This window comes from Miniopterus schreibersii, assembly GCF_964146895.1.
Source record: "Miniopterus schreibersii genome assembly, chromosome: 1".
NCBI classification, from domain to species: domain Eukaryota; kingdom Metazoa; phylum Chordata; class Mammalia; order Chiroptera; family Miniopteridae; genus Miniopterus; species Miniopterus schreibersii.
In genome coordinates, this window is record NC_138101.1 from 100,892,632 (window position 1) to 101,036,230 (window position 143,599).

At 48.8% G+C, this 143,599-nt stretch overlaps 1 protein-coding gene across 9 annotated transcripts; it reads right to left on the bottom strand.

The window, feature by feature from the left end:
• Positions 1 to 17,684: 17,684 nt before the first annotated feature.
• On the bottom strand, positions 17,685 to 62,392 carry TLE3 (TLE family member 3, transcriptional corepressor). Of its 9 annotated transcripts, none has more exons than XM_081130649.1 (20): positions 61,313 to 62,392; positions 60,654 to 60,754; positions 60,092 to 60,155; positions 59,112 to 59,156; positions 43,566 to 43,628; positions 41,938 to 42,012; positions 33,495 to 33,699; positions 31,972 to 31,988; positions 28,377 to 28,496; positions 27,504 to 27,554; positions 26,746 to 26,898; positions 26,227 to 26,359; positions 25,494 to 25,693; positions 24,646 to 24,722; positions 23,632 to 23,881; positions 23,010 to 23,257; positions 22,408 to 22,555; positions 21,327 to 21,477; positions 20,385 to 20,461; positions 17,685 to 19,677 (listed from the first exon to the last, which is right to left on the bottom strand). In XM_081130649.1, the coding sequence occupies exons 1-20, from the start codon at positions 61,334 to 61,336 to the stop codon at positions 19,570 to 19,572; spliced, it is 2,310 nt and encodes a 769-aa protein (XP_080986775.1). In that variant the 5' UTR covers positions 61,337 to 62,392; the 3' UTR covers positions 17,685 to 19,569. The 9 variants fall into 9 exon arrangements, with proteins under 9 accessions (XP_080986775.1, XP_080986779.1, XP_080986777.1 ...); XM_081130653.1 differs by having other exon boundaries at positions 26,218 to 26,359; positions 41,908 to 42,012; positions 61,313 to 61,585; XM_081130651.1 differs by having other exon boundaries at positions 25,509 to 25,693; positions 61,313 to 61,429.
• Between the last annotated feature and the right edge of the window lie 81,207 nt (positions 62,393 to 143,599).

The following is a 143,599-nucleotide window of genomic DNA, read 5'->3' on the forward strand; positions in this document are numbered from 1 at the left end:
TCTCCTCAAGGGGCACCATCATGGTGTCCTGGGCTCCCCTCCCCATTGAGTGAGACTGTCAGTGGCACCAGCCTGGCTGGGAGAGGCTATGTGGGATGGCAGCTATCTCAGCTGTCTGCTGGGCCTGGGCCTGCACAGCTGGGCCCAGGTGGGACCCACTCAGAGTGGCACAGCAGCTGAGCTGAGTGCTGCTGGCCCAGGGTGTCTGGCAGGTCCAAGTGAGACGAGCTTCCCAGCATCCTCCAGAGGCTGCACAAAGGGCTGGACAAGCCACACACTTGGGATCACACTCAGGCCCCTGGGAGCTGTGCACTGCCTCTCTATGCAATTCTTTTTAAGAGAAAAGGTTTCTAGCTGAGTGTCCACTCTTATAAAAGGCAGCTCCGCAGCATCATGGCCCTAGGTGGGAAGGAAGCACAGGGCTGAGAGCCAGGGTGAGGCATAGAAGAAGGGCCGAGTTCAGGCCTGGAAGACAGACCTCACCAACAACATGAGTGACTGGGGGCCAGCTTGGGGTGGCCACACACCTTGGCACAGTAACAGTTCCTCATCCTCAGCACTTGGCACAGTAACAGTTCCTCACCCTCACACGGTCAGCACTTGGCTATTCAAAAAGCACATTTTTACATAAGCTTTTTTCAAACCTCATAACCCAGGGAAGTAGGTCTATTTAGATCCATTTCACAAATGAAAATACTAAGGACCAGAGAGACTGAGTCCTCCAATGTCACCAGCATATTAGGGGCAGAGCCAGGGGTAGAGCCAGTTAGGCCAAGCCCAGCGCTCTGCCCACTGCACTGCCACCTGTACCACCCGGGAGAAGGCGTGGTCAGCAGCCCAGCCCATATGGGAAAAACACTTCAGGCCAGGACCATTTGGCTAAGTCCCAAGTGGTTAGGATTCTCCCGGGCCAGTTAAAAGCCTTCATCCCTAGAGGAAGTTCCTGGTGCCAAAAGGGAGATAAGTCCCCTGGGGGTGGGAACTAGGGGAGGACAGGTAGGTTTCCAAAGAGCAACCAATGCCCCAGCCCTGGAGAAAGCAGTGGAGCCCCCGGAGGGCAGGCCCAGGCTGGGATGGAAGCGGTGACTGCCGGCACTTCGCAGGGATCTGTGCAGGCCCCACTTAGAAGCAGCTGCAGAGCATTTTCTGGGTGGTCACCAGTGGCTCCTTAGTGGCTCCTATGAGCTGCCTGCACATTGTGGGAGTGACTTGGTCTCCCAGAGCCCCACAGCCAGGAAACCCCTCCCCTTCAACTCAAAGGGATTGCCAGTGTGGCCTAGGTGGACAAGCCCAGCAGTGGGCAGCGTGCTTGCGTGGGGGTGCTTGGGAGTGATTCACTGGGAGAGTACAGCTGTCATGGGAGCCCTGAGGTGTGTCTAGGATCCGGGCCTGCGGATGTTTCTAGAGGACAGGGGCTGCATGTGTCTTGCTCACCCCTGCACCGTCGCCTAGCAGCATGGCCCAGGGCAAGTTACTTACTTCTCTGTGCTTTGGATTCCTCTCTGTAAAATGAAGCTAGTACTGGGGTTGTGGGAAGGGTCTGAGGAGACAGTGAAAGGACCATCTATGCTGGTGTCCCTCGTGCCCCCAGAGCATCTGGAAACATGAGGGCTGGCACCTGGGCTTCTCCTGTCTTACCAGCCATCAAGAGAAGGGACTTTTGATCCTAGAAACCAGAACCATCATCAAAGGAGGTTAAAGGAGCAGGAAAACATGAAACCTGGGGAATGTTGTTTACTGAGAACACTTCACGAAAGTAATCATTGTTTTCTCCTAGAAGCAGTTCTTCAAAGGGCACTTGAAATACCTTACCAAGAAATGCTCCGAGAAAAACAATCACTGCGACTTGCTTAAGGGCCGCCTCAGACAAGGAGACTCACAGACCTTCTCCATTCAGATCCAGAGAGGTGAGGGTGGGTCCAAGGCCAAGGGCTGGGCCAACTCCTCCCGCAGAGCTTGGCTTAAAACCCAGCATGTGAGGCCTGAAGCACGGATTTGTGAATGGATCTTAGTATGCTGGTGTAGAAAAGGACCATAATCTGTCAAAAAGAAAAGAAATAGCATAGAAGCATAGTGCTTAGCATGCACTAAGTCTCTATAGATGTCAGCTATAATAATTATTTATATGTTATAAATATTATTTCTTTATAAATATATAATAATGTTACCACTCTAAAAAATGAAAGACACTACCTGGAAGAGTGGAAGAAGCAATCGGGTGCCACCCAAAGTCATCATTTTGAACACGCTCAGAGGAAATCTGTCAAGATGAGACTTGCCAAAGTTATACAGAAAGTCAGGGATGGAGCTGGGAAAAGCTCCCAGCTCCTGGCTTCCAAGGTCCTGTCATCAAACTCCAGCCCTCCCCCCTCATGGCCCTGACAGAGCCATGGCCCAGTAGAGGGACCAGCAGCCCCCAGCCTGGCCTATGCTGTCCCTGGGCAGGGGTGGCTCCTGTCAGTTGTACCAGCCCCTTCCTCTGCTCTCACTCAGGGAGGTCCACCCACATCAGCTCAGTGATAAGAGCCAGGCGAGACCAGAACCACACCAGCTGCCCACCTGCCCTGCTGAGAAGGACCCTGAGATGGCCAGAACCAGCAGAGCACTCCTGGGAAGTCTTCCTTCACCCTTCACACATTGGTGGGGGGCAGCAACTTACCTAGGGCTCCCAGTTCAGAAGGGGCAGCAGCTGGCAGGACCATGTTAATCAGGGAGGTTCCCTGGTCCCAAGAGTCCCCACAGGGTCTCAGAGGCTGCTCTACCTGAAGAGCCCTGCCCAGCACTCACACTCTCTGGATGAACACTAGCATTTTGGAATGAGAAAGAATTTTAAAGTTCTGGAGCCAATTTTGCTTACTCTTGTGCACCAGGGGGCTGGGGACAGTGTGTAGAGGGGTGGGGGGAGGGGAGGGGTTAGAATCCATTCATTTTATTTACACACTTAGCAGAGGCACACAGACTCAGACACTAGGCTTGAAACAGGGCAGCCCCTTTACTAGCTGCTTGAGCTTGGGAGGTCCTTTCAGCTTTCTGAGCCTCAGTTGCCTCCTCTGTACAATGGGGCCCATTGGATGCTACCTCCTGGAGTTGCTGGTAGAGGGAAGTGGGGCTCAGCTGATGACACTACACTTAGCACAGACGTCAGCCACAGGGATGGGGGGGTAGAGGGTGTGGCAGTAGCTGTAAATATTCACCTGGTGAAAAAGTCTGAAAATATTCACCAAAATGTTAGTAGGCAGGGGAGGTTATCACTAAGGGGCAGGATTTCAGCCCCTCCAATTTAATTTCTTCTTTCCTTTTCTTCCCATGTTCCTGAATTCATTGTCGTTTCAAAATGATGAAGTGAAGAGGAAACCAGGGCCGCTGGGGTGGGTGGCGGCCTCAGTGCTGGAGACCAAAGCCCAGGGCAAGGTGTGTGTGGGGGGGGGGGGCGATGCACCCCCCCAGGGGGTGAAGACCCCCCTAAGCCCAGAGAGGCGGCTGCACCTTGCTTGCTCTGGTTGCGCCTGGCGCAGACAATGCAAGCACACAATCATTCATTATAACTCAATTACAGTGATTAAAGCTGGTGGCACGCAGAGGCAGGAGGGAGTGTTGCCAACAAAATTTACACTCCGTGTCATCAACGAGAGATAACAGCAGCTGACGCTGCTGCGTGCCTCCCCTGCCATCTGCTCAGCACGAGGCCACCTGAGGGGTCGGCTAATGGAGGACCAGGCAGCAGAGAGCTGCTGCAACAGGGCCCCCAGGCTGGGACTGCAAAGAGCCCAGCGCTGGCTGGGGAGATGCGCCTGCGCCCCTCTCTACAGACAAGGCTGCCCAGAAACCCAACATCTGGGAGGGGGGTGGGGAAGCCACAGCACCACTGTTCTCAGGCTGTGCCAATGAAGGCAGAGGATGGGACTCTAAGATCTGGTTTTCACCTCCATGTTCCAGATGGGGAAACTGAGGCACAGACACCAGAGGATCACACACAGGAAGCCTGGGGCAGAGCCTAACCTCACACCTGCTCTAGTTCCACTGAGGGCATGTAGAGAGGGAGGCTGGGGAGTCAGGGACCACTGAACCGCCTGGAGATGGAGGGGCGGGGCCGAGGCCTGAGATTCTAGGGGCACAGAATGAGTCAAGGGCGGTTATAGGAGGGCCTTGGGGGCAATGCAGGGAATACTAGGCACAGGGCAGGGTTACTGGGGGAGTGAGGGTTCAGGAGATGGTCATTGATCCACAGGCATCAGATCTAGACATGGTGGGTTTTGGTCAGGGTGGCCAAGAGGAACTAGGGGGAAGAGACTGAGGCAGAGTCCGTGGCTGGGGTCTGCACCACTGTGAGGCAGAGGGATGGGGCAGATGGAGCTGCCTTTCAAAGGGCAGTAATGACTCCAGTCTCCCCAGAACACCAGGCCCCCATCTTTGTCAGCCACAGGATATGGGACACCTGTGCATAGGACCAGCTGATGTGTTTGTCCCCCATCTTGAAGAGCTTCCCTTGTGAGCCCTTGTTGACTGGTGGGGGGGGGGGGGGGAGAAGGGGCTTAGGTTCACCCGGCACATTTTTCAGTCTTTGCCAAGCTCTGAAGCCAGTCACCATGGCAGTGTTCATACTGCTTGCTGCCCCCCCTTAAAGCTCTGCCCAAAGCCACAGTTAGAGCTCGCTTCCTAATGCCCAAATTCTACTACAAGCCTCTTTTGCAAAACCGTCAGTGGCTCCTTGGTTCCCCTAGGATACATCTGACCCCCAGGTGCTCTCACGTGAGCCTTATGTCTTACCTTGCCACCAGGGCCTTTGCACATGCTGACTGGGCACATGCAGACTGAAGCACTAGCCCTCCTCCTTTATCTTCCTCATCCCACGTTGCCTTCAGAGCCCAGCTTAAGCATTCTTCCTCAAAGAAGCCATCCCAACCTCCAGGCCAGGTGGGCACCTGTTCTCTGGGCTCCCATCTTAGTTCCCTGGGCGCACTGGCCAAGGGATATTAGGGTCATCTGGAGCAGGTCTGTCCCCCACCTCCAATCCTGGCCACAATATAAGGGCAAGGGCTAGGCCCTCTTCATCTCTGAAGTCTCAGGGTTAACTGGTAGATGCTGAATGTGGGTGGCTGGCCCAGACAGGAGCTGACAAAATGACTGCTCAAGAGCACCTGCCTAGGAGAGCACAGAACCAAGCCCACAGGTGGGGGCAGAGATCAGGGTCCTCAGTGAAAAGTAAGGGAGGGAAGGTGAAGGGACAAGGGCCACCCTCCCAGCTGGGCCTCTCCCACATCCATCAGGGCCCCTCAGTCCATGCCCAGCCGGCCCACTGTGCACTCCTCCCCTCCTGCTCCCAGACAGGCCAGATGGGGCAGGTTTGATGACCCAGAGTGGGCCTTGGAGCTCTGACTGCTGAGGCCGGGGTGTGGGAACACGGGGCTGCTGCCTTCTCTCTACTGCGCATCACACCTCAGGCCATCCACAGATCGGCTGTAACCACTGGGGACACCTGGATACAGGTACCAGAGCGAGGCCCAGGCAGGACCACACTGCCTTGCCCAAGAAGCACAGTCCCTGGAATTCCCCAAGAAGAACTGAAAGAGGAAGCTGAGGAGAGGTGCTGGGGGCCTGGGGTAGGGTGGGGGAGTCTGCGATGCAAAAGAAACTGGGTTTTAGTTTCAATCTTGACTCATAGTTGTATGAACTTATTCACTCTTTCACTCTGGCAATGTAGCTAGGGACACAGGGGACCAAGGCTGACAGCGTGCCTACTCCATAGAACTCCATTGCAAGTCACCTGTGCTCTCTGGGCCTCAGTTCACCCATCTGTAATGGGGGTATTGGACTGGATCTGGACAGAGTAGGAAAGTCATTGTGATAAGCTCAAGGAGGAATTTCAAGTGGGTGTGATGGGTCCTCAGCTCCTCCCAGACACTGCCACATCTCCCTTTTTTTTTTTTTAAACAAAAAGGGAGTAAGAAAACTAGAGGCACAGCCTGCCAGGTGTTTTCATTGCAGTTATTAGCATAGATATTTTTTAAGGTGTGTAATATTCATTTACACACCTTAATAATACAAAGTTTTCTTTTTAAATACTTGCACTTAGGCTTTAAAAATGATTTTTTAAAGAAAAACTATTATGAACTCACAGGTGGAAAGGTTTAGAAAACCAGGGGAGCTCGGCCGGGTGTGGCTCAGCGGTTGAGCATCGATCTAGGATCCAGGCGATCGGGGTTCGATTCCCGGTCAGGGCACGTGCCTGGGTTGCGGGCTAGGCAGCCGATCAATGACTCTCTCGTCATTGATGTTTCTCTCTCTCTCTCTCTCTCTCTCTCCCTCCTTTCCTCTCTCTGAAATCAATTAAGATATGTTTTAAAAAAAAAGAAAAAGGAAAAGAAAACCAGGGGAAGTATCACTGGATGATAATTTACAAATGACAGTTCTTTGAGCCTTGGCTCCAGGGACTGCTGTGTGGGAAGGGTAGCTCTGCTCATGTTGCGGGCAGGACTCAGAGGCCTGACAGTCATGGCTCCTGCAGGTTATGCAGGGTGCCCCCTCAGAAAAAGGTGAGTCAACTGGTAAAGACTGGGGACTCCCCAGGGACTAGGGAGTATGTCCCCAAACAAGCTTGAATGCAAATTACTTTGACTGACAGTCAAACTGACCTATATGGTGCGGGCACAGCAGTTGACTGCAGTTCCTGAACAGTGCTCCAGGCAGAGGGGCAGCCTCTCTGTGTTCCCAAAAATGACTCAGGCCTGTGGGCCCCTTCTCTTTCTTCCTCACTCTGCAAGCCTGCCCTCCTGCAGCTCCTTCTGGGGAGATACTAGGGGGCTCCAGGAGTAGCTCCCAGCCCCAGCTCAAGGGATCTGCAAAACCTCCAGCCATCCAGGAGCAGCAAACTAGCTCAGCACTACAGAGGGGAAGGCAACTCAGGGACCAGTGTGTCTAAAATGCCTTTCCTGCCCTAGCTGGTTTGACTCAGTGGTTAGAGTGTCTGCCTGAGGACTGAAGGGTCCTGGGTTCAATTCAGGCCGAGGGCATGCACCTTGGTTGCAGGCTCAATCCCCAGCCCTGGTCAGGGTGCATGCAGGAGGCAATAAATTAATGTCTCTCTCACACTGATGTTTCTATCTCTCTCTCCCTTCCGCTCTCTCTGAAAAGCAGTGGAAAAAATATTCTCGAGTGAGGATTTAAAAAAATAATAAAATAAAATGCTTTTCCTTTTCCCAATCTACAACTGCTATTCATCCTTAAACACCCAGGACAAATGTGATGTCCTCTGCAAGGCCTTCGTGGATACCTTCCCTTCCGACCCTTCTTAAAAGTGCCTGATTTTCCTCCTCAGGACCCACACAGCATGCTGTTCAGACCACTATTTATTTATTTACTTACTTACTTACTTATTGATCTTATTGGTTTTAGAGAGGGAGGGAGAGAGAGAGAAACAGTGATGTGAGAGACACACATTGATCTGTTGCCTCCCGCATGCACCCTGACCAGGGATTTAACCTGAAACCTAGCTATGTGCCCTGACAGGGAATTGACCCTGTGACCTTCCAGTGCATGGGCTGATGCTCCAACCAGCTGAGCCACACCACCAGGGCCAGACCACTCTTTATTAATAACATTGTTTTACAATTGTTCTAACTCTTCAAGTTTGTTTTCCTTATTAATGAATGCATTGTTTGAGGGCATTGACCATTCATCTCTCTATGCCATGTTCCTGGTCTCCAACACTGGGTAACTTCTGTCTGAATCTACTGAATTAATAGGTGGGTGGGTGAGTGGATGGCTAGCTTTTAGATTCCATTCACTCTACTTCTCTAAGAAGAGGAAACTTTTCATTGAAAACATCATTCTTTCAGGTATTCAATAACTATTTACTAAGCACCTATCAAGTGTCAGGTACTCTGTTAGGAATCTGGAATACAGAGTGAACCAAACTTGATCTCTGCCTTCATGAAGTTCAGTTAAGCTGGAGAACGAGGCAAGCAGTAATGGATAACAACTAGGGAAGGATTTTAACTTCACCATCGCGTAGATGTAAACCACTCAGAATTTAATTTCCTTTGGAAAAAAAATTAAAATAGAAGATCAATGAGGTTAAGTAGAAACCTGCAACCCTGAATTTGAACTAGAAATGTCAATAGATCTCATTATGTGTTTTATCTTTAACAAACATATAAACATACAGACACACACACACACACATTTCTTAGCTCTGCTACTAAAAGGATCTAAAAACATTGACCAGTCCATTAGCATCAAGCACCCCTAGCCTCCATCCAGAGTGTGGTCTCTAAATACCACTTTCCACTAAAAGGAACTAGGACTCCTTAGAGAAGTGACTGATTCCAGATCTAGGATAGAAAATGTACAAGGTGAGCCAGAACATTGTCTTATATCACAAGGCAACGACGCTATAAAAGGCTACCAGAGTCGTGTGAAAAAGACTCAGGAGGCAGCTTCAAGAGGTCTCCTAAAGTAGGACGACTTGAAAAGTAATAACAATAACTTCTCTTGACTGAAACATAGCACATAGTTTAAATCCACATGTTCAAAATAATACTTAAAAATTAGTCAGCCCTGCTGGTGTGACTCAGCGGTTGAGCATCAGTCTGATTCAGGAGGTCATGGCTCGATTCCCGGTCAGGGCACATGCCCGGGTTTCGGGCTCAGTCCCCAGCCGGGGGCGTGCAGGAGGCAGCTGGTCAATGACTTTCATCATTAGTGTTTCTAGTTCTCTCTCTCCCCCTCCCTTCCTCTCTCCGAAAATCAATAAAAACATATAAAAATTTTTTTAAAAAAAATTAGTCAGCTTTTGAGGGTACTAAGAAACTAACTTATTACTCTGAAAACTAGCAAAAGAAGCAAATGAATAACGCATTTATTCTGCATTTAAACTAAACTTCAAGGTAACCAAATGGTTGATGAGGGGCAGTTTCTCTTTATAGCAGTATTCAAGCAAATAGATGAAGGAGTAATTGATTAAAATATCACCATTTTGTAGCCCCTGATCAATTTATGAATCTAGACAGTAATCATCAGTGCTGCTAACATACATGAGGAGAAACATCTGGGTAGTATGTGTTTTCTGATGGGTCAGTGAAGGATTCTTGCCTCCTCTCTTCCCACAACTAATCAAGCTCCAGGATCTAACCACAATTTAGCAATTAGCAAAATTCAGACTGTGAGAAGCTCTAAGGACAAATAATTTTGTTTCTTCAAGAATTAAATGTGTGTGTGTGTGTGTGTGTGAGAGAGAGAGAGAGAGAGAGAGAAGGAGGAATCTAAAAGATAGATCAGTTATAGTTGATTTGTGTGAACCTTATTTGGATTCTAATTTAAATAAACACATTTTAAAAAATACTATGAGACAATTAAGGAAGTTGAAATACAGATTGGGTATTTGATGACATTGGAGATTGTTGTTAATTTTTTAGGTGGGTTAGTAGTATTATGGTTATATTTTTTAATTTATTTTTTTAATTACAGTTGACATACAATATTATATTGGTTTCAGGTGTACAACATAGTGATTAGACATTTATATCCCTTACAAAGTGATCACCCCATAAGTCTCATATCCATCTGACACTATACATAGTTATTACAATATTATTGGCTATATTTTCTTTGCTGTATATTTTTAAAATAGATTTTACCTGTTGGAAATATTGAAATACTTACTAATTAAATGATGAGATGTCTGGGATTTGCTGCATACTACTCCATTGATGGTGGCTGGGTAGAAATAGGCCAGTGAAAGTAAAACAAGATTAGCCGAGTTGCTAAATGTTGAAGCTGGCTGATAGGCACATGGAGATTCATTATAATGTTCTCTCTGCTTGGTATCTATTTAGCATGTTTTATAATGAAAAGCTAAACAAATTTAATCCTTGTTGTCTCTGACTGAAAGTGGCCCCTGCACACCTACGAAATCTTTAGAATCACAAAATATCTAGGCTGGAGACTACACAAAAATTGCTCATCCAGCCTTCAAGCATCACTCCACAGATGAGAAGATAGAGGACTAGACAGGTCCAGTGACTTAGTTAAGATGACGCAGTGAGCTGGGGGCTTTGCTCCTGTGCCATTGCACATGTGTACCACCCCCCAACCCCAGCCCTGTCCCCTGCCATGCCCCAAACTCTCCTTTAAATCACCAGAAACTATGGTAGGGATGATTTCTTATCAAGTCCTGATTTTTGTGACTTTTTCTCTATTTAATCTTCAATTATGAAATATATCAAACATGCAGAAAAGAACAGACAATAATATGACACTACTAAAGCCACCACACAGGTTTTTAAAACTGTGAACATTTTAATATTATCTTTAAATATAAAGGTAATACAATGTGATAGGTACACCTGAACTCTCACCCGAGCCTTGTTTCCAGTCCTTTCCTCCCCACAGATAGCCATTATCCTAGTCAAGTGCTGTGTCTTTCCATTCATGTTTATATATATACATACATACATACACATACACATATCCTCAAATTTATAACTTTAATGTGAATTTGGATTTACATTTTACATAAATAGTATCGTATCATGTATTTCCTTTTGCAACTTGCTCTTTTCACATAACATTGTGTTTCTGAGATGTATCCAAGTTGATAAGTTAAGATCTAGCTCATGCATTTTAATGCCTATATGCAATTTCATTATATGAAAATGCATAGATTTTTCTTTACCCATTCCCCCATAATAGACAGGCTATTTCCAGTTATTTTTGCTACTTCAAACAATGGGGCAATGAGAATCTCCATGTACATCTCTGTGTGCTTGTGTAAGAGTTTCTCTAGTGTATGTACCTGGAAGTAGTCATCAGGCCATAGGGATGTGTTGCTTCCACTTGACTATCAGCAAATGCTCCACAAAGTGGGTGACTCAGTTATGCCCCCACAAAGCAGTGTTTGACATACTAGTCATGCCCAGCCCTCACGGAAGCTTCATTTTCTTAAACTAAAAAATTTGCCAATCCAATGGGAACAAGTTGTACTATCTCACTTGGTTTTTAATTTGCATTTCCCTGGTAACTAGTGAGGTGTGGCATTTTTTACATGTTTACTGGCCATTCTTCTCCTGTGAGTCACCTGCTTCTGTCCTCTACCCATTTTTCCTGGGTTGTTTGCTTTCACATACTGATTTGGAAGAATTCATCACATATTCCAGATACCACTGTTTGTCAGTAGCAGGTACTGCATTCATAGGTTCCACGTTGTGTAGCTTTATGGCATCTCTAGCTGTACAGGTGTTTCCAATTTTAATGTAGTCCAGTTGATCTCTTTTAATTTTTTAATTAAAGCTTTTGTTTTGTGTTGCGTTCAATAACTGTTTCCCTCCTCAGACTACTAAGATTATTCTCTCCAATATTTTATTCTGAAAGTTTAAAGACTTTAATTCTACTAGAATTTATTTTTGTGTAATGTGTGAGGTAGAGATTCATTCCCTGCGCCGCCCCACCCCCCTCCTAAAGATGGCCCATTGTCCAAAATTATTTGCTGAACAATGCTTTTCTTCACTGACACAAGATGCCATCTAGCTCACAGTCAGATTCTCCTCTCTCTAGAGGTCTGTGTATGGATTCCATTCTGTCCCATTGGTCTTTCTGTCTGTACATGTACCAAGAGCACTTTCCTGGTGACTGTGGCTTTGCACTACATCTTGGTAACTAGAGGAAAGTCCTCCTTTCTTATTCTTCTTCAAAGTTATATTTGCTCTTCTTGGTCCTTTACTCTTCAGATGAATTTAGGTACTAGCTTATCAAATTACATAGAAAACATCCTATTTGGATTTTGCCTAACATTATAATTTAGACTGGTGGAAAAGACAGTTTTTAAAATGAAATTGAATTTTCTTATCAATGAATATAGTATAGCTTATGATCTATATAGGTCTTCTAAAAATTATTTCCTTCAATAAAATTTTATCTTTTTCTCCACAAAGTTTGTGTGTAGGTTTACTTAGATTTATTCATAGGTAATTCTTGTTGCTATTGTAAATGCATTTTATTTCTTTATATTACATTTTCTAATTGCTTATTGCTCATGAATAGGAGTGCTTTTGATTAATAAATGTTGATCTTAAATCCAGCAACTAAACTTTTGTTTACAACTTTCTTTCATTTTATTTATTTTCAAGGATACTTTTTCCATTGATTTTTTTTTTTTTTTTTTTTTAGAAGAGTGGAACAGAGAGACACACAGAGAGAGAGAGAGGAACATTGATGTGAGAGGGACACATCAATTAGTTGTCTCCCGCATGCTGCACAACTGGGGCCAGGGATTAAACCTGCAACCCAGGTACGTGCCCATGACTGGGAATTGAACCCATGACATTTTGGTGCATGGGCCTATGCTCTAACCACTGAGAAACACTGGCCAGAGCTCAACTTTCTTTCATTTTAATCACTGTACAGTTTATTCTTTTACTTTGTTCTATTGCGCTGGCTAGAGCCTCTAGCACTATGTTAAATAGAAGCAGTAATAAGTATTCTTGTTTTTTTGCTGACTTTAAAACAGTGCTTCTAAAATTTAACCTTGATCTATTACTAGGCCCATAGTCTGGTTTAGCTACCCATTGTCGGACAGTTTTCTTTTATTCCTAGTTTGGTACTTTAAGAAAAGTCACGAATGAGTATTAAATTTTGTAAAGTGCCTTACCTGCTTCATTTGATTTGTATAAACTAAGTCTTCCAGGTTTGCTGGAAAATAATTTGTGCTCTTCAATAGTTGGTTGTAGGATTCTATGTCTTCTACATCCTTTTAAATTTCTTTTAGTTCAATCTATCAATTTCTGTTAGTGGTATGTTAAAACCTCCCATCCCTCCTTGTAATTCTGTCAAGCTTTGCTTTATGTAGTCTTCAATATTGTTCTGAGCTTGGGAGTTCCTCACTCTGCCTTTAAAGTCTTTTATTTATGACATTAGATTCTCTTTATTTCAGGGTAGACTAGGAAAATTGTTTGTTTTGTTCAACATGTCTGTCTGTCCACATGGTTAAAGGGAATTGGAGATTCCAGACCTGCTTTTTTCAAGTTTTGTAACCTATTGTCAGCAAACACTTGCACAGGGCAGCTCTCATTGGTGATATCCAGGAGATAGGCCACATCCCCATCCCACTCTTTCATCTGACCTCAGCAGTCCAGGATGTCCCAAGGGCCCACTCCTGAGCCATCAGCTGTGCCCTGCCATCTGCCTAGGAGGTTCACTCAGGGTCGGGGTGTGTACACGGTGAAGTTGTCTGGGCAATGACAGAGGTTCCCTAATGGACATGAAGAAGGCCTGAGCTGATCAGGATGCACTCCTGTCCCTTGACTTTCCCTCCTATGCTCTTCATCTCAAGATCACTGATCTCCTCCACCTGTGGAGTCAGTTCTTTCCAAACTTCTGAGCCAGTCCTAATGATCATCCAGTCCACCATTCATTTAGCCAGCCAGCCAGCCAACATGCCAGCAGCAATGTCATACAAACGCTATAAACTGTATGACCTTGGGCTAGTTGAGCTTCAGTTCCCTCATCTATAAAATGAGCATAATAGCATTGACCTCATAGGACAGTTGAGTATGGAATTAGACAATGTTTATGAAGCACTGACACATACAAAGCACTCTATTAATATTACCTATTATCTTCATCACACACTCACTGATCCATTCAACTAACACCACCTACTGTGTGCTAAGTCCTGGAGATATAAGACACAGTCCCTGTTCTTGGAGCTCCCTATCTGGTGGGAGAGTTAAGTGGGCATCAGATGAAAGGATGATGTAATTAAATAGTCACAATTCACCATGTTTAGTTTGTGCTGTAGAGAGCTGGCCAAGGAGAGCTGTGCTCTGTGAGCACAAAGGACACACACCCAACTCAGACTAGAGCAGCTGGGGACTGGGGCAGAGACGGCTTCCCAGAAGCAGTGACCCTGAAGGTAAATCCTTAAGTATGAGCAGGGGTTCAAAGAAGGATGCAGGGCATTCCTGGCTGAAACCTAAAAGAGAGGTGGTTTTTTTAGGGCATTGGTGTGTGGACTGGTGTGCGCAGTGAAGCAAGAAGAGGTGAGGACCTACTCTAGAGGTGCAGGGCTCGGGCCTGGGGACAAGCTAAGGAGTGTAGATACTGCTGTGCAGAGGGCCAATGAGGAGCTCCAAGCAGTGATGAGGGCAGGTGTGCAGTGTATGAAGGTGCTGCTTGAGTGGACTGGAGCTTGGATGGGTGTACCACCAAGATGGGACTGACCGTGTACAACAAACCAGTGCATAGATCCCCAGGTTTTTGAACATCAATAGTGCCGGGGACTTAGAGGCCTGAGAGGTCATCACAAGCATTCTCTCGGCCCCTGAATTGCAGCCCACCCCCTCCATCTCCTCCCATCTTCATGCCTCTCCTGGCTCTGGCTAGAGCCCTGGTCTCTGCCCAGGTCCCCCCTCCTGAGTTTCACTATCCTGTTCAGTGCAGAATCCTAGCCTGGCTCCTGCACTGGAGGAGACTGGCCAGGGAAAGGCACCAGGAACTGGGACTTGAGCAAGCTGGACTGGAGCTAGAACAGGGAAGGAGTGAGAACCACACAGGGGAGGGGCAGGAGAGTAGTACAGGGAGGGTTCTTTTTTCTTACCAAGGTGTAAGCACATGCCTTTCCTTCTGCCCAGAACACTTTCCCCCATCTCCCTTTGGCTCAGCAGCTCTTCCTTCTTCAGGTCTGTTTAGCTCACACCTTCCAGAAACCCTCGCTCACTCTCCCTGCCCCAGCTAATGTCTCAGCTATGTGCTGGGACATCATGTGGTTTATGCCATTACATGCCTTATGGAGTGGTAACTGCCAGTTGGTGTGACTGTCCCTCCCTGCTGGTGAGAGCTCTGTGAGGGCAGGCATTGTGTCTCATTGATCTTTGCCTTCCAGCAGCCAGGCCCAAGGCAGGCACATTAGATTTTCACTTCTTAGATGTCAGGTGGGTAGGACGGCTAGATAGATGGGTAGTCGCACAGATGGGTGATGGATGTGTGGATGGATGGATGGATGGGTGCATGGGCAAGATGGGTGGGTGAGTTCTAGGATATTCTGGAAGCACGAGGCTGGTTTCCATGACTTTTTTTGGCATCTCCTTTCCATGAAGAACTTCACCAGTGCTGTTGGAGAAGGGGCAGGCGGCCTCATCCCCTGGATTCTAATCCTCCAAACACCATGCAGCCCTGTCCACTGGGCAGCTCCCTCCTACCCTGCCCCACTCCAGAGTATGATTTGTAATCTCAGCTCAGGCTATGTGACTTATGGTAAGTCACCTGCTCTTTCTGGGCCTAATCATCCCATTATAAAGTTAGGGGCTCAATATAGATATCTCTTCAAATCTAAAAGGCCCAATTTTGGTGTAATGTTTAAAAATACTTCATGGGTACCAGAATAGAGTACATTTTATATTTCACACACACACACAAAAATCAAATGGTGTCTGACCATGCAAATAAAAAGTTGATTGCATTTGCTAGCTGTGCTTTATATTAAATAATAGTGGTTTCAAATATACCCTTGAAAAAAATTTACACTCCATCATCATGGGATATTGGATGGCCAGTCCCTAACATTTAGCATTCTCACTAAAGACCGTTCTACCAGCATCCACAGCTCTGTACCTCCACACTTTCCCATAGACCCTATAAGTTAGGAGAGTCACTGCCTGTGCTGGGGTTGGGGCTGACTAGGGAGGGCAACCAGGATGGATGGGCAATGACAAGTCAGCAGAGATGGCCTGGTCAGCTGTTGCGAGGACTGACCTGGACATTTATACACATATTCTGACGTGAACTAAAACCATGAAAGCTGCCTTCTGACGCCTATACCCTCTACATTTGTTTCATCAGATCTCCTTGCTTGGAGGAAGGCAGCACAAGAGAGCACAAAGAACTGCAGGCATTTCCTTTCTCCGGGCTTCAGTTAGGAGCATCTGGATGCCCCACTCACCTGAGAACTAGAAGGATATCTCAGACTAGTAGAAACTCATGGTTCACTAGGACTGCCCAGAGCCCATAAAGTCCTGGGTGCTGCCCTCCAGGGAAACTAGCCTAGCGAGACAGACAGACAAGCAAACAGGTGTGGTGCAAATACTGATTATATGAGCCTGGGTTTTGCATGAAAGAGAAAGAATTGTTAGGGGGTAACTTAAAAAGGCTAGACAAATGGAACCAAGGCCTTTGGCCATATGGGATGGGGGGACCTAGGGGTAGGGGGATTAAGGATTGCACTGGATAGTTTACCATGAGTGGGCCCCTCCCCATAGGCTTAGTGTGGAGGAATCAAGGATCCTTAAAATGCAGATCTGATTCTGCAGGACTGAGATTCTGGGTCTCTAACAAGCTGAATGGAAAGCACAGGAGGGAGTGGTGCGTGGAACAAGGCAGCCAGGAGGCAGCCTGAGAATCAGGGTGAAGGCCTGGGGAGCTCCTATGACAATGGCAGTGAGAACAGGCCCGAGGCGAGGCACCAGCAGGAAGCTGAAGGATGTCCCCAACACCACTTGCACAAGTCAAATACAGGGGCTGTGGTCTCTCTCCCCACCCTCAACTGAGCTTCTATGGCAGAGACTGAATCCCGGTCATCTCCCCGTCCCAGACTGTGCCCAGGAAATCTTGGTAGAAGGGCCTTTCAGAGAACACCTTGTCTTCTGAGAAATGGGAATAAAATTGGCCTTCACTCTCAGTAGGACAAGCATTGGCTGATAGAGATTTTCCTCTTTCACCCACTGGGGCCCGCAAGCTCCAACCCTATCTTGGCACCAGTGGGCAACTGTCAGGCAAGTCCTGGGTATACACAGAATTTTCAGGCTAGAGCCTGCCATATGGCCCTCTGCTGCAATATGTGGACTTAGACAAACAAGAAGTGTGGCCCAAAGAGGTGCCGTTTTATTAAAATGTCAATCAATAGCGCTGTAAGCTGAGTTGCAGCCGAGCTTCTCCAAAAGCCCAAGGGACATCCTCTCTCCAGCTGAATGACCAAGTGCAGTCCAGCTGTCCTTTCTAGGCTTAGAATTAAGAATTAGAATTTTCACTCCCTTTAAAAAAATTTTCATTCTTGTATGAAATGACAGCAGGCAATTGTTTGTGCTGATGTATGACTGACAGAATAAGCAGTTGAAAACCTTTAGTCCACAGTTCTGGGAACCTTCTCTGATAGGGGCATGAAATCCAAGAGCATGGGAATCACCCAAACCTGCCCTGCATCCCTGGGGACACTGACCAGCACTCCTGTCTTACCACTTCTGCAAAACCCTCCTAAGCCTTCAAAACACACCTTGGTGACCTAGGGATTGAAGGTTCCCCCCACCCTCCCCAAAACATTTAAATTTGTTAAGCTTTAAAAAAAAAGATCCAGGTTTTCAGAGCCAGACGTTGACGGACACTTTGCAATTTCACTTGTAGTTCACATTTTTTCCACTTTGCCTGGGGAGCTGTATAAGACTTGGGTGTAACTCACTGTAGCCTTCCCCCAGGAATTCTGTCCTGCCACCTGCCTGGGGGAAATCGGCTCCCACCGCCACTCCCTGGGGCTTAGGCTGGCAAGGCGCGGTGATGTAGGATGAAAACACTCCCACTTACCATCCAGTCCAGGACTTTGAAATGAAAAGGGCTCATGTATACGGATGACAAAGGCTCTCTTCTGACAAAATGGAGGTGTTCATGGAGGGGGAGGGGAGCAATTAAAACACAACAATCAAGCCAACCTTTAAATAGTAACTTTTAAAAATATAAAAACAGCTCATTACAATGACTTTTCATTTTTTTTTTTTTCTTCAGGAATCAACTTCTACCCTCACCCTCCCTTGTGGCTACAGCCTTAACAACAGTGACAGATGAACATCTGAGACTGGGGGGGGGGGGGGGGGGGCGCAAGACCCTAGCCAGCCTTTGCCCCAGCCTTTCCCCCAACCTCAGAAAGGTACAGGGCACCTGGCCAGTCTCGGTGGCCTGGACATCAAGTCAGGGGTGATGCTGGCCCAGGAGCAAGATCAGTGAAAATGGGTGGTTTTTCACAGGAGCCCCTCCTTCCTTCTCACCAGACAGAATCATACATTATAAAATAAGCCATAAAAATGCAGTATAAAAATTATCTTCCATATGCTACATCCAAGGAGAGCTTACCACCAGGACTCAAATGGCCTTTAGCTTTTCCTTAAAAGAAGAAAAAAAGAAAGAAAGACCAAAAGGGAAAAAGAATCCCAACTCCTCAGAACATTTTGGCACCAAAAAGTGGTACCTGGGAGACAATATTCTACTTGTAAAGTGTTTGGGCTCAAAAGAAAGCTGCAAGAAGTCACCACAGTGTGCCAGGATATCAGTGCCCCTACCCCCACCTCCTAGTGTCCTCTGCCCCCGCAGCCCTCTTGCGGGGCAGGGATAACCCTTTCAGACTCAATCCTGTAGATTAAATACACTTTCCCTTGGGGGCAGGGGGAATCACAGGCAGGAAAGGAGAGAAGGCATTTTATAAAAGGACATCACTTCTAATTCTTTCTTAAAAAAAAAAGAAGAAAAAAAAGCACCCTCATCATCGCTATTTTTCTCTGGTAGCTCCCTGAGCTGAGTTGCTATGCTTTCCTCTAACTTTCTGTCCTTTTTAGTTTTTGTCCACAGAGTAAGGGCTAGAGAGGGAGTTCCTCCGAACTCCATTTCTCAACATGACTGACTATGCACCAAAGAAAGATGCACCAAAGACAGAGGGAGGCAAGGCGGGGAGAGTGAGTGAGCAAGCGTCAGAGCCCTGAGAGGGTGACAGAGGGCAAGAGGCAGACAGAGCGCAGGAGGCCAGAGGAAAACCTGACCATTGCAGCTGCTCTCAGCCCAGGCTGGCCCCCAACGGAAGCACTGTCTGTCGGCCTGCGTGGTGTCATCTTGACCCTTCTCGGACAATTCCCAGGTCCACCTGGAGGCACACTCATTCCAAGGGTACGATTGTTCAGTCTGATTACCAGCTGCAGCTCCCTTTCTCCACCCCAGGATTTCTCTCCCCATTCCTCCCCCTCCCTGACTCCCTTCCAGGCAGGAACTTGTGTTAAAAAAAACAAAAACAAAACACAGAACACCACCACCATGAGTGGATTACAAATACAGCAGGCGAAATACAGGGCTAGCATTTCTGGTGAGCAGGAGCTCCCCCTGACCAGTCCGAGATAGGAGTCTGTTATTTACATTTTTCACAGATCTTGTGCACCGCACAAGCGGGAAAATAAGGTCCCCATCCCTGGCACAGGTATGTGGTCCACTCCAGTGTCCCCGACCCAGGGCAAGGGACAGGTCAAAAGAAAAGGGAAGACAGATTTATGAGGGTGTCTGTGGGGAACTGGAGCCATGAGCCTCCAAATAAATCTATTAGTAGCATCTGCCAGGCCGGTGAAGGGGCAGAGGAGAGGAATCCATCGGAGTCTGTGAGACACATCAATGAGGGCCCCCGGGGCGGCACACGCCGGCGCCCTCCCAGCCTGCCACAGCGCAGCCCGGAACGCTTGGCTGCTCCAGGGCCTCGCCAGCCGGGGCCCTGCACAGGATCTCCCTGTCACAGTTGAGTCTGTTTCTCCCAGAGTTTGACAGCCCTGTTAGAGTCCTTGTTTAGTAGATGACCTCATAAACCGTGGCCTTCTTGTCACCAGAGCCTGTTACAATATATTTGTCATCCGCCGAAATGTCACAACTCAAGACAGACGAGGATTCCTTAGACTAGAGAAGGAGAGACAGAAAGATGCAGGAAGGAAAAAAAGACAGGAGTCACTTTCGCTCCGCATCACTTCAGTGCTCTGAATTAAATATACTCCCTGCCCCCCCCCCCAGGCTCCACCCTGAAGTGCACACAGCATGGCCTTCAAACACAGCCCAGGAGGCGCTTTTAGTTAGAGATGCCCCTTCCACGGGCTTGTCCACAAGAAGCCCACTGCAGGGCCCACAGCGCTCTTGGATGTCAGGCCACAGATCTTGAAGAATCAGAAAAAGCCTCCTCCCTCTCCCACCTCTTTCTGGACCTTTTCCTCCTGCCCCACCTCTGAAATGCTGAGATGAAATACGACCTTACTTGAGTATCAGGTAACACTGTTCTGAAAAGAGCTGCCCTGTGTGCTACACTCCTCACTGCCTCTGAGTGCTCGGCATACAGGCCAGAGCCAAGAGCATGTTTTCTCTCCTCTTGGCTCTAGAAATCCTACAAGAGCCCCTGCCTAAAAGCCCTCACCCTGAGGGGTCAGATGTCATTAGCAGCAGAGAGAGTACCATACTGATGGGCCCAAGTCCTTGCTTCTGGAGACCCTGATGGGAAGGAGCTGGAAGAACCAGGGCAGGTACTGCTTTGCCCCCCACCTTCCCCACCCCCATCACCACAGCCCGACCCTGACTCTGGGCAGAACCGAGAGGGGCACTTGGATAACAGGTGGTACCTGGAATATGCTGGCTCCGTACGGTGTCCTCCAAGCATTGAGAAGGTTATCTTTCCCAGTGCTCACAAACCACTTGCCTGCAGGGGAGAGGCAAAGCGGGTCAGGCTGTGACCTGCTGCCCTCTAAAGTAAGACCTACCCCAGATGTGGCGGCTGCCATGGAAACGCAGTGTGAACTGCTAACCAGTGCTTAGCCGACTCTCTGCTTTCAAGGGGCAGACACATAACAGACACATGGACACCCAGAGAATGCCTTTCTCTGCAATCAAGGTGGAGGAGTGGGCAGGGCTGGCGGGAAAAGGTAGGGTTTGCACTTAATCACAGCAATTACACTTCCCCAAAACATTTTTTTTAAAAGCCACAAAGGTCAACTGATCCTTCTCATCTGTTGGAAGATAGCAGGAAGTGCTGGAAAAGGCAAAGCCTTGAGTCTGCAGACCCAGCTGAGGACAGAGGTCAGTGGACACCCTTATTCTGCCAGGGAACTGCCAGCATTAACACTCTGTGCTTCCCAAAGCCATGTGGTGGGTGCCATGCCATCCATTCCCAGGCCACAGAGGAAGACCCATGGGAGAGAGGATGAGATGTGTCCCAGGCTGCACAACTAGTCAGTGGAGCAGCAGACATTCAAATCCAGGGCTCTCAGCCATCAAAGCCTGTAGTTTTAACTGCCCGTAAGAATTGCCTAGAGGAACCTGCCTGCAGGGCTTGGGAGCACTGTTCGTTGGCCCCAGGCCAGCAGCAACTGGCTCTGGCCTGGCATCAAGAGAGCTCAGTACCCTGTGGCAGTATCTGCATCTGAGGGACAAGGATGGGGGGAACACAGGTCGGGGTCAGGAGGCCTGGCTCACATCAGGGCTCTGCTCCTACTGTAAGCTTTGGGCCCCTCATCTGTACATAGAGGGCAGGCCAGGCTGCCGGGGCCCTGCTCCCCTGGGCTCACCACAGTAGGCGAACTTGAGGGAGAGCACACAGCTCTCGTGCAGGTGCAGCTGGTACTTGTCCGGCTTGGTGTGGTGCAGCACCTCCACATTGCTGCTTTCCATGCCCACGGCCAGCCACTCCCCAGTGGGGCAGTAACCCAGCGAGAAGATCTGCAGAGGAGGGGGCAGATGAGCTCAGTCTCCTCTACCCTCCAGATCCTACCACTCCTTCCCATCACCTCCCCACCTACCCTTTGCAAAGCCAAGCCTTCCTCTCCCTCAGCCCAATAGCTCAGGGGTGCCAGATGTCACTTTTCAATCCCATTTTATAGGTCAGGAAGTTGAGGCTCAGAGAGGTTGCTGACTCTAGATAGCAAGTAGGAGAGCTAGGATTCAAACTCAAGAGGTGGCACAGATTTTTTGCTTTCAAAAAGTTACTCTCTGCGACTTCCGCCTTTCCTTAAGAAAAAAGTGAGCAAATAAAACACTGAAATATTAAATATGTATGACTAAAATATTAAAATGAGTAATAAAAATAACAACAAAAAACCCTAATACCTAGCATTTACAGAATGGCTAAGGTTTTTAGAGGGACCATTTCAGGTGCTCACACCAGACTAGCTACTCTTATTCCCATCCCAGAAATGGGAAAACTGAGGCAAAAGTACTCAACAGTGGGGGAGCTGGGAATTAAATCTAAGCAATTGGGTCAAGTGTGTCCAATTCCAAGGCCTTGTGGATTCTATTTCATTGCTGCTTCTTAGATGGCTGAGGTTGGTGTCAAATCCATTTGCAATGACCACCTGTAAGGACCCCTTTGTCCCCTAACCCAGCCCACTGGGCTCTGGGAGGGAATATGCTGCTCGGAGGGGAGGGGAGGGGAGGGGGGAGGGGAGGGGAGGGGAGGAGGGGAGGGGAGGGGAGGGGAGGAGGGGAGGGGAGGGGAGGGGAGAGGAGGGGAGGGGAGGGGAGGGGAGGGGGAGGGGAGGGGAGGGCAGGGGAGGGGAGGGGAGGGGAGGGGAGGGGAGGGGAGGGGAGGGGAGGGGAGGGGAGGGGAGGGGAGGGGAGGGGAGGGGAGGGGAGGGGATCTCAGCTGCTCACCTGGGAGGTAAAGTCATGCTGTTGCAGCTGCCGGCCCTCCCGCAGGTCCCAAGAGCGCACGGTGTTGTCCAGTCCCCCAGTCCACAGCTTGGTGCCATCGTGGGAGATGTCTATGCAGCTGGCCCCATCTGTGTGGCCCTGGAACTGCCTATGAAAGCCAAGCAGGGAGGAGGGGTGAGCCCAGGGCACCACTGAATACCAAGCTGGCAGCCTCTGAGCAGAAGAGGAAACTGAGGCCCAGAAGGGGGTACACAATTGTGTCCATGGTCTCTTAGTGAGCGTGCAGTAGAGCCAGGTCTAGCCCCTCTCCCACTTCCACTCAAGGGTCATGTCCAGGGGCAGGTGCGTAACAAAGGAACCTCCCTAGGTGGACACGCTGTATCTCTTCAATGTGCATTCTTAACCCCTCTCCTTACCCCACACACACATCTGGGGCTGAGGTCATACACAAGCTGTATGGTAATGTGACATACAAGGATGGCCAAGGTATACTGAGAGCCAACTCTGAGCCAGCCCTGCTGCTGCTGCACCATGTCTCACTCTGAGGAGGGTACTGAGACACAGGGCTAGGTGACTTGCAAAGGTCCCTCCCACAGCAGCACCTGACGAGCGTCTGGTTGTGCAGGTCCCACACGGCAATGTTTCCATCGCTGCAGCAGGAAAAGCAGACTTTGGCATCAGGGCTGATGGCCAAGGCATAGCAGGCAGGGGCAGAGGACGTCAGCTCGGCCTTGATGCGAGGTGTGGGTGAGGCCAGGTCCCAGATGGTGAGTGTGCTGGCCTCACCGCCCACGATGAGCGTGCGCCCATCAGGGAGCAGCTTGCAGGAGCGGATATAGTTGTCCCTATTCTGTAGGAAGAAAAGGCATTGTTGAGCATTGCCCACCTGCCTTCCCAGGGGCCAGGAGAGTCACATCCAGCAACTCCAAGCACCCTGCCACCCCCACACACATCTTGCTCTTGCTCCTGGAAGCTGCCAGGTCATCTCCATTGCTCATTCACAACCATTCAATCTTTCACGCATTTTTTTACAGACCCCAGGAGGTATCATCTCTAATACTTAGACAGTAAAACTGGGAATGAGGGAGGGAGGTTAGCCAGCTTGCCCAAAGACCCAGCCAATACAGGGCTGAGCCAGGCCAAGTTGACAGGGCTCTTTCCCTGGCCCAGGCTACTCTGCTCTCCCATGCCAGCTAGAGGTGCCCACAGCCCTGGAATCCTCACCAGGCAGTCCAGCTGGGAGATAGGGCTCTTGCTGCCTGGCTGGCTGATGTCCCAGATCTTCACACAACCCTTGCCACCTGTATAGACGTGCCGCGTGGGGTTGCTGATGGTCACGGCACATACCACCTCCCCGTGGCTGAGTGTGTTGATCTGCCGGGCGTGCCTTGGGATGCCGGGGCCTGCCAGGGCGTCGTGAGGGAAGGGCACAGGCTGCATCTGCCCATCAGCACTCACATGAAAAGAGTAGGCTCTGAAAGGGGGAGAATTGTCACTTCTGCTATCCTCAGTTATCTCCTAGTTCCCCCATGTCCTGTCCTCTTCCACCAGCGCCACCCGATTGGCCTCTCTGCCTTCAGCTGCCCCCTAAATCTTAAGGAACCTGGTAACCCCAACTTTCTTCGCCAGGCTCCACCAGGGTGAGGACTACTTAATATTCCAGCCTTGACTTTTGCTCCTGCTTACACATCCTTGCTCCAAACCAGGTCACTAGCCCCACCTGTATCTTGGAACGGTCTCTCCCATCACCTATCTATGACATCCCTAACACACCAATTGCCCCTGGAAAGGACCCAGCAGAGTGCCACCCCAGGTGGGGGGGTTCTGTTTACACGCCCAAATAAATTGTAGAGTATACATCAGAGCCAGGAGGTGAGTCGTTGTGGTCTGCCTGGTGCTTCAGGCTACTGGGGGTGTTTCAAACAGGTAGAACCCAAAGGAGCCCCCAGGCCAACAGTGCCATTTGGTTAGGAGGCCCTAACACCTGCCATATTCCTTTTCCCAGAACCCAGTGACCATACCCTCAAGCCTCTCTCAATTCCCCTTTTAGAGGGAACCCTGGGCTGATCAGGAGTATGGACAGGCAGCCATTTCCTGTGGTTACAGCCTGGCCTATAAGAACCTCCAAAAGGCAGACTGACACCTTCTCAAGGGAGGTCCACCAGCACAGGGGATGGGGGGGTTGTGCTCTCCCCTGACCTCCCCAAGAAGCATGCAGGAAGTACAGCCAGAGCTTACGGTTTTCCACCAGGAATGGAGGCGAGGCTTGAGGGCAGGCCTGTGGCCCGCATCGGGGGGTGAGGGTCAAAACCAACCTGTAAGGTAAGACAAGGCAAGCCCTTAGTGAGGAAGATACTATATGCCATCCCCCGCCTCCTCCTCCTCTACTTCCTGGGTCCTGCCTGCATAGTTCTGCTTCTTCAGAACCTGGGAGACAAGACAAGCAGAGCAGAGCCCACTGTTTCAGAGGAAACACAGGCCCAGGAGGGCCAAGTGCCTTGCCTAGGATAACGCAGGGATGGGGTGACAGTCCAGACCTCTCAACTCTGAACCAGTATCCACCTCCCCCGCCCTCCCTGCTCCACTAAGCAGTGGCTTCCGCCCCACTATCATCCCTCCAGTGTCCCAGCAGGCCTGCCATGTAGAGGACTCCAGGTATAGGAGGTAGACAGAAACTGTCTCCTGAAAAAAGACACTTCTGTCTACCAACGCAATCCAAACTTCTCATAAACACTAACAGATAGCCCCATTCGCCAAACCCCTGCTCCCTAGAAGTCACCTGACTCATTTTGGGATCCCATCCCCATGGAGTCCGGAAAGACAGGGATCTGCCCCACCTTCCAGACAGAAAGGGGCGGCCAGGGAGGTTACATCACGTGAGGTAACATGGCAACTGATGGGCAAGCAGGGGTGGGCCTGGGTCTGCTGATCCCCAAGTGTGTTGTTTTCTTGTTTCTAATGAGCACTTCACTCCAAAGGCAGCTAGCTGCCTTGTTGTGAGGCCTTTTCGGTATACAGGAAGTGCCCCCTAACCAGCTCCCCACTCCTTGCCAGTCCCCCAAAAAGGAGCCAAAAAGTCTACGTACAGCTCCAAAGCTCACCATTGGTGATCGGCCATAGGCGGCAGCGGCGGCCGCGGCGGCAGCACTCATCTGGGGAGGGATGTTGTGGAGGCCGGCGTAGGCACTGGGGCTGGTGAGGGAACCATTCATCTCGTGGTGGCTCATCATCGCAAAGGGCGCTGCGTAGGAGCTGGTGATGGAGATGGGCGTGCGCAGGGCCGAAGCTGCAAGGAGGAGGGCATCAGTGGGAAGTGGCAATCAAGGGGAATGGGCTCCACCCCTCCTTCCAGACAGACAGCAGGCCGCCAGGCCCCACAGCAGCAATCCTCCCAGCATTCTAAAGCTGCCTGCTGCAGGCAGTCCTCTCAGAAACCCCCCTAACAGGGATCCCCATCTCTGTAGCTTAAGAAGATTAAAGCTGAGAGATGTGCCCACCTTTTTTTATAGAGCAGGTCACAGAAGCCCAAAGAAGGCGGTTCAGAGCCTCAGAACAGAGGCAGGAACAAACCGTGGGTGTCCTGACCTCTCTGAAGCTCCTTGCAAATGCCTAGCCCAGCAGTGGCCCCAGGAAATCTGAACATCAGAGTTGAAACACCAGTCTGTTTCCTCCTGAAACCTGACTGTGAAGTCCCCCAAAGGCAGACCCTGGGGGGGGCCTCAGCTCCGACACACTCCCCAGGGCTCTGGCCCCTCTGTGCAGCTCCAGCCCTCCCCTCGACCACAGGTGTCCCAGCCCTGTCGTGCCTACCCATTATACCTATCGGGTCCATGCCTGGAGGTTTTCCTGGCATTGACCGGAGCCCTGGGGTCGTGCTGGTGCCTGGAGTTGGAGCATCATTCCTCGGGGTTGGTGTGTTGGACTTGAGCCCAGGAGTGGAGGATTTGTCATTCTGAACAGGAAAGACACAGAGACCAAGGGGAACCATGAAGCTCTCTATCCCAAGTGCTGGTCATGACATGAAGCATAGGGGCAGCCCCCCACCACAGTTTTGAATCTTTTGCCCGACAGCCACTCAATTCTTGCCCAACCTTGTTTAGCAGAGACCATGGTGACGGTTCCCACTCTGTAGATGCAGCAACCAAGGCTTAGAAACATTAACTAGCTAGGACAGGCCAAGAAGTAAAGCCAGCATTTGAACCTGGACCAAACCCCAACCCATGTCCATTTTACTCCATCCCTCTGCCCTCCAGTCAGTACCACTCTAGCTCCAGTCTCTTCCAGAACGTTTTCCCTCCACCCCCATCCTCTGCAGCACCAAGGGCAGACCCCACATACATGACCAAGGTCTTTGGTCTTGGAGGAAGGTGTGCTGCTGGAAGAGGCCACTGAGGCAGGGCTGGTGGGGGCATCCTTTTTCAGGCCACGGGCTTTGTCCAGCCCATTTTCAGGAGGGGAGTGTGCTGGGCTGACCCGGGGTGTTGCTGGGTCCTAAAAACACAAGTGAGGCAGAACTGTACTCAAAGCAACAACCAGCCTAGATTCTTTCTTGCTCTGGAATGTGAAGGGAAAGGGCATGGGTGACAGAGACTGGGGATCCCAAAGTGGGGTAACTAGTTCTAATGATCTAGTCTGACCAACCCAAAATCACACACAGTTCAGGACTCAAATCTGGTGGCTGGGCTTCTTAGCCTTCGGTAGATCTGTTCTAGCTCCACTTTCCCTGCTGAGGCTGACCCAAGGGGCTCACAACCCCTACCTCCAGGCTCCAGGGTGGTGAGCAGAATATAACTGACCTGGAGGAACACGAGGAATGGGTGCTGGCCCCACTCTGGGATCTCTGGGGGTCTCTCTGTGGGAACCTGTCTTAGTAACCCCTCAGTGCCCATGAATGCCCAGCCACCCTACAGCAAAGCCCTGCCCTGCTCCTCCCCACCAGCCTGATGCCACAACTTCAGAAGCCTCATCACCCTGCTCAGGTTGCCAATACGTTAGCACAGCAGTTGAGACACAAGAGCTCCCACCCACCCAGGGGAGGAACACTCTCAAACCCCCAAGCCGAGAGACACCCCGCAATCTGGACCTGCCCTTCTTACCTCATTGGAAACATCCACCACTAGATCATCACTCTTGTCCCCATCACTGTCCTGCAAGGGAGAGAAAAGCCAATAAGAGGCCACGCCCTCCCCACCAGACCATCCCACCCTGCTTCCACCAGCCAGGATCTGAACCCAGGCCAAACCTCGAGGTCTACCAAAGGCGGCCCTCCTCCTCACTATTTCCTAGCCCAGTCCCCCAACACTGGGGATCACTCTACCCCCACACCCATTGGCAGCCTGAAACCTGGCCTATTATATTTCTAAGCCCCTTTAACTTGTCCCTCTGGAACCAGACACTGCTTTCTGGTGGGTTTATATCTGCCATCATTTACAAGGAAGTGAACTAGTCTCACTTCACCATTTCCACACACTGTGTGGGAGGAAAGATGACCCACAATGCCCAGAAATGCAGCTGAGGCTTCGGCTGTGCAACATGTCCAAAATCACAGAGCAGCCAAGTGGCTGAACAGGGCTTGGCACAAGACCCACACGAGGTCCCACAGAGCAGCACCCTTCTATCACAGCTCTCACCTCTGCGCACTGTACGGCCTGCAGAGCAGAAACCATGACCAAGCTGTAGGGTCCAGGGACGGGGCACAAGGGATGCTTCCTATAGCAGACTAGGCGCTCCAGGAGGGCTATGATGGCGGCCGGGGTTGTTGGCCTGCCCGTGGGAGGTGCCCTCTGTTCTCCCAACTCCTTCCTGCTCCACCTCCCTAGGTCACCACCAATCCTTGGTGGGACCCCTTCTCCTGCCCTTGACTCCACCTATGTCTTTCTGACTCACCCACAACTCAGGTCCTGTGGTTTTCCACACCCCAGCCTGCTCAACACAAACCCCAGCGGTGCCCACCACGCTCTCAGACATACGTATCGGCTCAGGCTGTCCTTTTCCTCGGCCTTCCGCTTCTTGGCTTCCATGCTGTAGTCTGCAGAGCCCCGGTGCTTCTCACTGGCTCGCAGGCTTTCTGAGGGTGACACGGAGTTGTTCTGGAAACAGGAAGGAAATTCAGTGTGATCATTTCATGCACACAGTCATAGCTAAGTGTGGTAACTCAGGAAGTCCGTGGAGGTGTCCTTTGTGTCCTACAGGTAGAGGCTGTATCGGTGCCTCTCCAGGAAAGCTTTCATGACTCCACAGACTAGGTTTCCTGAGACAGGCTCTGGGAGCATAATTCTCTTTTGTAGCAAAGTCGCTACTATTAAGTAACCTTGCAATGAGCCCTGTGCCTTCTGGCCTATGGGACTGCACACTCCATAAGGGTAGCAGTCACACCTGCCTCCTTCACCCCATCTCGTGCCCGTCACACGTATTTGTTCCAAGAAGGAATAAGCAAAATTTGCAGAGTCTTAAAAGATGGATCTGAGCCAACAAACTGGGACCACGTACAATACTTCATCTGCTGACCCCGACAGCAATGGCAACTGCCAAGAGGCTTTCTAAGTGGAGGTGCAACTTTAGAGAAATACCAGGATTATAAAGAGACAGAAAATGCAACATCGTCTTCCTCCGAGATGAGAAAAGGAGTAAGGTAGGTGGCAATCCTCCCTGTTCCTCTGTCACAATGAGAAAGAGGTCGGGAAGTGTGCCCAAGGCCCACCAGCAGGAGGTAACATGAAGGAAAGCCAAGTTCCCCAGGCCTGGACCTAATGAGCTCTCCCTTCAAATATAATGCAAGTAAGGATGAGAACACTTTGGAACTCAGAGCCTGGGGAGAGCGAAGATGGGCTTACACCTGAGGCAGCAGAGCCTCACAGGCAGCCTGGGAACCATTTGTCCCAAAGGTGAAAGACACACCTGCAGAGGAGGACCCGTGGGCTCACCGTGGGCTCACCATGGTGTCAGTGACCAGGAATGGTACTATGTGGCTGTCAGCACCAGGCTGGGAAGTAGGGAGGGGCACCTGACAGCAAACCTCTGTACCCAGAGGATAAAGTCAGAACCAATGCCCCACCCCGCAGGGGGCTGGTGCAGTTTACTCAGGTTTAAGAGCCAATCCCTAACCTTCCCTCACTGTCTCACCACGCACCCATTCTGAGTGCCCACCATGCATTGGGGTGGGGGGAGTGGGGTACTCAGGATGGAGGAAGAAGCAGGCACAGCCCTGCCCTCCAGGAGCTTCCAGTCTAGCCGGAGGGAAGGGAAAGGCCAGGCCATCAACATCTCCATGCAGTGCAGACGTGTGTGACAAGAACACGTGTGGATGCAGAGGGATGTCTGTTCACAAGAGGGTATCAAAAGGCAGGTGGAATGAGCTTGCACCTCTGTCTCCCCACTTTCCTGGGGGTTATTACAGGCTTTTGGGGAAATGGTGAGGGAACCAGCTGCAGAACTTAATTTCCTTTGCTAAGCCGGTTTCTGGGCATCCCTTCCCTGCCAAATTTCTGCCTGAAGCAAATTAAAATGGCAGAGTTATCAAGCCTTGAAGAAAAAAATGGAGGTTATAATGGAACTGCAGTTCAACCTTCCTCACAGCCGTGTGAGAGCGGCGTCGATGTGCACACGGCTGCAATTCAATTAGCTGCTGCAAGCCTGGCAGAAAAATCACCGTCATTTTATTTCTCTTCCTCTGACGGTGGCCACCCTGTGCTAAGCAGAAATGCTTCCAGGCCCAGTCCTCACAGGCGGGCAGGGAGGAGGGGGCGTGTGGCAGCTCGTGTTTCTCCTTGCGACCCAGAGCACAGCTCGGAGAACAGCGAGCTCTTTCTTCTCATGCAGTCAGGCTGAAAACCCTTGCTGCTACCGGAGAGTCATGTCAGGCATTTAGCGGCATCGATCCAGCCCGCCTCTGGCTGGCAGGCGGCCAAAAAACTAAGTATTTTTTATTGCTTCGGCTAGGCAAGGAAATATGAATGAAGCTACCTCTAATTGGACTCCAGACTAACCCCTCTGGGACAGCTTCCAGCCCGTCCAGCCGTCCCCCCTCCTACCCCGACACAGCCCTGTCCTTCCGGCAATGGGCCACATCTGTTGACAACCTGGTTTCCAAAGGGCTGATTACTTCAGTCTACACCCCCTCTGACACCATCCTCATATGCACACAGCCCAGGATGGCATCCTGACTCATTCCTACTGGACTATCCAGGGGCCCAAGCCTGCCCCCCTGCTCTGTGAGTCTGATGTGCATGGATATGGGCGAGCGACATAGAGTGAAGAGTTTAGCTCCTGGGGGTTCCCCATAGGTATATTTTAGCAGAAAGCTTTCATAAACTGGGGCACAGAGCCAAGAGAAAATAGCAATGAGGATGAGGACCATGTGAAGACAGGAAGGGTGTTGGGCATCAATGACCCGTTTCACTCCGCAGCAGGTCCATTAACCAGGTCATGTCTGGGAACTTGGGCTCTGCTGGGGGGGGGGGGGGGGGGCGCGTGTCTTCCTTACTAAGCAGAGAGGCTGTCTGGGCAGGAAGATGCTCCTGTGAGAGATAAAGAAACTGAAGCTGGGAGAGGCCAAGAGAACCATGCAATGTCCCATGAAGCAGGACCAGACCTAAGCCTTGAGACGTCCAGTCTAGGTCTTCTCCTAGAGGCAAGCCACCTCTCCAAAAATGCAACTTTCTGAGGACCAACACTAAAGCCATCAAAATGGATTTTCAGCTTCAGTTATTCCTTTCATATGTACCTAGCCACTCCAGGGCCCCCATGTGAACCTGGATTTATGAGACGCAGGCAAGTCCAAAGGGGACATAAGCATTGTTGCTCAGGGGAGGTTCATAAAGTCAGCCTGGGCAGTGGCTGCAAAGGGGAGGTGAGTCGGGATGGTTAGTTAACTGCCTGACCTTCCAAGTCCTACTTAACACAAGGTAATAACCAAAGCCATCCTAGCAGATTAGATGGCCCCAGATACAAGGACAGCAATGAGGAATAAAATAGCTTTGCTAATCGCTGGAGGATTTTTTTTATCCAGACTCCACTGTGCTTATTCAGAAGGCTTATTCACTTGAAACAGAACCTCTGAGCCTCCGTGTGATCAGAAAGATTTACAACTAATCTCAGATCTGGCAGACACACAGGCAGCCTGGCCTTAATGCTCACTTCCTAGCACTTTCTTAAACCCAGAACAGGGAGAAACCTCAGGTGTTTAGAGGAAATGAGGATGCAGGACCATATGGGGGCAGCCAATCCAGGGGTTGGGGAAGTACCCCCGCCCAGGACATGGGACAACCTGGGTTCAGCCCAGACTCTGCAGACCCCCTGGGAGGTCCCAGGGCCAGCCAGCTGACCTCTCTGGTTAATCACCTCTCCTCTAAAGGGAATGAGCGCACATTTAGCTGGAGCTCTTCACTTGACAAATGATGGACCAAAAGTCTGGAGAGATGAAGGCTTCCCCAACTGAAGGTAACACTCAACAGGTGACAAGTCCTATTCCATGACAATACTCCTACCCTTACCACCCAAACCCACGTGGCCCCCTCCTCCCAGTACCCCAAGCACACCCAATAGTTCCAGAGTGTTGACACTTACCGCGCTGGATTCTCTCTCTGGGGACCGAAGGCAAGGACAGGAGGAGGGTTAGCACCCCAAGACAAAAAGACAAAAAAGAAAGAAAAAGGTCAGTCCCAACGTTTTCAAACAAGCAGCAGGCCTGGCTTCACTGTGGGTCAGCCAAGGCAGGACATTAGGGAACGTTTTTCAATTAATTGCCCCAATTCTAACACTTTCCCGGGTCGCCAATCATGGGTGGGGCAGCCTGTGGCCTGGCACTCCCAGACATGCCAAGAAGGACACCAAGACTACTGGTCAGCAATTTTTAAGCCATAAGCTTGGGAAGGATCATGCTATGTAAAATATCCAGAGGATGTGGGATTGAGAACATTGTTAAAAAAAAAAAAAAAAAATAGTGGTGTTTGTTGTTTAATTAACACCATTCTGTTTCTTTGCCAGAAGCTGAAGCCTCTAATTATTTGCCCAGTTGGGCACTAGCACCCAAACTCTCCTGCCTGATGTGCGGAGGCCCTCTTCCTCTGCAGAGAGTACCATCCTACTGTGGGGAGAGAAATGTCAGTCTTTGGTTCCTACGGCCTGGTACCACCCTGGGGTCCCGGCCAGAGCAGAATGATTACACTCCAGGCCCCCAGTGCCCAAGAGTGTGGTGCCCAGGGAGCTGGGAAGGTGTTGGCCATGTGCCCTAGCAAATATCTAAGGGAAAATCAAATCATCAGGCTGAATACTTTAAACATACACAATATTATATGTCAATTATATCTTGATAAAGCTAGGAAAAAACACCTAAGGGCAGTGCACACAAGGTGGTTGTTTTTGGAAAGGCTCTTCCAGGAAGCTAGGCCCTTCCCTTTCCCAATCGAACTGAGTCCTCCTGAGGGCCTACTCTGTGTAGCTTCCTGCATCTTCACAGTAAGGGCCTCATTCCAAGTCTTTTCAAGCACCTCCCTGCAATAGTGTGGTGGCTACCTCTGCTTAAAGACAGTCAACTTACAAGCCTTTATGTGACTGCTATGTGTCTTTTCCAAGGCACCTGTGTTGGTGAGACACACATACTAAGCTCAACCCCCAGGAATCTGGCCCCTGTTCTCAGAGGACTAATGGTCTTGGTGAGGACAAAGCACTTTCCAAGAGTAGGATACAAGAAGACAGTAACAAAAGGCTCAGTTTTGGGACTCTCTCTCTTAAACTCTTATGGGAATTTGAAAAAGATCCCAGCCGGGCCAGGAAGGCATCCTGGAGAGTGGGCTAGGCATAGTGTCGCTAGGAAGTAGGGTGGGTGCTCTGGGATGAATGGACAACGTGTCTTTCAGGGCAGAGAATCTTGGGTGCACATCAGGGACTAGGGGGATTGGCATGGGGTATGGGGCTCTGGTTTCCATACACTAGGAATTCAAGAGATGGCTTCAAATCTTTTGCTAACTCCTGATCCTAGGGTAACAGCAGTTGCTGTGTCCACTTACAGTGGGGCCAGAGGACCTTTCCCCCAGCCCAGCCCTGCCCTCTGGCCCCAGCACCAGCCTAGCCCCAGCCCCAGGCCGCACCTCTGTGGTCCAGCTCATGGTGGTTCTTCTCGTCCTTCACCGTCATGTGGGCCTGGCTGCCCAGGGCTCCGAGTGCCAGCAGCCCCGAGCTGCTTCCTGTCACTGGGGGGATCCCTGGAGGCTGGAGGCCTGATGGGTGGGGTGGCAACTGGACCGGGGGGCCATGCGTGGCATGGGAGAGGTGCTGCGCCTGGAGCTGCTGTTGCTGCAATGAAGTTGGTGGTGAGCACAGCTGAGCAGAAAAGGGCAGGGGAAGCCAAAGGCCATCCCTCTTGCTCCTTCATGTGGTAGCAAGGGGGAAAAGGCCCCCCCAAACCATTGTCTTTGTCCCCAGCTCAGTCCACACGCTGTATTGCTGAAGGAAGTCTGTTAATGGACTGCAATTTAGATACAAGATTTATGTCTTCAAACATTCCACCTGTCCCCCCACCCAACTCAGGATAGAATTTCTCCACACATGTTTAAAAGTCCAAGATAAATAAAGCATGCATTTAAAGTCATCAGGGCTCCCTCTCAGTGGAGGGAATCCACTTCTAAGCTCCCGGCAGTTCACGTTTGCTCGTGCTTACATGCTTTCAACATTAGCAGCCAGCATCCTCCATCCTAAGCCCGTATCCTGGGGAAGGCTCCCTAATGCCAAGAACTCTAGGCCTGCCTTAGAGAGCTAGGCTGGCTACAGCAACCAAGTGCCAAGATCAAGAGGAGGTTGGGGCCGGTGAAATGAGAGCTAATGTCACTGGACATCAGAGTAGTGAATAGGGTAACAATTAGAGCAGAGTCGTCCCTGGCTGGATATCTCAGTGGTTAGAGCATTATACCGCTCCACCAAGGTTTCGGGTTTGATCCCGGGTCAGGGCACATACAAGAATCAACCAATGAATGCATAAATAAGTGGAACAACAAATTGATATCTCTCTCTCTTTCTCAAATCAATTAAAAAAAAAAAGGTGGAGTTTTAGAACCAGTGCAGGATTCAAACCCCAGCTCTGGCACTTACTAGCCCTGTAACCTCAGGCAGGTTACTCATTAAGTGATCTCATAACAGTAGCTAACATTTACCAGGGCTTACAATGCCTCCCCTCTGTTCTAAAACCTTGACCTGATTAACTCAGTATTATCAACAATAGCAATGATAACAGTCCCCAATCAAGGATTCTGCCCCCCCCCCCCCCCCCCCCCCCCCGGCCCAAGGGACTGGCTTGGGCCGCCTTAGGTCTCTCCCCAGCCAGGACAAAATGCCCTTTATCTTAACATTCCTAATACTTCGATCCCTATGGCTGGGGCCTTGGATATGCTGATCTAACTGTGCATACATCTTTCAACTAGCACAGAAAGGAACAAACATTAATGAATGCCTGTGCATTTCCAAATATTATCTCTGACCCTTCCAAACACCTGGCAAAGGAGGGGTTATGCCCATTTTATAGATGGCAAACTGACACTTGGGGGAGATGGAGGGGGTAGCCAATAACTAGCAGTCCCATCTCTAGTATGTGGGATCTGGGCTCAAATCAATCAACCACCAATCTCATCCAAAGAATATCCCTAAGGAGGCCCCCAAAGCAAGAAAAGTTCTTGGGGGTGGGGGGCAAAGAGTAAAAGTCTGACAAGCTTGCCTGTCAATTTTAATTGTGGCTTTTGGACCACTGCTGACCCATGGCAGAACAGTAAAGGCCCATAGTTCTGGTTGGAGGTGAGGCTCCAAAAGGCAGTATCTGAGGTTCAGAAGTTACAGACTCTGCTCTCCCACAACTAAGCTGTCAACTGCCAACCTGGCCCACCCCAAAGTTAATGGCAACCATAGCTACCACTGCACTCCTGGCCCAGAAGGCTCGTTTCTCAGCTCGGGGTAAAAGGCTGGGACCTGTGACCAAGGCCTGGGATGTCTGTTGCTGGGCAGTTTATAGAAGCTGCTGGTGGGCACTGGTCCCAGTGCATCCTGACCCCAGATCTGCCCCAAGACGCCCAAGCAGGAACCAAGCCCAGGGACTCAGGACCTGGAGTCATAGAAACCCAGTGCAAAGATCCAACGCACCAGCCAGGACTGTGGTTTTTCTGTGACTGGAGCTTAGAGCCGAGCTCCCCCAACTTTCTTTATCAAGAAAATGTAACTTTTATATCTTATTACAGAAGTAATACATGCTCAGTATCATTAAATATCGCAAATAAGTAGAGATTTAAATTTTTTTCTAAAAATCTTACCCTTCAATCCCACTCCCTAGAAGATCCACTGCACATCTGTCTAGATTTTCCTTCATGGAAATCCACAAATGTTAAATGTATTTCTATACAAATGGGCTCTTGTTAACTTTACTGCTATACAATTGGATTTTAATTTAGAGTGTTATGAACAAATCAACATTTCCTTTTTAATGGCTGCACAGTATTCACTGGTGTGGTTGGACCATTCAAGTTTATCTAGATGCTCAGTTTTAAAATGAATCTCTGCTGGGGGTCCTGTGGTTTTAGACCAATTGCTGGTAGGCCCTCCAATTCTACTACTAGGGTTAACTATTTAGTAAAATCCCAGAAAGCAAGAATGAAGGTACTTAATCTACTCTTTACCGTGTATGGCCAATAAGATCACTGGAAGGAGACGAGAAAGAGGACGGGAGGATGGCTTCACAGAAGTAGCTTTGCTGGCTGGGAACAAGGCTAACTCCTCCATTAATAATTCTGTTTCTACAGAAACAGCTTATTGAACATTCGTATCCATGGGAAGACTCAGTTGAATAATTCCAAACACCCTGATTCTTACCTTACCAGGTAAGGTCTGCCCTCTGACTCAACCTTCTAGGCTCATCTTTCAAATGCCACCTCCTCTAGAAGCCTCCCATCATCCTGGTTAGTTTCTCCCTTCTAAGAGTTCTAACAGCTCAGACTTGGAGTCAGAAAGGCTAAGGTGGACATCCATCTCTCCTCTACCAGCTGAGACCTTAGATGAATCTGTGGACCTCTCTGGGCCTCAGTTTCCTCATCTGTAAAATGGGAATCATAACGCAGCCCATTTCTTTGGGTTGTGCAAGGATCACATGCTTTACTACACGTAAAGGCAAAATAGGTGCTCAATTAACATTAGCAAAAACTATGACTGGACTGCAAATATAACTATTTCTTTCATCTTTACATGATGCTTGGTAACTTGTGGGTTCCAGAAAAGCAGAGACCTTGTTTTATCCATCCCAGCACCTCAAGCATGGTGCTTGGCATGCTTGCTGGGAATAGGTAAACATGGAGAAAGAGGCTGGGAAGTCAGCAGAGTGGCTCTGTCCAAAAGTGACCATCCACCTCCCAGAACCGTGCCTCCCCTCCAAGGCTCACTTAGATGCAGCAAGAACAGTTATTTGGGACAAGGAGCATTAGTGGGGCTTCCTGCTCCCCTGAAACATGAATTGGTAAACCAGCATCAGAAACTTGGAAAACAGTGGTTTGCAAAGCTGTTGTGCTTCCAAGACTGAGGGGTAGTTTCAGCCATTAGCGTGTCAAGCGCAAGTGTCTTCTTTACAATGGAGGAAAGGAAACTTCCACGGAGCCATGTACTTTTCATTGTCAAGAACAAGAGCACTCCCTGCACAGCCAGGTCTCCTCTGAGCAGTGTGAAGGCACAGTCAGGAGTGGCTCAACAGGATCCAGGAAACAGGAACGGAAGAGCCTCCGAGGCTTCCTTCTCAGGGTGGGGGCAGATGCCTGGACAGGCTGGGAGTGGGTCTGCTAACAATGGTCTTTATTACAACAGATAGTGAAACAAAGTTTTCTCCCTAGTGGGGCAGAGGGAGCGAGCTGGCAATCTGAGCATCTCACCACCCTGTGTCATAGCCCAGCCCCTGTGCAGGCAGGCAGGCAGGCAGGGCACGGCCCTCCCCAGTCTGCATCTCTAGCCCCTGTGACATCTTCCTCTTCAGAGGACAATGTGCTAAAACACAGTAACATCTGAGAGAAAGAGTGGTCGTGTTTTCAACTAGGGAAAAATGGAACTAGTACACAGTCAGAGGAGAGGCCTGAGCTGATCACTTTGCAGCAACCTGCCTCCAGTTTCTACTATTACTTCTAATTCCGGGACTTCTCTATCCGTGATGTGAAAGGAAGTCAACCATCCCCCCTCCACCTCCAACCACGGAAGAGGGGCTAGGACACTGGGCCCAAGCCCACCCATGAATGCTCTCTCTTCTCCCCCCTTTAATATTTCACACCAGAACACAAGCATATCCAAGGTGTCCTATTGGGCATTCGTGTGTCTCCATCCTCCACACATGTGCCAAGTGCCTGTGTCCTGGACTCAGGAGGTATGGGCACTTACAGGCAAGGCTACCAGAAAGACGGTTTGTAGAGTATATGTATCTGGATTATGCACGTCATGCCCTATGCTTTTGTGAGTTAATTTAATGCTTCACTCCTCAGCTTCACAATTTGAGCTAAACTTACTGAAGTTCTCTAAGCATTTCCAGAGCCAAGACCCACCAAGGATGTCCACCAAAGGAAGCACAGTCCTCACTGTATAAAATGAATACTTCCTGCCCTCCAAGGAGAGGGAGAGCAGCCCAGGCCTCCGCTACTTCCTTGGCTTCTCATGGCTGGTAGGCCCATAGCTGGTGGGGATCACAATAACTCTTCAGACCCCCAGTACAGAGATGAGGTCAGGCTCAGAGAGGCTAAGGGACTCTGACAGGAGCAACCAGAGCCAGGACTCAATCCCAGCATTACTACTCTCTACCATGGCCGCCTGGCTGAAAGAAACGATGCATTCTAAGGCCCACTCTCCACTATCCCTTTCCCTCATGTAAAATTCAATCAACTGAATCCAGCTCATTGACACCATGGAGTGAATGCAAGAACCTCAGGTATGGCTTCACCACTCTAGTTTGTGACAATATAGATACAACCTCCCTCTTCCTCCTCCTCACCTCCCACTTAAAAAAAAGTCAACACTTCATAACACCTCTTCCACTAATAACTTCCAAGGCAATGCAAATCAAATTGTCAGTGGGCAAGTGGGGTGAGAGCCTCTCCACCTTCCAGATCCAATGGCCTTGGGCCACGTAAAAAAGAGTTTGTCAATGGTAGATAAAACATCAGCTCACAGTCTTTAATGTATCTGAGGACACCTTATGCAAGTTGCTACCAAGGGACAAAATTTCCCCACTCATGCTCAGGAATCTTGACCCTCCAAGGACCCCGCCTCCCCCCAATAATTTGGATTCAAGAATAAAGGGCATGTAATAGTAAAGGGTCTGCAGTAACTGGGTCCTGCCAGGCCAGGACTAGCAGAGACATCTTCAGACCTGTCTTCCCTAGATGAATACTTGAGTTCCCTGTGGCCCCACAGGGGAGTGGGTGGGCTAGGCCAGCAAGCCTGAGCTCCCTTGACCTGCCTCCATTTCCTCTCCTCTCACACCAATCTGACGCTGGACCCTGGCCCTTCTCACCAGGAAGGAGGAACCCTAGAAGTACCTCAATCCACGCAGTAAGTATGCTGCTAACTACAGGCATGCCCACGCCAGACATACCCAACTTATCTTTCATCTCTCTCTGAGCTGTGCCAAGACATGGCCCCAGAATCCTTTAACTCCATGCCCAAGAGAGCCCTAAACAATTGACTGAAGCAGGCACATCATATGAAACATGCCTAGCTCTTCTCCATCTTTTCCCAAATGGGGAAACTGAGGCCTGGAGGGATGAAGCAACTTGCTCAAAGCCCTCCTAATTCCCAGACCAGAGGGCAGGGCTACTTCCCCCTCTAGAGGGGCTGATCCAACAGCACCATGAGCAATATCCCTAGTCCCTAAGAGCCTCCTAGGCCCTTCTCTTCACTGCCCTTTACGGCTGGGGATAAGGCATCTACCCTTTTGCCACCAGCCCACGGCCCTCTGCCCGCCACCATCCCTCTCCACCTCACTTTCTGAAGTGAGCTTAGTTAGCTGCAAGCTCGCTTTCCCCTCTCCTCCCTGTCTCGCTGGCGTGCAGACAAGCCTGGCTCCCAGTGCAGCAGGCCTCAGCTGTCCGTAATTCCTGCCTTGTGAGGCTCCGTCAGGCGCAGCGATTAGACGGCTGCCTGCTTAATGACAGGGCGACGGCTGCATTCACTCAGAGCTGCAGAAGCAATTACCTTGAAAATGGGGGTCACAGGCCCCACTCATTGGCTTTAATTGAATTCCAATATCTGCCTGGAGCTGCCTTGACCTAACTTGTAGCTTCCTAAATACTACTTAAAGGAAGTGGAGCTAATCTACCCCAATTTCACTCTTTTTTTAGAACTTAAAAAAAATTTTTTCATAAGAGGATTTTAATTCCAAAGAGGGAGACAGAGGGGGAGAGGGGAGGGGAGGGCTCATCCTAGAAAGGGGATGGAGATGAGGAAAGGAGCTGGAAGAGGAGGAATTTCAGGACAGAACTCACAATGTGCTTGCCACCTTCTACCATTGTCAGCAGCCATGACAGGTACTGGTCACTGAGACAAGGACGCAGGATGGGGGGCTGAGCCCTGGGCCGGGAGACGGCCCCTGGGCCTCTGCCTGACTTTGCTCCTGAACAGTGTGTGGCCATCTATGAATCACTTTTCCTCTCTGAAAAACAAGGGCCCTGGCTAGACAGAGTGGTGGCTCTCCCCCAGGAGCCATTCTGCCCCTCACAGGAAGGCACTCGGCAATGTCTAGAGACAGTGCTGGGTATCACAATATGTGTGGGGCTGCTACTGGCATCCAGTGGGTAGAGACCAGGACTGCTGCTGGACACCCTACAAATGCACAGCCCACCCACAAAGCACCTGGCCCCAACACTGGGTTAGATGATCCTAAGACTTCAAACTTTATATTATGATACCTCCCCTGGGGGTGCTGCCTCCTAAAACTCAACGGCTAAAAACACTACTTGCTCACGGTTCCCTTTCTGGGTTCCCCTCTGCCCCTCCCACATAACACATGAGGGTATGCTCCTTCTCCGTCAATGTTACCAGGACCAATGTAACACTTTATGTCCTCCCCAGCAGCATACAGGAGCTGCCATGAAGCTCACACCAGAGTACAGGACCATGTAACCATCATGGGTCCCAATGGCATGGTGGAGGGTTGGGACCCACATGCATTTCTGTCACTCTGACCTCGGCCTCCGGGCATTCCTGGCCCAGAGGGATAAGCTGCTACACCCCCCCCCCTTCCTTTTACAAATGCAGAAACTGAGGCCAGAGGAAGAGATGAGCCTGCCCAAGGTCACAGGGGAAGAGCCAAAACTAGAACACAAGTCTCCAGTTTCTGTCCCAAAATGAAAAGCCAAGAGTCACCATCTACTCCATCAAGCAGAAAAGTTGGGGGCCTGCAGTTCCACCTTGAAATCATAACCTCACATTAAAAAAAAATGAAGGCCAACCAGACTGTCAGGGCTGAAGGGCCCTCAGCCAACCAGTTCACAGTTTCCCAAGCCTGATTATGCTTCAGAATGATCTGGAAAACTTCAGAAAAAGACTCCCAGCCCAACCTCCAGACCTTCGGAAAAGAACTCTGTGGAGAATCCCTTAGAATCTATATTGTTCCAGAGACCCCTTGGGTACCCTGAACCAGCTGTCTGTGGATGAGAAGCAGTGATCTCACCCACCCCCTGCATTTTATCACTTTAGGGACAAAAGGTGAACAGGTATACCCCAAGGGTAAGAACCTTGACCAAAGTCACACTGAAAAGCTATTTTTTCTCAGATGCTTACCTTAAACATCCTTAGTCTCAACCAAAGTATCAAGCAAGAGAAAGACGCTATTTGCATCCAAGAAATACACTAAAGATTCAAGCCAGGTAGAGGTTGGGGAAAGATCTGGCTTCCTCCTTTCACTGAGGGGTCAAATCAGAAGTGGGCCTCGGAAAGAGCTCTGGGATATTTTTTCCTATTTCCTTGACCTAGAAGGTCAGGATGGCCTAAGTTCCCCAACTGGACTTCACAAGGGCCTGTGAGGACCGCTCAGCCAGGCAGCTGAGTGCATGGGACAGCAAGGCCCAACCCCAAATTCCATAGCACACTTCACCTCAACAGTACAGAGACAGTTCTGATCCCAGGTGGCCAAAGAAAGGCAGACCTTTGCCAGGGAGGGGGCACAGGGCAGACAGGCCCTTGGGGTGGAATGAGGAGGCTAGGGACCCCCATCTGTCAGCCTGGCCTTGAAAGTGGTCTCAGGGCCCATTCCCCTCACTGGTAGGGACACCAAAAGTTGAGGGAGGACAGGGATGATAAGGGTAGAGGTAGATTTGAGACATGCCTTTAATTCAGGGACTGGGAAGCAATCAGGGACCCAATGGGGAGAAAGCCCCAAATGGATCCAAGCCCATGAAATGCTTTGGGAGCCAGAGTCCTGGGGTCGCCATTCTTTGAGGCCAACTAAGATCAAAATCAATCTCTGATTATGATAAATGAGAGGAATAAAAGGGCTATACACACGGTGAGAGGCAGATTGGGGAGTCCACGTACCCCGATGATGGCATTCAGCTCCGTCATGGTGACCTGCTTGGCACGTTCCACAGCCTGCGCCACCTGTTGCTGGTGCTAGAGGAAACAGGGCAAGGGTTAACTGTGGCCACTTAAGACAGGCAGTCACCAAACCCCAGCAGAAGGCAGAGGAGGTCCACTACACTGGCATAGGACACAGGTGGGATGGGGACAGGGCATTTTTACATTTTCCTTTCAATCCTTTTCAATGAGCATGTATTACTTTTGTAATCAAAACTTCCCATAAATTGTTTTAAATTAAAACATAAATGAACCAAAAGATGGATATTAGTCAACGGCCTCCCCTCCAGCACACATACAAAAAAACTTCCTTCCATGCATTTGAATAGGAGCTAGACATCAGATGACATTACTGAATGATTATTAATGTTCTAAATGCAGTAACGGCATTGGAGTCACGCAGGGGCCTGTCCACGCTGTTAGGAGACGCAGCTGGAGCACTGAGTGGTGAGCTGTCAGGATGTGCGCAGCTGACATTCAAAGGGTTTAGAAGAAAAGTATGTGTACCTGAATATAGTCAAACCTGTTATCTATCTAAATAGAGAGAAAACAAAAATGTATGTCTAGATAGAAAGAGAAAGAAAAGTGGCAGAATGAACACAAACGTAAACAATGAGTCGACACTGGGTATGAAGATGTGTCCATGTTACCTTCGTCAGCTGCAGCAAATGCACCACTCGGGTGGAGGCAGCTACGGGAAATCTCTGTACTTTCCACTCAGTTTTGCTATGAACCTAAACTACTCTAAAAAAAGAGTCTTTTTAAAAAAATCATTTTTCGCTGCATTCATTCCCTTCAGCACTGAGGTAGCACTAGCTTCATATGCAGCTATCTTCCCTACTGGGCTGCAAACTCAGAGGACATCGCTATATCTTGTTTTTAAAGGAAGTCAATAATTTATTGGTCACTACTCTCAGACCCAGGACTCCAGGAGTGAGCTGAGAAGGGCCCAACCACGGAGGGGCGTGGAGGGCAGGGCCTGCCTCAGTTGGAGTAAGCTCTGCTGGATGGAAACAGGCCTCTCAGGCAGCCCACCTGTCCGCCCTGCACCAAGGAGCCTCCTGGGAAACAGGAGCCTCTTCCTCAGATGGGGGCCCCTTACAAAACGGCCTAGAAGGTGATGTGACCGATAAGGCACGCCTTTGGAGAGTACACTGTCCTGAATGGTGGGGTTCCCTTTAGGTACTGGTTCCCTTCACAGGGTCTGTGTGTTGGCACTGACTGGCCAGGTTTCCTTGCTTCTAGACGGTTCCAGGTGTGGAAGTTGGGGCACAGTGAAGCAGAGGGTGAACTGGATGTGGCATGGGGGGCACAAAGGCACCCACTGTCCACTGCTACCTCAGTGGCAGGCCAGAACCCTCCTCCCTGATCTCAGGCAGTAGCAGAGAATCAGTCCTACCAGAAGAATAAGCACATTGTCCCTCTGATGTGGCTCCCGGCCCCTGAACCAGCTGGAGAAGACTGTAAAACCCCAGGTTGTCAACTTCAACTTCAGTCATGTGAGTGAATAGGGGCTGGGGCTCTGGTGACACCTAGCCAGCCAGTAGGCTACTTTGGAAAGAAAAGGAGGACACACCAAAAGGTCTTACCTCTTGTGACAGGAAAGGCATGATCTGTGCTAAAATTGTGTTCAGTCTCTTCGCAATCTCTGTCTGCAAAAGAAGAGAGACCTCATGAAGCTCAGGCAAATAAATCAAGGCACTGAGTGTCAGACAAGTCAAAGTGCCAACTCCCCCAAACCACAGACCCTCCGGCTGGCTCCATCTTTTCCACCCTCAGGAGCCTCTTTGCTAAATCACAGCAGGAAGAAATCTTCCAACTCCCTTCAACCAGGCTGCCTACATTTTGGGGAGCTCCAATTTCCTATCAGAGGTGGTCTATCTGTTTGGGTCAGAATCTGTTTGTCTCCTCTGGATGGAAGCCCTAATGAAAAACAAAGCAATACAAAACAAGAATGACCCCTCACACACACCCCACACACCCCAGTAACACCTATTACAATAGGGAAACACAATACAGTGAGGAACAGACTGCTATGCCCAGTGATCTGAATGGTAACAGGAAGACAGGCTCTCAAACAAATCAGGAGGTAGCGGAAGTCTCCAGGGGGCATGTGCCAAAGGGTCCCCTGGGGCCAGCTTCACAAAAGGTGATATGTGGCTTACAGGGTCTCCTGCACCCCCACTTTTCACTGCAGCCTTTCCCTTATATGTGCTGCCCAACCTGAAATTCCACCATTAACACTGCATTTTTTAGGATAAAGCATTGCCTTTCCTAGAAGCAGCTCAGGAGGTAACTCTTTAGATCCCTAAGGCTTCACTGAAGTTGACCGTAGAAAGGATGATTATTTCTCTGTCCCACCCTCTAACACTCCAGATAAGATCACATTTAGAAAAATATCAACTGGTTTTGCCACCCATGTGCTATGTGAACCCCACATTAGTTAAAAGAGAGTGGTGCTAAATGGTTAACTGAGCCCAGATGGGAAGGCCTACAGGCCTAAACCTAATAACTGACAAGTCTCACAATTGCTTTTCTTATCTCATTCTAAATCCTGAGGCCACCAGGACTGAGGTCCCAGAGCTGGCGTCAAAGCTCTCATCAGCACACAGCAATCTTCCAGAGACAAAACCATGACAACAGCCTTTAAAAATCTGTGATCATCTGCATGTCAAATGATTCTGGATGAGAAATCCTTGTGCACTTAAAATAAAAACAATGCTGTCTGCCAGCTTACAAACAGACCCTAGACCTCTGGACCTCCGGAGAATTACTGGGGCCAATACCCCCAATCCAGCCACTAAGGAGAACGCCTGTGGTTTGTGAATGGACAGGCCATCCACTAGGAACTGACAGGCTTTTGCAGCCCTGTGTGCTGGGGCTGCTGGCCACAGTGGCAGGCTCCAACACAGGAATCTGCTCACTACATCAGGGTCTCCAGAGTGGGGACCAGAGACTGCTACTCTTTCCTGGAACAATTCTCAGGAACAGAGTCAGGGTTTGTCACTGCGGGCATTTGGGGTGGAACAATTCTTTGTTGGGAAGAGCTGTCCCTTGCATCCCAGAGCAATTGAGTATCAATAATGGTCCCTACTTCCAAATTTCCAGAGGGGTGGGGGCGTATCATGGGACCCATAGCCACATTGGCACATTTGAGGCACACTCCAGCAAGGACATTTATACCAGGGCTCCTCAACCTCAGTGCTACTAACATTTGGATACTTCTTTGCAGTGTATGTGTGTGGGGGGGGTTCTGTGCATTGTAGGGTTTTTAGCAGCATCCCTGGCCTCCATCCGCTAGATACCTGTCATTCATATTGCAAGCAACCTGGGAAGACTACTAAGTAATTATTGTATAAGTTATTAATCTAGGTAAGTGGGAAGAGTCAACTCCAAAATAGGGTTCTTTCTCATTTCTGTTCACTTTTTCCTCCCCCAAATCAACTGACAGGAGGGAAGGAGAATGAAGTATGAAAGTCAGGGTTGTATATGGCAGGAGTTCTAGAAACAATCAGCTAGTCTGCATCTCAGTCCAAAGTTTATGGAAACATGGGTCTCTCAAATGTCACATTCATGTGCCAAATAAGAATAGAAGATACATTAAAAACAAACAAAAATAAACTAGGTTCACTGCTTAGGAAGCTCATTGGTCTAAGGCCTCTTACCTCAAATAACTAGAATAACAGTGCCTAGCACATAGTAGGTGCTCAATAAATGTTTAGCCAGTAGAATCTTGCCGGCCTCTCTGCATTTATTTTTCATAGTGGAGTGTTCCCCTGGCCATTGACCTGGGCCTGCCCCAGTGTGGACAGCATCTGCAGGAGGGGCCGTGGTGGATGAACTGTTGACATACTACTGGGAAGTGGGGTAGGCAGCAGCCAAGCCCTTTGCCAACAGGGTAAAGGCCAGATGCACCACAAGCCACCCCAGTGCGTCTCTGGCTGTGGCCCCTCCCCACAGCCAGCAAGGCAGGCAGCAGGTTCTGAAGCTTCCCACTCACTCTGGCCTTCTCAGCAGCTACAACTCTCACAATCTCTGGGGTAGGTGGTTATGAAAAGAGTTCCCAGCTATTACCTACTTCCTCCAGCAGACAGGCCAAGGGTCAGGGTCTTGGTAGTTACAGGACAAAGTAGCTGACCTTCTCCTTCCCCACACCCATTAGCAAACACGCAGTCACAGACTTCCCCTGTGTGGGATCTTCACTCAGGGCCTGGTTGGAGCCTAGCATCCTCTCATTATGAGGAAAAGGGATCTGCCAAGATTTCAGGCTACCAGGTGACCGTGCAGCATCATCAGAGCAAGTTCCCTCTCGGATTCACCGTTCCACCCCTCTGAAAGCCGTTTCTGCCTCCTTCACCAGCCTCCCAACACCACAAACAGGGCCATCGAAACAGCTCCACACAGTTATGGAATGTTCTGGAGGCCTGGGTTCGGCATTCAGGCTCTGTCCGGCGCTTGACCTCGATGCCCTCACTGTGTGGCAGTTAGAACTCTGGTACTCCACAAGACAAGACTGCACAGGGCTGGGGCGGGCAGAGGAGAGGGGGTGGTCTTACACTTTGAGAGCTTTTATAGTAAACCTTCACTTCTCTGTTCTTAGGTCTGGGTTTTTTCTGGGCTGGGGAGAGCTGGGGGTGGAAAAGTATGCAAACCACATCGCTCCTGGCTGTAACTGTGCCATCACCTACAACATGTTAGGAGCATTCCCTTCCTGGTCTCACTAAAAAGTGGAAGAAGGGACTGAGACTTGCCTGTCTCTGCACAGGCCACCCAACACTGAGAACAGCTCAGGGTACTGGTAAGTCAAAGAATGAACAGGAATACTGTTCACTAAATGATTTTTTTCATGATTTGGTTTTTGTGGGGGTTTTTTGAGGATGGTGATAGCAAGAGGGAAAGCTACTGGAAAGAGAAAGTGGGCTGGACAGAACCACTCTTAATAAACGATAATAATAATGGCTGACATCGGCTGCCCCAGCTCTTCTAAGTGTTTTATGTGTGTAAGCTCACAATCACCCTACCAGGAAGGTGCTTATTAAAATCTCCATTTTTCAAATGGAGAAACTGACACTCAGCAATTAAGCAACTTCACTAAATGACTTCCTACCAAGAGCCAAATTTCCACATTTTGAAAGAGCTTAGAAAAGAATTTTTGAACGAAAAACTACCATCAGGGTTAATAATCGGCAGCATTTCTGATTAGAGCAGCTGTTAAAACAGAATTTTATCCAACTCAAACAACAGTTCCAAGAAGGGAAGAAAACAAAATGGAGATGTGTGACTTCAACAATCGGGACAGTCACCAACCGCAAACTGGAAGGAGATTGTTGACTGCAAAACTCCTTTTGGCAGCTCAGGGCACTGTTATCACTAAGGCCGCCCTCCATCCTTCCCTCCATCTCAGTCCCGCCAAACCACCGCCTGTGAGCCAGAGCCTCAGACATGAAGCTGAGAGGAGGGGTGCCTGTGGCAGAAAGACTGCTTCCTTTGGAAAAAGGTGTTTGGGGAGCCTGATGCTGCCTTTGAAAGTTTCTTTTCAAGTGTGGTTCAAAGACAGCTTTGCTGGTAGGAAAACAGTGTTGCTCAGAAGGAACTAATCTACTAGACACAGGCACTTCAGAGAAACGTGCACGGAGAACCTGCAAAATTCTGAATCTGAGCTCCCAACTGGGAGCTTGGAGTAACATCTGCCCTGTGTCTCTGTCGAGATTGTTAGACAAATAAATGAGGGGAACAAGATAGTGGGGGGCAAGTGTAATTTCCCAAAGAACAATCTGCTCAACATGCCTTAGGAGCTCCCATTTGCCCCATCATCTCCTCATTAAAGCAGGACCTCTAAGCATCTTGCTGTAAACTGAGGGTACTTGAGCATTCTAAAAGTATATTTTTCTCTCCCAGCATGCTAGCATCCACTTTGCTGCTGTTTACAATGCCTGGGCCTTTGACCCAGGACACTAAATTAAGGGAGATGGAATCTGTTAGTGGTCCTCACTCCCAGCAACCTGTTACCCCTGGCCTCACCACCCAGCCAGGCTTTGGCTTTTTTTTTTTTTAATTTAGTTGATTGCTCAAGGCACCGCTGATAGCCACTTCCATTAGAGGTCTCTCCACTATTTAGTTTTATACTACCAGTCAGCTCTTGAGAATGCACACTTCTTTTTAACCTCAGCTGAATAGAAAAAAGGAGAGAGAAACCTGCCACTTTAAAGAACATGTTATGACCCAAAGCCACACAGAAATTACCTGACCTCTATTCCCAGCTCTGTCTCCATCTAGCTGTGTGGCTTTGGGCAAATCACTTCCCTCCGTTGGGCTTCAATTTTGTTGTCTGCAAAATGGAGGATGAACTAGATAACTTATAAGATCCAGAAGTCACAATTTAAATAGTTTAGAATACTAAACATTCCTGAATTACTCTGTGACGTCACTTCCTCCGTAAAGTTCAGTAAGACAAGTGCACGCATGACATGAGTTTGAAGGACAAGCAAAGAAGCAAGCCACCTTGACATGTGGATGGTTGGTACGTGGTGGGCTATGCTGCGGCTCGGTCCCAAGAACCAGTATTCGTAGCAAGGAACCGTTCAAATGTGACCATCAGCAAAGCTGCACACAACTGTCAGAGCACTGATGTCCTAGATCTGTATGTGTCAAGCCACTGGCTGGGTTCTCTGATTCACAAGGAAAGACTGGTTGTGAGCTGAAGGCAGCCAGGCAAAGATTCAACATGTATCATATAGTGGGAAGTAACAGCAATTCCCATGTCTCAAGACAGCGAAGGGGCTGCCACAAGGCTCCTGGTTCACTTCTACAACAAGGATTCTTTCCTGGGACAATCGAGGTGGTATGTTATGAATCCAGAGACCTATTTATGGATCTGTGTGAGAAAAATAAGATGAGGAAGAGCTACCTGTCTACGTGAAAGAGTTATACTCCCAAGCCATGTGGAAATGGTGGTTTCCAACTCAGCTCTGGGTGGCATGCCATGTGGCATCTGGAAAGACATGTCCAGTGTCTGGACCTCAGGTCACTCTTCTTCAAGCATGTATGTTTGGTGTGGGGACACAGTCCGCTCTGGGGTTCTTGAATTTGAATCAGCTTTAATCTGACTCAAGTCCTGGGGTGTTCAAAGTGAGTCTGCTTCATCTTGAATTAAAATCACAGGGGCACAGGGAGGTTGAGGGGTTATGCAAAAGAAGGAGGCTCCAGCAGCCAGGTGCCACAATCACCCAGCAATCAAATAGTGGAAGATTCCAGAACAATGTTTTGGGCAACTTTAACTTAAAATATCCCACTGCATTTCTTAGGCAATTTTAAATTGATAGGCCCTCAATTACTGGACTACAAGATGATATTCCTTGCCAGGCAGTTTCTCCTCAGACCAAGCTAAAATAAAGCAAGTGGGTATTTCATCACTGGTGGGAGGGAAGTCCAGGGACAGGGAGGGGTGAGACCTCCAACACATGCTGGCATGGCATCCCCAGGCCTCACTCCATCCATGCCACAGGCTCTAGGGGAGAGCAGTGCCAGGGTGTCTTTAAGAAGGGGGCATATAAATGATCCACTTAGCAGCTGAGGGAGATAATGACCCCTGTTCCTGGAGGGGCTGAGGAGGTTTACATCACAGATCACTCAATGATAGGTGAGCCTCTTTAAAGGCCCTTTTAGCACTGACATATTGATCAAATTATATATAACTACAACACCATTAAGTATTTATGCTTCCGAAGAAGGCTGCTGAATTCTTCATGCTGGAAGGGCTTTGTACAAGAAAAGGCCCAGTCCTGGTGTGACCCTGAAGACCTGTCTCCCATGGGAGGGAATGGGATGCTGGCTAGCACCAGACTCCAGGTCCTTCACACAGGGTAAGGGTAGCAGTGAGGACACAACACACTCACTCCTGCCCAGCTAGAACAGAGTCCGGGTGCTGAGTACGTGACATCGCCCCTCCACAATGCTTCCCTGAAAGGAATTTGCTTTCTCTTTCTCTCCCTACCAGAAATCTCAGATGTTTTCGGCCAAACCTAGGGGATAAGGGAATTGGGAATAGTAAGGCTGAGTGAGGAGGTGGGGGATGGTGAGGATAGATAAAGATTCTAGGCCACTGACCTTAGAAAGAGTTGACAATGCAAAATCCTGCATTCCAGTCTCAGGTATGTCCTGTACTTGGGCCTCAGTTTCCGTTACACAAAGGAGGCAGATTTGGGTCCAATATAATAATCTCAAAAATGAAGTAAGTGCTGTGCACAAGTGAGTGCCCTATCCTCAGGAACATGGGCTAGACACAACTCCAAGGGAAGGACCTGGGCCTAGATGACAGCCAAGTCCCTCCCTGGTTCTAAGACTCAGACTTTCATTTCTCAGTCTCTCAGTTTCCATCCACCAAGCTTCCTGTTAACAAGATCCAATAATCTTTACATATTTGTTCACTTTAATTTCTTGGTTCCCAAACACATTAAATTCTGCTTGCCTCCCACCCCCACTCTGGGAGAGTGCCCTCAAAGAACTTGCTTGTGCAGAAAGAACAGGGGAAGCCTTTTCAGATTACACCTTCCCCCCAACACTGCCCATTCATCCCAGGCACTGCCACTCCCCACACCCTCCTCCTCAGAAAACCCCCTCCCCCTCCCCCACCTTCCCAGATTCCATTGGCCAACTCCCACAAGCAGGAAAAATTCTCCGTTCATCCCTTGGGGTTGCCATGGCAAACCCCCACCTAATCCCCCACCTAATCCCCCATGGAACATTATGCAAATCTCCCCTTGCTCCTAAACAGGCAGTAAAAGTCATATTACTCCTGCAGAGGCAGCTCCTTAAATTTTGGGGGTCTCCCCAAGAGGGCAATGCTGCAAATGAAACACTGGCCATGACTTTAAAAGGACAGGGGCTCTCTAGGAAATCTGGGTGGCAAGGAAGTGAAAATGAGGTATAGGGGGAGGGGACAGACTGTGGGTAGAAACACAGCTCCATTTTTTCCACCTACCACCAAGTTCACAACCAAAGAGCATGTATGTCTGTTCCTTAAAGGGTCAGAGGGTCCTGTCATCCCAAATAAGAATGGCAGGAGTGGTGGCATTTCATAGGCCATCAAAATAAAAATCAGTTATTAGAAACTTGTTTATATGATCAGCTTCCTCTCAAACCCACCTCCTCCCAAACCACCATCCTAAGGGGCTAGGATGTTTTCAGAATCTAAAACAAAACAAAACAACAGTTGAAGAGCTGTGAACAATGGTTATCAAGGATTTAGAAGGGCAATGAGATAAGGCCTCCAGGCCTAAATAGACACCCAAGGCTTGACAAGCACAGTTTACTAATTCACCTCCAAGCCACTGGCCCTGCTTCCTGCTACTCAGTTCCTTCCTGTAATTCAAATTCAGTGTGCTTACCATGTGTCCCCATTCCTTATTCCCCCACATCTGTCTTATCATCTCTCCTCTGAGCTATCTCTTTTCTCACCTCCCCCTTTCTTACCCTCACACTTAAACTATCCATAATGTGAGATGAAAAAAAATGCTTTAGCTATATTAAACACACTTTTAAAAAAAGGTTTATGCACATTTCTTTATACAAACAACTTTTACAGCTGACAGGCCTCTCTCAGAAACCTGAGAAAGCAAGCCTTCTTTCCTTCCCAGAAAGTTCATAATGCTATACAGGATTAGGGAGAACCCCAACCTGGAACATAATCCTACTCGAGTATCCCACAAAATGCACACTGTGCATGCAAGTACAGGGTCAAGCAGCATGCAGGGCTCATGGGCCTCAGTGAACACCAAAGGTCCTGCTCCTCAGGGCACTCACAGCCTTGTCAATCCACTCCTCTCCTCACCCCACCAGCCCCAACTTAAGAAAACAGCCCTCCAGGGCCCTGGAAGTATGCAGGTCATCTTCACACCCCAGGCCTATCCCACCCGGCTCTGTGCTCTGATGCTTTCATTCTGGTGTTTGCTTGCACCAGACCCAAATGCCTATTATTTTAGGTTCTCAAGATGAAAATGTCTAATCTGTTTTATAAATAATCAAATGCTACTTAGGGTTATTTTATTATAACCAATAATATCTGGAAGATCCAAATTTCCAAACTCTTTATCCTCAACAAAGGCCTCCTTCCTAAGATTATTTGGTAGTGGTGGCAGCTGCCCACAACCCCCAACCCCATTCTTTGTCACTCACATGATGGGTAAATAAAGGACAGCCTAAGTAAGACACACAAGCCAAGCCCATCACTGCTCCTAGCCTTTGGCAGAACAGCCAGCCTCTAAAAGAACAGGGCGATGGCCACAACCAGACTCCAGACTCTAGACCCAACAGGGCTTGCCTGGCTTCTCAGTCCCACTCCTGGTCTTTCCCAATGCTGGTAACGTGGCTCTTTCTATACCCTTCAAAGGATGCAACTGGGTAAGGGGAGCTTTGGTGACACTGGGTTAAGGGAGCCTCTTCCAAAAGGTTGTTGCATCTTCAAAGTAATCAAGTTGACTCGGGTGAGGGGAGGGAGGTAATTGTTCTCAGGCAAAATCTTCAGGACTGAGTAAATGGGACCCCTGGGTAACTCCCTAAGCTTGGATGAGCCTCCACTTGAGAATATAAACTCTTCCCCACCCACCCTCACATTTCACAAGAGGCCTCCGCACAATAACAGCCGCCTAGAATCTGATTTGAAAGGGGCTTAGCGGTTCCTGGTCAGACTCTCCAAAAGGAGGACCCATCCCCCACAACCCCCACAAAGGTGGCCTCAGTCTAAACATTCAGTGACAGCTAGGAAGCCAGCCTGCCAACTGTGCTGTGCTGACTATGCAACTTCCTTAGCAAACAAAAGAACTCAAAATCAATGTTGGTGAGAAGTGCCAGGTCCTAAGGACCCTCAGGTCGGGGGGGGGGGGGGGGGGGGCTGGCCCCTGGGATTTGCTGTCTGCAAGGGGTGACTCAAAGCAACAAACCCAGGGAATCATCCTTATTTATGTGAAGGCAGGAAACGTCCCCTTCCCAAAGTTTCTCCTAGCCCCAACTTAAGGGGGAACATTTACTTTGAAAGGCAAGAGAAAGAAAAGAAATAGCCAATGGAGAAAGGCAAAGAAAGAAAGGAAGAAAGCATCTTGGCTGTGAGTCTCAGAGAGCATTTGTTGAAAACAAGATATTGTCCCTTTAAGCATATAAAAACAAGGCCCTTGAGCACGCAGTTCTCACTCTGGTACACAATTATGGGTGCTTTCAGCTGTCTAGCACTACTTCAAGTGCGCTCTTAAACCAGACTGTCAATGGCATGTTGAAAGCTATTTTGCTGGCTGCTATCATTAATAGCAAAGTGGAGAGCTGGGCTGATGAGAATTAAATATGGGGGAGGGGGCGGGTCACAACCAGTCATTACAGAATTACCCATATGAGGAAGGAGACAATGCCACATTAGGAAATAAAGTTCAACCCAGCATATTCCGGTAGGGGTGCAGAAAGGGGAGGCTGCAGACACACAGAGCATCCCCCACCCCCACCCCAGGCAGATGGACTCGAGCCAGCCTTGGAGAGCCATATGGGGACGCAGGAGCCACAGAGTCGAGAGTGTGTGAGCAGGAGTCCTTGGAGATCCCTGCTGCAAAATGTCACCACCTCGCCTCACTCCCCAAGTGGAACCCCCCCCAACACCACTCCGAAGACTTGTGGACTTGTGGCTTCCGGAACACAGTCACTGCCTTTCCACGCACTGTTGCCACTGCTGGAGGAGTCTCCAATGCTGGCTTCTGCCTAATAAGCCCCTGCCCTCCCTCTTAAGATACAGCTCGAGTAATAGCCCTCGGGTGCAGTCTTCTACCAGACTCCACTTTCCCAGGAAGAATAAGCTGTTCTGTTCCGTCCTGAGTGCTCCTCCTGTGTCACTCAGCCATATTAGCACTGACCTCACTGCATTGCAATGATTTATTTAGATGCCTGACTCCCCAGTGGAAGGAAGGGTGTCTCATTCACCAGCCCCAGCCCACACCCAGCACATCCCAGGTCCCTAATCACCGTTTTGGGAATGAAGCCAACCCCCTCATTTGACTGATGAAGAAACTGGATGCTGAGCTGTGGGAGGAAGCCTGCAGAGCCAGAGGCGAGCCCACAATTAAAACCCCACTTCCTAATCACAGGGCTCAGGGAATCAGAATTCTACCCTCTGACTAAAGGGAAAAAAACGTGTTTACTAAGAACCTACTATATGCAAAGTGCACATAAGTGTAAAAGACCCCAGCAGAGGGCCTTCCTCCACTACTACAAAAATGAGATAATGAAGTGTGAGAAAGGACATCACCAATGCCAGATCCCAGAGACCCCACTGAGATCGGCCTTGATCACCTTTTTGTTCTTGGTGTCCCAAGACTTTATACAGCAAATGGGACAGAAAAACATTTTCCTTTGCAGGAAGAAAAAGTGAATTCATTCCTTGACTGACTCACTCTAACAAAATGGAAATGAAGGGCCTCTGACACACACTATACCCTATAGGAGGTGAGGAGGAAGGAATCTAGAGAGAGAAAGAGCTTGTGCAATCTGGAACCTCCTGCTCTGGAGAGTCCTTGGAAGGAGTCTTAAATTATGAGCCAGGTTCCCTCCCAAGCACAGTTTTCTTGATGGGTAAAGACAAGGGAGCATTTGTCCATCTCCCAGGTCATTTAGTGATCAAATGTATGATAAGAAAAAGACCCAGAGAAGCACCACACCCCCACTCTGTACATCATCAGCAGCAAAGAATAGGAGCCAGAGAAGGCCAGCAGTCTTGAAAAGGCGGCGGTCTTCTCCTGGGTGAACAGGACAAAGTGAAGAGAGCTTTGAGATCAGCAGAGCCCAAAGCTGAGTAAGGCAGGGATCCAGGACAGTGACAGGAGCTACATGACTAAAGGAGATTGTTCCAGGGAAGAGTGGCAAGGCAGGAAAGGTCAGATGGAAACCAGGAAACCAAGTTGCAGAGGGGTTCTTAAATGCCAGCACTCTGGCCAAAAATGATACTGTTATTTCTTCTTAGCTCCACACAAATAGACTGCCCTCATATAAGGACCTGTGTCCTCTTCAACTTTGAGAGTGGTGCCACCTTCTCCCTACCAAGACAGACTCTACTCCTGGGCAGGGTCTTTGTAATCTCGCCACCTGCTGGCTCCCTCTGGCCACCCACACCTTCACAATCGTCACAGAACTTCAAGCCTGGAACCTAGATATTTTCTAGCCCAAGCCCCTTATTACTTATGTGAGAGGACCCAGAGAGGGGAGGTGACAAATGGAGATTTCCTCTCTCTCCTTCAGCTCTGTGTTCATGGCCACCACCATGGCTTTCCGTATCCTTGAGTAAAAAGTTCACAGGTTTTACTGCTTTACCTCACCCATGAATCTTACCTCTGGGATCTTCACTACTTGTACATTCCGTGTAATATTGGGACCTCAAATCATTAGTTGTGCAAATAGCTGGCAATTCAGAAGAGGACTGTGGGCAGAGGGTTCAGCCTATATGGTTATACAACCCAAAGTGGGATACTTTGGACTTTGGTGTAACCAGGTTTGTAGCCTTAGCCTCTTGAGATAACAGCATAGAAAGAAGCAATAGTAATTAAAGGCACAGAGTGCTATTAGTTAGTACATGAGCACTCTTCATTTCTCAAGTCTTGTTGAAGAGGCCTGGGGTTGGGAGGAAAAGCTGCAGTGACAGCTCTACTGCTAACAAGGCACTGGCCCACTAGGGATGCATCAGCTCCCCTACTGGGCCTCAGTTTTCTCATTTGTAACTTGAAAGGTTTGGATGAGATGCCACAGGGTTCTCCCAGTTCCAGCATGGCAAAAGGAAACTTAGAGGAAGAGTTGTTCAGTTTCTAGAAAAAGGTGACTGTACAGCATTGGCATGAGGCTGCCCCCAAATCAAAACACCTCAAGTCCTCTTTCAAACCCTCAGTGCTCACCAATGGAGGTACAAAGTGGCCTGACCCAGTGTCTCACAGTGCCAGGGCCTCAAACCCAAAGGCACAACAGTTGATCTGAGGCCCTTGTTTCTAAGTGACTTGGTGATCTGTGGCTGACACTGCAAAGCCTGTGCAGGAGCAAGATGGAAACTGATGAGCTGGTCAGTCATCCTCCCCTCCCTGGCCTCGCTGAATCACCCCTGACATTATGTCTGCAAGCAAGGGCCTGGAGGAGGTGAGTGACCTCTTCGGGCCAGGCCCGTGATTCTGTAATCTTCGCTTTACCATAATTAGGAACGGAGGCAGAAGAGTGGGAGGAGAAACCATTTATTACTTCTCTGGGGTTTGACAGCTTGGAAAAAGAAAGACAGGGAGACAGAGAAACAGCCAGGGGAGAAGCCAGCCACAGTGAGTTTAACCTCTCAGTAAAATAAAAATGGGCTGGTCGCACCTCATCAGCTGCCCTCTGTCAATACAGGGCCCATTTGGCAGAACCTGTGGTTCCCATGGTGGTGCTGGTAAGAGGATGTGTGTGAGAGCAGGCTGAGGACTGCCACACTTCCCAAGGTGCTAGCTCAGATCATCTATTATATAAAAAAGTGCAGACAGTCCCCACCCCCAGCCGTGAGCTTAAAGATGAAGAATCCAGCCTGTTTGTTCCAGGCAGATGTAATCACACGAACAGTCAGGTCTAGAGGGCAGGACACTGCATGAATAATTCAAGCTCTCCAGTCACTTGATTGTGTGTGCAGATAAAACACCAGTCAACCGCTAAACAGGTCAGCTGATAAACTTGTTTGCTCAGGCCTAACCACCATCTACCGAATGCACCCAAGACCCACACTACAATTAGTGGCTGGGTTTTCTTCTGCAGAAAGCTCGCAAGCCCAGGGAGTGGCCAGCCCCATTAGGTCAGGGTTACACTTCTCTGCAGAGGTTTCTTCACCTCCTTGTCTCTTTGTTCCTACACAGCCACATGGTGATTTCAGCCAACTCAGAGACTGCCATAAACCTGCAAAGGTACAGCATTCAGAGCAAACAATCATGCTGGGAAGCAAATGGGAACTGAGGCTGGAAGGCAAAGGTGAAACAAGGAGGGTGAAGCACCAAGGTTGGGAATTCACAGGCCCATATTTTTTTGTATTTGAGTCCCAGCTCTGTCTTCTTGGCACCCCTGAAGCCTCCATTTCCTCACCTATAAAAAGGGGACAGAGAATCTATCTGCCTCTGGCAGCTGACAGGATTAAATGAGGCAATGTAGCCAAATCTCAGGCATTCTCCCCCTAAGAACCCTATTTGGGGAATGGCCAGAAGCCCCAGATGCACACAGCTGCTCTTTATACAAACCCCACCACTAAATGCGTTAAGGTGGTTAACTCTTCCTGAGTTCAGTGTCCTCAGGACTCTGGGAACAGCTTTGCTCTGTCAGCCAAGGTGGATTTTCTGTGCCAAAGAACCATCCACTCACACACATGGGGAGGAACACCACCCATTCAGACCTCAACATGCAACAACATATTACACCTTAATTATGAAGCTCTTAGAATAACTGCTGCTATAAATTTTAAACCTGGGTGCAATTACCCTCTTTAAACACACCCAAGATACTAAGCACTGAGGGGGGGGGGGGGGAAGAGGAGGTAGAGAAAGGCAGGAGGTGGCACCTTGCATAACACCCCAAGGTCCATGAACACCTGGGACCCCAGTTCCACTTCATGCAATCTTATCACACAAGTCAGAACCAGTCAGTTCCACCTCAAGTTGGGAAGAATCACTCTCCTAGGAAAAACATTTTTACATACAAGGTGGTATCTGTTTATTATTTCTGTGGGCCAAGAAGTAAAAACCTGGCAGCCTTCATGTGCCTTCCTAAAAAGCTAATCCCTCAGGAAGCCACAAGCTGGCTTCCCACATTGCTCAGTAAACTCAGGACCCTTTCTGGCTGCCCTTCACCCAACACTGGGGGCTCCCTCCAGAAGGGGGAAGGAAACTACAGATTCACAAGGCTCTATACAAGCCACTGGAGCGGGCAGGAATCTCAGAGCATTCCAGAAGTCACCTGCCCTTCTCACCTGCCCTGGGTCCTGCTCGCTGAAAGAGCAAAACTGAAACCTTGTAAACGACTGTTAATTTACAGCAGAAAATCCATTCAAGTCACGGTCACCAAAGGCTAGCATGAGTCAACAGCCTTCTGAGATTTCAAGAACACCAATTGTTAAAAAGAACAACAGGCCTGTGCCATTTATACGTGCTTGCCAACACTAATCGCTGGCCAAGCCAAATTATAGGCAGCCTCTCCTCAGAACACAAATACACAAACAGGCCTCTCCCACAGCCCAGCCTAGCACCAGGGACTACTTACTGATATGCACCTAGATAAAGGGTGTTTGTATTTGCTTAGTTTGAGATATACTGTTATTAGAAGAGTGACAATATGAGGTAGTTTACATATCCATCAAGCAGCACCACACTAGCTAAACTGGTTTGACTTCAGGATTTCAAAGGTGAGCTCAACTCCAAGCCATCTCAATAGTCCTGGCCAGGCTGCCCCTGGGCAAGTTACTTCACCTCTCCTGCTCACCTTCCTTCTCTGTAAAATGGGAACGAGGCTGCTTTCAAATTAAAAAAGAGAAGAGAAAGCTCCCTCATAAAGAGCATTAGGGTTTTATTTCATTCCAGTTATATTTTTAAGCAGTTAGTGACTTGTTCCCTTTAAGTTTTGACAGCTCAGCTTGGCTTTTAAGACTTTTGAAGTTAAATCTTATCAAGGCAGAACATCACATTTTTGCACACACATACACACACCCCTCCTGTATTTCCTCTTGAGAATTTTACATTAAAACAGATAAAAGCAGCCAGCCACCTCTGAGTTTCAGGAGTTCTAAAACGGATCCTGAAGGTAGAACTTTCCCTTTGCTCCTTTATCCTCCACCAAGATCCAAGACCAGGACAAATTTCACAAGATTGAAAGTTCAACATCCAAGAAATTAGCAAAGCTTCAGACCCTGCATTTCAAGGACCGGATCCATTCATTCTTCAAGGAGAAGTAGAAGGAAGAGAAAAACTAGGCTCATTTTCAAACAGAGGGGCCGTAAGAAACCATGTATTATATGTTATTAAAATTTTGACATATATACATATGTGCATATGTACATACACACACATATACACATGCACATGTACATTTACACACACACACATATAAAAGAGAAAAGCACTTACCTGCTTGTGCATTTCAATGTTCAAGCCATAGGACATCTCATAGTACTAAAAGTGAAAAGAACTACCATTAACAAACAGAAATCTCTCCATTTCCCTAAATCAGCTTTTGGGAAGGTTTTGGTCAAATCATACTTTCCTGACACATTTTTGCTAAAGAAGTTTAAATCAAACCCCAAAGCCAATAATAAAGTGGTTTAAGGGCTGAACATCAGCAAGTGCTGTTCTCAACAGAACATTATATATACAGTATTCAGAGAAGCTGGGCCCTCCCTTCCACAAGCACCGCATGCCATATATCCTGTTTATACAAGGTTCGGGTTCAACAGGGAATTGTGTGTACACTGGGACCCTCTTGTCCTCTGAGAGTTATTTAGCAATGTGTCGAAGGCCTCTTATGTGGAAAGCAGTGTAGGGAGGCGCTTAAGTGCCTTCCATGCCCTCACAGACGGATGATGTAAACTCGCTGGAACAGACACTGGGAAAAGGAGAGGATGGCCATCTACTGCCCCAGGGCTGATAAGATCCTCAGTTGGGAAATCCCAGCTGAGAGGGCAGTGGAGGTTCTTCCTCTACTCTCAGAAATGTCTGGGGAAGGAAAGGGGTAGGAGGGAGGGCTTATGACCCACTGTGGCTATATCCCTGGGCAGTAAAGTTTCCAAACACTTCCAAGAAGGCTCTAAGGGAGATTTTTATCCAACCCTTGATGTGGGGTCCTGTCCTACTCACCAAGATAGGGCAACCAGCACTTTAGGAAACCTTCAAAACATGAAGGGCACAAGGGTTTGCGGTTCTCTTTCTGCCTGTCCTCTCACCCACTCTCCTCTCCAAGTGGCCGGCTGAAGGAGGTTGGGAAAGCTCAGAAGGCACACTAACCCGCTCCCAGGGCTGCCCTGCAGCGGGCCCTGGGGGGAATGGGCTCCACTATGTCTGTGGGCCTGTCCGCCCTCCCAGCCGCCCGCCCAGCCCTCGCAGCCTCTCACCATCACATAATGGCGTTGCATCTCCGTCTTCTCATTCGCCAGCTTGTCATACTCCACTTTGAGGCTGGAAGGACAGGAGCAGCCAGCTCAGGCTTGGGGCCTGCACAGCCTCCCCGAGACCCCATGGGAGGGCCTCTGAGAGCCACGTTTCCACTTCCCTGACGCCCCCCAGGTTACCCCATTACTCCGCAGCGTCGGGCGGAGGGGGAGTGAAACAACTAAAACTTCCAGCGGCCGAGTGAGGCGACTGCTACGGGCCACGGGGAGGCAGGTCCCTGACGCTGCCTCTCGACCTCCAGAAGCCAGAGCAAGCCGGCCGAGAATCCTACCCTCACCCTGGGAACCCCACGGGCACCCCGAGGGCGGTGCGGGAGGCCCGGTAGCTGGGGGCAGCGAAGGGTTAAGGCAACGCACTTGGAAAGGGGAAACAAAAGGCAGAGGCCCCGGCCGCCCGCAGCCCTGAGGTCTGAGTCCCCACTGCCCCCGCGGGGTGGAGGGAGCAGGAGCCGCAGCAGGAATGCCCCCTCCCCGCCAGCCCCTGGGCAGCCCCCACAGGACTTACCTGTGATATTGAGCTTGCAGAAACTGGAATTCGTCTTTGATCCTGTCACAAGACTCAGCCACCGTGAATTTAAATCCCGGCTGCCCGGGCTGATGGGGAGCCTGGAGTCCGCGAGGCGAAGACAGGGAAGGGGGAGGGGAGAGGGGAGTCAGATGGGGCTCCAAGCGGCTAGCGCCCCCCGGCGGCTGCCCCCGGCTTCCCCCACCCCGTCCCCACCCCACCAGAGAGGCCACCCTCACAGACCCGAACCTTCCCAGCAAGTTTCTCAGTTCCTAGATGGGGCGGGGGGGCGGGGGGGCGTCCCAATCCCTTCCGATTGGCTGCAGGGCTCCCATCCCTTTAACGAAGAAGTCCCCCATTCCCAAGTAAGATGGGGGCTGGGAGACACGCGGCTGAGTTGGGAGACTTAGGCGAGGAAGCAGGGAACAGCGTGAAAACAAACAGGTCTGGGGGAACACAGGCAACCCCCCCAAGACACTCAGGCGGAAGGAGCCTAGTCTCTCAACGGTGCGCCCCTCATCCCCTTTGTGTGAGCGCGCGCGCGCGCGCACACACACATCCCAGAAAGGTAGCAACAAGCAAAATGGAGGTGCCAGATAAAGTGCCTCGTTTACCCTGCCATGATAGATGCTTAAATAAACCGAGTTGCAGTTACTCACCGGATGTCTGCCTTGCGGATACATGGCAGGGAGGGGTCGTGATTCCGAGAGCGTGGAAACGCCGAGAGCCCGGGCCGGGGAGGTGCGGGGGAGGGGGGAGCCAAACCCCAGCGGGGGGCGGCCGGCAAACCGAGAGCTCGCCCCCGGCCCCCCCAGCTCGCTCTCGCAGCGAAATCCCAGAGTCGGGCGCCCACCCAAGCGGAGACAAAGAGCCGCGGAGCTGGCGGCAAAGTCGTCGGCGGGCGCCGAGGTCGGGCGGCAGGCGCGGGCTTTGTGAGCCTAGGACTCGGCGGGCTGTGGCCGGCCGCCTTCTCCCGGCTGCGTGGAGCGCGTCAGAACCAGGGGCTGCGTGGACATCGTCTCCTCCCCAGCAGGTCCGGCGCGGGGTCCCGGGGCCAGGGCCCCTCCAGGGGAGAGAGCGGGCCCCCTCCAATCACTGAGGTGGGAGGGGGACACGCTGGGGCAGCCCCAACATCCGTGGGGCGCAGGTCCGAACCCACAGGCAGCTGTACGCGAGAAGAGGAAGAAGGCTGACTCCGAGGTGGCGGCTAGGGGCCGCAGGAGCGCCGGAGGGTGAGGGCGGGAGCCAGGCGCGGGCGCTCCGTCGCCCCCCCCCCCCCCCCCCGAGAGGAGAGCTGCTGTTCCGTCTGCTACAGCTGCTACCGCCGCCGCCAGCCCTTCCCAGGGCCGAGAAGGAAACTCCGGCTCAGTGGGTGCAAATCAGCAGCCGACCTGGCATCCTAACTCCAGCGACACAGGAAGCCTCCGCAAAAGGGTCCTCGCTGTTCCCAGCTCAAGCGCCGCGTCTCCAGAGACGAGCGCTCCGCGCCGCAACAACCGCCTCGGAGCGCGCAGGCAGGAGAACGCAGGAGGAGAGACGCAGCCGGAGACCCAGGAGCTCTGCGGCTTCCTTCCTTCCCCTCGGCTCGGCTCACCGCTCGGCACCAAGACAAACCTCCTAAACACACACCCAACGTACAAATACACACACACCAAAAAGTGCCCCGGACCTGCGGATACCACACACAGACAGGCGAGGGGCGACCAGCACGAGGTCTGAACTGCCGCGAGAGCAGTTCCAAATAGGGACTGAAAAGTAACAAAATAATGTGGCAGCTTCGCCCCGCGCTGGCCAATGGGAGCGCAGGGCCCCCACGTGGGGCCACCTGACTCGGCCTGCGACTGGACGCCGGCGGGCGCGACGTCACAATGCCCTCTTGTGTCTAAAACTATGCATGAAAAGTAGCAATCAGGCCCTACCCGCTGGTGACTTTAGCTTGGGAGTGAAAAACAGCGCTCCTCAGATCAGGAATTAACCGAAAGACATATAATAAATAGATATATATTATAGCCCTGGACTGCTAGAGTTTTTTCACCTCTTTTTTTCTCCCACGATCTACTAGCAAATAATTATTTGGCGGGAGGAGGAAAGAGAGAAGACAGGAATAACAACAAAAAGAAAAAAGACAAGCTGTACAGTCCTCAAAACCTGTGGCTGGTGTAATGTATCAGTTTATTCTGCAGTGGCGGCAAACGATTCCTCCCTTTAATCTCATTAGGTCTGCAGAGCAGCCCAATTAGATACTATAAAACAAACAAAATCACTTTGTCACTTTAATGTTTTCACTTCACAAGATTTAGGACGAAGAAAATGGTGGCTCCCAAAGTTGCCTTCCAACTTAGCTAGGAACTGAGGGTGTCCCTTTTCTTTACTCCTCTTGCGCCCCCACCCCCACCCCTCCGTGGCCCCCAGCTATTCTTTGTTCACTCGTCCGTCTTTTCGGAAAACCAAATAAACACTTCTTTGATGTGCAGCGGATGCCTGCGAAGAGAAGTCTAGTGAACTCTCGCTTGGCGGGCAGCGCAGAAGGCAGGGCCCGACTGCCCGCGGATAACTAGCTCAGTTCGCGCTGTCTCCACTCGGGGTTCTTTCCCGGTGGGAACAGTGACGCCCTGGCCGCAGTTCCTCACCGCACGCCGAGGCCAGGGGAGCAGAGTAAAGAATGAGGTGGCGGCCTTGCCCGGCCCGGGAGCTCCGAGTTCCGACCGGGTTTACTCAGCCTGTCCCGCCAGCGACACTGCGTCGCGGAGGGCCTGCGGAGGGGCGCGCGTGCAACCCTGCGGGTGTCTCAGCCGCCAGCTTCCACGCCCCGGGAGACGCAGACGCTCACCCGCCCCCGCACGCTACTCGAGGACTCCCCGCGCGGTTGCACAGACCACTCAAATCCCGGGCCAATTTGCCCACAAACCCACGGCCTAGCTCTCCTGCGCTCGGGGTTACGTCAGGGCGCACAGGCCACGGGGAAGGGGCTCCCGAGCAGCTTCGGCCGCCTCAACCTCAGACTTAGCGTGGGCGGACCCAGGTGGCCCCCAGGTCCCGCTCTAGCAGCTGGGCCAACTCGCACGCACCCGGGGGCAGTGGCCGGCGCGCGAGAGCAGGCCGCGCGCCCCCGGATCTATATTTTCCCCTCATTAGGAGCCAAGTTTGCTTGTGCATCTTAATGAGGGGCTGCTAGCTAGCCGGCGCTACGAGGCTGGTGCGCAGGGAGTTACACGTGAGCGCCCGCCTCGGAGCTCAATTTCCCCGCGCCCGGAGCTTCGGCCGCCCACCCCTAACCGCGGCTCCTCTCTTCATTTATTTATTTTCCTAAATAAAAACATAAGTCGTGTACGGCGCGCACGGAAGGGGAGGGGAGGGGAGAAGCCCCGCTCGACAGATGCGAGAATCTGGCCGCAGCATTCATTAGACACAAAATGGCTCCTCTTTGGAGCTTTCTTTTCCCCTCCCCCTCCTCTGCCCTCCCCCTTACGTCACGGGTGGGCGCACCCGCTTCTTACCCGCCCCGCCCCTTTCTCGCTCCTGAGCCCACGTGGGGGCCGCCAGCCCCGCCCTCAAGCAAGGCAGGAAAAACCAATCAGAGGCCGCTAAGGGAAGTCTCCGTTACTGATTGGTGAAGCTTCCGGGAGCTGTCAGTCCGCGCCAAGGCTGTCAGTCAAAACCACGCGGGGTAGGGGAGCGCTGACAAATGCGGAGGCTTCTGAGCCTCCCGCTTGCAAATAGTGCTTGGAATGGCTGCTTAATTAGCTTTGAATGGCTTTTCCTTCCAGCTCAAACAATCTGTCACTACCATGTGGTATAAAGGAGCCATGCATAAAAAAGTAAGCAGAGGCTAAATATCAATTTGATTTTGTGTATCAAAGGAATATTTTATTTTTCTCCCTAGTAATGAAACGTATCAATTTAAATAATAAAAGGTAAAAAAACACACACACAAACCAAAAAAAAGAGAGAGAGAGAGAGAGAACAGAAAAACACTCAAACTCCACGGTTCCCCGACTCCTGCACACGCCTGAAACAGGTAATTTCTAGGGCTCCGCTTGCAAGGAAGAAGCCTGAAAATCGCTCCCCCCTCCCCCGCTTAAACTTGCATTAAGTGTTTTGTTGTCTAGAAGGGGTGCTGGGGGAGGGGTGGCCTATAAAAGGGGTGGGGCGAGGAGGGGGAGAACTTTAAAGCTATCTCTTTGAAGCCTCTAATCCAAGCGGAGGGGGTTTTAAGACCCCATAAACTGGGGATCCCACAGCAGGTCTCGATTTGGGAGCCGAGGAAAGGGGGAGAGTGGGTATGCGTTTCGCCCGGATTTATTAAGCACAATGCCTCCAAGATGCCAGAACTCGGCGCCTCGTCGGGCCTCCCTCTCTTGGTCTCACTCTGGACTGGCTACGATGGCGCCCGCCGGCCGTGGGCCTACGAGCTCAGGCCCCAGGCCGGCTCCACGCGGACTGTGGACAGAAGAGCACAGCAGATCTGTCTCGCGTAAGTGCGTCGCTCCAACCCGACGTCCGTAGTCATGGGGACCCCACGAGCCGGGGCGCTCATGCAGGGTAGACTCCCGTCGAGTCCACCTGTGAGCCTCAGCGCCAGCGCCTGGTCGGGCACCTCAGTGGAGCCAGCGGCAGCGTGTGATGGATGTGGCCTGGCAGTTAGGAATGAGAAATGCGCCGGAGTGCTTATTATGTACAAGGCAGGGCACTGCTACCCGGGCGAGAACTCTATCCTCACCTCTCTCCCGAGGGAAGTGGCCTGGCTGGTAGCCTCATTTTATAGAGTAAAAAAGGCCGAGAAAGCTCAGTAGTTTGCCCCAAGCTGGGTAGAAGTGTTAGGATTCGAATCCAGGACAGTCTATTGGACAGCCAACCTCAGCGCCCCCTTTGCTTGCTCGAGCTGGATCCACGCCAACATTTGCTGAAGGAAAGGCACTCATTCATGAATTCGTATTCATTCATTCATTCATTCATTCATTCATTCATTCATTCACTCATTCACAGTCCTTTTTGCAGGATCACAGGCCCAGCTGCCCGCAGCTGGCTACCAGTCGCTCAGCATCCAGCGTCAATTCCAGCTCTCTGGAGCTAGCTGCCTGAGCCCAGAGCCCGAGGAGGAGCGGGGAGGTAACTAACTAGGCCAGCATCCCTTTAAGCTCACCACCACGTTAACCCCACTCCCATGCCACCCCACAAATCAGGAAAAAAAAAAAAAAAAAAAAAAAGGAGAAAAATAAATTTCTTTTATGCTTGAGAAAGAGAAAAGAAAATAAAAAACATGTATACAACACCCTGTCCAAAGCGCTTGACAATTATTTTTAAAGAAGGAGGGGAGCGGAGAGGAAGAGTTCAAACGTCTCTGTCTCCAGTTCTAATTGGAAACGTTTCAACTGTTTATGTTACAAGAAGTGTCAGGGTCATTTGCTACCGGAGAGCTGACTTTTCATTGGCTGCTTAATTGAGTACCTCGGAGTCCACCCCACGTGGGAGAGGAATTCCTGGCACAATAAAAAAAAAAAAAAAAAAAAAAAAAAAAGTCACCAGGGTAAGATAGAAAATCTGGCCTGGATTTTCAGAAGAAGGCTTCCAGGCCCTCTTTTGGGGTGCAGGGTGGTTGGTGGGCAGCTGTTCACCAGCCCCAAAAGCTGCTCCTCTGCTTCTCTAAAAATCATTGTCAAACACTTTAAATTAATGTTAATAAATGTTTTCTTTCTTTCTCAGGAATTAAAGCGTCTGGCTCAGGTCAATCACCAAGCTGTGGCCTCCTATTTGAGGAACTAATCCCAGAGCCTTGGGTGGGAGTTGCATCCCTTCCCTTACAGCCTCTTCTGGCTTTGGTTTTTTGGAGGTCTCTGGGAGGGGCTGCCCAAAGAGAAGGGAAATCTCCCTTGCCCACCCCCTTTGGTTGACTCTGTAAGACTCAGGTGATTGTTGGCCTTTGACTCCATTGCTAGGGCAGTTCTGTCCCCCCACCTTCATCTCACCTCCACTACCCACCAGTCATCCGAGGCCTTCCTCCTCGAGCAAGCACCTCACCAGAGAGGAAAGGGAATTTTTATTTACTGAACCAACTCTTACATAGTGCTTACTCTGTGCCAGACACTGTTCTAAGCACTCAACAGATGTTATCGCACTTAGTCCTCTCACAGAATGAAGTGAGTGCTATCAGTATCATCCCTGTTTTATAGGGGGAGCAATTCACATGCAGCGCTGCAATGACTTGCCCAAGGTCACTTCAGTGGCTGATAGAATTGAACCCAGGCAATTTGGCTCCAGAGTCTTTAGCACCACACCCCACTCTTTACAAGCTTGACTTTCCTGAAAATGCAGACCAGGATTTCAGGACAGACCACAGGACATTGGAGGACCCCAGGAAATCCCAAAGGGATCCCCCTATAGAGCTCATCCTAGAACCACCTCATTTTAGGGAAGGCTCTGAGAGGTCACAGGACCTCTCAGGGTCCCCCAACCTCTTTTCCAGTTCTCTGGCTGGTCTAAGCTGTGTGACCTTGGAGGACTTATTTAATCTTGCTAAGCCTCTATTGCCTCATCTGTAAAGTGGAGATAACAATCCAGTCCACCTCAGAGGATTGTTCTGAGAAACGATGAAGATAACACATGTGATGTATTTAGCACAGAACCTAGCACATTAAGTGATCAAGAACAGTTAGCTTTGGTGGCTATGATGATGATATGGAACCATCCAGTGAGTCAACTCCTTGTACATTTTCTGGGCGCTTACAGAAAAAGGAAGGTCTAATGTCCCAGCCTTGGGGGGAATAAACCAGGCAGTAGCTCCAAACTTATTGTACATATTCATAACTAAATCCAGCTGGGAACACCCAGCTCCCCTCCCCTGAGCTGCTGACTAGCAAGGTCCTCCTGAATTCCTCAGGCCTTCTCCTCCCTTCTGGAATTCCCATTCTTTATCATGGTCCTCAGATGACCTTGGCCTTCCCTACTGCCCAAAGACCCCTGAGGTGTGTGGGGAGTGGTGAGGAAAGAATGAAGGGGTAATTCAAGGACTTGTCCTGAGGAAATGGGGGTGGAGGACTGAGGCAGAGGCAGAGAAATCAGACTGGGACAATAGTGGAGCCTGTAGCATTTCGGAGAAGACAAGCCACAGCAATAAAGTATATGAATATAAAGTAGTTTGGCTCTGAAGGAGAACAGAAATTGTGAAGGGAGCTTCTTGGAGGATTTCCTGGAAGGACAGAGCTTGAATTCAGCCCAGAAGGATGGACAGAAGTTTCAGTGGGCAGTGGGGCCAGGATGAGCAAAAACTTCTAACAGAAACCTTTTCCTCCCCCTCATCCTGCTTCCTTGGATTCTTTCTGTGTTTTGCCATCTGACAAGTCGTCTTTGATCCCTAAGGAAGGAAGCTAAGAGCTTGCTTCCCTCACCCTCAATTCCATTTCAGGCTCCAATGAAATCTGCCTCTGAAGGGCTCTTAAAGGTCAGAAGAGAGGAATCCACTCATCAATACTGTGTGGCAGACACAGCTTGGGCATTAGAAGGACTGAGGATCTGCAAGAAACTCTCAGGTTGTTGGTTTCCATATCTCAGTTACTTGTTCACTTAGTCTGCTCTATGTAAGACTGCTTTGAAGCTACCAAAATCTAAGGGAAGTCCTTGCCTTTGGGACATAATAAGGCCAGGCATCTGATTCCAGCCTTTGTGTAGGCCTAAGAGCTAAACAGAGTCTATGCAGGGAAGCAGTACTGGGTAGAAAAGGGCGAGGGTTGACAATCCTGGAAGCTGCCTGTAGAGGGTAGCCCTTGGTGTGGCCAAGTAGAGGAAGGGGGAAAGTTCCAGATAGGGCCCAGGTGCCCAACCAGGACACTCTAGAGAACACTGGGGATGGTTTGATATGTTTGGTAGCCCAACTGGCAGAGGAAGCCACCACCTCTCTCCAGAAAGCTAAGGAAGCCAGGCAGTGGTTTATACTGAGGCCCTGGTATCCACCTGGGACTTTGTGGGGGGACAGGTATGCAGAGGAGGCACAGAATGTGTTTGTTCACCTATCTTTAGCAGAAGCGTAAGACTGGAAACATTCTCCTGACACACCATCCAAAGCCAAGCTGAACTGCACCCCACAGTTCCTGAGGTGCCCTTTACTGACCTCTATTGACTAATGGTGCAGGGTTTCCATGCCTCATGTCAAACCCCGTAAATATTTATTGAAGTGATTGGTTGTCCTAATTAAGAGATTTGTGCCCTTTCTTTCTTTCCTTTTTAAGAATTCAAAGCAGAGGCTTAGGAGATTATGAAATATTTTGCTGGTATTAATGCATCCAACTTCACAAGGGTGAGGCCCATGCTGCAAGAATGATCCAGGCCGGGGAGGAGAGTGCTATGGGTCAACCTGGGTGATTAAGGCAGGACTCTCACCAAGCATGCCTGGTCTTTTATAGTGGGTGAATTGATAACTCTGTGTTTGTCAAAAACATGCAATATAGTGAAGTTCACATACACGGGTGCTTCTCAACTGGAAGTGATTTTGTTCCCCAGGAGACATTGGACAGTATCTAGAGACATATTTGGTTGTCACAACTCAGGGTAGGGAGTGCTACTAGCATCTAGTGAGCACAGGCCAGAGATGCCTCTAAACATCCTACAGTGCACAGAACAGCCCCACAATAAATTATCTGGTCCCAAATACCAGTAGTACTGAGGCCGCAGAGCCCTGTCAGATACTATCTCATCCAATCTTAACAAGTAGGGTAGTTCTCTATGTCCCTACTTTGCAGATGAGTAAACTGAGATACAAGAAGGAAAATATCATGAGTGCAGGCAGGGAAGGAGTGGCTGTTGAACTCAAACACTCTATCTTCAAACTCTTTAGCAGGGTCTTCAGACCCCTTTTCTTCTCTTTTCTCTATTCTCAGTGCTCTCTCTACTAGAAAGTAATTAAAACCAACCAGCTCTGGAATCTTATCTTGTCTGTAGAGTTTAAGCCAATTTAAAGGTTGCCCTATAAATTAGCAATTATGTAGTCATTCAAATGAAGTCTTTCTGTGAAGAGCTGGCTCTAGACAAGGTTCTGAGATCCTCTGGTAGCTCCTACAAGCCTGAGCCCTCTGGGCATGTGCGTCTCACTGAAAAATAGTCAGGAAAGTAGCCGTTGGCTCAGCTCTGAAAGGCATCAAGGCAGAAGGCTAAAGAGGACAAGGTTGTGTGCAGTTAGGGGTGAGAGGAGGGCTGGCCCAGGAATGGTGTATACTTTGCCTTCTTTGGGGTGCCCTTCCTGGAACTGAGGTTCTGTAGGAGGGAGTCTGAAGCAAGCAGAGAAAGGTGGGCAGGGCAGAGAGAAGAGGGCAATGGGAACTCTAAAAGGCCAGCTGCAGATGGACCCTGGAATTCTGGGAACATGGAGAGATAAGGACAGGAACAGAGGGAGGGGGCTTCAGTTGTAAGAAAGAAAGAAATAGGTCAGATAGACCATGTCAAAGTTTGATGTTGGAATCAAGTTGCAAAACAAGACTCATTTTGAAAGTATGAAGGTTGAACTTATCATTTGACCACCAACCCACTGCAAAACGTCTGCAGAATAAAGCAAGGTACAAACAACCAACACCACCTTACCTCTGTGTTTTCAGCTTACAGCGCTGTTACATCTGTGGACCCAGGCAAGACACAACATGTAAAGCAGGGGAAATTAGCCCCATTTAAGAACTCAAAAATCTGAGGATCGGAGAGAGTTAAGTGACCATCACCACGCAAATTGATATTGGCAAATTCTACAGAATTGGATCTTCTGGCATTGAAATGAACTTTTTTCATAAACTGCTTCTCAGATTGTGCTCAAGGAAGTCGTGGGATCTTCAGAAGTTGATGGGGTAGGAAGGAGATGGGGAAGTGGAGAGATATCATCTCAACTCTATTAGGGTGGCCACTTAAAAAATATATATAGAAAATAACATGTCGGTGATGATGTAGGAAAATTCAAACATTTGTGCACTGTTGGTAAGAATGTAAACTGGCACAGCCACTTTAGAAAATAGTATGAATGTTTCTCAAAAAATTAAAAATAGAACTACCATATGACCCAGCATTGCATTTCTGGGTATATATCCTGAAACATTGGAAGCAGGATCTTGAAGAGATATTTGCAAGTCTATTTTCACTGAAGCATTATTCACAGTAGCCAAAAAGAGAAAGCAACTTAAATGTTCATCTATAGGTAAATTTATAAATAAAAGGGGGAATATACATACAATGGAATATTACTCAGTCTTTAAAAAGAAGGAACTCTTGTCACATGCTACAACATGGATAAACTTTGAAGACATTATGCTAAGGGAAGTAATCCAGTCGCAAAAAGACAAATACTGTATGATCCCACTTATATGAGGGATCCAGAGTAGTCAAATTCATAGAAACAGAAAGTACAATGGTGGTTACCAGGGGCAGGGGGATGGGGGGAATAGATAGTTGCTGTTCAATGGCTACGGAGTTGCAGCTTTGCAAGTTGAAAAAGTTCTAGAGGTCTGTTGCACAACAATGTGAGCATAGTTAATACCACCGAACTATACACTTGAAACTGGTTGAGATAAACTTTATGGGGTTTTTTGTTTTTGGGGTTTTTTTACTACAATTTTTTAAAAAAGAGGCAGCCCCTCTGGCAGGTGAGTTCTGTGGAGTTCTAGGCATGGTTCCTGGAGGCTCAGTCCCCCAGCCCTCTCCTCTAGCCCCTCTAGTGGTGTCTCAGATGCTAATTCCTTCCACTGAATGTTGTCTGTGTCACATAGCTAGAGTGGCTCCTGTTCCCTGCACCTGAGTCCTGACTGGTACACTCCCGCTTCTTCCAGCAAACCTCCTGACTGTGCCAATCTCAATCTGACTTGGGCTTTTGGGGTGTTTTGTCTTTCTTTGCTGTTTACCTGTTTTACAAGAAAAGTGATGGAAAATAACAATGACTCAAGGCCATCAAACCTGAGCATAAACAGATGAATCTATGAAACCTCGCAGAGCGCACACCTCTACCAGTAAAAGCTCAAGGGCTCCTCCTGGTAGACAGGTGAATGGAATGCTATGGGACCTTGAGCAAGTCACTTGTTTTGCTAAGCCTCAGTTTCCTCATCTGTAAAGTGGGGATATTAATAGTGCCTTCCTGACAGGGTGATTATGAGAATTAAGCAGGCTAACCCCAGCTAGTAGCAAGGTTTCAGTGACTGTCAGTGATCCTGAATAAATGAGGGCACATCAACCACTTGTCTCAATGTGTTCAGACCCTTCAGCCTCTTTATCTATATCCAAACTTACACTCTTTCTACTAGAGCCAGATTGTCTGCTCCCAGAACTTAAATATGTCTCCTATTTGTGGGAGAAGTGGAAAAAAGGGAAGCTACGGACTCAGAGGCTCATATTCTGGAAGTCAGTATTAATCAGAGGGCCCCTGGAGGCCTTGAAAAGGGAGCATGCAAAGGGGGGAGGTGGGTGGGTTTTCAGTGTGTCACAGATGTGGGATCTGGGACAGGGGGGATGAGGTCGTAGACTTGCTCATCCAGAGCTAGCAAGGCTTTGACATAGAGGTAGCCTCTGCCCACCTGCCTACAGCTTCCTACCCTACAAAGGCTAAGCTCAGAGAGATACTGGGAAGCAGAGCCAGGTTGCCCCACAACTGGCAATGCAGGGATCCTCTTTTAGCCAATGATGATCATGTCTTCTCCAACCCAATTAACTGCAGCCTCATAACTCATAACTAAGACAAGAATGAGGCCACACCCAGACAGAGGAAGACCAAAAGTCCATGACTATGACTGCTGTCTGGGCTTGAGACAGAATCTTTAGAAGGCCTGCACTATGCTTTTTGTTGAGATCTGCAAAATTGAAGGCTGGAGCAGAGTTGGTCATCAATGCACAGGGAGAATTGTGATAATGCCCCCCTCCCAGATGTTAAGTCAACAGGCCTGATTTTGGCAAGGGCTTCCCAAAAGGAGCTGAGGGAGATTGGAAGAGCAGATAACTTGACCTGGATGGTTGATGGTCTTGAAGGCCAGGCTGTGACCTGATCTTTATTTGGGGATGCTGAAATCACTGACTACTGACTAGTAAACTAAGCTGTTTACACAATTGTCTCATCCAAATGTATAACACTGGGCCAAGGTTGCTGTGGTGGGCTGCTGCCCAGACTCCCCTCGGGACTGACGTCTCCGTGACCCAGATGAAGGGAGCATTGCAGGCTGATAGTGCTGAGCCGAGTCCCTCTCTTAGAACTGCCCTCAACAGAGCCACCTTGCCCAAGATCACACCTGCTCCAGGATAGCCAGAATCCAATGATAGGTGGGACATGGGGGTGTAAAGGCCCAGAGCCCTAGCCTCAGTTTGGGGCAGCTCTGAAAGGCCAGCCCAGCTCCGGAGCTCCCTCCATTCCGTGGGTCAGTTTGGCTGAGACTTTGTGTCACAGCATCACAGCCCTACTTCTCTCTCTGCTCTAGTCTGCTGCCCGGCTCCTTGGCAGGTACTGACACAGAGAACACTACTCAATAAACCCCTGCACCTGAACAGCCTCCATCCTACAGTTGTCACATTGAGCAAACACAAATACAGCACGCCCATTTAAATTTGAATTTTGGTTAAGCAAGGAATAATTTTTTAAATATAAGTGTGTCCCAAATATTACATGGGACATACTTATACTAAAAAGAAAATTCCTTCGACATTGATCTGAAATTCAAATATAACTGGGTACCCTATATTTTATCCAGCAACCCTGCTCCATCTCAGAGTCCATTCTTTGAGACATCTGACCTATAATAAACCACATGAAGTAGTAATATCATTGTCTTATTTTAGAATCAAAACTGAACCTGAAAGAAGTTATAGTCATCTAAGTAACCCTGGTTATTAGGGGAGGCATGAAACAACAAAAGCAGTGTGCTCAGGAGCTGGATCAACTGGATTGGGTGGGAGTGCAGAAAATCCCCAACCATTTTCAAAGCCCCACCTCTTACTAGGCTGGCAGCTCTGGAGGAGAGGGTTCCTCCCCGGGTTTTCCAGCTAGCCTTCCCAGGACTGGGCTGAACTACCCAGGGGAAGAACATTTTAATCAGCCACTTGGTCTGGCCTTTGCTTTCATTGTCAGAGTCTGTGTCAATAGCTGGAAATTCGGGCAGCAGCACAAGTAGACATTTCGCTCCTACCCAAGTAGAAATCTCACAAAGGGCAGGGCTTCCCTCTTTACAAGGAAAACAAACAGGTCTCTAGGCTCCCAGGGGCTGGAGGTGGGCTGGGGTGGAAGGAAGGCTGGGGAGGGGGTGTGGGCAGCCAGCTGGCTCAGCCTGGCCCAAGCTCCCACTCTCACTGGCTCCCCCCTTCCATCTGCCTTTCCCTAAGCACATCCGGACCGCAGGGGAACCCCGGCAGGCTTCCCCTCTCCTCTGGAGAGTGGAGCTGGCTCAAGCTTCTGGATTGCTCAGCTGGGCCAAAGCAATTCCACTCCAGCCCTCCCTAGGAGCCAGTGTGACCTTTAAGGCAAATCTGGTTCTGCCTCTGCCCTGCTCCAAACCCTCCCATAGCTCCCTGTAGCCATTTGCAGTGCACACCTCTGCCTTTGCCCGAGTATTCTCTCTACCTAAAAGGCCCTTTCTTCTCTGTTTAAGCTAATGGAATTCTACTCATCCTTCAAGGCCCTTTGTTCTATAAAGTCTTCACTGTCCACCCTTGGTCAGAATGAGTCAAGCTCCATGTGGGCTCTGTGGCATCCTTACTGGTGTCTGATGCCCTCACCCCAGTGCTTAGCTGGGTATGTGAGGGTCTCCCCCCTAGGCTGTGAGAGATCAGTGTTTTTCAGTTTGTAAAGTCACTCTTATATTCATGCTCCCTTGGATAGGTACCACTGTTCCCATAATGCAGTAGAGTTCTGGACAGTTTCCTGGTATGTCCATGGTCATGTAGCTACTAACTGCAGAACATGATTCAGCTACCTAGTACCCTCTTATATACAAACAACACCTAACCCAGTGGGTAGTCACACACACAGTAGGAGCTTATTAGATGCTGAATTGCAGCGAAGTAGAGACTGTGCAAAAATTTGGAGATGTCTAATGACATTCAATAATGCTGAGAGGAAAGCCTTCCTCTCCTCCCTGCCCTCCACCCCCATGCCTGCCCCAGCTCCCAGGAGGGTGTGGAGAGGCTAGGGTAGGAGTTCCACTTCTGGTTCTGCTTCCTCTTTAGCTGGAATGCCTGGCCAGGTGATGGAGAGGTCAGCTTTTGGGGAGTGCAATAGGAAGCTGCCATCATTGTGCCATCAATGGTAACACCAAGAGGAACTGGGATTGACACCCATGCTGTTGGGAAAGGGAAGGTATATGCGGTGCTTTCCGCTTCTGGGGTGGCCCCTGCATCACTGGCTTACCTGGGAAACAAGCAGACTTGGAATCTCCCACCACAGGGCTGTCCCTTAGGACAGGGACTGGGTAAGGGCTTCCATCTCAAATCTCTCATGTGAACAAGTTTCCTCAGGGAATCCTGATGGCTCCCACCTTCCAGGAGATCTCAGATCCCACCTTTGTCACTCCCTTTACTGCCAGCAGCAGGTCCCAGCCAGCGCCTGTCTGCTGGATTATGGTAGCAGCCCCAGCAACGTTTGTGTTTCAACCCTTTCACCCTGCCCCTCAGTCTGCTCTTAGCAGAGAAGTTAGGATGATCAAGCCACTCTGTTGCTCAAAACCCAGCCTGGCTCTCCAATTTTCTCCAAGAAAAGTGCAGGTCCTTACAGTGGCCCACCAGGCCATCCATGGGCAGTCCCATTGCCCCTTTGCTCACTCTGCTGACCAACTCCTCAGACACACTCCTGCCTCTGGGCCTTCACTCTGGCTATTTCCTCTACCTGGAAGGTTCTTTCCCCAGAAATCCACTTGGCTAACTTTCTTTCAAATTGTTGCTAAGAACATCACTTTTTCAAAGAGGCCCACCCTGGCTACCCTGTTTAATACCGAAGTTGGGCCCATGCTGCTCCCCACCACTCCTGACGCCCTTCTCTACTCGACTTGTTCTTTCTAAGGTAGGACTGTCACCTTCAAACAAAACATAAAGCTCCCTTGTGTTGATGGTCTGTCTCCTGCCCCGGAATGTCAACTCCATGAGGCCAGGGTCTCTGCCTTGCTCTCTACTGTGGCCCTAAAACAGTGCCTTGCATGTGGTATGTACTCAGTACATATTTGTGGATTGGATGGGATCTGTAAATGTGGACGGTAGCAGTCCCTACATAATTGGACTATGCCAGAATTAAATCAGTCTATTAAGAAGACAATCTAGTGCCTGGCATGTGGTAAGTGCTCAGTAAATGATCTTATAATGAATATGGTACAATGAATGGTTTAGAAAGATAGAAGGTGAAAGGGGAAGGGTGCTCCAACCCTCTTTCCTATTTCTGGGGCCTGGGGACCCTTTCTGTGAAAGGGGCCTCAGCTGACAGACACCTGGCCTCCCATCACAGCGGCCTTCTCAGCCCATCTTTCTTAGGAGGGCAAGGGTATGGGGCACATCTGATGGGAAGCCTAGGACAGCCTAGCTTGAAGGAACTCAGGTTAGCTAGTCCCAGCCTTGTGTTTGTGTCATAGGCAAACACCAAAGCTGGTGTAGGAAAGGGGCTAGACCAAGGTTAGAGAGACTTCTGTCACTATGCCTCCAGCAACTGTGCATCTGGAGTCCCAAAGCAGGAGTCAATATCTCACAAAGGACTTTTTAAAAAAATGGTTGTGAGATGTTTTAACATGAAAAGCCTTACACAGGCATTTTCAATCTTCATTTGGTTGCAAAGAATAAAATTATAGGAAATTTAAAGTGTCCTGGAAAATCTGAGCTATATGATTGTCTCTCTGTGTTTTTTATTTCAATAGACATTTATTGAGGACCTATTATGTGTAAATCTTGGAGACAGAGAAGTACAAGATAAATTCTTTGCCTTCAAGAATTCTCCAGTTGGGATAGGGAGAGAGTCAGGGACATGGTGTAAAAGAGCACCGTGATGACTCAGTGATCATTCTCTCCCTGGTATTGACTGAAATGAACTGAAAGCTTACATCCACACAAAAACCTGAACACAAATGTTTATACAGTAGTTCCCCTTTATCCATGGAGGATACGTTCCAAGACCCCCATTGGAAACCTGAAACTATGGATACAATCAAACCCTATATATACCATGTTTTTCCCCATACATACATACCTCCTATAACAATTTATTTCTAAATTAGGCACAGTAAAGATCAACAACAGTAACTAATAATAAAATAGAATAATTATACTGTCATAAAAGTTATGTGAATATTGTCTCTCTCAAAATATCTTATTGTACTGTACTCACCCTTCTTGTGATGACGTGAGATGATACAATGTCTATGTGATGAGATGAAGTGATAAGTGATGCAGGCACTGTGACAGTGGTGTTACTATGATAAAGCTTACTTGAACACCAGCACTGTGATACTACGGCAGTTAATCTGGTGACTAAGAGGGCTACTAAGTGACTAACTGGAGGGTAGCATATAAAATGTGGATACACTGGATGGTCCAGTGTGAGAGTTCATTATGCTACTCAGAACAGTGTGCAATTTAAAATTTATGAATTGTTTATTCTGGAATTTACAATTTAATATTTTCAGACTGAGAGTGACTTAGATAACTGAAACCATAGAAAGTGAAACCATGGATAAGGAAGGACCATGATAGCAGCTTTATTTATACTTGCCCAAACTTGGAAATAACCCGGATGTCCTTCAGTACGTGAATGGAGAAACAAACTGTGGTATATCCATACAATGGAATATTATTCAGTGATAAAAAGGAATGAACTATCAAGCTATGAAAAGACATGACGGAAACTTAAATGCATATTGTTGAGTGAAAGTAGCTAATCTGAAAAGTTAACACTATATGATTTCACCTAAATGATGATGTTCTGGAAAAGGCAAAACTATGGAGACAATGAAAAGATCAGTGATTGTCAGAACTTAGGGGGAAGGCAGGGATGAAGAGATGGAGCACAGAGGATTTTTTAGAGCAGTGAAACAGTTCTGTAGGATACTATAATGGTGAATACATATCATTATACACTTGTCCAAACCCACTGAATGTACACCAAGAGTGAACCTAATGTAAACTATGGACTTTAGTTAATAATGTATCAATATTGGCTCATTAATCATAAAAAAATGTACTACACTAATGCAAGGTTTTAATAATAGGGGAAACTGGGAGGAAAAATGAGGGGGGGGGGGTGTATGGAAACTCTATGTACCCTAAGCTCAATTTTTCTGAAAAAACTGCTAAAAAACAAAACAAAACATCTACCCCTAGCTGGTTTGGCTCAGTGATTAGAGTATGGGCCCAAGGACTGAAGGGTCCCGGGTTCTATTCCAGCCGCATGTACCTCAGTTGCAGGCTCAGCCCCAGTTGGGGCATGTGCAGAAGACATCCAATCGATGTGTCTCTCTCACATCAATGTTTCTCTCTCTCCCTCTCTTTCTCTCCCTTCCACTCTCTCTAAAAAGCAATGGAAAAAAATATCCTCTGGTGAGAATTAAAAAAAAAAAAAAAGTCTATAGAAGATTAAAGAGCACTGCAAAGTGTGATCATGGAGAAATGTTGTAGAAGCAATTTTGGGTAGGGAATGGGAAGGGTTTGAGAGGGTGGGAATCAGTGATGGGGTCAAGACCCTTGTATGTGAAGTTAGTGTTTCAAATCCCGCCTCTGCCACTTACCCACTGTGGCCTTAGCCAAGTTATTTAACATCTCTTAAGCCTCAGTCTACTCTGCAAAATGGGGCTAGTGATTCTTATCATTGAATTGTTATGAGATTTAAATAAAATTTGAATGAAGCACTTCATATTGCCCTAGATAACAGTCAGTGCTTCTCTCCGTCCCACTGGAGGAGAGGAGCCATCTCTACTCTTCTGGGCTCAGATGGAGTGAGTAGGTAAAGGAGGGAAAAGGTTGGCCAGAGAAGCAATGTGGACAGAGGCCTGCAGGCTCAAGAAAAAGCAGACACAGGAAGTCTGGCTCAGCAAAGAAGGACATGTGTGGAGTGGGGGAGTGGGGGGTGGGGCGGTGAGGCTGCAGAGGCAGAAGAGATAGGATGTTGGTGCCCTGGGGTGTTATGCCAGGGAGTTGGGGAATCCCCCTAAGAATAGATGGAGAACACAGGTTGACCATCACTGGGGAGAACCCTGATTGGGTTGGCACTTTAGAATGATCCCTTTGGTAGCCACAGAAGGATGGGTGGGAGAAGGGGGAAGAGAAGCAAGATAGGACATAACAGAAGCAGTCCAGCCCAGGAGAGGTTTTTCTGGGGCCACTTGAAGCAGTGAGAAGAGTTAGACTGTGGGATCTGGCTGCACAGGGTGTGAATCCTTGGAAAGGGGCTTGCCTGACGTCACACACTGGCTGGCTGTATGACTTTGGGCAAGTCACTTAACCTCTCAGAATTTCAATTTATTCTTCTGTTAAAAAAGCCTATCTCCCAGGGCAATCCTCAAGTTGAAAAAATATGATAAAAATTAAGAGGGTCTAGGGGTGGGAGAGACATGATCTGTACTTAAGCCTCCTACTGGAGAAGGTAAAGATGAAGATGGCACAGTCTAAAATTGCCTGGTTTTGAACAAGAACTCCAGGACTGGCAGTGCTGGGTTTGAATTTTGGCTTCACTCCTTACTTGTGTACAGTCTGGATCTAGCCAATTCATTTCTCTGAGCCTCCTCTTTTAGCATCTGTAAAGTGGGGATAATAATATCTACTCCCACAGGTTCTGTGGTGGGGTGACCTGAGACAACCGTCGAGCACCCAGAGCACAACAAGTCACAAAGATAAGAAAGGTTGTCGTCATTATTACCATCCTTGGAGAAACAGAATCAAGGATATTTTTTCTTTTATTTTGGTCTTTGTTATCAACATCCTGTGTACACAGTAATTGTTTTAATAATGAAAATTTTAACTCATCAAGAGAATGAGAAGATAAGCCTCAGACTGGGAGAAAATATTTGCAAAAGATATATCTGATGAAGGAATGTTATCCAAAATACACAGATTTCTTAAAACTCAACAAAAAGAAAATGAACAACTCAACTGAAAAAATGGACAAAAGATCTGAACAGACAACTCACCAAAGAAGATATACAGATGGTAAGTGAGCATATAAAAAGACGCTCTACATCATATGTCATCAAGGAAATGCAAACAAACGACAATGAGATAGCACTATGCACCTATTGGAATGGCTCAAGTCCAAAACACTGACAACACCAGATGCTGGTGAGGATGTGGAGGAACAGGAACTCTTACTCACTGGTGGGAATGAAAACTGGTTCAGCCACTTTGCAAAACTAAACATATTCTTAGCATACAATTCAGCAATTGCACTCCATGGTATTTACCCAAAAGAGTTTAAAACTTATGTCTACACAAAAACCTGCACGTGGATGTTTATAGCAGCTTTATTCATAATTGCCAAAACTTGGAAACAACCAAGATATCCTTCAGTAGGAGAATGGATAAAGAAACTGATACATTCGGACATGGAATATTTTTCAGCACTAAAAGGAAATGAGTTATCAAGACAGGAAATGACATGGAGGAATCTTAAATGCATATTACTAAGTGAAAGAAGCTAATCTGAAAAGACTGCACACTGTTTGATTCCAACGCTATGACATTCTGGAAAAGGCAAAACTATGGCAACAGTAAAAGGATTAGTGTTTGCTAGGAGTGGGGGAGAGGGATGAATAGGTGGAACACAGGGGATTTTTAGGGCTGGTTCAGACTGGGAAGATTAGGAGGGCCCAGGTGCAGGGTACCAGGTGCAGGGTGATGGGTAGGGTGGAAAGTGAAAGTGCCCTGTCCTCAAGGTCCCACCACTCAGCCCTCCCCTTTCCAAGTCCCTTCTCCTTCCTGTGAGTAGCTGATCATCCTATGCACCCAGAGCTGGGGTTGGAGCTGGAGCAGCTCTCTGCCTGTCTGTCATCACCTGGTTCTCCTCTGCATAGCTCTAGCCTTCTCTAAAACAGGAATGGAGAGATGCCCCAGTCCAAGGGCTCTCGGGGCCAGGATTTTGGAGGGGCACAATTGGGGTCTGTATCTTACCTTTCCACCTCAACCTGGCTGCTCAGTTGGACCTCCTCAGGCAGAAGGGCTGGTGAATAGACAGCTTGATTGTAATTTGGGTCCTGCCATTGAGGGGTAGACAGAGGCACTTCCAAGGGCATCCCAGCCATGGTTACAGAGTGCTTGCTCCCCTTTCACTAGGTGAAAAGGGGGCAACTGCTCCAGAGAGGACTTAATTAGTTAATTCTCTCCTCGTTACTTAGCACCAGGAGCTCTGGACCCAGGATTTAACCTGGCAGAGCTCTGTGGGCAATGGGAAGATGAAACAGACCTGTAGTCACAATCTACACATGCCACTTGCAGGCTAAAGCCCACACCCCCTCCAAGGCCAGCACCATCCTCTGGTGCCCCAGGCTCGCTCCTGTCCATTCAACCATCCAAATGCCTGCCTGCCTCAGGCCTCACACACCAGTGATGAGCTGGGGCCGCCACCCACTGGCCTATGATCACCCATGTCAGTGACATCCTACCACAGCCAGAGTATTTACACCACAGGAGTTGGCAAACGCTGCCAATTAGCTCCCCTTCCACCCCCAGAGCCAGGTATTATAAATTTACCAGCACACCATGGCACATACTGTTCCTTTTGCCAGGAACATACTCCTCTCCCTTTTTATCCCTCAGGTCTCAGTGGAAATGGATTTCCTTGGAGATGCCTCCTCTGCTTCGTGGGCCTGACCACACCTGCTGTTACAGGCTCATTTCTCTTGTCTCTCCTCAGAGCTAAATAGAGTGTGGGACACATAGTGGGGGATCCTTAGGGTGTGGGGGGTGCATGGGACCAGCTTATCATGACAGCCGTGAGAATAAAAGGGTGGTGTCTTCCCTCTCAGGACCTGCGTGTACACTACGCTGATTCTGTCTTCTTGGTAAGAATGATGAGGTCTTTCTGCAGCCCTCCTCACAGGAACAGATGATTTTTACTTTTCTGCCTTTAGAGCCTCATATTGCTGCCTGTCTCTCTAGGACAGAGAGGACTCAGGCACATGTCCTTCCTTCTCACCAATGGGAGTTTCTCCTCAAGCCTCCAAGCTTGGCTTTTTGTTTTTAGCAAAGCCCTGTAAAGTTGCAACTCTCGTCCTTAGCTCTACAAGTTTCCGCTGCCTTTCCAAGCCCTCTCCTTCTCTAACACCATCCTTCCCTTCCTCCCCTAGGGACTCCACACTGCCCTCAGTTTCCCTCTTCCCTCTGGTTACTAATCTTGCTTCCAGGCTCCAACCTACAGTTAATCATTTACACCTTAGTGAGAATTGGTGGTGAGGCAGCCAGTAGCAATGGAAAGACACTGGCTTCTTTTCTCCTTTCATCTTCCAGGGCTCAGCCTGCATCTCCTCAGAGGTGTCTTCTCTGAACAACCTCCTCATTAATTTTAATTTGTTTATTTTCTTCAGAGTCTTGATCACAAGCTGTGATATTTATTTATTTACTCACCTTTTTCTGGCTTGTTATGCAAGGAACATGTCTGTCTTCTTCATTCTCACATCCCTGGTGCCTGGCCTGGCGTGCTCACTGCACATTTCTTGACTGTACAAATGATTTCTAATCCATGCTCAGATCTGTGCTCTGCCCTGTTAGCTGAGTCACTGTAGACAACTCCCCTTACTCTTTGTGCCTCAATGATCTCATCTGTAAATGGGGAGAATAGTATCTACCTTTCTAGATTTCAAGCTTGTTTTAAGGATCAAATATAATGCTGATTAGGAATTCTGACTACCTGGACTTCTGCTATTTGGGTGCAAGGGCTTAGTCACACTGCTGTGCAAATGGCATTTCCAGTCCCTGTCACCTCTCCCTTTGCAGTGAAGGGGTTAAAGTAATTCCAGGTGGCAGCAAAGAGGTGAAGAGAATAATAACTAACTAACTAACCATACTACTAGTAATAACTAAGTTATTATTACCTTCTAAATACTTACCATATGTCAGAAGCTGATCTCAGTTTTTTGTTTTTTTTTTAAATCCTCTCCTGAAGATATTTTTCCATTGCTTTTTTTCAGAGAGAGAGTAGAAGAGAGAGAGAGACACTGATGTGAGAGAGATGAGAGACACATTGATTGTTGCCTCCTGCATACACCCCAACTGGGGCTTGGGATGGAGTCTGCAACTGAGGTACGTGCCCTTGGCCGGAATCCAACCCGGGACCCTTCAGTCCATGGCCGATGCTCTAACCACTGAGCAAAACTGGCCAGGGCACGGTTCTCAGTTCTTAATGGGAATAAACTCATATAATCTTAGAATGACCTCATGAGATAGGTCCTATCACTATCTTTATTTTATAGGTGAGGAAACTGAGGCCCAGAGAGATTATGTGATTTGTCCAAATAGTGGAGATGGGATCAAGTTTTAATTTTTGATGAGAATTTTTCAAAATCTCTTCAATCTAATAACTTTTTACCAGTTCAATTTCATGACTGTTTATTGGATTGCCAACACCAAGTTTGTTTGAGTGTGACTTTGCCTCCGTGGCAGGCCCTGGGAGTTCAGAGTTGAGTGGGGCTGATCCCTGCCCTCAGGGAACCCACTGCCTAAGAGGGGGACAGCTGGGAGTACAGGCCCTGAGTACAGGCTGCTGAGTTGGGGGGACACTTCCTTCAGAGCTTCAGCTTTGCCCAAGGCATTGTATGTCAGGGAACTCCTGGGGGGCACAGAAGGCTGCTCCTTCCCAGCCCTGGTAACCTGGGCCCCGCTAAACTCCTGAAGTCCAAGAACCCCAGAAAATCAGCACCAGAAGGGGCCCTAGGTCACTAGCCTTGTGCTGGCACTGGGCTCCACAATGCTGGGCATAAACTACCTATCCTCAAGGGGCTTTCCTGTGTGGGGGTGAGGTGGGCACCATGCAGGTTAATTCCTGAGGCAAACAGCCCAGAGAGGGCAGGACCTGTTCATGGTCAGGAACCAAGTCAGTGCAGAGCCAGGGCCAGAAATCAGGATTCCCCACTCCCAGCCCAGATCCTTCAAGTCTACCATCTGCCTCAGGGTCCTGGCTCCCCCAGGCCAGGGACCCCTCAGGAGAGGCCTGGTTCTCCCTTCCTCCAGAGTCTCAGGTTGCTGGCAGGGACAGTAGCAGTCAGAGATGAAAAAGGCCTCCCTGCCTGAGGCTAACCCAGGTCACAGGTTTTTAACCCAGGACACTGGGGTCTGCTCACTGGAGGCTCCAGTGAACCACCCTCCCGCCCTTCACTCTAGCCCTCGCCTGCCTCCCTCCCTTTATCACCTTGTTCAAGGATTTTCACTCTCCATTTGGAGCCTGGAATTTCATTATTCCGTGTGTGAAGGTTGGGGATGATAGGCTGCCACTGGAAGGTTGTTTTTCATCTTCAAAGCCCTCAGCAGACTGTTAATTAGCCCCCTCTCCCCAGCACCTATGGTGGAGGTAAGTGTTCTGGGGCCTGGGAGGGAAACCTGAGGGAGTCCCCTGAGGGGTGCAGAGCTGAGCGAAAAGTCTGAGGAGGAAAAGGAGAAGCCTTGAATTCTGGAGCCTCCTCCTAGTGTGCTCTGGGCTCTCAGGCTCTTCCTCCCCTATTAGAACAGCAGCACAACTGAGGGCAGGAAGGGGACAGAGGCCCCCTGCAGGACTGTGGCTCCAAAACGCTTCAGAGCCAGACGGCCCTGAGATGGCATCACAGTCCCTATCAATTACATCACCTTGGATCATCGAGCCTCCAAGCCTCTGTTTTCCTCACTGAGAAAGGGGGATAATAGCGAAGCTCTCCTCAGGCTGTCAGGGATTGAGTGAGGTAAGCCTCTGGCAGAGTGCTCACTGGGAGCGCATGGATGAGCAAGTGTGGATACTGGTGGGTTGGAGTGGGGAAAGATCAGAGGACACAGAGACAACTTGGGGGCCAAAGGGGAGGGAAGGGATCTTTTCCTTCCTTTGCCGCTTCTTATCTTTAGCCCCATGGCCAGGCTTCTGCTCAGAGCGCAACCACTATCCATGGCTGGCCAGAGGCAGTTGATTTTGTCTGCTTTTGTGGGCCCTTGACACCCACTGGCAAATGGTAATTGATGTAATTTCCAGCTATGGAGAGCTCCACTGAAGGGTTGCGAGGTGAGGGTGCGCCCATCTGCTGGGCCTCCCCAACCCACCGCAGCGAAGGCCAAACCACACAACTGATGCTGCAGCTCTTGCTTCAGGGCCTCCAGACCCGAGCTCAAGTCACTGCTGTACTCAGCTGGACAGACACTCAAGCTAAATGGGGAAATCATCCCCACCGCTCAGCGTGGTTTAGTGAGCTTCCAGGGGCTGTGTGGGGGAGCCAGGCAGCTCAGGGTAGGGATAAGTGGTAGCCAAAGTCATCAGTCACAGTATGGGAACCTGGAGCGTGAAGCCTGAGAGGTGCGTCAGCAGGTGGGAGCCATTTGGGACAGGGAGTAAGGCTGCCTCTGGCCAACTGGTCACCTGCGCCACCTGCTCCATAGATTGGCATGGGGCCAGAGAGGAGGGCTGAAAAATACAAGCAGCCTTTAAAAACCATTCCTTCACATCTTGGCATCCTCTAAATTTCAGTTGCAGAGACTCCTGTGCACCCAATGCTCATCCTGCTTAGGGCTCCTATGGAAGTTAGTTAATGACAGGTTTATCTTTCATGCCCTCTCTCCAAACCCATCAAAAGTAGGGACCACATCTGGAGGGTATCTATGACTCCAGTGGCTGGCACACTATAGGCACACAGTTAACATTTGTTGTTGGTGACAATGTAAAGGGTGGGTTTCAAACATGAGGAAATCCCATGAGAAATCAGAAGCACTGATTCTGCTTCCTGTCTGGGGTCAGAAGGTGGAGAAATATAGAAATATAGGACCAGGAAAAACAACCAGGGAAAAAATAGGTACAACCTGACTGATGCTTCCACCATTGCCCAGCCCTCTTGACTGGGGGGAGGGGTATGGAGGGGTTGCCAGACAGACTGTGGCTGGAAAAGCATGCCCCTCCCTGGGTCAAAATCCCCTTTGGTCCCTCAGTGTTTGTGCTAGGGGTCCCTCATCTGGCTGTGATGATGGTTACATGAGTAGTCTGTAGGTTCTTTCCATTTCTTCAGGAAGCTTGGTGGGTATGAATGGTACCTTTTGCCATGACGTGGCTCTCCAGGTCAACCTGAAATGACACCTCACATTCACTGACTCACTCACGGCTTGCCCATCACTCAACCATTACCGAGCACTACTATATTCCAGAGTGCTGGTCCCTGGGATTGCATGCGAGGTCCCTGCCCCAGGTGTTGGCAGCCTCCAGAGGGAGACAGGCAAGGAAACAGAGCATGTCCACAGTGTGCCCAGCACCTAACCTAGATCTGGAGTCAGGCAACGCTGCCTGGAGGAAGCATTAAAGTTTGAGCCCAGAGAAGCCAGAAGATAGGGAGGTGGGAAAGCACGAGAAGCTTCCATACAGAGGGGCAGCATACTCAGAAGTCTGAAGGGGGAAATGTGCAGTCTGAAGCAGCACCAGGAGTTAGGCAGAGCCTAGCAGAGAGGTGAGGGGCCAGGAGGCCAATGACCCTGCATGCTGGACTTTATCCTGAGGGCAGTGGAAGCCATTGAAGAGTCTGGAGCACCAGACATGTTCAGAAAATTTTCTTTTTTCTTTGGCTAGAATAATTTCAACTGAGCCAACACTGGTTATACTGTGGGAAAACACATAGATTATTGTTTACTAGATAGGGAGTATTCATAGAGAAAGGCTGCTAAAAGATGGGATCCTTAGAGAAAATGGAACAAAAATTCTTGGGTAGTGACAGTTTTGATGGCCTCAGGCCAGCAGGGTCACGTCTAACCTTACCCCAGTGCAGCCGGCTTTGCCCTCGCTGCTTCACTGACCATCCATCCATGTGTGTGTGGTTGTGCCTGACTTGGTTCTGTGGTCACCCTGAATTTTGTGCCACAGCCCCCTTCTCCCTCCTCCCCACTGCTCCATCTCTCCAAAAACCCAGTCCTACCACCTCTTCTAGGAAGTCTGCCCTGATATCTGCCAGTCTCTGGGACTAATTTTCTTTTTTCCACTTGGAAAGATTGCAGTAGGGCTTTCTAAGGCAGTGTGTGGCGGAGTCATCTGAGCCCAAACCTAAATCTCCATGACTATGGCCTGTTCCTCTTTGGATCCCTTGGTCCTCTAGCTCTGTGCCTGGCAAACACAGGTTCACGTTAAAATGTCTGTTCAGTGGACTCATGTTTTATTGTATGCATCCCAAAGTTGTCTGGAAATATTCTGAAGTAAGTGCAGGACCCCCTAAATTACTGCAGGTCCATTTTGTTCAACCTGGTGGCCCTGGTTGCCCCTTTCTGAGCCTTGTTTACTTGCCCAGGTGCAATTAGTCACCCTTGCTGGGCTCCCAGGATCTTTTGTGCCTACCTCTATTATGCTGCTTATTATATTGGGTCAAAGTCATTTTCACAAATGTCCGCTTTCCCTACTTCTTCCCCCACTCAGCCCAGTGCCAAGTGCACAGTAGGAGATCAATAAGTGTTTGTTGAATGAAAAAAAAAAAAAGCCCTGGCAAGAGTACAAGAGCACTTCTCAGGCATATTAAATGGGAACACAATCACCAATTGAATTTGCTTCCTTCAAAAGAACCGTATATCCTGGAAGCTCCATTCTAGACGCCCAGATGGCAAGGCCTGGGAGAATTCGGAGTTATTCCTATTGAAACCATTTCCTCCAGAAGGTCCAGAGTTAAAAAGGAAAGCATTTGCCACAAACAATTGGGCCAGTGTGAGAGGATATGGGTGGCATGTATCCAAGGCCTCAGTGGGTCTTTGAGCAGTTACTAATGCAGATATCAGAGAAAGACTTCTCCCGGGGCAAATGTGGTCACCCAGAAATGGAGCCTCTGGCAATGAAAAGGAGAAGAAACCAGGTCAGCCACTGCGTGGGCTACGGAGAGGCCGCTGGACCTGGGGCCAGGAGGCTTAGGTTCTCAGCTGGGATCTGGGTTTCAGATCAAGGTTTCTGATAATCTAACCACCCCAACCTTATTTCCCAGTGACAGTTTCCAAGCCAAGAATTAGATGCAGGGATACTAAAGGAATTTTTTTGATTTGTGAATTGTTGCTGTCAACTCAGGCTTCAGAATGAAGCTCTTATTCTTTGAGGGGACACACCTATTGAATGTAGGACTACCCCTTCAAAACTCTACTCCTATGACACTCACTTCATTCTTCCCCAGGTGTATCCCACTTTCCAGCTCGCAGCCTGTGCTAATGCCTCCTTCTTCTTTGAGTATCATCTCCTGACATTGCAGCCTCCCCAAAACTGGGTTTGATTGTTACCTTTTCTTTGAAGACTTTCCCTCATCATCACAATTTATAAAGATCTGGAGGGAGAGAGAAAGAACTGGTTGTGACTACTGAGAGTCACACTGGGATGTTCATCCAATAAGCATGCACTGAGTACCTAGCAATAGCTGACATTTACTGAACACTTACCAAGTGCCAGGCACTGCACTAAGCTCTCTACACACGTGATCACACTTAACTCTCCCAACAGCCCTATGAGGGAGATAACTCATACATAATTTTCAAATCTGCATTTATGGTAGTCGATAGTGTTATCATCATATATTTCTGTTTCTCTTCCTTCTGAGTAGCAAGTAGAATTTCACTTCCTGAGACCCTTGTTGTTATGTGTGGCCATGTGAACAGTTCTGACCAATGACCTGTGAGAAGAAGTACCACAAAATTTCAATTTTCCCTCCAGCATGGCAACAGGCCAGCAATGTTTGAGAAGGTGACAACATCATCAGCCTGCTTTTTTTAAAAGAAAAACTATTTATTTTTCACCCACACCTTTACCCTCTCCCTTTTAGGAACCATCAGCTTGTTCTCTGTATCTATGAGTTTATTTCTGTTTTGTATTATTTACTTGTGTGGGTTTTCTTTAGATTTCTCATACAAGTGAACCCATATGATATTTGTCTTTGTCTGTCTGACTTATTTCACTTAGCGTAATACCCTCTAGGTCCATTTATGTTATCACATCAGCCTACTTTTTGTTGAGTGAGTACAATGAGCAGATACTCACCCTGACCCATGATGGACATGTAGGACGAGGGAAAAATAAATTTTGACGTTTTAAGCCACTGAAATTTTAGACTTGCTTGTTACTGTGCATAACCTAGTTTATGCTGACCAATACATCTTTTTTCAGATGAAAAAATCAGTGTTGCATGGGGAGGCATGGATGAGCCTGAAGAAGAGGTGGATGGAGCCCTCACTGTGCCTAGTGCCCTGACTGACTGATTGTGAAAGGCCTTGAGAACAAGACAAATGGCTGGATCTTTATACTGTTATCTCTGGAGTACAGGGAGGCCTATTGGCTCTGTTGTCTTTTTAAATGACCATAACACAGCACAGAAATGAATGCCAACTAACAAGGTTAAAGGATCCTTAAAACACGAATGATGCCATTTTCCCTCCAACTCATCGCTGAGTAAAAATTTGTCACTTCAGTAAGCATTTTATTGGCAATTACAGAGTTACTTTATTTGCATATTACAGAGCTGCTCTCCACCCTGGTGAAAATGCTTAATGTCTTTGAGCATCTTGGAAGGAATTACTCAACCCAGGGAGGGAGAATTCAGTAATTATTTCCTTAAAACTGGAATTTGCTAATAAATTTGCAGTAGGTCACTTTGTGCTCCCCAATACAGGAACTAAATAAGCAATTAAGTACCAAAGTGACTCAGGCATAGAACTTATGCCGAATAGGGGAATAGAGTTAAAGCTAACCCTTTGACTCCAGAACCACAAGGGACCACTGATTCTTCTTAGAGCCAGTTAGAGAGGGCTGGAGCCAAATGCCATCTGCTCATCTTCAGGATGGTACATGGGAACCCAAGGAGAGGACTGGTGAGCATTCTGCAACAAGGACTGGGCCCCTTCCCCAGCATCTGGGATGGGGGTGGGGCACAAATGTTAAACATAGAGATTTTAAAATCAAACTGATTGTGTTTGTAAATTGGAGCGCTTACCATCTAGATGGTTCACCGCCTTTAGGTCTCAGTTTTCTCATAAGTAAAGGGGTTCATAATGGTATCTTCTTCACTTGGTGGTTGTGAGGATTAAATGACATGAAGAACAGAACAGTGTGAACTCAGGACACAGTAAATTCTCAGTAAGTATGAATTGCATCACCAGCTATGTGAGGGGAAGGGGTTTCTCTGCCTGCACTTGTGAGCCGCAGTAGTGGGTGGGTCTGACCATCTGGAGTCAGTTTGCAGGATGGAATCCTGCCCCCTTCCCCCCCCAGCTGTGCACACTCAGTAGCCTTGTGACTTTGGGGCACTCCCACACTCTGAGAGCCCGGGACTCCTTGCCTGTACTGAAGAGAGGGATACCCATGGGAGAGGCAAGGGCTCTGGCTGGGTGGCCTGTGGTTTAGCACAGGCTTAGTTGTTTAGCTTCCTGCCAGACAAATATAAAATAAAATAAAATAAAATAAAATAAAATAAAATAAAATAAAATAAAATAAAATAAAATAAAATAATAAAATAAAATCAAGGGGACAGAGACCTGTCCTTTAAAAGGATCATTACAACTTCAGACTTATTCTGTCTTAATTTCTGATTGACACTTAATCAGCAGGGGTTTGGAGCACTTCGGCTTTTAGTCTCTTCTCCGTTAAGTATTTAATGATCTGAAAACAAACACTGGAGAAGACACTACCTACAGAGGCCCTGGATCATTCTGCAGCTGGCAGGCTGGAGGGACCCTTCTGTGATGGGGCGGGGCTTACCCTTTATTTCATCTGTCTGCAGGATCTGCTCAGGTGTGCTGTTCTGTTTAATAATGTAAAATGCTATTCTGTGGCGAAGAGAGTACAGAAATGTATATTTTAAGAGATTCATCTTCCCACCTCCACACCAGGCCTGACTGCCACCAGGTAGGCTTATGTGGAATATCTAATGGTCTTCTGAGCGGTAATGTTTAATGAGAGCAAAGGTCCAGGCCCAGCACAGACTTGACACCGAGGTCTGTAATGACTGGTTCCCATGTCCATCTTGGCAGCGTCGAACATTACACCTAGTCAGTTTCCTCTTTAGCTTAAGGCAGGGGTCGAGGTTAATATTCCTCTCTAGCCCTAGATGCTGAGAGGGTCTCACTGTGCTCGGTACATCTCAGCAGGCATTTTTGAGACCAGCTTCATAGCTGTCTTGCATCTCAGAGCTGGGAGGAGGCAGTGTGGCCAGGCTCTAACATCAGGGAGGTAAACACATAGAAAGTGCCACTTTTTTGTTTTTAATCCTTCCCTGAGGATATTTTTTCCATTGCTTTTCAGAGAGAGTGTAAGGGAGAGGGGGGGAGAGAGAAACATCGATGTGAGAGAGACACATCAATTGGTTGCCTCCCACTTGTGCGCAGACAAGGGCTGGGGATTGAGCCTGCAACCAAGGTACGTGCCCTTGGTTGGAATCAAACCCAGGACCCGTCAGTCTGCGGGCCGACGCTCTAACCACTGAGCCTAACCATCTAGCACAGGAAGTGCCACCTTTTGACTACCTGCTGGGGCCTTTAAGGTTTGTGGGCTGCAGTGCATGGGGGATGAGGGAGGGCACTGCCCCATGTGTTGGCCATAGTGATTTAAAAAGGTGACTCTCTTTGACCAGTTTCCAGCATGTGGAGACCAGTCTGACCCTCACTTTTGCCACCTTCAGTGGCCTGTGCAGGTAGCAGGCTGGATGCCTCTAAGTGCTGGAGAACCCTTGGAATTGAGCTGTGTTACCTCGTGGATATTTCCCCCTTTGGTCAAGTTATGCCTTTCACCGCCACACAGAAGACAAATTCCATATCCATGTGGTGGCTCTGTCGGCCTCTCAAGCATGTTCTTGGGGTCAGAACCTCACCATACCCGAAGGTACCAGGTCCCTAGGCTTCTACTTCTCTCCTGTGATTGGCTTTTGGGGTATAGCTTGATTACCTGCTCCTGAGCCCAGTACAATTTATTAATGTTGCCTCTAAAAATTGGGCCATCTTCATTTCTCCTGTGCAGGTGCTCCCAATGGATCCTTGAGGAAGCCAGCTGGAGCTGACGGCTGAGCTTGCCCACCATTGCCCAAGGGTTTGCACGGAGAGAGGATTCCTCACCAAAGCTAAACATGGTGGGAGACCAAGAGAGGAGATTTGGGTAGGGCTGGGCAAGGGTTCATCAGAGGCTCTTCAACGAGCCTGGCTCTCTGCTACGATCATGTCCCAGAGGGTCCAGCAGGGGCTCCAGGGAAATGCCAAAATGGTGCAGAGAATAAGAGGTATAAATCCACGTGGGAATGTCTTCAGAGCAATAAAATTATGTGGAGCCCAGTCCTCCCCTTGTGAGACGACAACGGATGACTGAGCAGCTGACACCTTCTTACCCACCCGCCAATGCTATACTGCCTCTCAGTGGAACCCACCCCTTCTGCAGGGCTCCCAATGTTGTCAGCACATCCATTGGACAACCTGGGCTGTGAGAGTCCTTCATTTCTCACTTAATCTGTTTTCCTGGTCATTCAGCTCTTTGCCCTTGGTGTCTCTGCAGTGAGATGGGATCCCCAGGGGCTGAGACCACTTCTATAGCCTCTGTGGCCCCTCCAGGGCCTGAGCAGAGCTAAGGCCAGCCTGTGTTTGCCACTGTGGGCTGCTGTGGGCATTGGGTGATGGAGGCAGGAAAGCCACTGGGACGGATGGAGAACAAAGGCCCCAGGCAGAGGACACAGAAGACATATTTCAAGCCTGGACATTAGGAGCCCTCAGAAGGTAGTCTGTCCTGGAATAGAAGATATGTGGATTAAAACTCTGACTTCAGATGGAGGCCAAACCAGTAGCATGCTGGTAAATGCTTAACAATTGGCTCGGGGGTAGGGGTGGGTGGGTGAGGACTGTCTGTATCCTGAGTGGTAGCATTTGCCCATTTCCACGGTTTCCATCTTCCCACCATGGCAGATTTCAAGGTTCAAATTGGAAGCCGCTGAGCACAGAGCAGGGAAGAAATGTGTACAAATGGCCCTTAGTAGAAGCCAGAGGGAGCTGGCTCCAACACATGGCAACCTGATGACCTCTTTGTGCAGACCCCTCTGCCCTCCCCTCAGTACTTGACACCTTCCCTGGGCTTCTAGGGCTTTGAGGGTCCTCTGGTCCTCCTTGTTAACTCTCCTTCACTCCTCTATGGGCCCGAGGAACAGCTGTTTTCAGTCTGAACTATGTATCAGACTCCCTTAGGGAGTGTTGAAAACTGATGCCCAGACCTTTCCCCAGACCAATTAAACCAGCATTTTTGGGTGTATTACTCAGGCATCAGTAGTTTGTTTTTTTTTTTTAATATATCTTTTATTGATTTCAGAGAAAGGAAGGGAGAGGGAGAGAGATAGAAACATCAATGATGAGAGATCCATCATTGATCGGCTGCCTCCTGCATGCCCCCCACTGGGGACCGAGCCCGCATCCTGGGTGTGCACCCTGACCGGGAAATGAACTGCGATCTCCTGGATCCTAGGTTGATACTCAACCGCTGAGCCACACCTGGCCAGGCGGCATCAGTAGTTTTTGAAGCTTCCCAGGTGACACCAATGTGCAACCAAGATTGAGAACCATTGTTTTAAAAAATACCAAGGCTTGTCCCTGGCCAGGTGGCTCAGTTGGTTGGAGCATCATACTGTATACCAAAAAGGTTGCAGGTTTGAATCCAGGTGAGGGCACATATCTAGGTTGTAGGTTCAATCCCCGGTGAGGCACATAGAAGAGGCAGCCAATCTCTCTCTCCTCGCTCTCTCTCCCCCTTCCTCTCTCTTTCAAATCAATAAACATATCCTCAGGTGAGGAGGACTAGAAATAAACAAATGCCAGTGATTGTTCCCACTGCCGCCCAGTCAAATCAGGCCCCCCTGAAATGGGCCTTAGCTCTTTTGTATGACCGCAGGCTCTACAGATGGAGCCCACATGTAGCCACGGCTGAGACTCACCATCACAGAGGCCCCTGGGCCTTTTGCTCACTCTTTCTCTCCAAGTGCCCACCATCTTCCTCCAGGTGACCTCATGTCCTATAACGTCCCCTTCTCCCACCTCAATTTCTAGCCCTGATCTCTCTCCTGAATGCTTCCTGCCTTGCCGTACCCACCTGCAGTGCCCCAGCCTCAGTTCACCTTTTCCACCACCTAACTCATAGCCTTTGTTCATTCCCCATCTCTGTTCACGCCCCTGACTTGAGATGTAGTAGTCCCACTCTCCCCAACTCCCACCTCTTCCTCACTGTCCAGCTGTCCTGGCTCACGTCTGGGGAAGCCTGGAGTGTGTGGTTCTTTCCACTTATGCAGGAATCTTCCATGCAGATTCCTTGGTCCCTCCAGCAACCCCAACAGTTCTGGGCTTTTAGGAAGTCACTCTCTGTGCTCCTCCTCCTGCACTGCTAGAGGTGCGATCTTCCCAAATCACTCCTGTCCTCAACCGCATGCCTTGGCTCCCCTTGGCCAACAGCAAAACACATACAAGCTTCCCACATCTGTCCTCATTAAAAGCATCTTTCTTATTTCATGCCTTCATGTTGATTACATCCCAGCCTCACCAAACCTTTCAAATGCCCAGCACTCTCCTGCCTTCTCACCTGTGGACCATCAGCCTTTTCCCCTCTTCTATCTGGGGACACCATTTATCTTGCAAAGGTTCAGCTTGAATGCCATCTCTTCCATGCAGATTCCTTGGTCCCTCCATAGAATGAATTCCTTGAGCCTTGTGCCATGTTGTGAGCATGCTCACATGGTCCTCCACTCCTTGGGTGATTTCAATTTCTGCCATTTTTTCTATATTGTTTTTATAGCTTTCCAGTACCTAACAAAGCACCTAGAAGATAGGAGGTGCCTACTACATATTGTGATATGAACTTACTTAATTAAATTAATTCATGATTAATCAGTAAGTGTTGTGGGTCAAGTCCACCCCCCTGATTCATATGTTGAAGTCCTCAGTACCTCAGAATATAACTAATTTGGAGAAATGGTCTTTTATTGAGGTAATTAAGTTAAAATAAGGTCTTCATTGTGAGTCCCAACCCAACACTATATGACTAGTGTCCTTATAAAAAGGGGACATTTGAACACAGACATGGACACAAGAAGAGTGCCTTGTTAAGTTGAAGCCAAAAATTGGTGATATATCTATAAGCCAAGGAACACCAAAGGTTGCCAGCAAACCTCTGGAAGCTAGAAGGGTGGCAGGGACAGATTCTCCCTCAATGCCCTCAGAAGGAACCAATCCTGCCAACATCTTGTAGCAAGTAGCTAGTGCCTCCCAGAACTTTGATTCAAAACTTACAAAAACCAGGACCCCTTCAAGGATCATCTTATTCTACAACTGTTTATGACATGCTGACTACTGGCAAGAAAGATCCTGGAGATCTAGCAATAAACAAAATGGACAAAGTACCTTCTCTCCTCAAGCTTTGTTTCAAGTGAGAAAAGACAAGCTTTAAACAAAGAAGTAAATATCTAGTGGCGAGAGCTGCAAAGGCTCCTGGGACACAGACACTTTTTCCCCCCATTCTCTTTCCCTTATCTGGGTCATGAAAACTCATTGATAAATGTTCCGTGTCTGCATTTTGTTTGTGTGGGGTCCATAAGAATAAAATGAGATTTTAATAATGAAAGCACCTTTGTTTTCTTCTTTTCACCTCTCTGGTTAAAAATAGGCTAATAAAACAAATGAAACAAATCCTTTATTTTTATTCTTTATAAGATAAACCATTCAAAGTATTCATGTGGAGTCATTGCTCTGCAGAATGTGTGCTGAGAGTGATTCTCCCAGTGGATCAGGATGTGGTTGTTGGATGTGAGAGAAGAGGGCACTTGCATGAGGAAATGGGTTAAATGGCCCAGAGGAGCCAAGAAAACATGGAAGTGCACATGTCATATCGCCTTGGCTGGCTGGGGTGTGAAACAAAAAATCTTCCCAGGAAGATCTTCCCAAGGCAAGTCTTAAGCAGGTCCCAGCTGCCTAAGGAGCCAGGGCAGTGAGGGTGTGCTTCAAAGCCAAGCTTCTGGATAATTTTTTTTCAGGGTGAAGAATCACAAAGACTCTAATTTGAGTATCTGTAGAATGGTAACACCTCATTTAGCCAGCGTCATTAGGGAGTGAGGAGTTCCACATAAGTGAGTTTTCCAGATAATTGAACTTTATTCCCCCAAGAGCCAAGGCTTAAAAGAAATTAACCACTTTGACAGAAGCTTTCTAAAATATGTTCCTCTGCTCTCAGAAGCTGCACCTAGATATAGATTTAGCCCTTTCTTGGCAACTCTGATGGTTAGGGCCTTACATATCTGTTTCTGGGCTGGGTTGCATTACAGTTGTCTTCAGGGCTGGGGTCCTCAGCCGTGGCCCCCTTTTTAAGCATCTGGAGAGCTTAAAAAGTCCTGATGCCCAGGTCCAACCTCAGACCATTTAATTCAGAATCTCTGGGCCGTAGAGCCAGGCACGAGCATTTATTGAAGCTTCCTGGATGATTCTGGTGTGGATACAAGTTTGAGAACTACTGATCTGGGATGTGTTGCATTTCCTCTAATAATAAAAAATAACATGAAGCACAGCAATCATGATACAAGTGACAGCTCCTGAGCTAGACACTCAATGGGTGACCCACTTACCTTGTGTGCTTTAATTTCTGTGGGTGGTCTTAGGCCTGATTTTTAGATGTGGGAACTGAGCCTCAGAGTAACAGGAATTACCCCACCCTCACTTAGCTAAACAGCAGAGTTGGAACACCCAGCTCTGTCCCTGCCGAAGCCCTCCTTTGTAAGACGGCATCCCCTGCTCTGCACTTGAAGCCTTCCATCCACCTTGCTTTGGTTGCCCCATTCCCTCCTTCACAGTGAGTTTCCAGGAACACCACTCTGAACCCAAGCTTCTAGCTGGCCTGGGGCTGGGGTTCAGGCCACTCAGCTTGTTGGGGCTACATGCAAACTACGAGTAAACAGGCTTCTGATGGAGGCCTAAACAGAGGGCCCTTTACATGAAAGATGCATGTGAACCCTAGGACAGAAGCTTTGGAACTCTGTTTTCCTTGTGGAGGGCCCATGATGGCTGTATAAATAAATCAGTTCACTCATCTGTCCTGTTCGCGTTTCTTAGGGGGTCCCCAGGCATTGGGCACACGCCAAGCACTCAATCAATATTTGCTGCTGTTTGTTCTGCAGATGGCCCCTGGTTGGGCACCCCACCACATGGAAGGAGGGCTGGAGGTCCTTTGGTAAGCTCCTGCCTCTGTCTGTCTCCATGTCCCCGGTCTCCTTTCTCTCCTGCCAAACTGGGCTTCTCTCCAGACTCTCAACTTGTCCCAAACATCTTGCCTTGATGCTTTTGTGCCAGTTTCCTCCACGTTCCCTTCTCTGTGACTCCTGCCCCTACTTCCTTTCAGTAAACACTTCTCAGAGCCTCTGCATATAGGGGAGGTCACTGAGCCCTGTGCTAAGAGCTTCCCTCAGGGTCCTAGCCCTTGAGCAAGAAGGCCAATCTGTTCTAGCATCAATTTTTTCATCTGTGAAATGGGAATGGCACACCCACCTCAAGAAGTTTAAAGAAGGCAAGGTCTGTAAAACATCTAGCTCAAATGACCACTCAAGACATGGCTGCTCATTCTCCTAGGGGATCAGCTGAGACCTATGGGGTCTCTATCAAGTCCTCCCTGCCTCCCTCTCTGGCCCCTCTAGCTCAGCCCCAGGCTACTGGGCTACATGGCTCCTTAGAGCCACACAGCTCAAATCAATATCTATTCCTTTCAAACTGGCTCTTGGCAGGTTGAGAAGTTTACAAGTTCCTGCGAGTGGAGAGGTGGGTGCTGGTGATTGGAGGAGGGGGTACTGGAAGAATGCTGGGCCTGGCATTTCTGCAGACAGCACCACAGGAGGCCCAGCTTTCACTACAACACTTGGTCTGAGCCTTCAATCCTTGGTCTGAATCTGTCTGTGCACGTGGCTTACTCACTACTGCCTTGGAGTGTGTGCTTGTTTGTGCCTTTGTTTGCCCTCCCCAGGTGGCTCCAGCAGGCCCAGTCCAGAGAGCAGGGGCCTGCTGCGGTCCCCTACTGGGGCCTGATTTTGTACCTACACAGAGCCTCCAGCCTCTCTGAACATAGGCCTCGTGAGACTTGAGCTTGTATGGGCTTCTGAATGCAAACAAGCAGTGAAGTATTTCAAAACCTGGTATTTCATCAGAAACGGCCCTTCAGAGGGGCCCAAAATACACAACCCAGTGTTTGCACTTAGAGTGTGAGACCCAGTCCAAAGCCCAGCAGCCTGGTCTTCCCTGTGTCAACAAGGGAAAGGAAAGCAGCTTGGCTGTATTTGGGGTGACCTGACAAGGGGTTTTCTGACTGGAGCTGGAGAAGGGAGGACAGGGAAGGTGGCTATCAGCTCTTCTGGGTGTTTCCTGCAAATGGCGTGAAGACCCTGGGGTTTTCTTGTGAGCTCAGGAAAGAACCTCACAGGGAATTCCCCCAATAATAATAACAATAGTTCCTGTTACTGTGTGTGATGTGCTAAACTCTTTCTATCATTTATTCCCTATAATCCAGATGAGGTCTGTACTACCATTGTCCCCATTTTGTAGATTAGAAAACAGTCTTGGAAAGGCTTGGCTCACAGGCTGATCGATGGTGGGGCTGATTTCGGTGTGAATGGGCCTGGTGTGCTCCTATTGGTAAGTAATTTGGCCCTGCTCCCTCCAGGTCCAGGTGGAGAGGATACCTGGAGAATGAAGTGCAGCCTCACAGAGCTGCCAGCTGAAAGGAGGGCAGCCCTTTAGGCCTGTGATGGCCATGTGCGAGCATGGGGCTCTCGCTGAGGTTTATTCAGTGTCGTGGGAGTAGGGAAAGGAAGCACTCCCTCTGCAGGGCCACATCTGGAAGAGGAGCCCACTGAGCTAAGTCCTGAGAGAAGAGAGGAGTTGGCATTTTCCAGGCAGCAGGAGGGAGTGCACCCTGCGGGCCATGTGGCTGGTCAAACCCTGCATGCAGGCTGTGTTCCTGGTGACAGCGAGTGGGCGTGGGGGAGAAAAATAGGCTGGGACTGGCCTTGGCAGAGATCGGAGGACTTGGGGGAGTTCAGAGGATGAGCTGTGCTGCTGCTGACCTGGAGGGCCAGGGAGACACTGAGGGGTGACAGCGCACAGATGACCCTGCCATGGGCATGTCAGCCTCAAGGAGGACCCCAATGCCAATTTCTCTAGGCCCCACGCAGACAGTGTGGGTAGTGATAACATAGTGCTATTCCAAATGTGCCCAGAACTTGCCAGTGTCACCTTTTTGAAAGACCTATCCCTAGCACAGGTCTGGGATGCAGGTGTTCTTGGCCTTGTGGCTCTCAGTTTTGTGTTGGGGAGCAGGTGCTTTGTGGTGTGATCCCAGGGAAGTCCTTTTACTTCCCTTTATGAGTCTCAATTGTTTAGCAGAAAGTGAGGTGGATAGGATGACCCGTGAATTCTGGTGTGAACAGAAGCACCCATGAGAGATGAAGGGGCAGAGTGGTTTGGATCACAGAGTCTGCCTTGTCTGCCCCCAAAGGTGGGACGAGCCTGGACCAGAAGACCAGCCTATGAAGGAGGTTTGACCCCATCTCATGCAGGATGTATAGCCATGGGCAAGTCATGTCACTGCTATCAAAGGGAGGTAATAACCCCTCTCTTGGCTCACTCATGGGTTATTGTGAACATCAAATGAAGTAACAAGTGTGAATGTGTGTTGTTTAAGCTGTAAGTTACAGCAAAAAGCTGAATTACCTTTTGGTTCAAGGACCTCAGAGAGCATTTAACCCAATTTTCTCATATTTCAGGAGAGGAAACAGAAGTTCAGAGTGGCTGTGACTTGTGCAAAGTTCTCTGGGCAGAGGACTGAGACCAGCTCCTAGAGGTAATCTCTTCCCTTTAACCACTGCTGTTGCTGCTATGATTCATTTTGTCATAGAAAAAAATTTAACCACCACCCAGCTGACCCTTGGTGTGGAGCATCTCTCTGCCTTCAAAAGAAAAGAAGGAAAAACACTCCAAACCTCAGTAACCACAGAGCAGTGCTTCTCAAGAAAAGCCACTGCCCGCTGCTCCTGGGAATGCAGCGCAACAAACTGGCCTCGCTGCGGGCTGTCAGGCAAACGTGGCCTTTGCTGACAGCTCTGTGGCCAATGTCTTGCTGTCACCAAGCTCCTCCAAATCGCTGGGGGAGGTTGTTTTGATATTTGATTAGCCACAGAGAATAACTTGTGAGTGCTTGGGCCAGCCAACTTCAAAGCCATCACGCGCTGAGTGCTTCAGCCTGTTAGAGATACCCCCCTATCAGGGAAAGTAACGGTGGGCAAGGCTCCAAGAGGGAAGATAAGTGGGCTGTTGGGAGAAATTAATATGAAGAAAGGAAGTGGTGAATGAAGTCAAATGGAAACAGGTCCCTGTGATATCCATGACTCATAAATTTCATTGATATGCGGGATGTGAGTTCCCTGCTCTTCCTTAAGTTAGTCAACGGCTTGTCCTCAGGGTGACCCTTCCAGAAGATTCATAAGTGAGGGTGAGCTGAGAGGAGATGAGGGAGGAGAGAGGTGGGGCTGGAAAGCCTGTGTAACTTTTAGGCAGAGCTCACATAAAGTGCCCTCTCTCCTGTGGGGGGCATCCTATGAAGATCAGCCCTGAGAGAAGTCGGACACCGGCCTAGGGTAGGGTTCAGGGAGACAGGTGGAGGTAGAGGCATGCAGGCAGGTGATGGTGGCGGAAGGGGAGGGGAGGTAGGAGGGACCTAAGATAGGAGCAAAACTGAATCCTAATTTCTCAGCAAGGTTGCTCAGGCCAACCTACTGCAAACTATTTATCATTTTTAACCACAACGTACCCCTCCAATATGAAGGATCGTATTTGCCAAGTGATTTTTTTCCCCATCTTATTATTTTTATTTTTAAATCAGAAATCTCTCTAAGCTCTTGCTTAGGGATCTGATCCTATTGCCTATTGAACCAAATAGGATTCCCTTGCACTGCTGCACTGTCTCTAGTTGCCCCCAAGATGGAGGGGGCTGCTGGAGCTGCAGGGGGTCCACACACAGTTGTCCAGTCTCTGCTTGGTCCCCCCTCCCTGGTTGGCCTGGTTCATGGGCTGCATGCAGCAGCAGGCTAACTGGGCTAACTTCAACAAGGAAGGGAGCTTGAAGGGAAGGGGTGGGGGAGGCCACATGAGAGAAGGCAGGATGAAAACAGCTGGAACTGACAGAAAGCAGGGTGGCTCCAGAGCTCCTCCAGAGCAGCCCTTCTTATCCCCCCTGGCTGGCCACTGCTGGTTGGATAGCTGAATGTCAGCCTATCTCCTTCCTTGCTTCTGCTCAGGAATCAGAGTCCCAGGAAAGAGTCTCATTGGTCAGGTATCCATCCCCTGGCTCAGGAAGTTTCCAGCAAAGGGGCCTGGGGTAAGTTGGAAGGGGATCTCCCCATTTCCCAGGGTAACATAAGCCTCCTGTATTTACTATAAACTAAGACTGTATGCTGTGAAGGGAGATGCTCCCCCAAAAGAAATGGGGTTCTTGGGATTGGAGAGCAGATGCTGCAGACTCCCCCTCCCCCATCAAATGCATACTCCTCACTGGCCCTCCCCATTCAGAGCCTAGGGAGATGGGCTGGGTTGGTTCTTATTTAAGATTTTTTTGGTTGTAAGTGACAGAAACCAAATCAGGCTAGCTTCATCAGAAAAGAGGCCTTTTCCTAAGGAAATCATGAAGAATTCAAGGCCTTAGAGAAGGCCATTCAAGGACCCAGCCTCTCTGATGGCCTGTCTTTCTATTTGAGATTACATAGTCTCTTGAGTAGCCTTCCTTGTTTATCTGGGCCTCTCTCCCCTCTCCTTTCCCTGTCCCTTCTTCCCTCTCCCCTCTTTCCCCCCCCCCTCCCTCTCTCTGTCTAGACTGTCCTTTATGTCCACAGCCTCACATTTACATTTCCACTATTCAAGAAAGCAGTTCAGCTGCCTGGTTGCTTCTCGACCTCAATTATAAATTTTCTAGAGGAATGAGGGTTGGCTCTGCTTGGGCCAGGCAGTCATCCTTGCTCCAATCAGCTGTGGCCAGTGGGTATGGCTGCACAGTGTAGACATGACTGCCTGGAGCCTCAGCCCAGGCCATGGGAACTGAAGGAGGCAGCGGAGGGAAAACCTTAACAGCAGTACTGAGTGTAGCAAACCAAGCGCATCTCTAACTCCACAGAAACTCAGAGGCAAAAGTACAGGCGTCCTACATGGAAGTGGGGGTCCTGGCGAAGGACAGACATTGGGAGATCCTGTTGGGAGTAACCAGGAGCCACAGCCTTGGGAACTGCCTGAGATTACCTAAGCTCTTTGCTGCTTGCTTTTAAGAGCTGCAGTGGGGCATGATGGGGAGCTGGTCAGTGTGGCTTCACGAACCACACGTGGAACCAACAGTTATGAACAAACTGGGGACACAGTTTGGAAATTTTCTTTTTACTTTTTCCAAAGCAATGTACACAAGTCGTTCTAAGAAATGAAATAATACCAAAAGGCTTCTTGTGCAAAGCAGCTGCCCCTGCTCACTGCTCCTCCTCCCCACCATTTTGTACATTGTTTTGCTTTTCTTGATATGAATTTCTTTGCTTTTTTATTTGTTCAGATCTTTAAGCTCCAAAAGAGCTATTGAATGTCTATAAATATTGTTTTCTGAAAGTTTGGAACAACAGTCTCCTCACCATGGTGCTCCTACTGTCGTGGCTCACTTGGACTGCTGTGTGAGACTCTCCTTGGGCTCTGGACTGCTGCACAGTAGTTATCTGAAACTGTGCCAGTTTCTTGGGTGGGACCCCTGTTTCCTATAATTCCACATATTTTGGTTTATTCTCTTGTTTGGCTGAAGCAATGCTATAGTAACTTCCTAAGGAAAGGTACAAGGGAGGTTACTTTTTTGCATGTCTGAATGTATTTATTCCACCACCAACACTTGATTTATAATCAGGCAGAACACAGAATCCTCTGTTGGATATGATGTTCCTCTCTGCATTTTTGGATATGTTTCCATGGTGTTCTACTTTCTCAAGTTCTGACTGAGGCCTGGCACCATGCGGATGCTGTGGAGGGTAGGGACGGGCTCCAGGAGAGCCACTGCCCTGGATGTAGACTTCCAACCACGGCACAGCCATCAGCTCTGGACTGCACCATGGACTGTCACAAATGAAATGTGCAAGTGCTGAGCTTCTCAGCAATTCTTTGAGACAAATCAATTTGCTTCTGATTGGTCTCCCTTCTGCAAGTGCTTGAGTTTGAAGCTCTCTCTACTCTGCTGAGTCATCTCTCTTAACGACTTTCCAGAGTCCAGATATGTGTTGAAATTTCTTATCTCCTGATGTCACAGACTACTTTGGAGTTGGGATTTTATGTCTCCCCCCTTGCTGTCAATTTAATGAGATGTTGAGAGAGAGGGAAGGTCAAGGTGTGTTAAATCCACCACGTTTAACTGGATTAGAATCTTGACTTCTTTTCCCTGTCATTAAAATATAAATATTTTTCTATGTTGCTGTAGTTTTTATGGACTTCTTTTGTAATTGATGTACATTAAGAAGATGTGGGATGGTTTACTTTAACTGATTCCTTATTACTGGATGTTTAATTTGCTTTAATTTTCACATTATGAACACCTTTATGCATATGGCTCTCTCTGTGCTTTGAATTATTTCCTTAGGATATATTCCAAAGGGTATAAATCTTTTAAAAATCTTGAAGAGTTTTGCCCAAGTGCTCAGAATGTTTGTAGCGGTTTTCCTTGTGGGAAGAGAAAGGGGCAGGCTGTGGTAACCGCCTGGCTGCTCTTCTGGGTGGTGTATATCTTGTTGGAACTTCAGTTCACCACAGGCTCCCCCATGCCGAATTCCAGACAGCCTGTGGGAGCTGACAAAGGTGCCCATTCTTGCTAAGAAATATCCACATGCTTGTCTCGATCAGTTACAAAAACAATGCTTGTGAAGGAAGAAATGAATGTCAATTCCTTCATTTTTCTTCCTTAGTCTTACCTCTGTATGGGGGTTGGGAGAGTACAGGGAAAGAACCTAATTTTTAAAACATTTGAAAAAAAATAGCATAAACTGAAACCAGCCTGGATGGTTTCTTACTACTTCACCTCCTTTCTCTTGGAAAGAACAAAAGCATTTTCATGCACCTGAATTCTGCTTGTAAATCCTGTAGACCTTCAGTGATGGAGGAACTAATGAGGCCCTTAATTTGGGGCCCCATTTTGCAGATGAGAAGGCAGAGCTCAGAGGGAAAAGGGGCTGGTGTACGGCTACAGAGCAAGGCCTGAAGGAAAGCCCAGGGTTTCCAGACTGAGATACTCCCCTCTAGATCGAGCATGCCTGGACCAGGGTCTTGTCTGTGACAAACAGGATGTCAGCGGTGCCCACAGTGGGTCGTGGATGGTTCCTCAGCACCACTCTGGAGGAGGAATCACAGCAGGTGCAGTCGAATCAATATTGCACTTGGCAGGGAGCCCACTGGTGGCTGGACATGTGGTAAATTGTGGATCTTGGGTCATGGCTGTCCCCTGGGAAGGGTAGCTATTTGTGAGGCTGGCTAGGCAGGGGAGTGCGAAGTTGGGGTCCTGAGGACCCAAATAACCTAACAAGCCTCAGGACTTGCTGTGTAGTCTGAGTGCCTCTCTGGGCCCTCCCACCACACAGAGCCTCCCTTTGACCCTTACACTGGGTCTTTCCAGACCTCTGACTGGGTCCAACCAAGTGCTTCTAGTGACAAGAGGTTGGAATCGGGGATAATCCTGTGAAAACAGGACCAGTGGTGGTTGTCCTTTGTTCTTAGAGCCCGGGGGTTTCTCATGGACCCTTGATGCTTCCCCATCGAGTATGACTAAGCTTACAGGCTCCAGTGTCAACTGCCAGGAGCCTACCGTGGCTGATGTACCTGGTCTGAGCACATCAACATCCCTGAGCCCCAGCTGCCTCATCAGTAGAATGGAAGACATATAAAACTGCTGATATTCATCCATTTATGATTTATGAAACCAACAAATTTCAGTCTCCTAATAGTACCTAATTTATAGCAAATTGAGGATTAAATGAGATCATTCATATCCAACACTTAGCACATATCTACCGTATAACGAGCACCAATGTTGGTGCTTATTTTCTACACCAGGGTCTAGGCAAAGAAGAATAAGCCAGCTGCCGTGCACTGAGCACTCACCACGGGCTGGGTACTTCATACGCCACCATTTCAGCCTCTCAACAGTCCTGGGGGCTAATTATCTTTCTCTAACAGATGAGGAAACGGGCACCGAAGGTTAAATAATTGCCCCAATCACATGGCTAGTTGGTGGCTGAGCTGGGATTGCAGCCCAGATGTTTCTAACTCTGGAGACCACAGGCGTTCCCTGCGGCACATTCTCTGCCACTTTCTGAGTCTCACTGAAGCAGCCTGAGTGTTGGGGATTTAATAGTCTTTCCCCAAATTTTAAATTAGGAAAACAAAAGGTTATTATGAGTTATATCCAACAAGTCAACAAATCTCATTTGTATAATGCTTTGCTTGAGTTCATAAAATAGTCTCAATCATCATATCACTCCATGAAAGAGGAACACTTCTCTTCATTTTGCAGGTAAGAAAACTGAGGCTGTTAAGCAAAAACAAAAAACAAACAAACAAACAAAAAAACCCGTCATAGACACAGACAACAATATGGTGGTTACCAGAGGGAAAGGGGGGTAGGGGAGGTAGAAGAAGGTAAAGGGAGAATAAATGACAATGGAAGGAGACTTGACTTGGGGTAGTGAACACACAATGCAATATACAGATGGAGTGCTGTAGAATTGTATACCTGAAACCCATATAATTTTGTTAACTAGTTGTCACCCCAATAAATTAAATTTAAAAAAGAAAACTGAGGCTCAGAGAGGTTATAGGACTCGCCTAAAGTCACACAGCAGGAAACAGGACAGCTGAGATCCACCTCCTACTCCACAGGATTCCAAAACCTTTGCTCTTTATGTTGGGCAAGAACCATGGCTTTTCATGTCCTGCAGAAGGGGCCACAGCCTGGCCAGTTGTTCGAATGTTCTCATCCAGGGGCTAAGGTGGTCCTTCTCCCATTCTTCCTGTCCCGGCTGCATGTCACCCACCTGCAGTGGTGCAGGGCCCAGATTTGTGGGAAACCATCACATCACTGGGATCACAGTGAACTGCAGTGGCCCCCCTTCCCCCAGCACACGCACACCAGAGCTCTGGGGGGAGGCAGAGGGCCCTCCTGGCTCAAAATAGCTCTGTGTTATTAGCTGCATTTAATTGAAGGTGTTTCGAGGGCAGCCTCCACTGGGCCCAAACCAAATGGAAAATGACACACTGTCAAATTAATGTCCCCAGACCATGATAAATGGCCGGGGTGGTGAGTAATGCTTCCATTTCTTGTTTTAAAGGTGAAGGATGCAGCCAGGCTCTGTGCGTCTGTCCCTGTTGTGTGGGGAAAGGTCAGGGGCATCCTGGGGATAAATAGCATTCCTCCCTGGCCTACCCACCCAGGATGGGCTTCTCTGGCTTCTGCTGAGCTGTGCTTTCTCTCCCTTCCTGTCTCTGGAGGCTGGCGAGATTTCGGAACAGCTTGCAAGCCTCCAGGCCAATGTCCAGGGAGGAAGGATCAGGAGATAAGACTAATCCTTCACCAACCGCGGGTACTTTATACCTTCCAGAGCGCAGTCACCTCAGCTATCTCATTTGATTACTTGGCATTTGAGGCCTGCTCCTGACCTCCAGCCGCACCCCTCCATGTCCTTGGTGTCAGCCCTGCCGACTCCTTAAACTTGCCCTGTATGTCTAACCTCTTGTACCACATAGGACATGGTTGCTGAGTGCCTGCTATGTCCTAGGCCGGGAAGGAGCAAGTGTCCCATCTTGGGAAGATACAGACAGCCCCAGATGACCAGAGCTGGCCTGGCACTCCAGCCAGCTGCAGTGGTCTCCTGCGGAACATAAACAATTTTCCAGAACATAAACATCAGACAAGGCCACAAGCAAGACAAAAATAAGACCACTCTGTAATCGTGTCTGAACACAGACAAAAACAAGACCATTGTCCAAACCACAAAAATCACCAAACAGCCCCCTGTTCTGACTAATATCAACAACTGCTGCCTCGTTAGCAATATAAGTTAGCTGTGCTCTCTCCTTCCTTCTTTCTAGATAAGATTCATTAAGACCGTCACAGAATTACTCCCTCCCCCACTTCCAGAAAAAAAGCTCTGCTTCTTTAAATCCTCCCCCAAATCACCTCTCACCAGACAAAATCCAAGAACCGATTTCTAGCACTCTCTCCCGAGGCTCCCCACAGTCTCCATGACGTTTGTTCTTCTCTGTTGCAGCAGGTAATATACGCACCTTTCTTCAAATTCAGGTATGTTCCCCGTGGTCTTTGGCTGGTGGTATTGGCACCACCAACCTTGGGCACAAGGCAGGGCAGCTATGAGAGAACTAATTTGCCTCACAAATAACCCATTACAAGAGTTAAGGTGCTGGGACCATTTATGCTGGACGCGGAGGCTTTATGGGGGAGATGATATGAGCTGGTTGTTGAAGGAGGAGAAAAATGAGCCAGAGAGACATAGGGGAAAGGGTGACAGGATCCTCCACGGACAGAACATTGAGCAAAGGCCCAGAGGTACGAACTGGCATTTCCTTCCCCCTCTCTTTGCCTCTCAGCACAGGAGAAATTGTGCTTCTCCTCAAGGCTCAATGCCTCCTCTGAGCAGTCCTCCTAGGATGCCTTGGAACCATTTTAGCACTCTGGCCTTCAGTTTCCCTGTTAATAAAATTAGAAGATTGGAATAAATCAGTACTTTTCAAACATTTTTTTGAAAAAAAGGAATACAACCTTTTGAGCAAAGGTGATCTTCCACAGAAGTCCAACCAATAAAAGTCGTAAGAAATATAAATTGAGTTGCTGTGGTTAAAATGGGGGCTGGGCACCTGCTCCTCGGATTTTTAGCAGCTTCTAGGGGGCTCCTAGAGACTCTAAAGACTTTCTCAGTGCCAGCTGGAAGGCGTGAGGGGAAGGGAGCCTGTGGTCCCCTTCAACCCTTTAATTCAGTCTTCCCCGCTCTCCTGGAAGCTCCCCAAGGACTGGAGCCATGTCCTAATTGGCTCTCTTTCCCTATGCCCTGCACATGAATGCTAAGCAGATGCTGTTTGAGTCCATGTGGTCCTCACATTAGCTCTGCCAGATTCTTGGTCTCCCATTCTTCCGACACGGTTACTGAGGACCTCAAGAAGGCCCAGATTAGGCAGGGGCAGTGCCTCTGGCCATGCAGGCTGTGAATGGCCAGCCAGAGATTCCCTGATGTCCCCCCTTGGTCCAGCACTTTCCCCACTGTGTGGGAATCTGAGGCACAAAGCATGCTCTATATGTCCATCTGTCTGCCTCTGTGGGCTCAGGCTCCTTTCCCTCCCCATGACAGCCTGAGACAATACTGAGGGCATACAATGGCTCTCCCAGCTCCATTATTGCCAACTCTCCTGCTGCCACGAATAGACCATCAGTCCCTGATGATACATCGCAGAAAATTGGTTGTCAGGCCAATAAATGTATCCGATTGGATTTTTGACATCCCGGCGAACCCATTTGTGAGACATTTGATTAAAGTGCTAAAAGGTAGTGCAGCGATAGCTGGGCAGAGCTGCCCTCAGTCTGGCCTAAATAGGGTGCTGTCTTCCCTCTGGGTGACATGCTCCCTCCTTCCCCATCTGCTCCTTTCCCTCCTTTCCCATTTTCATCCGTCACTGCTCTGCAAGTGCAGCACTCAATCAGGGCTCCTGGTGGTGGGAAGGACAGCCTGGCCAAGTGGGAGGGGATTGCCTTCCTTGGCTGCCTGCCTCAGAGGCTCAGGCCCCCAGGATCTGGCCCAAGTCCCTGGCTGGCAGAGCCCTGCCTGCACCCGCCCTTCCTCCTGGGCTGTCACTGGGCATTGGTCACCAAATCGCAGCCATTCCTCTTCCTGGGGCTTAGGGAGTGGAAAGAGGCCTTATTGGACAAGCTGGTTCACATCTTTGCTCAGTCCTTCCTGGGCTGGCTTTGTGACCCTGGCGAGTTCATATCCATGAGCCTGTTTTCCCACGGGGTGAATGGGCACAATAAGACAGACACAGCTCCACACACACACACACACACCTCCGCAGCTTGTGTTGGAAACGGCACGGCTGATTGATTGAGGAACACGATTTGCGTCACTGGACTGCTACTGGTGATGACATGATCACGGTGGGAAACCCCACGTGTGGGAAACATGCTATTTTATTATTTTTAACTTGCAATCACAAGCTACATGTTTGGGTGTAAGACTTTGTAATTATTGGAATCATCACAGAGAAAACAACTTTTGAGTTCGTCTTTTTTTCATTCTGTGATCTTTCCTTTTCCTATTGCCGAAATTCCCTCTGGAATATTGTGACCACATGTTCCTTAGGAATCCAGTCATCCCATTGCAGTGGCAGTTGAGAGAATGAAATGGGATGGAGGATGAAAGGTAGTGAGTTCCATGTTTGGCACAGAATGGCTGTTCAGCGATTCTTTGTTTCCCCTCCTTCTGTCCCTTCCTTGTCCCTCCCTTCCTCTCTCTTTCCTTTCCTCTCTCCTTCCCTCCCTCTTACATTTTTTTCTCTCCACCCTCAGACAAACCACCCTGTTCAAACTCTCATTACTCTTTTAGGGTCTGGACAACAGACTCCAACTAGTCTCTTTGTCCCCCACCCCCAGTCCATCTTACATGTGGCCCCTGCATTGATTTTCCTGAAATCCAACTCAATATTGTCACTCCTGAGCTACAAGATTGAGTGGTTCCTGAGTCTCTAGAACACCAGCTTCCAGCCTTATATCCCGAAGCTAACACCTCACACAAACCTCTTTCTGGTTGTCCCCGAGCACCTAGAATGCTTTCTTGTTCACACCACTGTTCCCTGATCTCAACCTTCCAGGCCACACTCTGTAACTTCTCATTGAGTACACAATTTCTACAGTCTGCAGCTCCCTGAATATTGGAACAGTGCTCCATGACTTTCTTCCTTCACACTGTCCCTTTCAGAACCAGGTCACAGCACTCAGTAAACTAGCTGATTGGCCAAGAGCTCACCTCTAATAGTCCGGAGCAAGAAGGGCCTTACATACTCACTGACTTGTCTGCAGGACCCCAGATCTGAAGGCATGCTTCGCACAGGCCCTGATAATGACATAACAAGCCCTGAACTAGGACAGATCTGCCAAACCTGGGCTCTGGAGCCTGTGCTGGAGCTGGAAGAAAAGATGATACCCCTGGAGTGTGTTTGAGCTATACTAGGAGGTTCCACCATGCATCCTGCTGCTGTGCCTGAGTCCCCTATTGGGCCTCCACCTGGTTCACTTTGCTGTGCCCTCCCTGTCCCTGTGTGTGAAAGGAAAAGGTATGATTGCCCTAAGTCCCCTTCAGGCTTGGTCATTCCAGTTGATGGAGTTGAATTAGCTAGCTCATTTGTCTCTGATCTGGAAGACAGGCTTGCAGGCAGCTGTTGCCTTCCCAGAGCTGGAGGAACCTTTGCAGAAAAGCCTCCCTCCCTCCCAGGAGTGAGCATCTCTGCCCTCAGCTTTCTGCCTCAGAATGGGCTGAGCAGGCAGGCAGGAAGAGGGCTGTACCTCACTTGGGACTCCCTACCCAGCTGGGCTGAGCTTCCAGAAGCCTCCCAAATGCCAAGAGCAAGTGAGTGTGGGGCCCCCACAATATGCTGCTATAGTGGGTTGAGTGGTAGCCTCCAAAAGAGATGTCCATGCCCTAATTCCCAGAACCAGGGAATGTTCCTTTATATGAAAAAGGGTCTATGCAGATGTTACTAAGTTAAAGGTTTTGAGATGAAGAGATCCTCCTGGATTATCCAGGTAGGTGGGCACTAAATCCAATGACAAGTGTCTTCATAAAAGACACACAGGGTATTTGACAGAGAGGAGGAGGCAATGTGACCACAGAGACAGAAACTGAATCGATGCAGTCACAAGTCAAGGAATGCCTGCGGGCAGAGACTGGAGAGATGCAACCTCAAGTCAGGGAATGCCTGGGGCCACCAGGAGCTGGAAGGGACAAGGAAAAAAATCTCTCTTAGAGTCCCCAGAGGAAGCATGGTGTTGCTGACAACTTGATTTTGGACTTCTGGCCTCCAGAACTGTGAGAGAATAAATTTCTGTTGCTTTAAGCCACCCAGTTTGTGGTAGTTTGTTACAGCAGCCACAGGACACAAACGCACCTGTCCAGCGGCAGCTGCCTCCTCCACCACCCTCTGCACTCAGCTGTCTTTGCAGGCCGGCTTGAACGCTGGTTGCCTTCCAACTGTCGGGGTTCCTACTACTCAACCCAGCAACCTTCCCGGGGGAGGGAGAGGAGCAATTTTTCTTCAGGCCGCTTTGCCTGCTGAACAACCTCTCACGCTCATGCTTGCTCCCCATCCTGAGCAAGAAGCCTCTGAAGGGCTCCCTCCACCTCCAGATGCTACAGAGTTCTAGGCATTTTCCTCGTGGCTTCCAACATGAGTTGCCTTGTCATCGGTGTCCCTTTGTCCCTCCAATGGAATGGCAGGTCTTACCTATCACTTTACAGAGCTAAGTGGAACCTTGAGAGACCACCTGATCCTCTCTGCCCTTCTGGAGATGGGAAGGAGGCCAGTGACCCCAGCCCTGCTGCCAAGGCCCCACAGAGTGTCATAAGGACAGGCCTCTGAGCTTCTGGCTCCCAGTCCCAGCTCTTCCCGCTGCACCACACTCCCTACCCTGGGTCCACTGGGACCTTCCACTCACTTGGTTCCTGATGAAACATTTGATTCTGTGTGTTCTGAAATGTGTGTCCCATTCTGATGCTGGAGTTTCTTAGCCTCTCTCTGGGCTCAAACCCTGCCCAGGGTCTCCGGGCTCCCGTGAGATCAAGTGCACAAGGCTAAGAGGGCACCTTACCTGTGGCTGCGTTCTGGACTGCTTGGGCTCAGGCCAAAGGCCTCTGTCTGAGACTGAGGGCAGCTGAGGAGCAGGTGGAAGTAAGCGCTCAGTCCTGCCTTTGTCAGTGTGCAACACACAGACAGCTATGCCGCTTCTCTGGGCTTTGCTTTCTCATCGGCAAAGTGGACAGAATTAGATGACTGGTACCTGCCTCAAGGTCAGCATAAGATGAGGGATAACAGTATGGACCAAAGAGGTTCTCTAAGGTCCCTTCAGGCCCTTGGCATTCCTGTAATAAGGGGGCAATTAATAGGAACAAGAAAGGAAACATTTAAACAGCTACTGTGATTGTAATAGGGGCCCTAAACCACTTGATCTCAAAGCCCTGGATGAATGAGAGTTAATCTCTCCAGCCCTTATTTTCCTTACCTGCAAAATGAAAATAATAGCACTGCTGCCCAGGGTCATCATGAAGATTAAATAGAACAGAGGTACAGGTCAGAGCACAAAGGTCTGGGGGTATTGAGTGGCCCAGTGATTAATCCCAAGGTAATTCCCATTCCTGGTATATAGTAGATACTTAATAAATGCTCATTACCTGCAGTGAGAGCCATGGGTCAGGGATGACACAACCAGAAGTCTCCAAGACTCATGGACAGTCAGGACTGAAGGTCACAAGGAGAAATGAAGGATGAAATGTGGCCAGAGAAGCTTGTCCAGAAATTGGGGAGGAGACGTATTTCCAAGAGCCACTGTGGAATGGGAAGAGGGCAGGGTTTGGCATCAGGTAGTCCTGGGTTTAAATGCTAGGTTTGCCATTTGCAAGCTGTGTGACGCTGAGCAAGTTAGTTTCTCTGAGTGTGAGTTTTCTCCTCTGTAAAATGGGAATGAGTAATGCCCTCCTCTCAGGAGCCCTGGGAGGAGTGCATGAGGGGATATGTGTAAGGCATCCAGCATAGCAAAGTCATTCAACATGCAAGAGTAACTTTCCCTCCCTGGCTTCCTTGTCTACAAAATTGAGAATAAGGGGCCATTGGCATGTTGCAGGAACCAAGGAAGACTCCCTGGAGGAGGTGGCTTTGCCTAGGCTTTGGCAAAGCTAAGAGAGGCTGTGTTGGACCTCAAAGCTCCTATCCTTCTTCAGAGGGCATCTCCCTGTCACTGTGAAGTGGGACAGACGGCTACCCCATCAGGCTGCCTCTAAAAATAACCTCCCATCTTCCTCCCAGTGTTGGCACAAGCTCTAGGCTTCCTCCTGGCACTGTCCCTGCCCTGGCAGGGTTCTGCTTATGGCTCTGTCACAGCACAGGGCTTCTGCAGGGTAGGGCCGGCAGGATGAGGGACCTGGGGGAAGGGATGGGCACTTCTCAGAGCAGCCCGTCCCTGGGCCTCGAGAGCACAGGTTGAGGTGGTATCTGGAGCAAGCCCCAGGTCCTCTGCTAATTTAATTTTCATCTTATACCTGGGTGTCAGGGAAGATTGGAGGAGGAAACCCCTGGGTAGTCAGTTGGTATGGTAGGGATCTGCCAGTAACTTCTGGCCTCTTCCTACCCAGGCCCCACTGTGTGGCTGAGCAGAGGTAGGTCTGGTGGGAGAGGTGGGCATGCATTGTCCTTTGCCATTTAAAAGTGCTTTCCCACTCATGACCTCCTCTGGCCGTTGAGACTTCCCAGTCACCTGGGGGAAGACAGCTGTACCTTCAAATGTCTTGTTAATCCTCTGGCTGGCAAGGTTTCGGGCACAGAGTAGGTCCTCAGGGAATACACACACTGAATGAATGGGTGATGAGCACAGGCTTGGCGCTTGGATAGAGCTGGTGTGAGTTGTGATCCGAATTCTAACTAGCCTGGGGCATTTAGGCAAGTGACTTCACCTCTTTTTCCTCATTTAAAAAATGGATATAGTACATGTCTCCACTTTTGGGTGAGACATTTCCACCCCTATCTCCACTCAGGCCCATTTGGGAGGCTGCAAGGGGTAAAGTGATCCCTAAGGAGCCCCAGGTACAGAGTGGGTTCCCTAAATGTTAGCTGGCCCCTCCTCTACCCCAGGACCCTAAATGGCCGAGGTGCTTGTTAGTGACTTGTCCAAGGTCTCCCAGCCATGGAGTGGGGAGCTGACATTGGGCCCTGAGCCTCCTGATGCCAAATGCTGTGTCCTTGCATTTCTGGGTGAGGAAGTGGAAAGCTGAGAAAGAAGGAAGGGAAAGGAAGGTGGTGAGGGGGGTGGGGTAGTGGGGGGCCTATGAGGAAGTGAGAAAGAGGGATTGAGAGAGAGCGAGTGGAAGGTCTCCAGCTGCAGGCTTGACCAGAGAGGCACAGATTTCACTGACGGCATTCAGTGGTCAAGATGTTATGGCCACTAACCAACATTCCACAGGCCTTGAGATGGGCCACAGGTGGGCAGGAAGTGGAGAGACTTGAGGGGCCAGCACCACCAGGACCATACTGGCAGGGTGGGGAGCAAGATCAGCCCCAGTGGGGCCCAGGTCCCTCTGGGAGCCACACTCAGAACAGTGCTTCCTGGTAAGCTCCTCTTTCTGGAGAGAGGTGTCACCTCACCTTCTACTGCATCTGGAGCACAGTGCTTAAGGGTGCTGGCTCAAGGGCCACAGGGACCTGGGCTTGAAGCTCTGGCACAGTCACCTTCTAACAGGGAAGTCACTGAGCCTCTTTGGGCATCAGTTGCCACACCTGAGGTTTAGACAACACAGTGAGGCACAGGCCTCCTGAAAGCTCTCTCCAGGGGGGCTGATGTGAATGGAAGTGACATCCCCCACAGAAGGCATTCAGCCCAGTGAGGATTTTCAATGATGATGGTGTGATGGTCGCACGGATCATATGAGATGCAGATATGAATGAACATCAGAGAACGTAGTGGTGTCAATTTATTAATCCTGATTGAAGACCACGGAATCATCCACACGTGGAGCCCACAGGGGTTCTTGCCTCCTGGAGTAGCCTCCCAGGCAGCTGCTCGGGGCCAGGGGGCTGTGAGTGGGCCCAGCAGACTCCTTCTCGGCACCTGCCCCAGCCCTCCCAGCTCTGCAGGCTGAGTGTGGAGCACTGATGAGGGTATAGGAAATATCCAAGGAGGGAAAGGAAAAAGAGGGGCCTGTAACTAGCTGCTGAGGATGCTGGGAACATCTCTACCCAGCTTCTCCCGGGGCTCAGCTGATGAGGAGCCAGCCCTGGGGGCCTGCCCCTGCTCACTCTCTACTTTCATTAGTGCAGTTTCCACCTGGCTGTTTCCAGACCCGAGTTTCCATGCTGGGCTCCCAGCTTCCCTGGAGGATGCCAGGTGGGTGATGGAAATGACTGTGGCTCTGAAGTCAGAGGGTCTGGATTCAAATCCCAGCTCTGACACCTACTAGAGATATCTTCTTGCGCAAGTCTTGTGGGGCCCCTGTTCCCTCATTTGCGCAGTGGGGTAACATATATCTCTTGTGGGGTGGTTATGTCAATTAAAGAGGGGCATGTTTGTATGGTATCAGACACATGTTGGGTATTCAGTGAATCTTAAGCTTCGTCCCCCCCCCCACCTGGTGTTTAGCCCGCTAAAAAAGGGAAAAGGGAGTGTTATCCTCAAGGAGATTGCTGGATGACCAGGAAAAAGGGTCAAGGATAGGGAAAGATGGTGCTGGCAGAAGTCCCATTATAAACATGTGCCTTTGGGCTCTGCTAGCTTGCTGGAATCTGGCCCATCTTCCTTCCTGTGGGTTCTGGTGACAGAAAACTTCAGAGAGAGGCTGGCCTTGCCCTGCCACTTCCCCCACACCACCCCAAGGAGGGCTGGGTAACTGAATCTCAGAGAATCTGCCTCTGTTCCAGTCTTGAGGCTGGGGAGTGGGCCCCAGGGGACCCCTATCCCTGCACCAACACCAGGATGAAAGGCCTGGTGAGCTGGAGGGATAAGCCCTGGACCAGGAATTAGGCAGCTAGCTGAGGGCTAGTTCTTTCTCTGGTCCTTGGTTTTCTCCTTTGGGAAAATATGACCAATAGCATTTGCCTCTCAGTGCTACCATGCAAGTCTGCATATTAAACAAGATTAGAGGAAATTCTTCAGATGTCCCTTCGGCAGCTTCTGGCTCAATTCTTCTGAGGGACTGAGGCTTTAAGAGGCAAGATTTCTGCCACAGTCCCAAAGCCCTCACTGAGCAATTGACCTGACTGCCCATGAGCCTGGGAATTTCTTTTCTTTAGGGAGAACATAAGAGAACACTTGTGCCAGGCATTATTCTAGGCACTTTATATATATATATTTCTAGTAACTCATTTAATCATCACCACAACCCAATAAGGTAACTCTACTATTATTATCACCCCCATTTTACAGAGGGAGAAAGCAAGGCACAAAGAGGTAAAGTGACTTGCCTGAGGTCACACAGCTAGTAAAAAGTATAGCTGGGATTTGAAGCCAGGCTGCCTGGCTCCACATTCTTACTCTGTTTTGCCTCTTTTCAAGTACACCAACAATATTCAGAGTGTGTTTCTGCAGTGAGATTGTGTATCTGTCAGCCATTATTGCATAACAAACTGCTCTAAAAAGTGGCTTACCTTTCACACTTCCTTAAGTTGCCGGCAATGACTCTGCTGGTTTCTCCCGGGCTCACTCACTCAGCTTCAGTCAGCTGGGTGGGCGACTGGAGGATCTGCAGGACTGGAAGGCCCTCTGTGGCATTACTTACATGTCCCATGCTGGCTATGCCTCAGTTCTCCTCCAACTGTCCTCTTGTCCTCCAGTAGGTTTACCAGGATCTCAGGGCAGCATTCCAAGGGGCAAGAGTAGAAGCTAAAACGTCTTGTGAAGCCCAGGTGGCAGAGCTTCCACAATACCCCGTCTGCCACATTCTATTGGTATAGAGAGTCCAGATTCAAAGGGTGAGGGAAACAGATTCCCCCTCTTGATGCGGGAAGTCTCAAAAACTTTATGGACACAGTTAATCTGTCACATAATGCCTGGGTTCACGGTTGGGACACTTAATTAGTTGTGAACTTGATTTTTTTTTACTTTGTCTGAACCTCAATAGCCTCCTCCATAAAATGAGACAATGCAAATCCCCTTGTCAGGTATTATGACTAAGTGAGAAAAGGCTTTGCACGGAGCCTGATACATAAATGCCCACTGTTATCATAATTAACGGACTGCGTTTACTAATCCATGACCTCAAGGCAGGAAAGGACTTTGAGGAAACTCCAAGAGGCCTGGTGACCTGCCCAAGTGAGCTGATCACAGAGCTACTATAATTATCCAGGTCTCCCGACACAAAAAAACACTAAAACTCTCTGCAAACCAACCAGCTGCCATTCTTAGACTAAAAAGAGAAAAGACAAATATTCCAGTCTGGGGACGGCAAATCACTTTCTCACACTTGCTGGCTGTGATTGATTGGTGCTGGCTGCCTGAGTCCTGTGCTGAGAAGGGCTATGAGGGCTGGTCCCAGTTCAGTGGCCAGGAGAGCCAGAATCGATCAGCCACATTTGTCTTGGGAGCGGGGTGGGGGGGGGGGGCGGCACGTGTGCTGTTTTTCCCCCATCCCTGTCTTAGCCTTAGCTTTGACCTCACCTGCCACAGCACGGAGTGCTGAGTGGATCGTGTGCTCTGGGCCTTTCATTTCACAGAGGAGGACACAAGGTCCAGAGTGGTCAGGAGACTGCCCCAAGGTCACACAGCAGCAGCATCAGTGACTTTCCTGTGTTTTCATTCTTTCCAAATCCTTGGGGTGTCTGGGCAGGTTTGTCTCTGGCTACTGCTGCCTGAGTTTCTAATCTCCAACCAAGAGAGGTGGCAACTCTGAGCTTCCTGCTCAGGCTCAGGCCTCATGGATCCCACCAGATGCAAGTCAGGCAGCATGGGAGAGAAGGCTTCTCAGCTCTTTGCTTAGATTCAGATAAGGGCATTTTCAAGTTTCTTGAGATCACAGTGGAGGCCAGCCAATTCTATTTTGACCCAAGGATCAATCATTTCTTGCCCTGGTCTCAAGCACACAGCAGCTGCATGAACTCAGCCTGGCAGGCACATGATTAGGAGTGAGGGAGGGGTGATTCTTTAGGCTCTTGGGGCCAGCAGGTTTGGAGCTCCCTTTCTGAGGCAAAGACATGACACAGATCTTCCCACTGCCCAGCCAACTCCTCCTCCGTATCTGCCGGGGGTGACACTCAGACAACGTCTGCACACAAGGCCCGACCATTAAGGAATTCATTAATCAGAGTCCTGTTTACAGCTCTCTGGCAAGCAATCATAATTTACTGGCTCTAGCCAGACCCTGGGCCTTCCTGCAAACTGCTGTGACATTTGGTAAAAATATCAGCTGGGGACTGGGCCAGGCCGGGAGGTGTGTGTGCAATTCATGCTGACTTGTGAAATGGAGGCACAGTGTCGGGGTCACAGGCATCAGAGAAGGCAGCCTGCCACTGACTTGAAGTGTCACCTTGAACAAGTCACTTCTCTGCCATCTCACATGTGTACTGTTTGGAGGACATGGCAACATCTGTCATCCCACAGACTTATCCTGTGTTGTCTGCACACGATCAGCCTGTATTGTATTTAAAGAAGAAAAGAAAGGAATCCACTGGCAACATTTATAAATTGCAGATATCATGTGAAAATCCAGATTTCCAATGTGACACTAGATGTGTACTACATGGCAATGGTGATCTGGAGCTGAGCGGTCTCTGACATCACACATGGGTCTGTGATCTCAGTTTTGCTTAGGTCAGTACTAATTTCTGCTACTAGGCCTGGGCCCAGGGCCCCCATGCAAGCCTGTGCAGGTTGCTCACTGCACAAAGCATCCAGCTGTGGAGCCAAATGGGAGCTGAACGACTACCATGTGCCTGCCTTGCCATAGGCTCTTGTGTGGGGCTGTATGGTCAAAGAAGGGGTACTTTTAAAAAAAATTTTATATTTTTTTTCTTTTTTATTGAATTCATTGGGGCGACGCCGGTTAACAAAAAATTATTATACAGTCCAGGTGCACAATTCTACAATACATCATCTGTACACTGTATTAGGTGGAGGAGGGTATAGGGGAGATAAATGGTAATGGACCAAGACTTGTCTTGGGGTGGTGAAGGGGTACTTTTTTATAATTCTCACAAAAGCATTGTTTGTGCCCTGCCTGGGCCCACAGAGTTCCTGTGGTTTGCATTTAGCAGAGACTGAAGGTGTGGCTTCCTCAGATGTAGGGACACAGACAGGGCAGTCAGGACATCTATGTGTGAGAACTTGGGGAAGTCCCTTACCCTTTTCTGGGCCACAGTTTCCTCATTTAAAAATGAGAGAGTTAACTAGATGATCTCAAAGTCCTCTGGCCATGGGAGGATATGATGTATAGAGAGACAAAAAGCTGCCGACTCAGCCGGGGTGCTGGAGAGGGGAACTGGACTGCCTGCCTTTGCACTGGGGAAAAGGTTGGGGAGGCCAGCAAGAAGGAGGGACGAGCACAGCACAGACTGAGCACAGCATTCCTGTCCCCACACTCACCTTATGATGGCCTGTAAAGCAAACTCTGGCTGGTAGGCAAGGCCCTGGGGCTGCAGCTGCCTCAATGCCCTACCCATGAGTTCACACAGCAGGTCCACAGCAGAGGTGGGTCTAGAATCCTGGTCCAGACTCGGCTTTTGGGCAATGATACTTTGACCAAACACTTTACATTCAGGCAGACTACCCTGGTCACCACTGAACACAGAATACTTGGTTCCTACCCTTGCCAAAGGTGTGGATGGAATGGGAGAGGCCCTTAGAAGTTGGAACCTGGAAAATAGGCTGGGAGAAAGGGAGGTGTTCTAGGCTGGGAGATGACAAGAGGAAACCGTCATGGTGTGGGAGGAGATCACTCGTTCTTTTTGCCTCCTCAATTTTCTTCCCAAGTGCTCAGAACTTTTTCTTCCCTCCTCCATTGACCATGCTCTGTCTGTTCTTACTGCCGCTTCCCTTGTTCTGCTTTTGACATTCTCTAAACCAAGGGTCAGCAATCTATAGCCTGCAGGCCAAATCCAACTAACTGCCTATTTTTGTAAAGTTTTTCTGGAGCACAGTCACATTCATTTATGTATATATTGTCTAGGTTGCTTTGTACTACAGCAGCAGATCGAGTAGCTGAGACAGAGACTGCAAGTATGGCCCTCTGTGCTGAAAACATTTGCCATCTGGCATCATATAAGAGGCCAGCCTCTGCTCTAGACCCACCAGAGCTCATGAAACTGGAGCCCTGATACAATTACCAGCCTGTTTTTCTTATTTTATAAATAAGGGAAATGAAGCATAGAGAGGTTAAGCAACTTGTCCAAGGTCACACAGCTAATGTGCAACACCTGAACCCAGAGAATACTGGGACTCCCAGACACAAACTAGTGCCCAGAGTATAGGCCAAAACAAGGAACTCTTATGACCTCTACCTTGGCCATTTTCTTCCAAAGTAACGCCCTTTCCTAGAATATAATGGACTAGATATTTTTAGTCGATCATGAGAAAGAGGACTTGTATGGGAGACCATGTGTGTAATTAATCTCTGCTGGGCCTGTTTGGAATGCGGTCATTTGTACATGGCAGCACAGATATTGGCTGTTGCAGTAGCCAAGGAGAGAAGGGTTCCATAAATGACAGACTGCCTCCTGATTACACAGGAAGAATATTTAACCAACTTAGGAGAATGAATGGGATACAAGCGCATCTGAAGCCTATGTCTGTACAATTGCCCCTCAGTGTAAGTCCTTATAGAATACAGTTTGTTTCATGCTGATTGATCAACTGATTTCATGTCCTGAAAAACAAAAATCCATTTGTAGAAATGGGTCCTGAAGGAATATCACTTAGGCAAACTCACTTAAAATTGTATATGCCTAACGATTTTAAAAATTTTATGTAAAGTAAACTTTTTACATAACGCTATGTAACCATTTTATCATGAATTAATTTTTTTCAGAATACCTTATTGTTCGTGTAAAATAGGTTCATGTAATGGATTGTGGTAATCTGGTTTATGTACATATATCTTACTACTCTCATGAATGCTGGGGCTCCTTCATTTGGAATACTATGGAAACATGTCTGAAGGAATAAAATGCCCTGAAGAGTGGTTAATACCACCATGCCAAGCTAACCTACCTTTAAAATTGACACCAAACACCTGAATAGAGGGGCATCTTTTCCAGAAAGTTTCTTTATAATTCTGATGACAAAAGGCATTCCAGTAATTCAGCACTGACAGGAAAACTCAGCTCCATCTGGAAAAGTTATTTCAGTTTACTTGCTGAACCAAATAGGTTTATGCCAGTGACAGTAGTTTTAATTACTGTCAAAAGCACGTGCAATACGAGTCAGACATAGATTTGAAATACAAAAACGAAGTCGTAACTTAATAAATACTTTTTGGGCATTCTGGAATCTTCTGGGAAAATCTTTCTGCACAATTTCTCTGGTTTACCCAGAACTTACTCCTACGGTACTTCATAATCCCTGCACTAACCAGCTGTGGAAGACATTGCCAGCCCCACTTCACAGCTGAAGAGACTGAGGCCTGGAGAGTCAGATGACTTCCTGCAGCAGCACTGCCTCGGCCAGCTCACCCGCTCCTCAGCTGTGTGCTTTGCATGTGCTGCCTCTTTAGTTGACCGTAACACAGTTAAACTTCTTTTCACTTTGTCTCCAGTTGTCATTAATTTTGAGGGCTCCTTCCACTAGATCCCAAAGAATGAGTCTTAAAAGCGTAGTCCATGGGCCATATGCTGCATGGTCTCTTTTTAGGGGACAGGACAGGGGACAGGAAGGGCCCTTCTTAGTAAGACATCAGAGGAGACAAAGGGAGATGCTTTGTTGGGAGCCAGGGTGAGTCTGCTGTTTCAAATCCTAGCTCTGCCACTGGCTAACCAGATAACCTTGGGGGTTATCAGATTTCTTCGTGCCTCAGTTTCCTCACCCGTAGGATGACTATACTGATGCCCTATACCATCACTCTATTGGGGGTTTGACAAAATATATGTAAGGCTCCTGCCACTTAAGAAGCCACTCAGGGATGGTGATTATTATTATCTAGGGCAGTTCATCTGCTCCTCTGCTCCGAGACCAGAATCACATGCATGGTCCTTTGCTGAATAACTAGAATTTTTTTCCTGAAAACTCTGCTGTTAAATGAAAAGTCATTAAATCAAAACCCATTCCATAAATTTTAATGGGAAAAATTATGATGCCTTCCATTCCAAGGCACTGTTTTAAGGCTGCCCTCCAAGGTCTGTCTAACGCATGGGTGTTCCATGGGTGATGCTAATGCACGCCCAGGCCTGGAAATTCCCATCTAGCCTCACCCTTTCCTTTCACTGGTGAAAAGCTTGAGACTTTCTTCCTCCCTCCAGGCCTGGGTATGTGCTCAGATTGGGAGATTTACACATTAGCTTCCTGAGCCCCATTTTACAGATGGAGACCTGCTCAAGGCCACTCAGGCATCATTACATGGCAGGGCTCTGGCCAGAATCCCAGGCAAGTCCATCCCCAGGCCCTGTGCTCTCTGACCTGCACATGGGCGGAGAGAGGCTTTGCTAATCCAGGCTTTCCTGAAATTAGAGTGGGGGCTCAAATAATCACCCTATAAGGGTTAAATTCTCCTGGCAGGGGCTAGGCTTGTATGTACATAGCCAAGGGGCCCAGGCACACTGACTTGGAGCCCAACTCACAAGCTCCTTCAAGACTTCCCAGTGTAAATGGGGAGAGATTCCTAGCAAGGGCATTCATCTGGCACCCCTGGGGCCTCCTCACACCTCATTCATCAGAGCAGGTACCCCAGGAGCGCTGGCGTGGTGAGGGGGGATGATTCAGGACAGTCACACAGAAGCTAGGTCTCCCCTCAACCTGTGCCCCCTCCCCAGCCAGCCGGGCCTCTGCCTGGACACCAGAGGCAATGAGAGCTTATACTGCCTGGGAGAGAGCGAGTTCTATCCCTGCAGGGCTATGCCAGGTCTTGTGTGTGCAGAGTGGGAGACACCCCTGTCCCCACAGGGTTGCAGTCTCCCTGGGGAGACTAGAACATGCCATGGAAAAGGGAGAGTGGGCTGTGTATGTGTGTGCAGAAAGTGCACCTAGGAGTTGAGCTGTGATCTAAGAGGGGCAAGATTAGGGAGGAAAAGGAGGGAAAGGGAAGGAGGGTAGGGGTGGGGGTGGAAGAGAGAAGAAGAAGGAGGAGGAGGCGGCGGCAGAAGGCTCAAGGAGCTGTAGCTGGGAGACTGCTTCTCTTGTCCTCATTTCCAGTTTCTCCCTATGGCTTTATACAGGGTCACAACTATTCCCCTAGGCAGAGGTCACAGCGCAGCAGTGCCTGGAGGGGCCTGGCGCTATACCAGAGGAGGTGGGCCAGCTGCCGTGTCGGAGAGGAAGCTGGCTGACCAGGGGCTTGTCCCAGGGCCGGCCGTCCATGCAGCCCGAGCTCACTGCTGCTGAGGAACAAGAGCTCCTTGTTGCCAGATTTCCCAACTTTCCAATCCAGAAGCTGAATTCCTGTAAAAATTTCCAATTTTCAAAGCCTCGCTCAGGCTAGGTAACATAATGCAGTGGGCCGGTTCAGCCTGCTGAGTGTCTGACCTGGTACGTTTGCTCAGAAAAGAACACGAACTTGGGGTCAGATGGACTGAGTTTGCAACTCATCTGCCGCTTTCTGCCTGTGTAGCCCTGGGCAAGTGATTTCATCACAGAGCCTCTGTTCCCTGATCTGCAAGATGTGGTTAAGAATGGCTATCTCTGGGGTGGTGGCGGGAATCCTCCCGCAGGGAACCAGTAACTAGCACATAGTAAGTGAGCAACAATTATCAGGTTCTTTTATCTTCAGCTTATCTCAAGCAATGTTCCTGAGAAATGCCCTCTTTGACGTCTTTCCTCTTAGAAACCATCCCTTGGTTTAGGATGAAGACGCGTATAGTCTGTTACTTTGGATCTGGGACTGACTGGATTGCAGTTTATAAGCCCAATTTCTTTCCAGACAAAGCTTTCTTCCCCAAAGAAAAGGGAAAATAGTATTCGTCATGCTTACGTGAGTACACCCTTATCCCCACATTCTGTAAGAAACTGAAGTTCACAGAAAGGGAAGGACTGGCCAAGGCCACCAACATGTTAGTGGCAGAGCTAAGACTCGACTTGCAGCTTCATGGCTCCCAGCCCAGTGTTCTCTGTACCCTTTCTCCCAGTGGATGGTCCTCCAGAATTGGAAAGGGGGTGCAGGGAAGGCTGGGTTTCTCTCCCAGATGGTGCTGTCAGGCCGCATTTTGGTGAACTGAAGCCTGGAAAGCTGGCCTTTTGGCGAAGTTCAAGCCTGTGGATTGGGTAGACGCTCATGAAAGCTCTCTGGAGCCTTGGAGCCCCGAGCTGGGCATGGGAACTCATGAGCAGAGTTCAGCCTGAGCCACCCCTGGCCCCTGGAATCCCAGCCTTGACTGTTCTTATTCCGACACTTGGCATTGGTATGCCTCCCAGGTGCATTCATTCTCTGGGTCTTGTCAGCTAGAGTGCACACTAGTTCAGAGTGAGGACCCTGACTTCACCATCCCACTACCTTCTGGGACAAATCAAGTGCCAGAGACAGTGGTGCTCATTGAAAGCTGGCCTAATGGAATGCAATGAGAGGAAGAAGAGCTGACTTCCTGTCTACCAAACTAGCAAAAACAATCTTAAAACACTACCGCCAAATTTTGGCAAGGTAGTGGTGAGGCTGGTGTACTCAGTCACTGCTGGTGGCATTAGTAATTATTACATCTTTTTACAAAGCACCTGCACAATACATAAGCCATTCTTTTCAGACACTTATGCTTTTTGACCTAGTAATTCCACTGCTGGAAATATGCAAATGACTTCTGTTTTCTTTAGTTGCCCCTTTCTTCCCCAACATTCCACCTATTATTTGAACAACTTTTTCCTTTTTTCTCTCTTCCCTTATTTGCCCAGAGACTTCTTCTTCTTCTTTTTTTTTTTTTTTAATATATCTTTATTGATTTCAGAGAGAGGAAAGGAGAGGGAGAGAGAGAGATAGAAACATCAATGATGAGAGAGTCATTGATCGAGCCCACAACCCAGGCATGTGCCCTGACCGGGAATCGAACCCCAATCTCCTGGATCCCAGGTCGATGCTCAACCGCTGAGCCATGCCTGGCCAGGTGCCCAGAGACTTCTTAAAGCACTTCTTGTCTACCCTACTTTTAAAAGAACATTAACTCTTGAGCAAGGCTGGCACTTTTTAGCCCATTAACGTAAGTAATACATGAGGCTGCAGACCAGACAGTCTTGGAGGCCACACCTGCCAGCAGGGCTGGCTTTGCCTTTCTTTCCTGGGGCTTCCCTTGTGCTCATGGAGTAGCCAGCTATGTTTGCCTTGTTGCTCCCCAGCCACACACTCTATGCCCTCTCTCCCTACCCCCTTATAAAATCTCTTGAGAGCCTTTTAAGGTCTCAGCTGAAGATGTCTCCTTAGGGAACTGGTCTTATGAAATGGCTCTCTAGGGATGGAGAAGGGAAGACATGCTGCGTAAGTATCAGGGCAGGAGGCCAGTGTAGCTGGAAGGACAAGAAGTACATTTCCAAGTAGTTCCAAAAGGAGCTTGGGTAAAGTTCTCTGTGAAACAGAGGAGCCCAGACAGATAAGAACCAATGTGAGATTCACACAATAGTTCAAAAGGTTTCTGTCCAGTAGTCCCATGTTGTCACTTCAGATTCTCTGTAGTGACAGAACCCGGGAGAGCTTCTGATCAGACTTGTGTCTTGCAAACAAACAGGCTTCTAAGACCCAAGGAGAGATTTTGAGACAGGGTTTTACAATGAGGCAGTCTAGGGGGCTCTCTAATTCCCTGCCATGTGCATCATGAAAGCCTCTGCCTTCTTTCCACACAGACACTATTCCACACTATTCAGATTCATCTACATACCGGGCTATTGATGTCATTCTGTTTCTTACATTTTTATAAAATACGATTTCTTTTTCTATGTATAGCTAGTACTTGCTTCCAATTGCTACAGAGTCTTCTAAAACATGCACTCACTACATTCTCCTTATCTTCTCTTCAAGTGAGGGACATCCAGGTCACCTACTCATCCCATACCACAGACATCACTGACAGACATCTTTGGATGTGCATCTCTGTGGGTGTCTAGCTATCAGGGAGAGCCAGGTGCTGCCCTCCCTGAGAAATTGCCCATCAGCATGTTAGTGTTGGAGGGAGCCTCAGACATGGTTTCTTCTAACTGGTCCATTTTCCAGATGAGAATTCTGAGAATCCAAGAGGGAAAGTGACTGGCCTCTGGTCACCCATTGAACTGATAGCAGACCACAGCTACAACCTTGGTCTCCCCCTTCCACACTTGGAAAATTATATAGGTGGCAGCCAGGTAAAGGGTGGGGGAGGGGGTAAAAAGAGGTAGGGATTAACAGATTCTAGGGCAGGGCAAGGAGCTTAGTGGGATGGCAAGAAGGGGGTGGAAGAAGGTCACTTGACATCTGGGGTCATCTCTCTTATTAAGAAAATGGGAAATCTGGCTGGTAATGCCTGTGCACTGAAGGCAAGGAAGGGGTGTGTGTGTGTGTGTGTGTGTGTGTGTGTGTGTGTGAAGACCTCTGCGTTTCTTCCTGAAAAGACAGTAATAACAGCAGTGATGTTACTTCTACAGAGAAGAGCAAATGAGCACGGAGCAGGGGCAGAAGGAAGACAGTGACAGCAGCCAAGTAAAGCCAGCTGTCCTCTCAGCAGTGAGCGTGGTTTCCGGTCTACATGCTGCATGAAGCAGGAGCCTGAAGTCAGGATTGATTGTGTGCGAGCAACAGCTCAGAAGGGTCTCTCCTAGACACTTGTTATGTCACCAGGAGATTGGTAGTAAAAATAACAACACAAATCATAGAGGACCTTGGGCTTGTCAAAGGCTCGTCTCATCACAGGATTACAGGTCAGGGTATAATCTTATATGCTTTAAAAAAAATCGTAAGTGTGCTTACTATTAAAAATCTCACAAAATTCAGACAGGAATGACAACAATAAAAAACAATTCATAATTCTTAAAGTATTTGTTTTGCACTAAATATTAGAAAATTTTAATCTTACTGCATATATGAATGTATTTTTTGCCAATTAATTTATTGTCACATTTCCTCTTTACATGTCATTAAATATTCTTCAAAGACATTGTTTAAAAAGACTATATAATACTCTATTGTGTAACTATACTGATTAAAGCAATCTCTTGCAATGCTATGTTGTCGGACATTTACATAGTTTCCAAAAATTGGCTATTATAAATAGTTTTCGGACAAGCATAGCTTTACATACGTAAATCTTTGCCACAAATTCTGACAATTAGATTCTCAAAAGGGAATTTGCTTTATCAAAGAACTTTTTTAGGGTTCTTAACATACAGCACCAAGTTGCTTTCCAGTGTATGAAGGTGCTTTTTTTTTTTTTTTTAAAATATATCTTTATTGATTTCAGAGAGAGAAAGGGAGAGGGCGGGAGAGAGACAGAAACATCAATGATGAGAGTCATTGATCGGCTGCCTCCTGCATGCCCCCGACTGGGGATCAAGCCCGAAACCTGGGCATGTGCCCCAACCAGGAATCTAACAGCGATCCCCTTGGTCATAGGTCGATGCTCAGCTGCTGAGCCACACCCTGCCAGGCTGAAGGTGCTTTTGATTCACATCCATGCCCACACAGAGTACAGCATTTTTAAAAGTCTTTGCTCATTTAAAAGTTTAAGCATGTTGCAAAATTACTTATGGTACATTTTTAATTATTTTCATTTTTCCAGTCATTAATCTGTGTTTCTTCTATGAGTTTTCCATGTATACTTTGTTCATTTTTCCATTGGCATTTGAGTGGTTTTCTTATTAATTTGATTAAATTTTATATAATAAGGTCAGTCTTGTTTTATTTATTATAAGTGTTTTTAACTTTGTGGTGAGTGAGCTTTTTTAGCTTTGTTTATAATGTTTCCGAGAGTTTGAATGATTTTAATTTTTCTTTAGTGAGATGTATTAATTTTTCTTTATCTTTTTAATTTCATATTTTTATGCTTCTAGAACTTTTTTGTTCCCATTATACAAGCTGATAAATATTTATTTTTGTTTTCATCTAGATTTTTATGGCTTTGCTTTTCCTGTTACTCTTTTGTCCTCTGTAATTTATTTTGGCATTAAGAATGATGTGAAGATTTGAATTTACTACATTTTCTAACTAGTTAACCAAATGCCCTGCACCACCAGTTAATCAGAAATTTTCCTTCCCCATCTTGTCATCAACTGGCTTTACTTATGTAGGCAGCACATTTATAACCTAAGGCCTGCTTTCAAGGTATCTTTTTCTTCCCTTGGCCTATCTAGTAATTCTTGTGCTATGATCATAGTGTTTTATAATGATTGTAGCTTTGTATTATATTGCTTTTTTTTTGGAGGAGAAAGTGTCCCTTCATTAAACTTAATTCCCAAAATCTTTGGGAACCTTGTCTCTTCATTTTCCTGAATGAAATTTAACATAATTTAGAAATTTAGGATAACTTGATCAAGGTCTAGATACCACAGCTTCTTTAAAAAATTCATTAAACATAATATCAATTTGGGGAAGAATGAACATCATTATAATATTTAAAAGTCTTCTACTTTGGGAGTACGCTATATGTCTCATTTATTTAAGCCTTCATATCTTTGAAATATTTCTTTATTTCTTCATGTTGGCCTACACCTTTATGGTGAAGGTAATTCACATTTACAATATTTGTATTTGTTGTGAGTAGGATCTTATTTTCTCAAATGTTAGATTCTTGTTGGTTCTTATTGGTACATGCAAAAAGTAATATTTTAAAAATATGTACTTATTGTACATTTAGTAATTTGAGTAATTATTAGTTCTGAAAGGTTTTCTTTCTCTCTTTTTTTTTTTTGAGACTTTTTAAAAATAGGCAATTACAGCAGGTCCTTAAATAACATCATTTTGTTCAATGTTGATGAGAAAAAAAATCGATTCTTGGCTGGGCCAGTGTCTGTAAGGAGCTTGCATGTTCTCCCCATGTCTGTGTGGGTTTTCTCTGCGAATTCTGGTCTCCATCCACATTCCCAAGCTGTGCACATGAGGTGACAATTCTGAGTGAGTGTGGGTGGGTGTGACTGGCCCTGCGATGGAATGGTGCCCCGTCTAGGGTGGGCTCCACCTGGCATTCTGAGCTGAGGTAAAAGGCTCTGTCATTGACCCTGAACTGGAGTAAGTGTGTTAGAAAATCATTCTCTTGTTTTTATTAATCTTTCTTAAATGTACATAGAGCTCACATTTATTTCAATGTTTAATATTAGAAGTGTTTAGGACCTGTCTTTAGAAATTTGGTGATGTTTTTGTGGGCAGAAATATGCCAAAGGAACTTTACTCTGTTTCTATCAATTAACCTGTGGTAAATTGGTTTCCTTCTACATTGTTTTGTTTACATAGCAGTTCAAAAGAACCTATTGAGACATTAGTGAGGACTTACTGGACACCATCTGATAACTGAATCTCCTCCCTTCCAATAGTTACACCTCGTATTATCTTTCTATGTCTTATTGCACCTGTTAGTGCTCACAGGACAGTATTAAAGATGGGGGTGTTTTAGGAACCATGGCCTTTGTTCTGATTTTGATGGAATACTTCTAGTTTTTCACTGATAGATATCATATTAACTATGTTAGCTATTTGATTTGAGAAAGTTTTTTTTTTTTTAATCAAGGTAGGTTTTAGTTTACTTAAAAATTGTTAAGTGAGATTTTTATGTAGTATTTTATTAAATTGCCTTTTCTATTTCTTTTAAAATAATCCTATGGTTTTTCTTTTTTAACTTACTGATACGATGTCTCATATTAACAGATTTCCTAATATTGAATCATATCCACATTCCTGGAATAAAAGTTACTTGATCATGGCCCATTAATGTTTTCATTCAAAACTAGTTTTGTTTTGCTAATATTTTATTTAAAATTTTTGTGTTAACACAACAGGTTGTTAAGAAGGCAGGATCTGGAATGAGGCTGCCTGGCTTTGAATCTGCCACTTCTGGCTGTGTGCCCTTGGGCAAGTTCTTCCCTCTCTGATCCTCTGAAAAAATGGGAATGGCTGGCACCCATCTCAGATCAAAGGGTTGTAAGGATGAAATGAGAATAAAGTATGTAAAGATTTTCCACATTTACCTCATCTAAACCTAACAACCCTATGAATTAAGCATTACCATTTCAATTAACAAAACAGAAAATTAAAGCTCCAAAAGTTTAAGCAACCTGCGCAGGCACAGAGCCCGTAAACTGCTGAAGAGATAGGGGGTATCCATTTATCTGTAGTTGAGACCCATTTGTGGTTCCTCAAGGGGCCAGCTGCTTGACTCCTGCCTGCCTTATCTATGCAACTCCTTTTGTTCTGAAATATTTTCTTTTCTTTATCTGGAAAACTATTATTCTTTAAAACCTGGTCAAATATCTCCTCTTCTGTGACATCTTTGTACCTCAACCAAAAGATAAAAGAACTTGAAGTTACCCCTGCAAGAATATTTCCGTCACTGCACTTGCCATTCCACTTCACAGGGGTGTCATCTTCACCCTTGGTCTGAATGCCCAGCACATGCTGCTTCCCAAGGACGATTAAGCCCATTCTTTTTGGGGACCCCCAGTGAGAAGCAATGTGGCACGGCAGAAAGAGCCCATGCTTTGGAGACCATTTGGAGTCTAAATCTTATTTCTACCAATACTGGCAACTTGTCTTTCTTGCCCCAGCCTCATTTTCCATTTCTGTAAATAGGAATAATATCTCCAACTCACCAGGCAGTTGTGAAAATTACACTAGGGTAAAGACCTTAGCTCAGTGCCCATCAACATTGCCCCTTCCTCCCCGCTATGGAAAAGCTCCAGCTTCCAGGCTGGGGAGGGGCTGGCATTTCTCATACATGTCTCTCTCCCCACTGGCACCTAGCACAAGCTGGACAAGAAATGCTTCTGAACTGAGTCTCTGCACGACCCTGTAAGAGAAGCAGAGATTGGTGTACCCGCTTACAGATGGAGAAACTGAGGCCCTGAGGAGAAAATGACCCGCAGCAAGATCACAGAGGCCATAGTACAATAGCCAGCCCCAGAACCCCAATTCCTTGAGTTATTTCAATTCAACGGCATTGCTTCACTGGCACCAAAGGGGACACATAGAACATTACTCAACCTGCACCCTCTGGGACCATGCCAATAGATATATTTTGAAAGAAGTTTCTGAGGTTAAAAAACAATGGACTGAACAAAACTCTACCACTGTTTTGGTGTTTAATCATGTTACCCTTCCATAGCATGGGGGCTTCAGTACCTGGGCACTCTGTCAGCCAGGCCTGGCATGGAATTCTGGCTCTGCCACTTAGTCCCTGGGTGATAAATATGATAAGTGCCAGAGTCAGGAGCACTTTATGAAATGCTTTGTGGCCAACTGTTTCCACACTAAGTGACGTAACCAACAAGAATAAAGACAATGGCAGCACCATCAAGAATACTAGTTTAAGAGCTTAATGTGAAGCACTTTTATTCCTGTTTTACAAGTGAGGAAACTGAGGCATGAAGATGACAAGTAAACAGCCCAGATTTATAGCTGGCCCTAACGCTGGGCCAAATCAAAGCTCTTTTGATTTTTTTTTTTTTGACGGATGAGCTAGAGTTCTGAGGAGGGTGTGTGGGAAACATTGCCCTCCTCTGACCAAGGTGAACGCCAGATTCGTCGGAGGTACAAAAATCACAACAGCACTAAGTAGCAGCTGAGCAGTTGTGGCCCAGGTAACTGGCAGTCCTGGAGGCCCTGTTCCTGGTGGTGGCCTAGGTTTTGATCCAATACCTTGGACTAGCTATGAGACCTAGCCAGGGAAAGTCACTTAACTCTCAGGCCTCAACTTCTTTGTCAATGAAATGGGAATACAATTAAGGTGCTCAAGTTAGGTTTGGCCTCCTCTGAGTTTCATGACCCACACCTAATCGTGACCCAGTCTTGGCAATTTGCATTAAAAGGAGATGTTCTCTCCCCCAGGACCCCCCTGCTCTCCAAGCCCACTGTCACCACCTTGTTCTTGCTAGCATCTTACCAGAGTTCCTTCCTCCTGTGTCTGGTCTCCAGGACGCAATGCCTCCTCTCCCAAGCCTCTTCCTCTGCCGGCTCAGGAAGTCAGGGGTTCCCCACCTCAGCCCAGCCCTGATACCATCCCAGCATGCACACACATACACAAGCACACACACTCACATGCACACACAAACAGTCTTGGTTTAGGTCCCCAGAAGCAGAGCAGAGGACTCCAGTGGCAGTTCTTCCTTTGGGAAATGTCCCAGAAAACACTAGTGGGGAGTGAAGGAGCGTGGTAGGGAGGGAAGGCACCCGATACAGACGGGGGCTCTTACCACAGTGACCACTGTGGGCCCCACAGCTCCATCCTGCCAGGAAGGAGTATAAAACCCATCTCAGCCATGCCATCTGAGGGGCCAAGGAGCTGGGGTATTACTGTACCAGCTCCTGTCAACCATTGGTTGACAGCTGCTCCCTAAGGACTCTAACTGCTGGCAAGACTAGTCTTTTTGTGCCTGGGCAGGGAAGGTTCCAGTGGCCCTGGAAACTCACAGTTGAAGGGATTCTGATGGTCGCAGATAGAAGCTGGCAGCGCTGGGGGGATAGGGCAGTGTGCTGACGGTGCCTGCTACATCAGTGGGCCTCACACTTGACTAGGTGTCAGCATCCCTGGAGGGCTTGATAAAACCCAGATTTCTGGGCTCACCCCCAGAGTTTCTGCTTCAGTAGGCCTGGGGTGGGGCCTGAGAATTTGCATTTTAACACGTTCCTAAGTGTAGCTGCAGCTGGAACCACACTGAGAGCTACTACTACTATCACTATGACCACCCACCCACCCACCCACATACACACACACTTCTACCAAATAAATTCAAGTGTCTCTGCATAGTGTTCAAGGCACTGTCACCGCCCCAGATATACTTGCAATGTTCTCTCCCACAGTCCCTATAAATACTGATGACATATCGTACTGTCTCTGGAAAATGCCCTCTTATTTCTGGCCTTTGTATCTTTGCTTACTCTGTTCTCTGCTGAATATTCTTCTCTGCCATTTTTGCCTGTTGGGATTGTACCCATTCTTTCATTTCAAGGCCTCCCCTCTTCTCTTTAGCCTTCCCTGTTGTCCCAACTGTGCATTCTCTCTCTTTCTCCCCCTCTCCCTCTCTCATAGCCCTTATCTGGGCCTCTCTAACAGCACTTATGACTGCCTACCTTGTACCCAAAGAATTAAGTGTTATTTTATCTTCTTAACAACCTACAAAACCACTTTGTCATAGAAGGTCTCTTGATTTTCAACACCACCTCCCCCCCAGAGATAGGGAAGTTGAGTGGTATTAGTAGCTCTTTGAAAAGGAGGCTCAGAGAGTCCAAGTAACTAGTCCAAGCCCACACAGCTGGAAAATGTTGGGTCGGGCCTTGATTTTGGGTCTTCTAGGCAATAATACTACATTCTGCTCTCTTGCTGTCTCCTCCTTCCTCTTGAGGGTGCTGGTGGGGAGTGCTTTTAACCAGCATTTGCTGGATGAGTGGGTGGATGGGACGGGCTGGAATGGATTGGTATTCTCTTTGAGTTGTTTCTAGAATAGGCTCTTGTAGAAAAACTCAGACCCTGGCTAGCAAAATGCCCTAAGTCCTTGGTGTCCAGAAACAATCAGCCCATTTTTCCCTCTAGAACCTAGAAATCACTAAGCGCTTCCACTCCTGTTTGGGCTCAGACCACCCTTATCCAGGCTGTACTTGATCTTGGGCCAGCATCTCTCATCCCAACACAAATTCTGATGTGGGGGCTTTTCTCCACACCAAGCAATTCTCCGACACCAGCTGGGTGCCTACAATTTAATTCAATTCTGACATTATCGGCTTGGAAACACTGTCAGATCCCACAGGTTAGGTGCTCAGTCCTACAAAATTTCCCCACCCCACCCCATCCCATCCCATCCCACCCCACCCCACCCCACCCCACCCCACCCCACCCCACCCCACCCCACCCCACCCCACTTCAAGATGCCAATTGCAAGTCCAGATTGTCACCTGGGCTTCTGACCAACTGGGTATAAATCAGAGGTTCTAATGACTTCTCCTTGGGTTTCTTTAATTTACTAGAGCACCTCACACAACTCAGAGAAACATTTTACTAACTAGATTATATAACTCAGGAGCAGCCAGATGGAATAGATGCATAGGATAAGGTTGTGGGAAGGGGCACAGAGCTTCTAAGGTCTCTCTTAGCCCAGTCCTGTTGGGGTTTTATGGAGGCTTCATTACATAATCATGATTGGCCACAGGTAATTGGTCCAACTTCCAGCCTCTCTTCTCCCTGAGGTCAGGGGGTAGGGATGAAAGCTATAACCCTCTAATCACAAGTTGGGTGCCCTGGAAACCAGCCCCTACTCTTAGCTTACCTAGGTGCTTTCCAAAAGTCACCTCATTAACATAACCAAAGACATCTTTATAGCTCTCCTCACAGGAAATTCCAATGGTTTTAGGAGCTGTGCCAGAAACGGGATCAGGACCAAATAAATATTTCTTATTATAAATCACAATATCACAACATCCTGGAGCTATCCCCTACTCCTGCCAGAGAGGTTAAAAAGCCCCAATGTCACTTCATCCCTCAAGGTGGCCTCCAATCAACTTCCCACTGTCCCAGACCCACCAGCCAAATTCCAGGACACACATGGTCACTTCCAGTGAGCAAGGAACACCTAAGGCTCATAACAGTGGGCTGCTCTTTTATGGCAGAAACAAAGGGGCTTTAGCTTTCTGCTAAAATTGTCTTTGACTCAAAACAACTTGCATACCACAGGGGCACATCTTGGGGTGACTAGTACTGGACTCCCACAGAAAGAAATGGTGGCCCATGCTTCTTGCAGCCAGGAATTAGTCTTCGGCTACAATGTCTGAGCAGAGTGGGCCCTGCTCATGGGCCTCCAAGAGGGAGCTCAATGAGATGGGGACCTGACATTAGAGCCAGAGGATCTAAAGTCAGATTGACCGCTGGTGAATCGCATCATCTCTGAGCCTTACTCTACCTGTGTGCCCTGCCTTCCTCAAAGGGAGATTTTAAGAGCCAGACAAGATGGCTGTTATGAAGGGGGTTTGTAAATTGGAAAACCCCATATAATAATAGTCAACACCATATTTTTATGCTACAGATGGAAAAACTGGGTTCCACGGAAGTGACCAGAACTACATAGGTGATTACAATCCCAGCATGCACTGGTAGCCTCACCTTACCGTTCCCAGGCTCTCAGCTCCTTTGTGCTGAAGAGGGATGGAGCCCTGGAATCAGAGGCAAGAGTTCTGGGTTCTAGCTCCACATCTGACACTAATGTGCTATGTAACTTTGGGCAATTATTTGGTCTCTCTGGGCCTTCATCTTTACTTCACAAAGAGCATTCTTTTCTTATATTTTGTCTGACTCTCTTCCCCCAGCAACCTCTTCCACCAGCCAGACTTCAACTGCAATCTTTACCTGTCACCTCCAATTTACACCTCCAGCCCCATCCCTTTTCTTCGCCCTGGACCTATTCTAAGTCTGTAAAATGCCACTGACATCTCACACTTGACAGGTCCCAAATGGAACTCAAGTCTTTTCCCACAAGCCTGATCCTCTTCCTATATTTTTTGTTTTCATGAATGACTCCATTTCATTCAACCTTGCCACATGACAGATGATAAAGAAACTGAGGTCCAAGGAGGTTCAGAGACTTGTCCGATCTGCACAGTGATTAGCTGACAGAAATCAATAGAACTGCAGCTCAAGTGTCCTGACCTGGAACTAGATTTGTTGTCTTACTGGATGTGCCCTGAAAATATTTTCACTAGTCTCTCAGTGACAGGTTTGTATTAGTCAGGATAGGCTGGGCTATGGTGCAGTAACAAATGAACCCTGGCTTAGTGGCTTAACACAATCAAATATGATTTTTCACTCCTGAAAGGTTCAACACCGGTTGGGTCGCCTTATTCATCTTGTAGGTACACCAGTCTAAATGCATATAGTCCAAGATCACCAGGACAGGGGAAGAGAGAGATGGAGAAAGAATGCTGATTCTTCACTTTGACCTGGAAGCCACAGTCCATTGTCGAGAACTAGTTGCATGGCCCCATTCTGTCACAAGGGAGGCTGGGAAGCAGGGGAGCAGATAGGTCATCGGTGAGTACTAACAAGCCCAGATCTTGCTGTGGGGCCAGACCTGCTTGTGGGGTATGACTTAGAAAGGGACCACCCCTAGGAGAGCCCTGAGGGAGCCCTGACTGAGGGAGCCCTGCCCGAGGGAGCCTGGAGCCACAGCTTCTGGCCAGGGCTATGGATTAAGTCCCCATTGCTGGGGTAGAAGGAGGAGTGGGAGGCAGAGATGAGAAGCAGAGGCAAGCACGATGGGGAAGAGTGGTGAGGGGAGGAGACCTTCTCTGAGCCCTGGCCAAATAAGGACTGTGCCACGTCAAGCCTTATAAGCCTGTCCTGGTGGGAAGGACTGGGGAGGGTGGTGCTGGAAGGCAGACCCTGCCCGCGTGCCTTGCTCTGCAAAAAGACTCCAGGCTCTGCGGTCTCTCCAGTGATGGGCCTGGGAGTCAGAACCTGACAGGGCCTGTTCAGGAAGCCATTTTGATTAAATTTGGGAGCATAATTGCAGGGTTTGTGCTGTGGTCTTATTATGGCTTTTTTAATCTTGTTAACCTCTCCTCCACATCTCCCAACCTCCCCCCCCCCACCCCTTGCTTCCTTCCACAACCACAGGCTGTGGCCTTAGAACAATACCAGGATTATTTTCCGTCTCTCTGTCTCGGCTTTCTCCTGCTCCCCCACATGGGATCCTGGAGGCAGGGTGGAGTAGGGAAAGAAGGGAAGACCTGGCAATGAGGAATTTTAAGTGGCTTAGTCACTAGTAGGGCCTCATCACGGTGCTTGGTTCTCTGAGGGACACAAAAGGCACTCAAGCCCTATTTTAGCTCTTAGGAGCTTGTGCTTCAGATGGGGTGATGGAAAGGCCAGGTGAGTTGATGGTATGAGTGAGTGTAGGCAGGGCTTCTGGAGTTTGAGGCAGTAGAGGAAAGGACAGCTTGGAATGGATGGGCGGAGAGGGGTGGAGACATAGTCGACTGGAGGAAGTGGGGAACAAGTGGTGAGCTTGGCATGATGTAATCTTTGCACAGGGATTGTATTAGTCAGGACAGGCTGGGCTACGTACAGTAACAAATAAGGCCAGACAACTCAGTGACCTAACAGAATAATGGGTGACCTCTTGTTTGTGAAAAGTCCTCTGTGGGCTGGATACAGAGGCATGGCTGAGGGTACTTGTAGAGAAAGAAGATTAGAGAGCTGTTTGGTGCCCAGGGAGGGCATGCTGGTAGATGAGGCAGCATGGTGGGGTGAGGTGGGACGGTGAGTCTCCTGGCCTCAGCCTGCTGTGGCTGAGCGCAGGGGTATGGCCAGGCCATGGGCTGTGAGCTCCCCTGGGGGAGTGAATACCACAGCCTGTGGGGCTGAGGAGGAGGAGCTGTTACCATGACATCAGGTGGGGTGTGTCCCTAAAGAAGCAGGCAGTTTCTGAGAGGCAGAAGAGCTGGGCCTGGGATAGGGAGGAGGGCTCTTTATACCCAGAGGCTCACTCCTCTGCAGTCACTCCCCAGGACCTCCTGGACTCACCTTCTACCTCAGGACTCTCAGCTGCCATCTCCAGGGCCAATCTCTTTCCTGAGCTCCCCAAACTTCTTTCCCAGTTGTCCCCATCCAGAGTCATGGCCCTTCCAGCCACCCAGGCAGCTAGGCCAGAAAAATAAGCCCATGGCAGCCCTTTCTTTACAACTTTGCCCCTTCCTCCCCACAACCTTGCTACCCAGTCACTAACTCTGTCAATTCCACTTTCTAAATAACCCTGGAATCTTCTTCCTCAGCTGTACACTATCAACAAGACCACCGCCCTGGCTCCCTCCCCTCTGTCCCCCAGGACATTGCTATCCCTTTCTCACTGGGCTTGTGGCAGCTGCTGTTACACCCCCCACCACGACCCATTCTTGACATTGTAGCCTTAGTGGTTTATTTTCCCAAATCTGGTTATATGACTTCTCTTGCTCCCCACCATGCCACCCAAGGTCCTTCACCCTTGGTTCCTACCTGTCTCATCTCCAGCCCCCTTGGTCAAAGTTCTTGTGCAATAAGACCTTCTGAATGCATCATGCCCTTACATGGCTCTGAGCCTCACGCATGGGCCTTAACTACTCCTCAAGGACGGCTGTGGATGCCACCCTTAGGGAGCGTGTCTGGGTCTCACAGCTGAGAGCCATTGCCCCACCCATTAACGCTTGTGGGCGCGAGCACTTTCTAGCCTATGTTGCAGTGAACTTATGTACATGTTTTCTCTGCTTCATCGACTACAAGCCTTGAAGAGCAGGCCTGTCTCCTTCCCTGTCAGTTCCCCCTAGGGTCCTTCCCGCCTAGACTCTACAGCAGCACACGGAGGCCTTGCTGAATGAGGGGCCGGGGAAGTGGCCAGGGGGTGCTTTCTGAGGCTGTCAAACGCTGGAGGGATGAGGGCAGAACCTGGGCGATGCCGCGGACCCTGTGGAGCCCTTCCAGCGCACCAGGCACTGCTGGCACGGTGATCCTTCCGTAGGAGGACAGAGGAGGCCCAGTCAGAGGAGGAGAGCCCTGGGACCTCATGGAAATGGACCCACCTGCAGGGTCCCACTCAGTGGGGGGAGGGGATGTGTGTGGGCAGCAGTTCCCTGGGGCAGGGGCTGAGCTGGCTGTGGGACAGTGCTCTCTGCCAGGCTGTCCTGGCAGCATGGGCCGTTAGTGACAGCCATCTCGGGAAACCGTGGGTTGGCTCACCACAGCCGGGGAGCATAGGGGCGCTCCCCAGAGCCAGGGGCAAGGGGCAGCCAGGCCTCCGTAGTCTTCACATGGTGGCAGAATGTTCAGACAGTCCATGAGGCCCTCTCTGCTCTTCAGGGTCTTCTACCCCCGCCTGTTCCTCACTGCAGCTGGAGAGCCCTCTTCCCGCATGGTTTCAGCCAGCATACCTGGAGGCTTATGTCTGGGCCAGGCCTTCCCCACCTCACATCCTTTCTTCTAGGAAGCTTTATGGGACTCACCGGCTTCCCCCCTGCAGCCTCCCTGTTGGTGCCTGGAGGCCCGCTGACCTGCTCTGTCCCTTGTGGCTCGCCTAGGGAGATGGGCAGACTATAGCTTCCCGAAGAAGCAGAGAGCCAGGTTTCTCTCTGTGTGGCCTGCAAGTGTCCATTTCTGCTGTTCTCTCTGCATGCTTGTGAAACTGAACTGGGAGTTAGGATACCTGCTTCCTGGGCCTGTTAGCTGAATTCCTGGGCAAGCCACCTTCCTCTCTCAGTCTCAGCTTTCCCATCAGTAGAACGAAAGGGTTAGGCCAGGTGGTCTCAAAGGGCCTTCCAGCTCCCACATCACTGGACAGAGAAGCCCTCACAGGAGCAGCCACTGTGCCTGGTTGATGAGAGCCCAGGGCAGGGTCTCAAGCTCCATGGGCCCATGGCCTGGTGGTAGGCAGTGCCTGTGCACCTGACCAGTGCCAGGTATATGATGGCTTGCGTCCCTATAGAGTGCAGATTTCTATCTCCAGCCCCCAGAGTGTGGCCAGGAAAGAGGGAGCAAATGTCACCAGAGCTCTAGAAGTAAACGACAGAGCGATCAGTTGTGTCAGCTGGCCCACGTGTGCCAAAACAGGCCAGAGTGAGAGAGCTCTGGGCAACTGGGCCAAACAGAAGGGCCATGAACTCTGGAGGCAGGCATGTCTGGTGTAGGCTGGGCCCCACCATTCTGTTATATAACTTTGGGTTGGTCATTTAAGCTCCCTCAGGCTCAGATCCTTACCATAAAATGGGGGAGAACATCTACCTTACAAGGCTGTTGTGAGCACTAAATGGCGGCACGTACTTGGAATGGCTTGCTAGCATCTGTGCCTAGCAGATAGTAGCTGCTCAGTGAGCCCTCATTACTTCTTGCCTCCTACCTTCTCCAGTCTCTACCAAAGACATTTGCAGATTTGGCACCATCCAGTCAGGTAAGATCAGGTCATCCAATCTATCTACCAAGGTGTTTGCTGAGTGTGCCAGGGTCCCCAGCCCATACTGTGCTTGGCACTCTCAGGAGCCTGGCGTGGCCTTTCCTTTAAGGTGCTTACAGTCTGCTGGAGAAACAAGACCACACTCACACCCACTCAGACCATTAAGAAACAAAAAAAGTGACCAGTGGGTGATTCAGAGCTTGTCAGTCTCATATGAACCACAGCATTAGGAAGATGAGGATTTGGGGAAACAGGTCTCAGTCTGTTTGGAAGTGACTAGAGCTGCGAAGAGCTAAGTTATTTGCAGCCAGCTGGAGTGAGGATAGCAGGGCTGTGGGGTCAGGGGTGGGATAGACACATCACATGGGCAGACTGCCAAGGCCAGAAGATCTCCAGGACACTGAAAGATGGGCTGTGTAGGGCGTCAGCCTCTTGGGTGAGCCTTGGTAAAATGGAATGCGGGAGCCCAGCTCTCCCAAACTGCAGCCAGTGGAGGGGCCCCTTCTTCCAGTTAGTCGGCAGGATTGCCTGGGATAAGATGGAGCTGCAGGGAGTGACTGTGGGCTAGGAGGAGCTGGGGGCTGCCGCACACTGGACATAAATCCAACTCCACTTCCATCCATATTGTATCCACCCCTTGGGATCACGAAGGCAAAGAAAACTGATACTAACATTCACTGGAACACCTATATGCTCAGCCACACTGGCACTTTGCAGGCAGAGGTTCATTTCCCCAATGTTGGCTCATTATCTTCAGTTCCAGGTGAGGAAACAGACTCAAAAGAGTCCAGGCCCAAAGTCTCCCAGGGAGCAGTGGGCTGGAGCCCGTTCTCTCCCTGCTGCAGCGGCTGCCCCTCCATCACTGAGGATGGGCTCAAGCTCTCCACCATCTGCCTCCTGCATTTAAACTCAGCCCATCAAAGTGTAAAGACTAGACTATCCTTGGGCACGTTTCCCATGTCACCACGCACAGTTGCAGAGGTTACACACTCAGGTCCTGGTTCCTGATCCCCGTAGCTGCCTCCTTGAAGGCTGAGGCTGGGTCTCATTCCTGGCCCAGCAGAGCCCCCTGGCACCTGGCACTGTCACTTCCAAGAATGATGCAGGCAATTAGAGTGAATGGTGGGTGGAGTGACCCCTTGGGCTATGTTTCTGAGGTGGTTGCTGACAAAGCCTGGAGGGAGGGGTGAGGGACCTCCCTGAACCGAAAGTGGCCTTAATGGGCTGAGTTCTCAGCTGGTTAGAGGGATATTCGACAGGAACCTAACAAGGAAGGCAATAAATGCAGCACAGAGTGAGTAATTAGAGGCTCATTCATTTGCATTTCACAAGGGAGTCAGTGTTGTTGGGGGAAAAAAAGCTGCAAAGATTAAAGGCCTTGTGGAGAAGGGAAAGCTGGGGGCAAAGGGAGAGTGTGGAGCAGACAGAGCTTTGAAGAGAATGCCAGAGCTGTGGGCATTAATGGAGCAGGTGTGGGTGTGGCAGGACTGAGGACAGCAAGGTCTGGGGCTGCCTGCAGCACCCACGATGGCTCCAAACAGAGGCTGAGCTGAACACCTGGGGGTTGCTCTTGTTCGGTAGTTAGTGCGGGGAGGGGCACAGGACCAGACAGAGATGGAGACACAGAGAAGGTCTCAGATACGGGGCTTGAGGTGCACAAGTTACAATAGAGAGAAGAGTGGAGAGAGAGAAGGGAGAAGGCAGAGGGGAGAGGAGGGAATCAAAGGAGAAAGTGGGGGAAGAAGCAAAGGAGAAAAGTCAGGAGGCCCTGGGAGGGGTTTTTTAGGAAAGGCCTCTACCCACTTCATCCTTTGTTCCTAGGACTTTCTAGAGCAGAGGGTGAAGCATGTTTTCTGCAAAAGGCCACGCTGTAAATCTTTTAGGCTTTTCAGGCCATACAGTTTCCGTCACATATTCTTTGTAAAAGATGCAAAACTCATTCTTAGTTCAAAGGCTGTACAAAAACAGACACTACTAGATTTGGCTCCTGGAGCCATCTGACCTCTGATGTGGAATTTGCTTCTCAAATGCAATGTGGGGTCTCAAACAGAGCCTGCACGCTAACAGCTTCCCAAGCGTGGTCCAGGATCCTGGGCCACAGATCCCAGTCTGAATGTGGAGGGTTTTGGCCACTCTGTAGGGTGGGATTGCTGTTTGGCAAGACTTCCAGGCCCCACTGAGATGTACCTTTATTTGCACAACATGTGGTAACACTGGGCTGTGGTCCACACGAGCCCAGGCCCTCTTCCCAGGATGGCCCTACTGCCCAGCTGCAAGGATTGGGGTCTGCAAGTGGTCTCCAGCTGTCAGCTCTTTCAGGGCCTGCCTCACTTCAGGGACCCCCCTCACCTGAGTTCATGCTTTCCCCAGGGCAGCCCACACCTGGTGACTAAGCAAAATGGAAGGGGAAGGTTGTGACTACCCTTGCTGGACACAGGACAACTCTACCTGACTGGCTGAGGTTTTCTCAGGACTGCATCACAATTCAACTTTAGTCTTCCTCTACCCAATCTAACTTCCTCCCACTTCTTTCACTGGTGTAGATCTTTAATAGATAGCTGGCACCCCACTCCCTCTCAGAATCTGCTCCCAAAGAACCCAACCTATGCTACAAGTGACAGGTGGATATCCAGGCTGGGGGCAGTGGTCATCACAGGGGCAGTGTTTGGTACTAGCTGGTCTCACCTGTGGGCAGTAGTAAGTAAAGATAAAGTCACTGGGGCAAACCAGGGGTCTCCCAGGACAGGGTTCTAAGGCCTGGAAAGGGTCCCATGTGGCCAGGAGGGCAGATGGAAGAAGAAGCACAGTGGCACAGGGATCTGGAAACCTGGATCTGGTCTTGGCCAAGAGCCTAATGTGCTGTGTGGCTTTGGGTAAGTGCTGCTGCTCTCTGGTCTACGTGTGCTCGTGAGTAAAATAGGTTAGAATCTATGATCTTGATGAATTAGTTTCCTAAGGATGCTGTAATAAATTTGGTGACTTAAAACAACAGTAATCTATTCTGTCACAGTTCTGGAGGCCAGAAATCCAAAACTAGTCTCTGTGCACCAAAATCAAGGTGTGAGCAGGGCCATACTTCTTCGGGAGGCTCTAGAAGAGAATCTGTTTCCTTGCCTCTTCCAGCTTTGGTGGCTGCTGGCATTCCTTGGCTTGTGGCCACAGCACTCCATTCTTCAAGGCCAGCACCTTCAAATCTCTCTGTTCTGTCTTCATATCACCTTCTCTTCTATGTCTGTATATCAGCTCTCCCTCTTCCTGTCTCCTATAAAGACCACTGTAATTATACTTAGGGCCCACCTTGATAATCCAGGGTCACATCTGCAAAGACATTTTTCCCCAAACAAGGTCACATTTACAAAGTCCAGGGATTTGGGCCTGATTTTTGTGTGTGTAAGTAATATGTCCTTGAAAGGGCTATTTTTTCTTTTGAAGCATTGATTTGAGAGAGACACATCAATCAGTTACCCCCCATATGCATCCCAACTGGGGATCAAACCCTCAACCCAACTATGTGCCCTGACCTGGAATTGAGCCCTCGACCTTCTGGTGCACGGGACAACACTGCGACCAACTAAGCCACATCGGCCAAGGCAGGACCTGATTTTTTGGGGGGACCACTATCTAGTCTACTGTACCTGTCATTTGTCTCCCAGTGGGCTTCAGCTCTGTCAAGTTCTCCCTTCCTGAGCTGCAGTTCTAGGTTGCTGGCCAATACCACTCACTTCCACAGCTGAGGTCATCTCACTCTGCCAAAAATTATTTTCAATGTATATTGATATAGCTGCCCTGCTCACACAGGTGGTTTCAATAGCAACCACCACCACCACAAGTGCTACTTATTGAGCACATACTAGAT

Coding starts and splice junctions, on each gene's coding strand:
- TLE3 (XM_081130653.1), bottom strand. CDS start 61,336: ATGTATCCGCAAGGCAGACATCCG. Junction 27,555..28,376: donor AGGACAGCCTGAGCCGATAC/GTATGTCTGAGA, acceptor TCTCCCTTGCAG/GACAGTGATGGGGACAAGAG. Junction 26,360..26,745: donor AGACCAAAGACCTTGGTCAT/GTATGTGGGGTC, acceptor TTTCCTGTTCAG/AATGACAAATCCTCCACTCC.